The sequence below is a fragment of the Trematomus bernacchii genome, unplaced genomic scaffold (assembly GCF_902827165.1).
Source record: "Trematomus bernacchii unplaced genomic scaffold, fTreBer1.1, whole genome shotgun sequence".
NCBI lineage: Eukaryota > Metazoa > Chordata > Actinopteri > Perciformes > Nototheniidae > Trematomus > Trematomus bernacchii.
Window position 1 is genome coordinate 4038256 of NW_022988097.1, and position 123088 is coordinate 4161343.

The 123088-nt window shown below is 42.3% G+C and overlaps 1 protein-coding gene across 1 annotated transcript; it reads right to left on the minus strand.

Moving 5' to 3' along the window:
- Positions 1-4412: 4412 nt before the first annotated feature.
- gpc3 (glypican 3) lies at positions 4413-119129 on the minus strand. Its single transcript, XM_034121105.1, has 8 exons — positions 118764-119129; positions 105970-106131; positions 53296-53981; positions 42078-42220; positions 40786-40911; positions 35868-35979; positions 20661-20847; positions 4413-5956 (listed from the first exon to the last, which is right to left on the minus strand). Exons 1-8 carry the CDS (start codon positions 118918-118920, stop codon positions 5781-5783), a joined length of 1749 nt encoding a protein of 582 aa, XP_033976996.1. The 5' UTR covers positions 118921-119129; the 3' UTR covers positions 4413-5780.
- Positions 119130-123088: the final 3959 nt, after the last annotated feature.

Sequence of the window (123088 nt, forward strand, 5' to 3'; positions counted from 1 at the left end):
TCCCTTGTAATAAAAAAACTAAACTGAACAAGCTAGCTGTGGTTGGCAGAATTGTACCTTTATAAGTACGTTTTTATTTTCTCTATTCACAATAAAAAATATATGAATAGGCTGCTGCTGATTACAGTTAAGGTTGTAGTTTGATTTCATATTATAATGTTAAGAACAACAGTTTTGCCATGCCATCCGAGATGTGTTTGGCGATTCAAAGGTCTAGCACAATGCTAACGTAAAACCCCTACACGTACAATTTTAACATTTCTTACGTTATCGCGTAAAAGGGTTTGTCTCATTTGTCTTGTAACTAAAGATTGTTGCCTTAGAAAATAATAAGAAAGATTTTACATTAAAATTGTACATACTATAGTCTTTAATAGGTATGTTTTTGTTAGCAAAGACACCCCTCATGATGTTTATAGCATGCCTATGCCTAAGCAGGGTCGTCCCTCCCTACAGGCCGATCATGCAGACTGCGTGGGGCCTCACCTTGCGGAGGGGGCCTCCCACGATATATCCACGATAAAAACTAGCGTAACAGAAACTAACAGGCAAGTGTAGCAGGATCTGCCTTTTCCAAATACTGTAACTGTGGGTTGTATGCCTAAACAGAAAGCATAATAGAGTTTTTCCACTTTGGAATAAGTCGACGTCATTCCCCTTAAACAAAACATGTTGCGTTTCAATTTGCTGAACTGTGGCCACTGTTGGTGTACAAACAGGCATCTGTTGTTTGTCCAATGGATCACTGCCTGATTGTTGAAAGCTGTGCAAAGTCTAGGAAGTATCCTCCACTCTTTGATTCTGAGGAACTGACAGCAAAACCTGACATTTACTGCTGATGTGTTACTTAGATGCCTGCGTTTGTTCATGATATTGATTGATACTTTGTTGCTGCAAAGTAAGAACCTTGACATGACCTCGCCATATCTCTGTTTGACCTGTTAGGCAAGAGAAAAATAAACAACCCAAAAGACTCCATGATGCATTGGTGGTTCACTTTTCAGGCTCAGGGTGAAAATCCTGCCTGTAATGCCATTTACAGTTCAGAACTCAGCACTACATCAGCTTAGAGTGTGGTCACAAGTAAAGAAGCAGAAGACCACACCCTCCTAAATGGGTGTAGTCAGGTGTGACTCCTCTCCTCCATGTAGGACTTATTGTGTAGCTGCTCTAAGGTTAAAGGACATGAAAACACATTTCAGTTTTGCTTATTTTAAATTACAGATTTCTGATCGTCCTGTTTTGGTCAGTGGTCTTTACACTGGTTGTAAGTGGGTGGGGCTCTTTTCAAAGAAGGTGAAGTCACATGCTTCTATGCACCAATCCGGATTTAGCAATATTTGAATTAAAGTCTGACAGTTGTTACACTTGCCGTAGATAAACTTGCTTTTGTGTAAAGAAAGGATTTTTTTCAAAGCCTTATCTTGGCTTTTTGCTGATTCATGAATAATATTATCTTATAATATTAAGATTTAAAACATAATTTACAGGTGTATTAAGTTCAGTCTTAACATTCTGGGAGATAGGCTTCCTTGAAACTGCCAATCAATATTCATTTTAATATGAGTAGTTGAGACTATTGAAGTCAAATTTCAACACACAACAGTACAAACAGCAATTACATTCTGGGCCTGCAAGCCAAGCCACCATGCCCCATCACGGCTCTTACTAGACACATCAATAAAGAAAAACGTATGCAGACATAACAAAAAAACATAAAACCAAAAACATGTTTAGTTGTACATTGTACTTTCCCCATCATCATTTAACTGAAAAAAAGAAAAACAACATATGGGCATTCATTTTGATCCAACGGTAATCACAGGTCCGTTCATGGCAGCCGTCTCTGGTGACAAACACAGGTGTGACTAATCACGTTCATTAGGGCTGCATTCAGTTCATGTGTTCCCGGTACTCTGCATGCTTACTGACGCACCTGAATGGAACAGAGCTGTTGTTAGTGTTATCAGTAACACCTAGGGCTAATCAAAATGGAAAAACAAATTTGGGTTGCGGTCGGATAGTCCAAAAATCAGCTCCTATCGTCTATCCCTATCGTCTATTCCTTGACCTCTGTGTGAAACGTCACGGGGTTAAGGGATAGTGGATCGGAGAATTCAAAAGGATTTAGGAGAAGAGACTGCGGTGCTTTGAGAATCCGACTGCACTTTGACTATCCGACGTGTTTATGATGCGCCAGCGGACGTCATAAATGTGCGTCTGCTGCTGTGGGGAAACTACAGTTTTCTATACAGCGGACTACAACATGGATGTTTAATAAGAACGAGGGACTACTGTAAACTCATCTAGAGACTCTGCACCGTGCTCTGATGCTGTTGTTTTATGCTTTATGAACGTGGACAACAGAGAAACATATTCTTCATGACTAAAGTTGGAATTGAAATAAAAAAGGAAAGTGAAACTTATGCTCGTCACCCTCTCCCTCCGGTCCACATTAATACAAATGATCCCAATACGTAGGTAGCTATTATTGTATGAAAAGATCTTAAATCAATACAAATGTATTTATTATAAACGTTAGTCCATATCACCATTCAATCATCTTTTAAAAGTTGAACAACCCCCACACAGCTCAGTAAAGACTGTGAAATGTTGACTTTATTTGATCATTTCAGTAAAAACTAACGTTCAAATGTCTCTTTTTGATTATAATACTGATGAACGTTCAAAACAAAGCACTTTGGCAAGTTACCACATACGTTTTAAAATGCTTAATAAGCACCGTAACTTTCATGATATAATTTTCTCGATCATAATCGGTTGTTTCCGTGAACGGCCGACTGTTGTGTGACGGCAAATGCTGCGGCCGCAAGGCATTGTGGGGCAGCATTTTCTCCTCTCCTTTCGTAAAGGAAGGTCTAGTGGTTCCTAAGCTAAAGAAGGTTATAAAGGAAGTTTGAAACCTCCCTTCCTTTCATCTAGAGAATTCGAACGGCTCTTATCATGGCTGCCACTGATGCCCCTTTCACACCAACGCGGTTCCCGTTCTAGCTCCGTGCTAGAGCTTTTCCGGTTCGGAACCGGTTTTTATTTTCAGCCCCCGTTTTGTTCACACCGCCCAGAGCCCGACTGGTGCTGCCGCTGCTGCGTCATGACGTCACCGTTTACTTCATTGATTTTCTCCCCAACGGCGTTACGGCGCTCACTACAACAACAACAATGGGGGACTGCGTCGGGTCGATGATCGTGTTGCTTTTAATCATACGAAGCCAGATTAAATTAAATAACGACTTCTCCAACCTTATACTTTTCTCCTGAGTGCCGTGGTTCATTGTTTATTAATGTGTTTCAGCGGCATTTACCGACCGCTGCAGTGCTGCTCTTCCACGGGAGTTTATTCTCCCGTTAGCTCCGGGTTAGCTCACACGGCAGCGGCCGCTGTAAAGTATTCACTGTCTGACTGTCACACAAGCAGCTGATACATATCTCCAATTCCCCATAAGTGAATGTGTTTCAGTCTGAATTGACGCTGTTTGGCATCACACCGCTGTTATTAAAGTTTCTCTGGTATAAAATGGGTTATGTTAGCATAGCAACCGAAGCTAAACTGACTATCTTGACTACTTGTTGCTATCCTATTGTGGCATAAGCCGTTTTCTACAGGCACATTTTACCGGCGTATTTTTCATTATGATTCTACTTGTGATAGTCGGATATGACAACCTGTGCAGCCCATGTATTGATTCGGTTAGTGCTAGATCGTATACCTCCTGGGTTTTAGGCGGCGGAAGTGACGTAATCGTGGATGAGAAGCGAAAAGTCGACAGCACATCTGGTAGTAAAAGTTTTTAAATATTTTTTTAAATATTAGTAATAGCCTGCTGTCCTCCAAAGTTATGAATTCTCAAAATATTATATTCATGATATTTTTCTGGAAAAATTATGTATTCATGCTCGTCTCTTGTCCTGGGTGGCAGGTTACGTCACTTCCGCCTAAAACCCAGGAGGTATACGATCTAGCACTAACCGTATTGATTCCATCCGATAGCTGCTATAATACAAAACAAAACGTCTGCCTGCTCTCCACAATGATCAATAACAGCGAACGGATGGTCAAAGTAAGGTACGAATAAACAGAATCACACGAAGCCTGGTTAGTGTGACTAACTGACTTTATAAAGTGTGTGGTTGCGTTCTAGTCACTTTGCTCAGCACTACTGCTTGTTACAACTTTTATTTGCCGTACTCGCCTTTATCTGTTAGCTCAGGTTAATCTCGCCCCCCTCTGACGTAAGCGTGACGTATGCGGTTCTTGCTTCTAGACCGACAATTTTTTGGTGCTTGAAACGAACCGGATTCCGGAGCTTAGAGGCGGCTCCGCTGCGGTGTGAACAGGAAAAAACGGTGCTTTTCAGGCTCTAGCTCCGAACCGGCCCTGGAACCGCGTTGGTGTGAAAGGGGCCTGAGGTACTTCCGGGTCATTTCACTCCGTTAGGAAGGTTCCTAAGTAAAAAAACGGACTATTTGACCGCAACCATGGAGTTGCATTTATTTCGACAGGAAATGCCATTTTAATATGTTTCGAAATACTGGATGGGATGATCATTTTTTTGCAGCGATTTTCACATTTCTGGAGCACACAATACTTCATTCAGAATGGATACATATTTTGCCTTTTTTCTTGGATTCTGTTATTAATATTTGTTTTTGATAATATGCCAATTATTTGTCCAGCCCTACTGTAGTTACAGCTGTGCTATGTGCTAAGGATGTAGCATGACTCACACGTCTGCTTACTCAAGTCATATGAGAATGTTTAGGATACATTTACATTTTTATTGTGTGCCTTTTTGCAACATCATCATCATATAAAACAAATAAAAAATCAAGATAAGGACTTTTGGTTGCAACAAAACATGGAAGAAGAAATCATTAAACACAATTTCCAAATGTTTTGAATGTATGAGCTCAATGACAGTATTACAAAATTAATTTACACGTATTTATATTTCACATTACTCCTCGCTTTACCCACAATGTTAAAGAATAAGCTAGAAATGTGCAGCAGTGCGTCACAGTCCAGTCCACAAACCACACATTCTTGTCAAATATGCCACTATTTAAAATGAACATATCGTTGTTGTAAACATGGCACCAACACAGAGAAACAAACATCTGTACAGTTACCAGGCTGATTGGGAGATGTAAGCTCTTATGTTGAGTTACGTTTATTATGGTGCTGTTACTGTATAAAATCATCAGCGTCATCAGGTGAGAGTGTGTGAGGAAATCAGTCTGAAATAATTTAGCTATTACAAGGACACATTGAGATTTAAGTAGAAACAGAGCATCTTAAGGAACAGTGCATGTTTAAATAAGGGTTAAAGCTCAGTAAAGAGTTCACAGCCCCCCAGCATGGAAGAGAGTAGCAAAGTGCTCTTCTTCTTCCCTACTTATTCCATTAGGGCTTGTGTTTTTTCAAAGTCTGTTGTGTGTCTCTTCTCCAAAGTAGCTCCTCAATTGCAGCTCTATGACGAATCTGAATGAGGAGCTGAGACAAAAGGGACCAAAAGTTGTCATAACTGTAGTGGGAGTGAACCCGAGGGTGAGTTTGTTATTTACACAGTGCCTTGGGTTTTTGTGGTGTGCTTTAAGAGGCTTGTTGAGGACATTTGGAATGAATTGTTAAAATAAATAAATAAAAATGCAGCATTTCGTTCATGCTTCCTTTGATGGACTTTACAATGGGAACCAGAATTTTAAAAAGTTCCCGTTCCACAGTTTGCATTGAATCCTAAGAGGTGGTATGAGTGCACTGGTCAGTGGTGACGGAGCAGGAGCAGGAGGAGCGCCACGGGGAAGGCGGGGATCAGGGAGCCCCTCCACAGCGGAGCCGCAGGTGAGGAGGCCCCCCCGACCCCGGCTGAGGCCAGGCCGGGGGTCAGCAGCTGCTCCTGGAAGGTGAAGTCCTCCATAGCCAGGTTATCAGCGAGGTCTGAGAGGGAGGCAGACGGAGACGGAGGAGATGGATGGATGGGAGATAGAGAGGGGAGGCGAAAGAATGATAAATATGAGGAAAAGCATGGAGACAATTAGAACAAACACTGTCACAAAAGCTGAAAAACATATGCGCTACGGCTGTCCTCCTCCTGCGTGATGTCTTACACAGCTGTATAAACAGTGTTACATTGCAGAGAACGGGAAAAGCCAACTCCACACAGAACCAGATGTCACATGTTATTGTTGTAGACACATGCAGAATCACACAGACATATTTTACTGAGAGTGAGTGTTGAAAGGTTGGATTTACGTGGCGAGATGCTGCAAACAAAGAATTAAAATCAAAACCACAGAGCCTGTGTGAGGTCAAACACAAGCCTTTGTCTAACATAACCCCATTGATTTAAAAAATAAAACTTGGTATTCCCAAAATAGATGGAACTTAGAGTAATGGTTAGTACATGTAAGAGATATTTAAAGGTTGTGACGGGATTTTGAAGCCATGAATAAGTTTTGAAAGGGAAAGATAAAGCCTATTTTTACTAGCTACAGTATGTTGTAGGCACCAGGGAGGGATTTATAGTCCTGCGGAGCGAGATCCTCCGGGGACAAATAACCCGGGATCATGTGACCAATAATAGAAGCCACAGGCGCTGTCTGTGTTTTCCAAATGTGAGCTTGTGAGGGTTAAACTGCTCTGTATTTTAAAGGAAGAGTTCGAGATGTTCTGCTTTCTGGTCGAGAGTTAAATCAGAAAATGAATACTGTTCTAATGTGCAAGTGATGGGAGTTGATTCGCTGAGTTTAGCATACAAAGAATGGAAGCAACTACTAAAACTATACTCAGTATGAATCTAACCAGTGGCCAAAGAAAGTAAGTTAATCACAAGTACAATGTTGAGGTACTATTATTCTTTTTGGGGTTTTCCCTTCCCTGTAGTGTGTTAAATAGGGTTTTGTGCATATAAATGGTCTGCAAAGGATAACATCCCTGACTTTCTCCCCCAACCCCCCTCCTGCCAGAAACATAGCCATTGGACTCCTTTGTTTGCTTCTGTGACATAGTGACATCACTATGTAACACTTGCACTTCTATTGGCTGGTGCTCCAACACATTGTGCGTTATAGGCTAAGGGGCGGGACATCTCGCGGCGGTTCACCAGAGGGTGAAAAGAGGTGCTGCAGCGCATGAGAACAATAAAGAGCTTTTTGAACATTAAAGCATATATAAACATATATTTTTGTATTTACCATTTGACTCTTCCATATACTTCCACTCCACTAATTTTCAGAAGTAAATATTGTACTTTTATTTACTAAATTAGTTTGATTGTACAAGTTCCAGATTAAACCTTTTTTAATTATGATAAAATATGGCCGTCCAGCAGTATAGTAAAATGAGCCCCACCTTTACTAGCTGCATCATTAAACTGAGTTTTATACAAAAATGAATCAAACATTTGAATCAAGTAATGTATGAGTCTGAAATGGGCTTTCTCTCAATAATGACTATTTGTGTACTTTTTTTTCATTCATGTATGTATGTTTGTATATGCAGTATGATTATGTTTGTATTACTTACTATGAGAATACAGCACTTACATTTGAAATAGCTGACCATTGAATATTACCCTTATGTATGTTAAAATTCCCCTGTGAACAGAACAAACATGCTGTATGCACAGGCGTTTGCTTTACAGTAACTCCAAAGTCCTGCGGCCACAGGACACACTGAACTCACTCCCTCCCTCGTGCAGCTTTTAGTTATTTTTGTGGACAAAACTTTAATCATACAGTCGGTGTCGCATGACTGAGGTGAGGTTCACTGGGACTGTGAGAACATATTTAAATGAGTTCAGGGACGATGTGGAGAAAGCTACACTGGGAAATCATCCCCTGCACCCAACATGTCATCCTTTACTTTCACTTCTACCTCCACAACTACAGTAAAGAAACCCTCAAGCCGGGTACTTAACCCATTGGCTGAAATGAGGCAGTTATCAGCAGACTGGGGGGTTGAGTGGGAAACGCCCACGTGTCAGTGTTTTATAACTGTGTAGATACGAGGCAGAGGGCCATACAAAAGCCTTGGTTAGCAAGAACAGTTGAAAAAAGTCATGCTTTACTCCTCAGTGGCTTCTGTATTGCACTGCTCTCCTCCCTTCCTCTTCATCTGTTCTGTGACCTGCAGTGACTTCATGGTCACCTGCTGCTCTGCATCTGTCCTGCTGCTGTGTGTGTGTGTGTGTGTGTGTGTGTGTGTGTGTGTGTGTGTGTGTGTGTGTGTGTGTGTGTGTGTGTGTGTGTGTGTGTGTATGAATGTGTGTGTGACATATTCAGTGTTGCTTTGTCTGGCAGAGAGCTGCGAGGGAGACTGAAATAAGAAGGCTGGGTTATGAGAGAGGGCAGGAGGATATCAGTAATAACGCAGCTCTGAGGGCAAGAACGCCAACTATGAGCTGAGCGCTGTCCCCTGTCAAGCCAGATGCAGGACACACAGACACACACACATTTCTGACATACCTCCTGGTGGCTGTGCGCACACACACTCACTTTCTCCTGCACACTGTCACATCTGAGCTCCTAAAATAACAGACAGCTCCAAATTGAATTAGCCGTCTCATCTGATCTGTGTACGGCTCTCCCTCGGTGGGAGTGATCCAGTGAGAGGAAGTGGCTGATCCGAGGCTGTGTGATCAGAGGGAGTAGCCAGGAGTCCCACTAAGCCGAGGCTTTGGCCTGCTCTCGTTGAGTAGAAACACAGAGAGCAGGGGCCCTTCCTCCTGAGTCCCTGGAGCCCAAGGCCCCAACGCTGCCATCTTTAACGCTAGGAAGGAGGCAAATAAATAAAGCCTCCAAAAAGGCATCTCCTGTGAATTTCTTTGCCGTTACGACATCATTTGAACGGCGGCCAGCGGACAATTAACTTTTTTTCCCGTCCTGTGTCCTCTGACATGGCAGTGGGCAGACATTCTTCTGGGCTCTGAAAGAACGATTTGTCACTGTCGACAGCGGCGCACTGTACTGCCGAGCCAATTAAGCTCAAGGTGCAATTTGATACAGCTTTTATATACACTGTGGATAAGAGAGAGGGCGGGTGGGGGGACATGCGCGTCTGCATTTGTGTGTTTGTGTGCGGATGATTGAGTGGGGTGTGTGCGCCCAACCCTGTGTGTGTTTGTGAAAAAAGCCGGAGTCTAAGTGGTGGAGCATTGTGTTGGTGTGCTTTACAGCGGCAATAATGTGAAGGGGAGAAAAGAAAAAGTCTAAGGCTGTGAATAAAATCCTTCAAACCAGGAGCGGGGGGGAGAAAAAGGGTCTCTCTTGCTAGTTTAAACACTTCTTGGACATGAGCAGCACCACAGAGGGGCCTTGTTCTGCAGGCTTTAAAAAACAGCCCAACAGGGACTGAACACTATGCAAACTTAGATCCCCTACACTCCTACACAGGCCTGGGACTAATAATATCCCGGTGTCATTAGTGATGAACACCTGTGCCTGTGTAGCAAAGTATAGACGGAGTGAGAGTGAAAGAGGGGAAAACAGACAGACAGAAGTAGCCTCTTTTTCTTCTCCCCTTTTCGGCTTTTTTAAGGGGGGAGCCAGGACAGTGGACACGATTAGCCACATAGATGGATAACTCCTGGCCCGAAATAGAGCCACAATCCCGACTGTGATTAATGTGACCAATGTGGGCCCTTGTGGCTTTCAGCGGAGCCGAGTCCTCCTCCTGCCTCCCGTCTATTAGGCCCTTCCATTTTGAGACTCCTCAAAGGAGGCCACCTTGCTAGCGTACCCCTGCTAGCTTTGTTGTGGCCTTATGAGCTCCAGTTACGACCCAGGGGACAGGTCAACAGTCCACACACTGACTTGTTACACTGAAGCGCTGCTCTCAGAATCAGCAGGTAGGTCAGTTACAAGCAAGTCATTGGACCCTGGCTGGGCGATCATTTTATATTATCATTTTTAGCATTTCAATGGAATTGCATTGTGATGAGCCCATGTATCGAGATCTGGTGATACACAATTATGTCGATTAACATTAGAAGAAGATATACTTTTATAATTCCCTAGGGGAAATTCATTACTCTGTACGTACATTACATGCAGTTTAACATTATACACATAGGTACAAATATTGTACACAGACAGAGCTACTGCCGCTCCCGCCCATAATAACTAACATTTCTTCAAATTGTGATGAAACGGAGTTAAAACAATATTTTCTTAATCTGATTACTATGTTTTTTGGTACATGCATGACAAAATTGTCAGTGTTACATTTTAAATATTTATTTTTTCTCTTGATAATATCACTTGAAACTGTTTTTTTTGCAACACATTTCTTAAATAAATGAGAAAATCCTCTTTTTTGTCAAGTATTAAATTCCCACAGGAGTGAATGTAGTTATTTCACATTCCCCCACATTCATTTGTTTTATAACCAGAAATAATTCCATGTCAAGAATTATATAAATATTGAGATATAAAATGACCTCTGTTGTGATAGAGGATTTTGGCCTAGTACTAAGACTGTATGTTTTCTTTAGGGACCATTCCTCAGGAGAACAGTCAAATAAATCCAGTCTGTGGTTTTCATGGGGAGCGGATGTTTGTTTGGATCCCTCTAACAGGTCAAACAGTGGCTGGAGTGTGTGTGTGCATGTATAAATATATATATATGTGTGTGTTGGTGCAGAGGGAACAGGGGAAAAGAGGGAGGGAGGGGGGGCAGAGTCTGGAGTTTTGTTTCCAGCAGTGCTCGGTGCCTGAGGCTTGTCGTTTACAGTTGTCACAACAAGCCAACTATGTAGTAAAATTGCAACAGTGAGTGTAAAGCCACATTTTCTAGCACACCGCGACTACAGGTGATGATTACATGATACAGAAACACGCAGGAAAGGCTTTATTTGTGCTGTCTAGCATCTTTTAGTAAACATGTTCCTGAAACGCAGCTGAATTACTTCCATGGGGAGGTGCACATCAGTAGCCAGTTGACACATTATTCTAACCCCGCTGGCGAGTGTGTTCCTTCATGGTCCAGTACAGTTTATTCAGTACATGTGTGCTATGCACAAAGGCCTTTTTTTGGTCAGATAAGTATGTGGAATGTTAAGTCTCCAAACACAGGTGCTTCTTATGAAACGCGAGAGATGGTTTAGATTGCCGCTACATTGGCAGACGATGTGTGCGCATAACACACCTAAGCTGGTCAAATTTGATCTAGGTTTTAAAGGTTCGTCAGCTTAAAAGATATTATGGTTTCCGAGGTAAAGCAAATATGTTATCGCTCGTCTCATCTTCTCAAACCATTCCCTTAAATATTAAACTCAGCAAATTCAGAAATGGAGGGGCTGATTTGTGTGTGTGTGTGTGTGTGCAATCTTTTGTGAGGAGCGGCACTTACAAAGAAGACAATGGTTCTGTAAAAACATGATATAAGGGCTGGATTGATTGATCGGGACTTATCTAGAAGAGGGGAACAGATACAGAGCTGACCTGAGATCATTGGTGTGTTTGTTGCATTGTGTAACTTCTGTGACTCGGCCAGGGCTGTTTGTCCAAGGACATTGCTGATTAAGAGCCGTGAAGGAACAGAGGGAGCGGTGCAGGATGCTTCTGTCCATGGGCTGGCGGGAATGTGGCCGTCTGCCTCCACACCCACAGGCCGACCACAGGGGCGCTCGGAGAGGCTGGGAATGTGGGGCCAAGACAAACGGGACGCCCAGAGGAGGCCCTGCCCCGGGCCTTTGCTACAGCAGCGCTCTATGTGCTGCTCTGGCCTCCCAACCTCCACAACACTCACTGTTATTCCAGGCTGAGGGACCCTCCCACACAGAGGGCAAGAGAGTAAGATGCTGACATGATGCTAAGGAGGACTTAATAGATTTCTAACAAGTCTCAAAGGAAATGTGACATAAGACGTTTTTAAAAGGAGTTAGGAGACGAGAGGAAGTCTGGACAAACAGGAAACAGTATAAGAACTTTGGATTGAGAGGAAGAAAAGTCAAAAGCAGGGAGACTCCAAACTCTGAATTTGTGGGTCCGCTCTGATAATAAATGAATAACCCGGCTGTCAAAAGGGGGAAACCAACTCTCTCAGACACTTTCCAAATTGTGGCTTTGTGGGACAAACGCAAGTCAACACCTATTCATTAACATGTTGAGCGAAGGGAGGTGGTGTCAGTGAGGGGATGACCAGCGTGCTGCACCCGTTGGCCTCTCCCTGGGCCATCCAAATGAGATTTACTCCAAAGTATTTATAGTCTCTACTTCCAGTTACAGCTAATATGATTGCAGTAGGAGAAGGAGCTCGAAGGGGAATAAAAGCTGGAAACAGAGACATCAATCTGACTGAACTTCTCGGCTCTGCAAGGAAAGTGTTTGAGCGGGCGAGAGGGGTAAAAACCATAACAAATCAAACGTACAAAGAGTTGATTCTGTGCTGAGGGGCTTGTTAAGGGTGGGGAGCGCCGCTGCGTACAGAGAAGGCCTGTAACCTCCGGCAGCTCTGAGGTCGGTGCTGACGGAGGGTCAAGAGGTTGGCAGGGAGCGACGGTTAGGGGTGTTTCTGGAGAGATGGAACAATGGTGGTTCTTATCAGTGTGAGAGAGGGGCAGATAAAGCGTGACTCGGACGCAGAGAGCCAGGAGTGGCTGTGCACGGAGCCGCGCTGATGACCGGTGAGTCAGCGTTCCAGTTTGGCCTGGGGGACGTCCTGGTCAGGGAGCCTCTGAGGAACGCGTTCTTCGGATGCTATCTTTATCTTGTAATAATGAAGGAAGCTGACATCCCACAGATATCTGTTTACATTCTCCTCCTGGAGAGCAGTCGGTCCGGTGCAGGAAATGTGGCTGGCATATTGAGACGTGTGTTTGTTGTGCAAATGTCCCTGCCGAGAAACACGCAGAATTCTCCCCTACATTCCTGTCAAGGCAAGGCGGACTAAAAGCCAAGAGTGACAATTTGGCTGTACACATGGAGAGCTCCTGTTGAGCACTTGCACTGCCTATCTGAGCCCTTTTTAGTGGTCGGCCTGTGGTTTTCCTCACAGTCTCTCAGCAGGACTCCTGCAAAGTTCGCTGTGTCGTTGGGTTACTTTCAAGAATGGGCTGGATCAACATAGAGGGAGCCGGCCAAGGGGAGAAAATGACGGATTCAGGGAGAATTTAGGAGCCGCAGGTGAAAGTAGAGGGTTAACACGTAGAATACAAACCACCCAAACCCTCAACCAGGGCTTTTAAAGACATTCCCACAAAATGGCTGCTGTGTGTCACTGTGGCAGAGAGCGGCGGAGAAACGGACCTCGAGAATGGTCCCGCTGTGTGCAGTGTGTTTGTGGACTGTGGCTGAGCTGATGGACATGACCCAGGAACGGGCCTGCAATCAATTTAGTGTGTCCAAAAAAGTGCCTGTGAATGTAAATAAAGCTCTTGAGCAAACAAACGCTTTTCCAAGAGGCACACACAAACACAGAAAAATGCACAGGCCTACAAAATGAATAAAACGCCCCCCTCGTGTAGACGATGGGTCGGCTCTGTGCGCTTGTATCCACAGAAATTAAAACCAGGGCTCTTCATCCTGCCTTCTGGCTAATCTTAAGGGTTTTATCCCTGGATTGATTTGAGAAAGCTCCATGGCAGAAGACCAACAAGGGCCCAATAAGAGGGTAACTTCATCCCTGTGTTCCTCTCCTCCCTTTTTTCCCCTCTCCTCGCCCATCTTCCCCTCCGCTGCCACCACTCCCAGGCCCATAACTAGGGACACACAGGGCCTTGTGGCTGGCTCCGGGAAGAACGAGAGTGAGAGACTGCAGCTCTTACTAGCCAAGCCTGTTTACACAGATGGTGGCAAGCTTCATTATTTTTGTGAGGGGCGTGGAGGAGGTGGGGAAGGAGGAGGATTGGCTGAATTTACAGAGGTTGTTTATAAGCTCAAGCAGGGAAGGAAGTAGAGAACACTCGGTCAGAACACGTATGTGTGTTACAGATTATCAGGCTCTCCACAAGCACCACCCGTCAACCTTTCAACACCTCCTCTACCCCACGGTTTTTACGTTTTAATCAATTTTAAGACCTCTCCAGAAATATTATATATGCGCTCTGGAAAGACGTCATTACTTTAAGTTCATCGTTCATCGTGTAAAGAATAAACAGATTTCTGTTGGCTAAAGAATGAACATTTTGTCAGCCAAGGATGAAAGAATCTCTTTATGGATTGAGTGATTTTGATTTGCAGGAAGGCGGCAGATCGCCTTCAGCTGAGCAAGAACATCTGCTCGTTTTATCTTTATCTCCTTCTTTTCTCTGGAAAATAAATAAATCATAATTATGCTGTTCCACTGGTGCAAACACATACTTGGTAAAATCTGAATGTTATTGTCATTGCCAAAGCCTTTCATTGTTGGAGGCATTTAAAAGAGTTTGATTTATACGTTTTGCTTATGGTTAGTAATTTCCATTGGCGTAAAATAACAAAACTGAGAGTCTACAAAAATGCTGGCATCTCTGTGGGGCTGTACTAACCCAGTGGTGAACATAAAAAAAATGGACTCAATCATGTTCACTTTTCAGTGTTGAGTAGGAGATTTACTTCATTTTGCATAGCTTTCTAATAGTACGGCTACATTCAAATTTGCATAGTGAGTCAAGTAGTTCAATTACCTTTTTGCTATTTTGTTTTGTGTAGTTAACTGCTGAAGCTGCCAACAATTTAAGGCCATACAAATAAATGTTATCATTGCTTCTCTACTGTGATTGAACTGCTTTTATTCTGCTCTTACAAAAGGCATGCCAATTGTTTAGACCAGGGGTACTCAAACTTTTTTATTAAAGGTCCACTTGTGAACTTTATACAAGGTCACTGGTCCGGATCAATGCCAGTAAAGTCCCCCCCCCCCGAGCAGAGAAACGAAACTGAAATTAAGAAGCAGTTTCTTACGGCGCTCTATGCATGAGGGGGTTTCCCGACATGTCGTTGCAGTAAATTAAAGGGTGTTTCATGTTGTCGTTGCTGTGGACCTTCTTAATCTACCTTCTTTGGGGGCCCCCTTCTGGTCCAAGCACTTGCCTGCCTTGCCTGTCGGCAAACGGCGCCCCTGTATACACACACACATTCAATACATACATACAGTATGGTGGCTTGAACTAGTGGGAGAAATGGCACTGTTTGTCTGTAGCCAATGCCTTGAACCTCGGCAAAAAAGGCATTAGAAGCATTAGAAAGTCAAGGTAAACTTGCGGTTAACTTGCGGACACAAGTAAATATATATGCACGTTCATTCTCACAATGCGTCAGACACAAGACGCGCGTACACAATGATGTACATTAATTTATCAGAATCATAATTATTATTATTATTATTATTTTTTTTATAATGGGACACAGGGTTCGGTCCGGATTGATTTGCAGTTCGGTCCGGATCCGGACCTTGGTCACCCTCTGTCTGAAACCAGAGCCCAGTCTGCTCTGATTGGTTAGCTGGCGGGCGGTGTTGTGATCTGTCAGCCTCTTGAATTGTCCCGCCCCTTAGCCTTTCTCGTACAATGTGTTGGAGTGCTAACCAATAGAAGAGGCAGTTTAAGGTAGTGATGTTATTATGATTCTGAAATTAGAAAAAGGAGGGGGGTGTGTGGGAGAGAAACTCCCTCTGGAGGGAACTTTTGGATTTTAGTCTTTGCAGACTAAAACCTATATAACAAACTGCAGGAAAGGGGAAGCCCCCAAAAGCATAATAGGGCCATAAGAAAAGGTGCAAATGTAAGACTTTTTTGTGGTTTGGATTGAAAAAAGCAAGAGTTTTCTTTGCTTTTTTTTAAGCAACCCCATGTCTTAAAAATATGGTTTTTTTCAAAACGATGTTTTGAAATAAACATAGTTGAGTGTTGCTGGCATCTTTGTTTGTTTTTCGTATCACATGCATATTGTCAATTTGAGTGTTTTTTTTACAAAATAGCAGTTGTAGTTACGCAAAAAATATTTCTTCCCTGGGGTAGTTTTGCTTTAGTTCATGTTTTTCAGTGTGACGTTATTGGTAGCTTCCAAAACACTGTCCCATTTATTAAGTCCACAAGGAATAGGTTAATATTCTGGTTCTGTTTATCTGATTGTCAACAGGCAAAACTACTTTCTCGAGTTCCATGAAACTTGGAGGTAGTTATAGCATGGGCAACGGAGGAACTCAACCCATTTCGGAGTGAATCAGGATCACTAGGCGGATATACGCATTATTTAGTCCTGATTGAGGTAGACCTCAAACAGTGATACATTGGTTAAGTCTGCATGTTTTTATGGCTATGTATCATCCGGTCCTGCGTGCTGTTGAAAACCACAGAGGACTCAGGCCATGTGGGCACCCAGATTCCTCCTTTACCCAAACACCTGCACTCCTCTTCACACATCTGCATGGCCTGTTTCCTTCGGTCTCACGCTAGCCCTCTACCTGGCAACCACATGTGGACAGCTCCAAAACACGAGGCACATTCATGAGTGCGGTAGCTCAAATAATCAGCTTTATGAAACTATATGGAGCTTAAAGGAGGAGGAAATAGTTGACATGGTGGATGCACCCAGAGCTGCCAGGGCTAATGTCAACAGTGTCTGGATTATGGCTTTTTTGATGAAGACATGTGGCAAACACTACTGCAGAGGACCGGCGCCGTTTGACTCACCTATCAGGTGCCGGGGGTCAGGGGGTCACAGCTGCAGTTAATTAACATACCAGCTCATCGTATTGGCAGCACGTACAGCTGTCAATTGGACCCACATAGAGAGTAAAGAATGTTTAGGTTTCCCAGTGTATCAAGCTTTAAGCTTATCAAAGGTGTTTTTGTCTCTTTCTGTTCTTTCCCCACATTCTTTCATCACCTTCTTCTTTATTTTTACTCGCTCCTTTGTTCCAGCCACAACATTTGTAGCAGACCTGAAAGGTGAGCCCGGCCGAGGCTCTCACCGTAAGCCGCGTGTTTCACATTACAGGAATATTTCCACTTTGTATTTTGCTTACCTCCGGCGCTGATAAAATGCTCAGGAGGCTTCAGAAAGTACAGCCTTCCTTCGGGATGCTTACAGTGACCGAATGTCTGAGTGCAGGAACATAACAAGAGGCCTATTCAGGCGGCTCCTGCTGAGCATGGCGAGGTGCAGCTCACAGCGGAGGGCCCCGCTCCGTCCAGCTCAGCAAGAAAACACACAAGGCTCAGCTCTGCGCTGCTGGGCCGTGGCAGAGCCCACCAACGGTTGGCTTTCAGACTGCGGAATGTTTCCAAACTGCATGAAGAACCCATTTCAACTTATTTAGTCTAGCAGTTAGCGTTAGACTCCTAAATAGCCGTCTTTGTAAGTGGTTTACAACTGAGTGGTCAACTCCTGCAATAAAAAACGTTTTTGCGGATTATTCCCACGTTTTCTCAATCTGAATGGTTTTGTTTCGAGTCACGGAACATTACCGTGAGAAAAATTGAATGATTTATTTCTCTGTGTAGCCACTTATCTTATAAAACTTCAAGAGCTGGAACTGTGGAAACAAATTAAACTCACTGGCAGGTTTTTACCTTCACACTTGTAACATTTTAAGACTTTACATAGCAAATTATTGAGTATTCTGAGAATATTGCCGAACAAATTTGAAGTGACAGTGGACAGTGAAGTGAGGCTTTGAGCAGATTTTATGGAGGTTCTTTGTTTCCTGCTGAGACCAGGTGTGCATGAAAGCACAGAAACAGGTGAGCCCTCATCATGAGTGTGAGATGGTCATACGGTATTACAGAATACAGGATAAGAAAATAAAAACTACACACACCCAAATAATGCCATACACACACATTACTGTATGTGTATTGCTGACACCATTTTGGATTGTAGTGGCAAACAAAGAACATTTCTATGACTTTCTTTGTCTGAATGAAACAGGTATTTTCTGACAATGTAATATGTTACTTTATTATTTATAGTTTTGAGTGATTAAAGAGGTCCTATTGTGCTTTTTGGGGGTTCTCATTCCTGTAGTGTGTTGTATAGGTTTTTGTGCATGTAGATGGTCTGCAAAGGCTTTTCTTAAGTATTATAGTGACATCACTATGTAACACTCGTGCTTTCTATTGGCTAGCGCTCCAACATTGTTATAGGCCAAGGGGCGGGCATTTCTAAGGGTTTGATCAATCACAACAGAGCCAGCCAGCTAACCAATCAGAGCAGATTTGGCACTGGCGCTGCAGAAAAATATGATCTTTTTTTAACATTAGAGCTTGTAAACATGTCACAGTAAAGGCACAAAATGAAAATTAGCACAATAGGGCCTCTTTAATTAAAAAAACAAATTTAGTCTCCAGAAAATGTGTGCTATAATGCATCCAAAGGCGGAGTAAAAAGTGGACCCATGTGACTTTTGAAACATTTAAAAATCCCTTGTCTAATTGAGAGGAATGTTGATGCTAAAAGCAGATAACATTGCGGACTCAGATGACTGTTTGAGTCTTTACTACTTGTGTTACTGTCACCTAAGCGTTACCTTATGAAATACATGATAGTTGACACTGTGAAAACACAAAACCTTTCTCATATTGTCAGTCAGCTCATTGCGTCCCTACGACGAAATGCAAGGATTTTCACTAACCCTTACTATTTAAAACACACTTTTTTTCTTCAAGCTAAAGCAGGCATCTGGACTGTCACAGTTAGGAGTGGAAGGGGTCTTGTGAGAGTTGTAAACGGATGTTTTGATTTGGTCTCGCTGTTGTTAAGCGCAGCCCCCATTTACTTCAATTCATCAAGAATTTTCTCAGTTTTTTGTTTGTATTGCAAGAAATACAAATAATAATTTTGTGGGTGAATTATTCCTTTAACAAAGCGCGTATATAAGAAACTAACAACCAATAATGAAATCACCTGACCATGTCTTAACAGTGTTTATTTCCCCCTATCACATCTGTGAGGCTGTAATTGATTATAGCTGGTGTGAAGGAATACTACATATCCCACCAATTAAATTAAACAGCTGCAGCCTTTGGTATTTATTATGAATTATTTGGTAATTAAAGCGTATCAACTTGTTTTATATTTTATTCATGTGACTTGATTGGATTGACCAATTAAATGAACTTACAGCAGAGAGGTCAGTGAGTGAGATCTGTCTGGGGTGAGAGCTGTAACCAGTCCAGTGCCTGTCAGTAAGTCTGGCTCTGGTGGGGGTGGTGTATGGGTGAGGGGGGGGGGGGGGGGGGGGGGGGGTCCCTGTCCTGGAATAGCTCCCATGGCCTGGAATGCTCTGGGGAATGTGCAGCGTGGGGTTTGATTGGTCAGGATGGGAAGTGTGTGTGTGTGTGTGTGGTGTGTGTGTGTGTGTGTGTGTGTGTGTGTGTGTGTGTGTGTGTGTGTGTGTGTGTGTGTGTGTGTGTGTGTGTGTGTGTGTGTGTGTGTGTGTGTGTGTTGTGGTTGAGCAGCATTAGTGATCAGGAGGTTATGGAATCTGTAGAGAATGAGCGAGGGCAGATCAATCATTACACACGTTTAGGAAACATCCTCTGTGCGCTCGGCAGGTGGACAGCATGGCAGTGTGTGTGCGTGGGGGGGGTCTCCACCCTGCTTCTGTCCTGTCTGCACCTTACCCCCCCCCCACGCCTCTTGTGTGTATGTGTGTCGCTCCACTCCAGGCTTTGTGAAACCAGATCTGCCTCGTCCATCTCGGAGCAGCAGAGCACAGACAGGCGGCCCATTAGGCCTCATGCTCTGCGGGTTGACCTTTGAACCCCCCTGGTCCCCTGTTTGACCAAAATGGGCTGAGCGGCCATGCTAGGTCAGCGTTTTTCTGGGTCATCACAGGCTATCAGCGGCTATCTGTGTATCTGCCAATCAGCGGGGGACTCTCCAAGGTCTGCAAACATTACTGGCTCATGTACAAACAGGCAGATATGTGCCTCACACACACACTGAAGATGGACTTTAAAGGGTGCTTTCATTTCGCTGTGTCAACCTTAAGACAGTGTAATGACTCTGTATCAGAGTAACGAGTCGGGCTAACAGGAGCGTGTAAGAGACGGCATCAGACTCTCACGGCCCGGCCTGCTGGAAGCGATGGCCTCTGCAGGATTCCTGCGCTAACCCCCGGGTTCCTGCTCTCTCTCCCTGCCCGGCAAACCCAAATCTCTGCCACAACATCCCAGACATGAGGACTACTCCCTCTGCCGTGTTTGCTCAGCTGCGCCGGCTTTGTGTCGGTGTATCGAAACCCCCTTGTTCCTGCTCCCGTTGCTGTTTTCTCCCTCTTCTTCTGTTTGGTTTCTCTTCTCTCAACGCTTTGTAGCTTCATTTGTTCTTTGTTTGGCTTTGGGAGAACGCGTCTGACGTTTCCAGGGGATTTACGGCGGGGAGGTCAGGAGGTCGAAGTGAGGCGGCTACCTGAGGAAGTCTCACGTCTTGTGCCGCATAGTGTCACAGGGGTGTCAACATGTACAGTAGTCGTGTAAACACCTCTCTGCTGTGCCCACTCTCTCTGTCTCACTGCAGCTACTCATGCACTTACAGGGTTTACAAATAAATAGCTCCAATTTGGTTAGCAGGCGTAATAACTTAATAGCTTGGGCCCAAGATTTAAGCACAGTCTCATAAATGCAATTTAAGGTTATTTATGTGGATGCAGCAGCTCATTTGAAAGCACTAAAGTTGCAGTTAAAGTCCATTTTCAGATACAGTTTGGCTCTAACCTGCAAAGATGCGTAACCGCTTGCGTCTCGGAGGCGGCCCCAGGCCTGACACCCCGGTGCACTCGTCTTCATCGTCACAGTCACCGCTCTCGAATCCCTCTTCCCCCTCGTCGTTCCACCCGTCCCCTCCACTAACCCGCGACCGGGCTCTCCAGCGCTTCTCGGATACCGTCACCAGCCGCAGCAGCTGTGGGACAAACAGGAAGAGGTTTAAAGGTAATGAGGTTAAAAAGCACCCCGCCCTCACAAACGTCATGAATCATTCTGTGGCCGGAATGTGCCGGTGCATTAATGGTTTAACAATGCCGTTAAAATAAATAAGGGGTGTCTCTTGATCCGAGCATGTACCGTGTGGTTAGAACAGCATGAGGGGAATTCCTGACAAAATCTCGGTGAGATCTGAAAGCGTTGGTATTTGACGAACGCTAATTATATCACCAGGCAGGAAAACAGTTTTGTTATCGGTGCCAGTTTTGTTATTTCTGTCCAAACGTGATTCATTCAAAGGTTTGTGGCTGTCTCCCCATGTAATTTACTGGTAGGAAAAGAACCTAGTGGGCCAAGCAGACTGGTGCAATTGTGTTGTTACTGGCAAACAGTATTGTGCCCAGGTCACATCTAGACCTGGAAGTATTAAAAGATCCGACCCAACCCATGATTAAACAACATTGGCTGCTACACATTGATTTAGTTGAAAGCTCTTTATTTTGTAACCTCGTTTGAGATGGGTCTGCTGTTCTTGAATCACAAAACTCCCTTGAAAAGATGTTAAAAAATGCTGCAGAATAATCTTTATTTCTGATTTCTAGAGAAATAATCCAAAAATGTTTGTTCTAATCTACCCACATTTACTTAAGGCGGCACTTTCTGCTCATTTTCAGGTTCATATTTGTATTGTGTTCCTCTACTGTGACATGTCTCCATGCTCTAATGTTCAAAAAGCTCTTTATGTTCCTCATACTGCCTGTGCTGCAGCACCTCTTTTCACCCTCTGTCTGAAACCAGAGCCCAGTCTGCTCTGATTGGTTAGCTGGTCGAGTCTGTTGTGATAGGTCAAACACTTAGAGATGTCCCGCCCCTTAGCCTATCACGTACACGTGTGTTGGAGCACTAGCTAATACAAGCGTGAGTGTTACATAGTGATGTCACTATGTTACAGAAGTGAACAAAGGTGTCCAATGAAGGCTTTTCAGGCAAGGGGGGGGGGGGGGAGTGTGTGGGAGAGAAACACAGGGATTTTGCAGACCATTTACATGCATATACAACACACTACAGGGAAGGGACAAAAAACCAAAAAGCACAAAAGGGCCTCTTTAATGTTTTCCTGGTCTTGTGAATGTATATGTTATGATGTAAAAAAAAAAAAATGTACATTTTTGTAATATTCCGACTTATTTTATTCTCTTGACTAGGTTCAATTAGAATCAGAATCAGAATCAGAATACCTTTATTAGTCCCACAGAGGGGAAATTTGCATCATTACAGCAGGAAAGAGCCACAGACAGCTTAATGTTACCTATGTTAAGAAAAAAGTACTAAGTTATAATAAAAAATATAATATAAAAAATAAAAGTAAAAGAAAAATACTTTCCAAAATACAAATCCTGTAACAGTTCTTAGGATTTAGCAGCCAGGTATATATTACACAGTTATTAATGGCATATGTATATAATGTATATATTGCACATATAGCACATATTGCACATAGTATGATGGTGTAGAAACATCTTTCTCAAGTAAGACCTGGCCAATATAGAAGCAAACAAGACAAATACAAAAGGGAAAAATGTAAATCAACCCACAGATTAAACTCTGATATTATTATAAAGAGGGCTAAGACAACAGGCAAGTCACGCTCTTAAACAAACAAATCTGAAATTATTAGCAACTACATTTTATTCCACTTTGGCCTCGGGGCTGTAAAAGCAGATGTTGTTCAACTCAGATATTTTTCCCACGCGGATTACAGAAGCTCATAATTTGTTTGTGCAAAACAAACCAGAAGTGTTTATTGAGAACTGCGGTAAACTAATCAACTCATAAATAATAAAGAAATGTCCAAGAGCTGTAAAGCAATATCATAAAAAAATCTCTGAATTCCTTTTGACCAAATGTAAAAGGAGTGGAAGAAGAAAACTTTATAAACCCAATGACTAAAACTCTGAAGAAAAGGGAACTTAAAACACAACTTTCGCATACTTCTTGTTGCGTACCAGAAAAAAAGGATCCTGTCTTGTATCCACGGGTGAGAAACACGTGAGCCAGCTCGGAGACAACCTACATGGCCGCTCTCTGACCATCTTTCAGGCTCCACAACATCGCACATGATTGAGAGCCCTGCCAAGGTAACAGATGTGCTAAATTCCACCCGCCTGCCCTCCAAGCTTCCTTTCATCTAACCGCCCTCCCTCCTCCGTTGTTTTTTTATTGATTTCCTTCCTATCTGCATAAGTCAGCATGCATTTTTTGTTGTTGTTTTTACTTGTTTTGGCTGGCTACGGGAGAAAATTGACTTCATATGGGCCTCGTCTCAAGTCAGCTGCAACGTCTGCCTGTGTGTTTGTGCGAGACGGAGAGCGGAGGTATGAAAACGAAACAGAGTTAATCACAGAATTACGTCACTTCAAACAGTTAAACAACCCTGTGTCCCTCGCCCGCATAAACAAACCAGTCGATCCGGTCGAAGTGACATAAACTCCAAAGTTTGGAGAGGAAACAAACATCACCTTGTTCCCAGCATGGCTGCCATGCAACAAACCTCCATTCATTTCTCAACATTGAGGCCATACACGCACGATGACCACAACATTTTCTAAAAGCCAGGTCACTTAGAACGAGGGATGGACAAACAGTAAGACTCAGACAGGACGGTTGATCCGTAGGAACATTTTGACTTCTGTTTGAGGCCGCAGAGCAAAGCGCCACCAGTTGACAGAGCGGAGGCCTCAGGTGTCGCATTAAAACACGTCCCATGTACAAACCCTCCACGGGATGAATGGTGGTTTAATGTACTCTGTTGTTTTGTTACAGAAAGAACCATGTTTGCCTGCGTTTGCCGGAGTCCTTCATAGATTTACTGAGGTCTTGAAATTCCTTCTGGTGGTCTGTATCCTGGCAACTCAGTTGGACTTTGGTAAGGGGAGGGGCGCCTTGCAAACCAATTAAAAGGGCACACAAACACTTGTAAAGCAGGGAAAGAAAGATGTGGTTCAGGGTATTTTAGAACAAAACCTAAAAAAAGGTATGAGGAGTAAGGGGGAAAACACTGAGAGCAACTGTTGCGTCCCTGTTTAGAGCTCGGTGTGTGAACACTGCCATGTGTAAGCCACCACCTACCAGCAAACACAGCGACTCCCTTCAACACATAAACAGACATGCTGTCCTCTGACTCACTGTATACTGATGTTGGAAAACACAACTCTACATCCATGCTAGCACCTCTGTGAGGCTGAAATCAGCATGCTAACATGCTCACAATGCCAATGCTAACATGCTTGTGTTTAGTAGGTTTAATGTTTTAGTGATTAGCATCTTAAGTTAGCATTTTAGCAAACCCAATAAGTGTTTTTGGTAAAGGTGGTTTGTTTTGAGATATTTGGTTATGATGGAAATCATTGGACGAATTCAAATGATGACCTGATGATGGAGCTACAAAAGTCTCTGGATAGCCAACGTTTATGTAATTTATTCTGAGGGCAACACAAATGGCTGTACCAAATTTCATGGCAATCCATGTGATAGCTGCTGAGATATTTCAGTCTGAAGCTAAATGCAATGACCGACCAACAGATCAACACTGCCAGGGCTAGATCCAAAAAACACAACAGGATCTGAGAGTTTTACATTTTGGATACAAAATCCAGTTCCAGACGCACATGTGAAGGAAGTAGGATCAAGAACACACAAGCTATAAATAACAGCAGATGATCAGCAGATGAAAAATAACACAAAAAAACGTTTTTGGGGAAGAACTTGGCTGTGTAATCATAGTCGTGGTCTCAATGAGCCATAGCAGCAAGCCGTGCCCTGCTTCACATGGGGGGGGGGGGGGGGGGGGGGCAGGGCCTCCCTCCGAGCCTCTGTGGCACAGCGCTGTGGCTTCTGCCCACCGACTGACTGCCTCTGCCACGGCTGCGGTGGCGGGGAGGGGTGGGATGTATGTTTGTGTCGAAAGTGATGCTGCGCTTTTGGCATGGCTGAGCCGCAGCGTGATCCGGCAAGAGCCTCCAGATTTACCACAAGAGGGAGAAACCTCAAGTTGCTTCGGGCTGGAATCTTCTGCAATTAAAAAAAAAACTAAACCCAAGCAAAAGGAAGCAGGGAGGAAACAAATAAAAGACACATTTTTGGGGAGAAATGTGCAGTATGTTTCGCATTAGGAGAGGAAATCGGGCGCTCTTGCTCTTCCCTTCTCTCTTCTGTTCTGTTCTGTTTTCCAGAATTGCATCGGGTCCAGTCACTTCAGACATAAAGAACATGTAATCAGGACGGCAATAGGCATCCCGCAGGACACAGAGTTCACATCCCTTGAACACAAAAGCGCAAGTCACACTAAGGAAACACAGGCTGAAAAGCTGCATACAAAGCCCAAACATGTGGCCAATTGCTCAATGCAGGCCAGCCCAGACAGAGACACAGAAACCGCAAGTCTGTCGCTGCCTCCCACACATGACATGAACTCCACACAGGGTCACTGTTCCACACAACAGCTGCACCCGGGCCCGGCCACTGGTTGACCCACGCCGATAAAAAAATCAACCTGCGCTCCTTGACCATCAGCTGTGGTCTTTAAGAGGAGCTGGAACCAAGATCCTGGTTTAAGTTTGACCTAAAAATCACATGAAAAAGGACAAAGACAAATAATGTAGTATTAACGTCATAACTGCTGAAGTGAATGAGTGATGTTGGGAAGAGGGAGAGGATGAGTAATGAAGACAGAAGAGAAAAGGGTCTTCTTGTCAGTGTGTGTGATTGGGATCAGGCCCTGTGTTATGTCCTCCACTCGAGCACAGGACTTGTCTGGACAAGACGCCCATGACTCGGCCCAGACGGAATCTGCTGCTGTGAATTTTTCTATCAATGCCTCAACACATCTTGTCTACAAATCTAATCTACACAACTACAGGCTTAGGATCCCAAACAGAGCACTTCTTGCAATATGTTCATAGAGAAAGCCCCCCTCAAACTACAATTGCTCGGAGCTGATCATCACACACTCTTTTTTTGGTTAATAGTGATGAAAACTGACAAGACGTTTTGGGTTTTTAATCATAGTATTCTGTCTTTTTATACACATTTTACATATGAACAACTGGTCCAAGTGTAATGTGATATGCATGATGTTGAGTGTAATATGGTTCATATTCAGTGACAAACCCACAGGAAGTTATCAGAACTTTTACTTGCAAGGTTCCCATTCAAAATGTACTACAAGTTTAATGTGAGTCTTAAGAAAATTGGCAAGAAATGAAAAGATAACAATGCGAATAAATGTGTGTTTCAATACACAGTCTGTATGCAGTCATTAGGAGTATTATTTAGAGTTGTTTCATTGTGATAAGCAGGAGGTGGAGCAATTCTCCAGTCAAAAACCATAATACAATTGCAGAAGAAAAGGGCGCCCCGAGATGACATAATTGAAAAACAATGTACAAAACTCAATGTGAAGATACTTTTATTCAGTTTGTTTAATGTATTAATATGTAAGGTTGCATCCGATCCTTGTGGAGTGAAGAGTAGAATAGTTGAATCTGCCGCCATTTTTTGTCTCTTCAGCAGAGCAGATGCTTCAGAGGACTTTGAAGTTACATGCTTCCTTTATGTAACTTATTGACTATTAATTGCACGTTTTCACATTTGGCTTTTAAGGATTCACAGTTCTCCACCAAAACCAAAAAAAAAATGTTCTGCCAAATCTTTGGTGTTTGCAGTTTTTTGGAGCACAAATTGAAGTTGTGCATAAATACTGGTATTTCATTCAGCTATTTGATTTTGGTTTTATTACCCTCACCTTTACTTCTCTAGTTCACTCTCACCGCTCTCATAGTTCTTGTGGAAAGCAGCTGTTCAGCTTGGTGACTACAATCTTATCATGCCCAATAAAATATGTGGCCAAAATTAAGAAAATAAGACCTGAATTGTAATAAACTGAAGTTATCCTTTAATTTGTTAAGGTAACAGAGAATCCAGTTCTAAAGTTAGAGAAGTCGTCTTTTATCATGTGACAGCATACTATAAATATACTTAATGAACTGCTGCATTTTACCCTGTGGCTTTAATCTTCTGATATTTATCTGAAAGCTCCATTAAAGCCAAAAAAACTGTACAGCAGACTGTATATTTTTGAATCAGTGTAAGAGCCGTTCCCCAGGTCACTGTGTTAGACATATCCAACACATGCCTTTTCAACACAGACGATTCTTTCGTGATAAATGAAGGAAATGGACTTTCCTTTCCCCTAATCCCCACATGTATACTGAACTGCTGTGCATGTATCAAGTTAGCAGACGTGCTGTTTGGACAGGAGACGCAGGAGAATGAATGAGGGACACCGTGGGAGAACGGCGGACAGACGGAGGAATGACAGGAGGCTCTTTCCACACGGTGAGTCATGGAAAGCTCCTTAGCACGCCGACAGGACGACACAGTCCCACCCACTCTCATTACTCAACTTTGATTGAATCCGAAAAGTAAAAGGGGAGACCTATGCTCTCCCATTCTTCTCTCTGTTACTTTATTTCTCTTCCTCTATCTCCCCGCGGTCAAGTATGTCACGCAACGGGAGCCCAGCCTCAGACAGTTAATGCAGACAAGATTAATTTCCTGATGTTAATTCCAGTTGGAACAGAAAACCGAGAGAGAGGGGGAAAAGAGCTCTCCAGTCGAGTGTAAAACTGGGCGTGTGTCCACTCCACCTTACTGACTAAGCCTATAAGGCTATTTCCAGATCTCTCTAGTTTGGACCGAAACCTGGATGAATGTTTATACTTTGTTGGCAAGGACTTCTGGTGGATCATCTTTGAAAAGCTAATAAAAACTCTAAAACCTTTGACATATACTTAAGATCGAAGATTACCAAAATGTTTGCCAGTTCATCTTTTGTAAGAATAAACCATTCCTTGTTTTTCCAGACGTCCTCAGTTCAAGGCATGGCCTGCACACACAGGGTTAAGTCCCGCTTAAATATATCTGGTATGACAACAATTTTCAATCTTATTTGAAGCTAACCAAATGAAAATCTTGACTTATGTCTGTGAATGTGCCCGATTGTCTGCATGGGGTTTAATAGTTTAAAACATCACGTTCCTGCACAGGCCACTGGTTGCTAAATCAGATTACGCCTCTCAGACAATCTCTTTTTGTCTGCTGCTCGTCTGCTTTACACGTTATCGCCGTGGTTCCCAGAGTCATGTGTTGCTCAGAGACCCTACCGTTTTCGACATTAGTAGACTGTGGCTGTGCGTCCTTTGATCACACCTAGTGGGAGCCAACAGACATGAGGTTGGGTAAACGTTTAATATAATAAAAGGTGGAGTGGTTCAGTGGGCTGTGGAGCTACAAGAAGCTATTCTGGTTAGCATAAGCATGTAGCTTAAAGAAACCCAGAGAGAAATGGCTAGAGAGTGATGGAAAATAGCAATGTAGGATCAGAGGAACCACCCCATACTGTCAAGGTATGAGTTTCTAGAAAGATGAAAAGATGGGAGCATGTGAGGGAATGATAAAGTCAGCGAGCGCTAACACTTTGACAGGTCCAGAGAGGAGCCTCAACTCCTCTGTGCCCCCCAGAGCACCGCTGCCTCAAACAAAAGGCAGAGGAGGAACAGAGGAGGTCTCTGACCCTCACAGGGAGACCCTCTGATGACCTAGCAGAGACAGGAAACAGGAAGTGTGACCCCTGACCTCTTTCAGGGGGGGGGGGGATCCGAACACGTGACTGTGCCCAGTGACAACAAGTCCAGGATGTGCGGATCAGATCAGAGACCGCAGCAGGAAGACTCAGCTGTTCATGTCTCAGCTCCCTGACAGCTCCACAAAACGTGTGTGTGTGTGTGTGTGTGTGTGTGTGTGTGTGTGTGTGTGTGTGTGTGTGTGTGTGTGTGTGTGTGTGTGTGTGTGTGTGTGTGTGTGTGTGTGTGTGTGTGTGTGTGTGCGCGTGCGCGTGCGCGTGTGCGTGTGTGTGTGTGTTGTGGTTCCTGGTTAGCGAGCCGGGTGCCTGGCATGTGCAGCAGGGTTTTTATAAGCCGGCTGCGTGATAATTACACCCAGTGGGGTGGTAGTGGTGTGGGAGCAAAGAAGGAGGCAGAGTGGGGGGAGGGGGAGAACGACCCCGGCTTAGGCCTCAGGGCTGATGGTGGTGGGGGAGAAGAAGGGGACAGGGAGGGAGGGAGGGAGAGGTGGAGGTATGGAGGTACGGAGGAATGGGTGGCAGTGGGAGAAGCGATGGTTGGGCCTCATTAGGAGGCAGACTAATTGGGAGGGAAAAGGCCCTCTGACCTCCCAGCCAGCAGGGGAGAAGCCAGGGTGGGAGAGGTAGAGGGGGGGATATCAGATAGATGGATTCCTAAAGTTAAGTAACCATAACTCCCCATAACTCCCCAAATGCTAAACTTACCGTGAAGTCAGAAGTCTCCGGAAAGCGAGAGGATAACATGCGTGTGTGGTGCTCTGACAGGGAGACGCACACAAACGCCCCGCAGCCCCTCCGAGGTTTACACCAGGTGTCACACTTCATTTAAAGAACCCTCATGGCTTATCCCCGCACACAAATATAGCGGCATAACAGCTCTCCTTCCTCCTCTGCTTCCAGGGCAGTCGTACTGCACGCACATAAAAACTAGGAAGGCGAGAGGACGAAGGCCCTGAGGGGGTATATTAAATAACGCTTCAAAAACCCTCAGTAAATAACATCAAACAGAAGTCAGACTCTTTGACTGGAGCAAACATAATGGCCAGGTTAGCGAGTGTACGTTTACAAAACAGCAGGCCTAGTCTGACACCCATGGTGTCTATTAGGCTGATAGTAAGCACACCCTGTAGGAAAAAAGGCCACCATCATGATGAGGCTAACATTTTATATCTGCTGTAATTACAATACGCACGACGCAGCGTTTAATCATACATTTCAAAGACTATTTGAAGTGTTTTGTTTCATAGCCACTTGTATGTGTCACCACTGCATATGAGCTGGAAATGTATCTGCTCCAGTCATACATGTATTCCTAACTACGTGTGTATAAGATTAACGGCTGCACAGTAAAAACTGTCCCAGCCTAAGTGTGTGTGTGAGTTATATATTAAAGAGTGTGTTCTGTATGGGCATGCACGAGGTGTCGAGCACACGCTGCCCAGGCTCTGCTGCCTCGGAGGAAGTGAGACTGCGTGATGGAATTTGTGGCGCTCGGGATCTGGTTTATTTTCCACCCTGGATTCCTGTCCTACCTGCAGGATTTTCCCAGGTTCTGGCTTCAATTAGACTGGGAAGCTGGAGGGAGAGGAGAGGGGGATCTAGGGGGTTTAGGAGAGGAGGGGGGGGGGGAGGGGAGGACGACAGGGCTGGAGTCTGTCACACACAACTCAGCACAGCTGGGGAGATGGAAAGAAAGGCAGAGGAACAGGGAGAGATAAAGACTGATGGAAGGAAAGGCTAAAACATGGGAAAAGGTGCAAAATAAATGCTTTGGCACCAAAACGGAAGATGATTGTGATTCTTTAAATGACAGAGCAATTTTATCAGTGAAACATTACATAATTGTGTTTTGCCGGGAGGGATTAATACAAATCTTCAACAAAAATGTCTTCATTTGCGTGGTTTTCCAAATGTATCTCTCCAAAGAGTGTCATGTAGCCAAGAAAAGGCTGTCAGAATAATCCCAGGAGGTCTGACCCTCCAAACGGCAAACTCATCTGACAAATGAGTGGGAAACGCTCTGTAATCAAAGAGCAATCACATAATTGCTCTATTTTGCCACTAGCTCAAGCATCTCCTGTGAGATTAGTCGTTCGGAGGAGAAACCCGATACTCTGGGAAGTTAAACAGATGTTCAGAAAAACAAAACTCATCTCCTCAGAACAAGAACACATCATCAAAATAATATGTTCTAATTTAGGAGCGCCGCCTCCACATGTGTCTCTGAGAAAGGAACTCACTCGGTCAGATCTTTACCGAACGTACCATTTAAAGTGATGTTCTCATTAAGAAAACAGTGAGAGCTGTCATCCCAGAAACATCGTAGACTTTACGTCACAGCTGATAAAAGCTCGTAAAGCTTTAACGGCAATGTCACTTTTAAAATGTAATGGAGGCGTTTCAGGCTTTCTCTTAAAGTTATTTCATACAACTTGAATTAAGATTTATTTGATTAGAAAAGCAGGATGTAATCCCTTTGTAATCACCAATATTTTGACTAGTAAGAGCAACTTAATTAGATATTTTTCTAAGTAACAATTATGTTTATTTGATGTAACTAGGTACTGAGGATCTCTGTTTAGCATAATGTATATACAGGGCAAAGGGTGCAGACAGCACCTCACACAGGAATGTGCTACACAGTGTAAGCAGTCACAGAAAAGTCCCCGGCTCCTCGCAGTCCAGCGCTGTTTAAAGATTCCAAGTCGAGGAGCAATAACCGACGGAGAAAGTCATTTCTCTTCATCCATTTACAGTGCACAGTTCACTTTAAAACTTGGCCATGTTTCAGTTATGACATCAGCTGCTATAGGCGTGAGAAAGCGTTGTTTTATAAAGCTCAGGCGACCGGCTCCGACATATTTTTTTCTTTTCACTGTTTAGTTTAACCTCACAGAGGCACAAAGGCAAGGGTTCTCCATGCCAGACTGTCTCTGTTTCTGCAGATTCTCCGATCAACACTGACAACGTGAGAAATGACACATTTCCGCTGCATACTTGCATTTCACAGGGCCATCGTCACGGAGCACTTAGGAGTGCAGGAATGAAACATCAGGGGGATTAAAGTTGGAAGGAAGTGGATTCTTTGGAGGGGTCCCATGTTGCCCTCACTGTTAGGGAAAGTGGCCCCTATATTTTATGACATAGTCTCTGGGCTGAGACTGATCCGCGGTTAGAAAAGTGGGTCAGAACAAGCTGGAAGAACCATTGATTGTGCTCACTGCTTGAGCCAAGAGCTCATTCAAATGGAAAACGTGCGCAGGATAAAAGAGTTGTAGAGGACTTGTAAAGAACAGAATGTGAGTGACCCATGTCCTGAATGTGGAGCTGAATATATAAAAGGACAATAATGTACACATTCTTCAGTCTGCAGCTGTGAACATACTGTACACCGAGCTCGAACAGACGACATCACGAGACTGAAATACTGCACTTTAAATCAGCATGGCAGTCTCCTGGTTGACTTCCAGGAACATTACACACACTATCTCATTGTTGGCCTCATACACTCCGCATATAAACAGGGCGGATGAAAGTAATCATCTGTGAGTCGCTCGTATGAGATGGTTAATGAGTCCATTTGCTTTTAGCCCAGCAACATCCAGAGCTGGTGGTCTTTCAACTGGCGGGGAGGCGGAGACCTTGTAAAAGTGCTTTTAACTCAACAACATCACTTTCTCCAGTGCCTTCAGAGGTTGTTTACAACAGAGCAGCAAGCCTTGTGAAACACAGCAGGATTATAAAGTTGTCTGACTCTGAAATCATGCATTCACTACTGGCAGATGTGTTTTTTGTCACTCTATATCGTCGTGGGTCTGTATGTCAGTCGGTTGGTTTTACCTATTTGATTCCTTAACCAGGGTTAGATGGATTGCTTTGACATTTGGGGAAGAGATTCGTGGTCGCCTGAGGATAAATGAATGATTTGCTAATTCCTAGATGTATTCAAGTGCAGGGATTCTTCTGTGCCACTCTGCTAGAGGTTAATGAGTTTTCAGATGAATTCATTTAAATGATCATGATATCAAATATGTATATTGGTTGAAAAGGCTTTACACTTCAATAAGTATTATATAAATGTTCTTTCAATAAAATGTTTTATTTAAAAGTGTTCATAGTTCACCCGATCTTTTATAACAAATTACATTTTAGTTTTTTTTATCAATATTAAAATCTGTGTTTTATTTGGATTATGTGCCCACTAATAGTAATGCACTTCACTTATCTTATTTCTTAACTTATCTTATTTCTTAACTTATCCTTCTCAATTGATTTCTATATCCTTTTCTCTATACATTTATACTTATTTGCAAATTGATGTCAGTTGCATTGTTCGATTGGTATTCTGTGTGGAAACATGTTAAGTACATCTAATACTTGGTCAAATAACATTTCATATCTTTTTCATTGAATAAAAACATGTATTGTGTGTTGTTCTTTCACATTAGACTTATTAAGTGTACAATATGGGAGCCAATAGTGTCACCAGCCGGTTCAAATATGTACTGATCTAGTCAAATATCTCAATACCATCTATTTGGAACGACTCAGAATGTTGTAAAGAAATACAGATTATGTGCATTCATGGTCTTCTTGTGAATAGATTCTAATAACTTCTATTAACATTTGTATCAATAGCTCAACATTTCAAGTTATAGTCCAGTATTCTTTTGTTCATGACCATCAGCTGTACTTTGAGTTTAGTAATATTATAAAATGTTTGCAAGCTTACACTAAAACCATGCATTATCCTTTGCTTTACATCAGTATGTTAGCATTTAGCTCAGAGCACCACTGTGAGTATAGCCTCACTGTCTGTACACTGGTGTGTCATGCTTACTTTAGCAGGGAACAACACATTTTTTCCACGTTTGAACATTTCAATATCTAAATGATGGGAAAAATAACAGGAAAAGCTTACAATACAAATGGAAATTGATACATAAACACCCTAAATAAAAAACCTCAAAAGTGACCACAGAGTTGAGTGAGCTTTCTCAGGCACAAGAGAACATTAATAATATTGCTATCTTGACAAGGGGAGTATTGCAAGACTATTGTATTATATTGCATCATGTAGCAAGGCGTTCCTGTTATTTTGTGTATCCCTCGCATAGTGATGATTTGAAGTACAAATATTTGTGTAATCGGATTCCTGCACAAATGCCTGTGAGTCCAAAAACAGTTTTACTGCAAATTAAATATGCAATCAAGCGCAGTCAGATGTTAATCCAGCCCATTGATGTGGAGATCTAACGGGAAGTTGGAGTTTAAGCAGAAATGTGCTTGACTCCGTTGTACGGTCATCAGATACGGGATTAAAAGCTCCCATGTGAATAGTCGATCTGCATAAATATCATGTAAACAGAATCAAACCCACATGGATGTCCACATGTACACCATGTCATCAGTGGGACCTGGGAGCCAATGAGAGGCGAGTGTTAGGTTACTGAGAGCATCTGAACACACACATGCCCAGAGAGGGTGCATGTTTCTAAGGGATTGTCTGAATATCTGTAACACAATAAGCCCGGTCATTTCCCCAAACTGCATTTTCTTGCAGAATCTCATCAAAAGCCCATCAGGAACCTGATCCCCATGGTAAACAGTCTGCAGTGCAGAGGCTCTGCTCGGAATCACACGGGTACAAATGTTTGTCCCTGTCAGAGCAGGAAGTTTTGAAAGGCTTATTTCATTAGAGTGCGTATTTGTACATGTCCTGTGTTTTTAAGATTAGCGTGTGATTCCAGTGTATTACACATAAACACACACATCTACATTGGGTTGTGTTTGCGTAGTTTTTGGCCAACATGCCAAACATTATACTCAACAAGTTGAGGCATGGGAAGGTTAGAGTCAGGAGGGCAAAGGACACGCACACAATCATATTGATTTAAGGAAAATTGACAGGCTAGCTAAATTAATTGGTAACAGAAAATAAACGTCAGCAGTCAATTATTACTGTTGTTGGGAGGAAATATATGGTTTGAAAACAATCTGGCATGCTTGTTTATAACATGTCGGATTATCTGACCGCTTTTGTTTCTTGCCTTTAGGAACTTCATTTTAGCAATGTGGCTCTAATAAAAGATTACTTGTCAGTGATGTCATAAAGAAATCAAGACACAATTGGTATGATTGACCTAAACAAAAGGATGCTAAGACCTATGCAAAAACAGTAATATAATGCGGCCCTTGTTCAGGACATTTCCAGGTATCAACCTCAAGGTTCAAGATCTTAAGCATGCATCCACGAGAAGGCCACAGACATCTCATAGTATGAATTGTGTGGGTAATGAGAAAAAACGACACTCGTGTTCAAGTATTACCTCTCACGTGTGTACATGAGGTAATACAGCATAAGTAATTGGGAAAATGACAGCGTCCCAAACCACAACCCTATGTATTTTTCTTGAGGGTCTCTGGTTGTCAGATGGGGAGCGCATGAAAGTCCCCTGTTGCTCCTCGGATCTCCCAGGTTGTTTAAACAGGAGAGAGGGATTGTAATCCGCTGTGACAGGCCCGCAGCACTCAGAAGCTCAAACACATACATGCAGACAAAAACGCACACACGCTATACAGTTGGAAAGATTGCCTGTGTTGGGGGGGGGGGGGGGGGGGGGTAGAAGGGGGTCAGCATCTGACATGTTGACAGCTACAAGTGCAACCACGAAGAAGCAGGAAGTACAGACAGATCTGTGGGCTGATACATCTACCTACAGAGTCTGAGTGAAGCCTGCATCCCAGCAGCTCCGCCAGCCCACTCCAAAAGGTGGTTTCCATGGCAACGAAAGAAAAAAAAGTGGGCTTTGGCCTTGATGACAGCTGGGGCTTACTGTGTTACTCTGTCCGTCAAAACAACCCCCATCACCTTCAGAAGACTTGTCCTTGTCCGGTTGCCAATTTGGTAGGATTTTTGTGGAATCATTTTGTAAAGCAGTGCAGATGGGACACAAAATCACTTCTATTCAGACAATTCAAATCCCCAAAATGTTTAGGGGGGGGCGGTTTAAAAGAACCAGGTGTTGTAGAAGGGTACAGATTCTCAGTGGAGTTTTTTTTAATATAAGAGCGAAAGGTCGCATGAAAGCATCTTCTTTTCACATTTTCACTTTCGTACAGCGTGGAAATCAATCGTAGAACTAATGACCCTACACTACACCCCCCACAGGGAAGAGGGCACAAAGAAACTCACTTAAGTGTGAAAACGTACCATAAAATAGAGACAGTCAAAGACAAAAACTCTCAGGAATTATGAATGAAAAAAGGTGTAGAAGAGACACCTGGACACAGCTCACCTGGTTGATGTGCTTGAGTTTGTCAATGATCTGGCTGATGATTGGCTCAGGGGGTTTGTTGCTTCGGGACTCAGAGCCGGGGTGCGACCTCTTCAAGCCAGGCCCAGAAAACCTGGAAAAGGGATTTCGGAGTTATGTTTCTGATTGTTTAAAGTAGTTTCAGTGATTTAAAAAACCCATTGTAAGCATGATGAGAGGAACACATAATGCTCAATCACTCCAAACCAGGCGCTTGTCACCACCTAGTGTTGATAGGATGAATGACAGCGCTTCTCCCTTTATTTTTGGTTTAGTGGAGCAGAGCTGGAAAGTTCATTTGTAACTGAACCCAATCTGGAGGACTTACTTTTTCCTAGCCGAAGACATTACGTCTATAAAGTCAAACAAGGGATAATATCTGAAATGTTTCAGTGTCTTTTTAGATTTTTAATAAAAGCGGCGGAGACTTCTTTGAAGGAAAGTATTTTGGTCCAAAATGTTTCAGCATCGGACTTTAAAGAGAGGCTGTTAATGTTGATATAAAATGTTTTACAACTTTTGCCATGAGGGTTAAAAAAAGAATCCTCAAAGGACCATTTTACAAAGTCTGGCTGAATCTCTGCACATTAAACTGGGCTATTAGAGGCTTTTAATCATATCTGGTGTTAATGAGAGGACATTAGCAGAGATGTACTTTGTGTCCTGTTTCAACAGTGAGGGTATATTTAGGTTCATGCAGCCTCTGGGCAGGTGCTTACATGTCCCTGTGTGTAACTGAGGAAACACGGCTCTGTTGACACCTGTGTATGTTATCAAGGAGGAGGAGGAGCTGGGGAGACCTAAACTTTCCTGCAGGTGTTTCTTCCCTCTTGGCAGTACCAGGAATTAACCCCTTCCCACCTCACCCGCACATGAAACAAGCGTTTAGATGAGCCAAAATCAAACACACATCCTCCCCCAGGGCACCGCAGTGATATGAGTGCCGGGGAGGTCAGATGTCAGCATAAATGCCATACGGTATATTGCTGCAATAACTTGGGGGAAATGATTTTTTCATAAGAAAGAAAAGGAGTGAGATAGCGTGTGAGTGTGTGTGCAAAGCATGAGGTCATACTCATCTCTATGCTGTCGCCACCGGGCATACACACATATCCCAACACACACACACCTTTCACCTGCCATCTCCGCTCATCAGTCTTTGGCTCTACCCGAAGCCAGACTTTTCATTAAACTCAAATTACATTTCCCCAGTTATTTATTCTTCTTATTAACCATGATCTCACCCCTTCTCAGCCGCTAATCATCACATTAATAATAGAGAGAGGAGTGTGATGCATTAGGAGAGGGAAAAGAGGAAATATGGGTCTGGAGAGGAGGATTATGGAAGGGAGATTTTGAGAGGAGATAAGCACCCGAGGCAGGTTAGTGTTTCACTCCATGGATGGATCATTTGACTGAGACATGATTTAGTGTGTATCACCGTTAAACTCTTTTCACCGTCTCGATTGTCAGTTTGTTATCTGATCCTTTCTGTGTTATGTTTGCTGCTAGCTTATCAGTTAGCTGCTGGGATAACCTAATCTAATCCAACACCAATTACCATGCTGTTAGGTCCAGTCTGAATGAGATCTCACGTCAGAATAAACAACAGAGGAGACTCCAGGTGTTGGGGGAACATTATAATGCAGACGCTTTTCACACCACCGGATCACACCTCCAGTCTCACAGACACACACACACGGTCAGATGTTTGCGGGGTGTGAACAGCGTGGTTGTTAATACACTGTTTTTCTTCAGGCTGAATGTCGTCCTGAGCAAAATCTAATTTAAATGATATCATAAATAGCGACTGTATGAAAGATATTAGGCTAGTGAGGGACGGCTAAATGTTATCTTTTGCTTTAAAAAAAGAAAAGGAAGAACTCTCCAGGAGTATTAATGTTTTCTTTTTTAAACCACAAACTACAATACCCTTACAATAACATGCAAATAACATGACAGTGTAACATTGTTACATGGTTGTTACATGGTTAGTAGTATACCTCAAATAAAATCTTAGTATCTTAATGTGTGTGCTTTTGTGTGATAATTGTATTACTGCTGGCTGAGCTACAAATTACCCCTCAGGGATGATAGTGTTTACTTTACCCTACCGAGATTTCAAATGTCTGCCACCAGTGTAAGTGAAATTGCTCTTATCCTTTTGTGGCAGGGACCTAAGGACAGCAATGTGGGTGTATATCTGTCTCTGCAGAACTTTGGTCTAGCCCTAAATATTTAAACTATTGATGGATTGCTACAGATTGGTACAGATATCCAAGGTCCCTAGACAATGTATTTTTCTTTCTTCGGTGATCCCCTGACTTTTTCTCTGACACCACCATCAGTTCAAAGTTATGTTTTGTCCAATACTTTTGTTTTTGTTTGACCAAATACCTTCAAAACTAATGACATTTCCATCTGTACTTTGTGTTTAGGTTGTTTTCGTTAAGTCCCCTTTAGAAAAGTAACATCGTAAAATAAGATAGTAAACATTACATCTGGTTTACATCGGCATCATAGACTATGTGAATAAGAACCTAATGTGGTCACTGTGGATCCACCCACTGGTTTTGAGGCCAAGAGTGTGGCCGGCACCATTTTTTATTATTATTTTGGAACAAGAAGTTACTCAAGAGGGTGGAGCAACCAAAACGCTGAACAAAACATTACTAGGCTATCAAAAATGAACTGAAAACACTGTGGAAGGGTAACATGTGAATGACTTAACACAGAAAACAACCAAATCAGACAAAGCCTGTCAATCACAAGGTGGCCCCGCCCTAAAGCCAACCCTGCTTTATCGCCTTTTAACCATCTTCTTAATAAGGGCTACAATTTACAAAATGAACATCATGCTGTATTGAAGAATACTTTAAACTAGGGTTAAAACAATTATTCTCAAGTTTACAATGTTCACTGAGGTAATAAATCCAAGGGAGAAGTAGGCTCATTTTCTCATAGTTTTCTATACAATCTGACTTCTTTGTGCAAACCAGTTGAGTGATTTCCTGCTGGATATTAGACAGATTGCAGATTTGAATCTAGAGTTAAAACAATAAACTCACAATTTACAATTAAGCAATACATCCGGGGCGAAAGTGGGTTCAATGTCTCATAGTCTTCCATTCAACATCACTTATTTTCAAGCCACTTGAGTCACCACCTCCTGCTGGATTTTAGAAAGAAGGCAGGTTTTAAGCATTTGCCTAGCTTTTTAGAGCCTAATTAGCATATTAGCATTGTCATTGAGAGCATGTTCCCATGATGACATTAGCATTTGACTTGGGATGTTGATCAATATGCATTGTTCATGAAAAATACATTAATATTGAAACGCTGACAGAGAGGCAGATCTCGTGCCCTTCGCATATGACCCCTTTATGTGCCACTGAACATGAAAACTGTCTATTTGGTCATACCGTTTAACATGACTTTGAATTATTTTTGCAAAGAAATGATAAAACTAAATAGCAATTTATAAAGATTAAATAAACGTCCCCTGCTGTCCCCAAAAAACTAAAGCACCCTTTCTTGTTATACAGCCTTCTCTACCCACTATTCATTTTCATACAGTCCCTTAATCGATTGTTCACAGTTGACACAGCATCTAATCTTGTATCACTTATCACACACACATTAGTTTACACTGTCATTAGATCCAAAAGAGGAATGGAAATTCGATGTTTTGAGTTGCCGCGGCGTCACATCTGTTATCACAGTAATCAGCGTGACGCTCTTTGATGTGGTGAAAAGTGTTGCTGCTCTGATCTTGGCTCCAGGTGGGATGGTAAACACGGCAGATAAAAAGCGCCACATTTAGCTCAAAAGATCACTCTTCAAGTATCAGAAACATTCAGTACCCCAACCCTGCAGCGCTTATCCCCCCGTCCCCGTCCCCCAACCACCCACCCAATCTAAATGTATCTGCACGAGACAATACGATAAGGAGCGTCACGTTGGGCTCTGGAGAAGGTAATATCTGGGAGGATAATGGAAGATGATCCAGAACAAATCTTATAGTGGGAAAATATACACCGGGAGAATTCGCAGGCATATGCCCTCGCAGGTGACACGGAGAATTGCTCGCCTGGAGACATTGTAATCTCTCCGTCATTTCGTCTCCTTTCCTGCCTCCCTGCACCTTCCTATCGCTGTTTGGTCCAGCTTGTAATCATCCCCTCAGGATAGCTCTGCCCCGATGCCAACCTGACGTCTCCTCTCACACTCTTTTTCCACCTGAGTCCATTTCAGCAGTTTCGGGAAACATTTATTCTCAGTCCTCTTTGGGAACAAGAGGTAAAACATTAACCTGCAGCGCTTCTCGTCTGAATTGTGTGCCTCTGCATTGATTCAATTCCACACATAATTTTTTATAAAGAAGAGAAAAAAAGGATGATATCTAGGACTATCTAAGTGGAATTGAAATCGTTGGCTGACAGAAAGGAGGAAGTGATGATTTGCGGAGCTAAAAGGACAGGGGTGAAGTGAAATATTACGCAAAACCAAATGAGGTTCTGCAGGGTGCACGGGAGATGCTGGATGAATGAGGAGAGAACGATCGAACGGCAATTAACTAAGCGAGGAGAAGGTGACAGCACGCCTGACATTAATAACATCCCATAGAGCCAAAGTCAAGATTTACACTCACAATCGGCGGGAGAGCGGGGGGCCCCCTCGTGGGATGTGGAGCTCATCAGCCCTGAGCAAACTTACCCTTCAAATCACCTACACTCTCCGAGATGCTGCTGGAGCGTTGGGAATTCAAGAAATCAGACTATTTGAAAAACTGATCATCAAGAAAGGGCAATAAACCTGAGCAGAGGGTAGGGTGTGCTTTTGAAATAGATGTATCCAGAGGGCTCCTGTGTTGATCAAGGCTATCGAGACACTGATTTACCTGTCTGTCATCTCCTGGCCGTTCCAGCAGAGGGAGTGGTTCGCTGGCGGGGGCTCGCGGCTGCACAGGGCCTCCCCCAGCCCGCTGTAGAACGAGCTGAAGCCCTTCAAGTCGTATATGAACCCCCTGAGGTGGGGAAAGAAAAAGGAAATGTTCACATATAAGAATAAAACATCAGTTCATCTGAATATGACTTTCACATTTCAGCAGGGAGAAAGATCAAAAGTATCTAACAGTGAACGGGGGGGGAGGCACAAGAGAAGAAGAGGAAGCAGAGATAAAAGATTTCAACTTGATAACAGTGAAAGGAAGTCAATGAGACCCTGCTTAGAATGAAAGGAAAAGAGGATAAGTGTCTCCTTTCCTAATTGACATTCATTCGTAGTTAACTGATTTGGCCATATTTACAATACTGTGTTGAAGTGCTGGGCAACACATATGAGTAACTCAAAACCTATTTACACTACAGAAAAAAGCTGTGAGATTTTTTGCATAATGCAAATCCCGAGTACACATAAACACACTGTTAATTGAGTCACGGCTGTTACAACTAAAAGATTGAATTGAATTACAGACTTATTTAGTTGTCCATTAAGAAAAAAACAGAAAGCTACCAGAAAATACACAAAAAATGATTTGTTTTAAACTCAGAGGGTGAGCAACATAGAAAGAAATGAAACGTCAAGCATCAGTTTGTACTCTAAAGCAGATGTGATTTTCGGTAGTTGCCTTTAACTGTGGACATTTTTGACCAAATAAGGGCTGTATGAACATCTTTAGGTTTAAGGAAATGTAAAAAGAATGAATAATTAAACAGTATGAAGATGTCAGGTAACCTGTTTCGCTGATTGTTCTGTTGACTTGTGATTGTGTTTTAGTTTTTTGGTTTCATGTTACTGAAAGTATTGGTTGTAATCAGCTGTGACTGACAGAAGGAAGAATAAGCCTTTCTTTTCCCTGATTTAAGTGAACATGTTTTGTTTTATAATAATTGCCCTGCAGTGAAATAAAACTAATAATAACAATCTGTCCACTGTACGTCCAGGGCCAGCAGCCCCGCTGGGCATTATTACACTGTTCACTTAAGCCTGTTATTGTATCAGGAGTGTTGAAAACGCTCGGGAGGCAATAGACTGAGTGTCACGAGGAAACCGGAATCAGCCTGTCCACAGTGTCAGGGACAATATTCATCTGTGACACATGCAATGCCCCTGCAGGGTTTCTGGAGAGCGAGGGCTGCCTCATCAGCTGGAAGGGTCTCAGGATGGATTAGGGCCCCTGGTTTTTCTCACCTGCGGAGGCCTGCCAAAGTCTCATCAGAGTCCGGGGACGAGGGCTGCGTGTTGCGGGCTGCAGAGGAGGCAGGAAGCTGGAGAGGGGGTGATAACACTGAGCGAGAGGTCCGCTGAGCAGTGGTTCCACACATCCCGCTCACCTGCAGAGGAGAGAGGAGAAAAGGAGAATTCAATCCCTGGAGCCTCTTCACCTCACTTGTTCTTTATTGCTCGCAGTTCCTGTCAGCTGCCAAACTGCCGGCCTTACTCAGCTGAGCCCCTCTGCACATTGTCATCTGTTAGCGATTGTTTATTTTTGGGAGGGATGAAAGCGGGGCGAATTTGCATAACAAACAAGTCATTGTATCCCCCGCCAGCCGTTTCCGCCTTGTTGAAATTTGTAATCATAACACCCGTAAAACTGCAGCGTAAAAAAAAAACCGGCCTCTCGTTTTGCCTTCTTCTTCCTCCATTTAAATCCCATTGTGTTTCCACGCGGGACGACATAACAATAACAAATAAGGAGTCCCTCTCTGTCTCTCAGAGATAATGGACCTGGCACATTCTTTTCAGGTGCAATAAAAATGCAAATGGCTGTTAATGTTTAGCTTGTGGTTTAATGATTTGCCGGTGGTTTAATTTCCCGCGGGGAAACTGTCCGAAGCTTAATTCTGCCTTGTAATGTTAACAGCTAATTGTGCCCAGCTCCTCTTTAAGTGAATAGGCTGGCACTGCTGCTGAATACTGATGAGAGCGGCACTGGACATCTTTATCTGGTGAACAGCAAGGACACACACACACACACACACACACACACACACACACACACACACACACACACACACACACACACACACACACACACACACACACACACACACACACACACACACACACACACACACACACACACACACACACACACACACACACACACACACACACACACACACACACACACACACACACACACACACACACACACACACACACACACACACACACACACACACACACACACACACACACACACACACACACACACACATTTCCCTGCATAAACAAAAATGAATCATTTTATGCAGTTATTCATTTGAACATAATTCACCTAAGCCCATTAACATGATAAACATGCTCTCCTAAATAATATTGGCAAACACACACACTTTTATTGTCAATGCTGACAAGCACAGAAATGCTGATCAGCTGTAAGACAGAATCATCAGGGTTAATCAATGCAGCCTTGTCATCCAAGGATACACGCACGCACACACACACACGAGTTTTCCTGCACCAAGCATTCACTAACACCCCGCATCCCTGACCAACCATCTCCTCTAATACTTCCCTACCGTGTGCTTGGGAGGAAATCTCACACACACACACACACACACACACACACACACACACACACACACACACACACACACACACACACCACACACACACACACACACACACACACACACACACACACACACACACACACACACACACACACACACACACACACACACACACACACACACACACACACACACACCCGACAGCCCATTGTCTCTGCCACCTTTTTCCCCCCTTCTTCTCGTGTAATTCTCTCGTTGTCGTGGCGCCTGGAGCGAGTGCCGGTGCTCCCACAGGCCATGATTAATGTGATTGGAGCTGCGTTCCTCTTTTTGTTTGTGCGTGCCTGGGAAGCCGTAGGGGAGTTGTGGCACAAGGGAGAAACTGATTCCACGCCTAAGCCCCTCCGCCTCCGCCTCCCCCCCCGTCGATTGTTTCCGGATTCTTCAAGGAAGGGGCTCATTAGTTGGGTATTAATATCACCCAGGGCTGGACAAACACAACCAACAGGAGAGTCTGCAGATAAAGCCTGCCTCGGCGTGAGAGCTCGGAAATATCTGCACACTTTTATCTGCACTGAACTGCCCGTCTCACTGAGAGGGAGGGAGAGGTGCTGGACACACACACACAGACACACACAGACACACACACATGCCCATGAACCTGCACACCTGCATCTCAGGTTTCATTCAGCTGTGCTTTTGAATACACGAGGTAAAGATGATCAAATCAATGGCAATGCACGTGGATCAGAACACTTCAATGTTTAATCACATGCTTAAGTAATCCTGATCACAAGGGGTTATTATTAAGCAAACAGCTTCAGGAGGAAAGATGATACTATCAGTGTTATAGAGGTGGCGGGGTGCCATGCACAGCTGTACCAACATATTGGGGGATATTTGGTGAGTAATGTTTGTGTTTCAGGGGACTGGAGGCTCAGGGGAGAGCCTGAGTCAGCACTCCTCCTCCACCTACTCCCTGCAAACAGCATAGGTACTGACTTCTAGTAAAACACACATTACAGCATCCTCTGAAGAGCTTAGCCTCTCAGTGAAGTGGAAATGGGGGAAAAGTCTTACTTTGTGTCAAAGTAAAGCTATCATGTTTACATCATGGTACTGTCTTAATTGGAAATGAGGGAATATGGTGCAATTACAACTGCTTGACGTGACGTGTATTCATTTTGAGCTAGTTCGGTTAAAGCTCCAGTCAACAATATGTGTGTTTAGATTGTGGGATTTTAAATGAATGTTATTCAACACCATTACCGTGGATTTTGTACCATATCAGTGTCAACATTTAGGTCAATTTAGTTGAGATTGTATTTGTAGTACTACTAGAAGTGTGCTGGATGCTTAAACCCATTGCTTATATAATTCAAACAGTTTATCCATTACCTTTAAGCTATTCAACCATGTATTAGAGACTTAGCTATCCTATTTACAGTTTATCCATGACTTCTTCTTGTATTTATATGCACTCGTCCATTCATTTTAGCTAACCATTTCAACGATTTATTAATGAATTCTAGCTAACTATTTCAACCAGTTTTGTATGGCTTTTAGCTAATATTTCAAGAAGTTACGATTTGTAGCTTATTAATTCAACCATTTACCTGAGCTAGCCACTCCACAATCTTCCCTTTTGACCTCATAGGACTGAATAATGAGCAAAAGGTTTTTTGTTGGAGCACATTGCTGCTCACGACAATGACATAAATGAATGAGAAGATAACAAGTGACTTCAAGTAATAACACCTTAAAGGCCTATACAATTGAATAATCTATAGTAAATGTGAATGTTGTTGACTATACGTCTAAATTAATATGGATATTATACATTTATTGTAGCCCTTCATTTTAGATTATCGTCTTTAAACTGGATTTTTGAGACATCTGAATATGTTGCATTCATATAAGGTGTGGACTCCAAGCACATTGAAACACACTGATCAAATGTAGTTCAGACAAAGCATATTTCTCCCACAAAGTTTCAGGTAAAGCTCAAATTATTTCAGTCGAAAATGTGATTATGACTAATCAGCTCAGTACGCCTATTTAGTAAATCCTCCGCTTCAGGAATCTCAACCCCATGAGATTAAAAAATGGGGATTTTGTGCCATGGTAAAACACGTAGGTTACTAGCACTGAATCCACTAAAACATATGAGTGAGCTGTGCAGTCTAATTTAAAACGAGGCATTAGCAGGTTGTGCTCCAAGGTTGGAGACCAGCTTGTTAGGAAAATAGATTTCACACTTTTCACTCAGAGTTTTGCAATTCCTGAAGCATTCAAAGCTGTGAAAAGCTTCAGTATGAAAGCACGATGTCTTTTTGATTTGATAGAAAGTGTTCTGATGCAGCAGAAATACTCCGATCTCTTGGACTGAATGATATTTTCCTCAAAGGAGGAAGGAAAATGCGTAATTGAGATTTGTAACGAAATGAGCAATAATGATGTAGCATACAAATGATGATCAGCAAGAATAAAGTCTTAAAGGAATAGTAAGACATTTTTGAAACATTCTTCTTTGCATTCTTGTCTGAAGTTAGATGAGAAAATCTGAAATCCTCTCTTTTGAGACAGGGATTGTGATTAGAAAACCTGCTAACTTTAAATATGCTTCTTAAAGGGTAAATTATACAGGCGGAAATAATGGCTTTGATCAACACAATGCATATTTTTCACCTTTGAAAACTCCTGTATCAGCTGCCTGCATGTTTGAATGGAGTAATAGGTCATACAAATGCAGCAGACTTGTAATTATTGCTCGTGTTTCCCCTCTGGATTTGAGTTAATCAGCATGGGCTTAATATATTCACAAAGGGGACAACAACATACACATACTTGGTAAAAGGTGTTGTATGACAGAAAGAAAATATAATCAAAAGAGATGTTGGACTTAGAGCCCCCATCTGTGTGGAGTGCGTAACAATACACATCTCATGTTCTCTGCAGTATATCTCCTCTGCTCTTGGTCAGATCCATCATATTTCTGTCTCAACCTACTTCCCTTCTCTGTCTCTTCTCAGAGGGGTCACAGGGTGATGGATGTCTCCTCCACACTCTCCTGTTCTCCTTCCCCTTGGGCTCGCTCTTCACACTCTTTCCCTCCATTATTTCCCCCTCTTTCTCTCTCCTTGTCGCTCTTCTATTTCTTTCTCCTCAGTAACCGGTAAAAATAGAGCTTCATAAATCATGCATCTTCTCTCAAAGCGGCACGTAAGAACGAGAGGAACAAATGGGGAGGGGATGAAAGAGAGAGAAGGATGTTGAGGATGAGATGTAGAGACGGAGGTGGGTGACATCAAACTCCAGGAGAGGACTGGGGAGTTGGCAGGGGAATAGATTGAAGCTGCAGGGCTCTTGGCTGCCCTCTCTCCGTCTCTGAGAACATTGGTTGATTTGCGCTGGAGTCGCACCGGGTGGAGGAAATGAATGTTAACATGCCGGGGAGCGGCTGGCAGACGATGAGTGGTCACCTTCCCAACAGAGTTACATGCTTCAAGCCGATACAGGAGGAGAGGAGATGTCTCTCTCACACCTCCAGGAGGCTTTTTACTCTGATAGAGTCGATCCGTTTGTCACCCCCGGTTACAGTAACAGGAGTCTGCACTCTCACCGGGGGGGAGGTTAAGTGAGAGATACGGACCACAGCTGTGCCTCTTACAATCACAGCAAACCACTAAACAAGACATAGTGCTCCCTGGATCCATTATGTTGCCGTGCAAACAATTGAAGTATCACTGAAAGATTACCAATGTTTACACTCAACAGCCTCACGAACGGTTCTTTAAAGATGAGATAGGAGTTATGGAGCCAGACGCCATTTCTTTATCATATATATCTACATTACTGCTCACTTTTCCCAACAACACATTACTTTTAGAGGTAGTGCCATCACCAATTTCATATAGGAAGATTGGAAAATATGCAGCTACATCAAACAAGATACAGTAGACCAGAGATGGAAAGTGCATTCACTCAAAACCCGTCCTTGACTTCCTTTTTGTGTACATTGATTTAAACAAACTATGTCATATGATGTAGTTTCACTGATCTACTCGATAGTGTACCAAAAGTCTAAAATTGGCTCCTTGTTGACAAAATACAACATTAAATGATCTTACAAGTAACATAATACCTTTTAAAAATAATAACTACTTTTTATTTTGTTACATTATATTTTGATGTAAAGACTTTTTTACATTTACTTAAGTTACATTTTGGTTTAAGGACTAGTAATGGAATATGTTTATACTATGGTATTTTGTACATTTACTTAAAGGTGGGGTAGGTAAGAATGGAGAAACCAGCTCGAGTGCGCTAGAATTTGAAAGTACGCAGCCGAAAAAAATCTGCCCCTTCCTTCAGACTTCCTTACAGAGCCCCTCCTCCAACACACACGGACGCGCACATGACCAATGAGGGCACGAGATAAGTTTGTGCACGGCTGACAGGCAGGTAGGCCATCCAGTTATTTTAGCCGGGCCGGCTCAGATGATTGGTCGTGCTTTTTACAGTACTACGGCTTCCACAGATGAAATTGTTTTAATGTATTTATTGTCAAAGCAGTTAATGTATTCATTGCTATCGGGATGTTAAGAGCATTCCATGGAATACAACAAAAAGTGTTTCTGAAGTGAATTACCTACCCCACCTTTAAGTACTTTCTGTGTTTTCACCACTAGGCACTGTAGGCGTATCTGGTGAATTGCCATTTTCATCAGTTATGTCAGTTGCTTAAAAAAATTGTTGAAAAGGCCTTCAACAACAAAATCATTAAAGTTGTTGTTAAAGATCATCACGCTATGTATTTATTTGTTGTATAAATATGTTTTTATTATTTATTCTTATCATTTTTATTCTAATATTGAAATATTTATTTAAAGCCACCCTATGTAAGGTTATTTAACAGACTGTATCTTACATTTGCGCCACCCAGTGGTATCAGACACAGTGACATTTTGGCAGCAGCCAATCAAACACCATGGATCTGTTGAGAGACTACAGTCTGCACTGTAGTTGCATGCAATTCACTAGCTTAACAAGAGAACTACACAGATTCATACTCCATTGCAAGAAGTTTCACTTCTTTCATATATGCACACATTTGCTATCTCTTAGTCACCAACATATGCTTTCTATTCCCTCCCTCTGTCTTCTCTTTTCATCGCTCTCGACGATGAGTCATTTATATGACGTGTATCCATCAATATCATTAAACATTTATATACCTAGATGGCTGGTCGCCCATGTCGGGCAATGTTCAAACCATGTCAGGAGGAGGGTCACGATGCACATTGACCCATTCAGATGGACCTGAATAATTAAAAAGATGCAAGAATCACATGAAACCCGACCAATCTTCTGTTAAATCTTACATTTCAAAATGAAGGTGAAATTCAAAAACAATACTTCACCTGCATTGAATCAGTCCATTAAATGTTCGTTATTAGTTGGCAGGATAGATTTGAGGTGGTATCTACCTCCTAATTGATTCAGTGGGACATAAACATCTATTGGTAAACTGGATCACTTAACATACGTAATTTATGTGAGGAAAACGTACATGTTTCAACCCAAAACCTTATCTTTTTTTGTTTTACCTAGACAGGCAGTTGCTTAAACCAAATCAACTACTATTTTCTTTCCAGAGTTACATCATTTTGTAGGTGCAGTTTTCCCAATCTAAAGCATTATAATGTTAGTGATAACAAAAGGTGACAGCCATTTAAGTAAGGGATAATGTATTGCAAAGGGTTATTGAATAAATAACACAGTACAGGGTGATCAGGATCTCGATGCGAAGGCGTTCTTTTCTTTTACTGAGGACAGTTCAGCCATCATGAATCCAAAGTTTCGTGCTCTCCAAAAATATAAACCTGCATTTTTGTTTAAAGGTCCCATGACATCGCCATTTCTACTGATCATAATTCCATTGTTGAGGTCTACTAGAATAGATTTATATTGTGCAATTTTCCAAACTCACATTGGTTTCTCATACAGCATCTCTGTATAGTATGTGTATTCACTCTCTGTCCTACACGGCTTGTTGGAGCTCCTGCCCCCCCCTCCCTGTGAGCCCAGTGTGCTCTGATTGGTCAGCTCGCCCACTGTTCTGATGAGTCCACCACCGTTACAGCGGAACATCAGTGATTATGTGTTAGAATGGCGTTAGCAACCAGAAAATGACACCAGTAATGACAAACAGGTGAGAATGCTGCGTGGGGTCTGGGGGCCGTGTTGGCGGGACGTTGCGCGGCTCGCTGCTGTGAGGAGCGGACAGTGTGAGCTGGGTTCATTTCCTACTTGCTGCGTGGGATCTGCGAGACAGCAAGACATCGCGAATGGACGCGGGAAGGGGGGGGGGGGGGGGTGCTGAGGGGGCTGCAGCACCCCCATCTGCGAGGCTCCACTAGCACCCGCACCCCCAAACGCGGCGCACCTACAGTGTAAGCGCGCCACAGTTTCACCGCTGCGAGGCTCCACTAGCACCCCCCCCCCCCCCCACCCACCCCCAGCCATTTGGACCAATGGGTCCATTTGGGTATGGGCACGTCACTGTACCCAGGAAGAAAAAGAAAAATCTCCAACGAGGCGTTCTGGGGCAGCATAGAGCAACGGTCTGTTCTCCTTAGCAGCGGTGTGTTATCAAGTATTAACAACCTCTGAAATGTCTAATTGGACTAATCACAATTGAGTATTCAACTAAGCCGGGTAACAATATGCTAAGAAAGTTCGAATGGGTCATCACTTTGAGGGGTTCTGGTTAAAAAAAAAAATTTTTTTTATAACATAACAGCTTTATTAAAGTTATTCTGTGTATTCGTAGAAGGAAGCTAAGGAATGATTAAGTAAAATGAAGGAAAATCTGATTTAAATATTCTGCTTTTGATTCTATTACATGTCTAACATTCCCTGCTTGATACTGCAAGACCATGTTATGTTGATGTAAACTAGTTTGTTTTGTTACAGTATTTGGACAAATTACAGCTAATTGGCTAAAAAAGGACAACACTGCATGGTTCCTTTAATCCCTTAAGGTCATTCACAAAAATCCTTATTGGAGGTGATGCAATCAGGTGTGCCAGGCTTTGGTTGATGACTCCTTAGTGAGGCAAAATTAGCCTTTAGGGAAACAATGCACCTGTCCCTTCAATGACACTGCTGAGTGAGGAGTGTCTCTGCAAGATTACATTTAAACACTCCCACATATACACACACAAACGACCTTGTCACAGTGCGGAACAATACAGGACCACAGCAGCTTTAATCCCATATACTGGAACCAGAGTCAGAGCCATAAACACAGAGTAAAGGCATCTGTGGTGACTGGAACTGCAGTCTTAAATAAACCCACACAGGACATATTTTAACTGGATAAGAATCACACACACACGCACAGTGAGTGATTTCCCCTAAGTCAGCGCTTCATGGAAGCAGCCACACCCTGGCGCTGTAAAGAGTAAGTGAGGTCAACTTGTGTGTTAATAAATGATGGGTTCTGAGTGGAAACCTGGCCAACGTGGGGATTCTGGGTGTAAAGAGTGAAAAGTTCAGCAGATATACAAGAGCAAAAGCACATCCAGCTCAGAAACTCTGGCAGAAAGGAGTCTCCATATTTCATGAGAACTTCTCCCTGACTTCACATGTAGGCTACGAACAAAGTTGGCATTTTTATCGGAGTTGAATCAACGAGTTTTAGCCAGACACGCTGAGAGCATCTGCCTGCCTGCCTTCTTCTCTTCCCTTGCTATTATGTCCCACTCTTTATTCAGCTCAGTCTAAGGTTTGCTTTTTGTGCATTACAGATAAACTACCTGCCCGATTTTCATGAAACTTGGTAGAAGGGTCTAGCATGTGTCAAGCTATTCCTTTTTGGAGCAGATCCAAATTACCGTGTGGAAACATGCTTTAGTTTTCACTTATGGAAACGGCCCTGGAGGAGATCTGTGCTCTCTGAGGGCCTTGTGACGCTGAGACACTTTTCATTACAAGTGATATTTTCTTTGAGTAAAGAAATGTAGCCTTGATCTCTTAGCCACACTCACTCAATAAGTCCTTTGACTGAAGTTAATGTGCTATCTATTTGATTATGTCCTGTTAGAATTTCTAAAGGAAAGAGTCTTGCGACAAACTTTAAGTTTCCTCATTCACATCAATGGAAGCACTCAGTTGATATGCCTCAATAGTAATGGAAGATTTGTAAAACTTTGTTGGCAAAGTCTCAAAAGTCTTGATGAGTGAAGACCTTACCTAACATTTCAAGGCCAATACTGTCTTGTAACCGTATTGCGAGAGTTTTAGCTAATAGGGTAACTATATGGAAACTGTGTTGGCTAATGAGGAGCAACCAAAATTGACCTGAAAAACAATGTGATTTTGATAAAATATAGCTCATAATGAACTGTATACTTAAGCAATAGCTCACGACAGGCCGTGGTATATGCTCATTATATCACAGCTAAGGGGCGTGGTTCGGCACCCACTGAAAAACTGTCCAGCATCAGTAGCATGGCTTACGTGGTTACTTGTATAGGCTGAGGTTGTTCTAGGCTGTTGCTTGGCGTGGCGAGAATATTGCTCCACTTTCTCCGGTCCCCGAGATTCGGCTTCCAGTAGCTCTGGAGAGAGCTTTCGCACCTGTGGCCACTAACGGTCATAATTTCTCTGCTTTGTTTCAAGACCCGCATCAGAAAGCTTTTGAATGGTGATACTTTTCCAGTTGGTCGACCTGCTCTTCACGTAGCTCTACATGTCGTCGTTTAGGTGCTTTTTGTTCTGGAGATAGGCACTCCTCAATCCACTCCTCCATAGTAAGACCCCCCCCCCCCCCCCGGAGGTCGAAGTTAATCTTAAATATTTTTGCGGACCTTTTTGATTACAGATTTGAAAACATCGTTGCTTGCTTTAAAAGTAGCACAATTCATGATGTCAAACCTTGGAAAGTATCTAAATATCCCTGCCCTAATGCCAAAGGAACTGCACACTGAATATGTTTTTGCCGTTTGATGTCTATGTCTGGACCGTTGCGTAAAAAGGAGGGTTTCTGCTCCGTTACTTCTCCGCTGCTTTCTTGTTCCAGTTTGAAAAGCAAACTGCAGGCAGTTTGCTTTTCAGTCCAACTGTATACTGTTTATCTCAGACGCGGAGGGATACTGAGTTGTTGTGAAAAGTAACTTACAATTCTACCCGTGGTATACGCTCAGTATACCACGGCTAAGAACCAATCAGATTGCTTGATTTTACTTGTCCGTTTTATAAAGTCTGGTAGATGCTGTAGTCCTAGTCTAGTAGTGTATTATTGCACATTTACATCTCTCACATGATGCATCGCTATTTCTGTTGGATGACTGTCGAATTTACTCGAGTCAGTCCTTTGATGCCAGTATGATACATTTGTCTCATCAAGGTTTGAGCCAATATTTTATAATTATTTGTTAATAAACTTTATTGTACATTTTTTATCTTTTATTTGGTAGTAGTTGTTTGCTTCTTTTTTTTACATTGAAATCTTTTTGTGTTTATATTTGCACCATTAAACACCAAAGCAAATTAATTGAAAGTGTAAACCCTATTGGCCAAAAAATCTGATTCTGATTAGGTTCAATTAAATGAAAAAGCCATTGAGTGATATCAATAAATTATTTTCATGCCATTCATGAGTCGGGAATTCAGCAGGTAGTCAGTCGGCTCAGCCAGAATGGGAGTGCAGTTGTCATACTCAATTGACTCTACGATCACTCCATCCCTAGGAACGCACCCAAACCAATGCAGCTCCTTGTATTTTTCAATACAGTTCTATTCTGTGTGTGTGCGTGCGTGCGCGTGCGTGCGTGTGTGTGTGCGTGCGTGCGTGTGTGTGTGTGTGTGTGTTCTGGACTCACCGCGGCAGTGAGGCGGCTGCGGGCGTTCACAGCGTGTTTGAGAGCCAGTTTGATGATTGAAGGCAGTCTAAGAACAACAGCCTCGATGTCCTGCTCTCCCCTCATTCCGCCGGCCAGCTTCCCCAGCCCGTCTACGTAGCTCTTCCAGTGGGGCTGCACCTCGGCCGCCCCCCCCAGGCAGCCCTGCATCACGGCCTGACAGAAGCCCCTGCAGGCCGGCGGCCCCAGCAGGCCCTGGCAGTGCGGGCAGTACCACAGCCTCAGCAGGGCCCGGCTGCAGTCCCTGCCGGGGCGCAGGTGGTCCGTGGTGTTCACAACCTCGATGCCAAGGTTCAGCGCCTGCAGGAAGACCCGAGTGGCCAGGAGGGAGCGAGACAGACGGGTCATCATCAGTTTGGGATAGGGGCCAAATGCTGCGGACTCCTTCCAGGCCCCTCTCACACACTCCTCAGATGCAGAGGAAACGGTGCCGCCAAGCAGGCGCCGGTAAGCCAGGGGGAAGAGGCGCCCGTAGAGCACCGCCACCATGTGGTCCACTGAGGAGTCTGAGCCCAGGATGTACAGCGACATGTCCAGGAAGAGCTGCCCCACGAAGCTCTGGGCTCCACCCCCGAGGCCCGGGAACTCCGACTTCAGCATGGCCAGGGTGAAGTTACGGCCGTGACGCAGCACCAGGTCGAAGGCCTCTGCAAGAAAGTCAGAGAGAGTGCAAAGAGTCAGACGGGGTGAAAGTAAGGACACCTTTTCAATATCTGTTGCATTCAGGAGGTGATGCTCTGCCTCGGTAATCACAACAACTTGGCAGAGCTGTCAAAAAGTAGGCAGCAATTTAGCTGAAAAGCATGAAACACTCCAAAAGATGCAATTCCCCCCAAAGATCTATTCCATCCCTAACGGTCACAGTAGGAGAAACCTCCCACGCCAGCCTCTCTTTCCCTTCTCCCAGTTTTTCTCAATCTGTTGTTTTCTCTAATGGGACTGCTCACACATGCAAACGCACACACAGAACAGCATAATACACGGAAATAAAGAGAGCAGATGAAAAACAGGATCTGGGGATTGAGCTTTGAGTAAAACGAAAAAGAAGCTAGAACAGAGCTCACTTTAAATGAGTCCCTTTAAAGGAGAGTCTTCATCTCAATGTATTAGTCAAGCGGGAGAGGATGTCTGCAGGGAGGAAAGCATACAAAGCACGCAGGAGGGAGATGTGCCTGGCCGATGTGAGGAGGGGAAATAATCAGTGGCGTTTCAAGGCACAAAGTGAAGTCTTATCAACAAGGTGGCACAAGAACCCGGAGCTCTATCAACGACCCGCTAGCTAAATAAGTGAGGACCCAACAACACAGGAGGATTTAAAGCTCCATTACTGAACTTAGCAGGGGAGATGAGAGTCAGTGAAATGCAGCTTTGGACAGGAGAATAGCGACGGATGGCGAAATCCCATTTATACCCCTCATCACTTTGTTGAGAGTGATAGCGACCACTGCTTTGAGAGGGCGGGGGCGCTGGTATAGGCGTTAGGGGAAGTTATTGCTTTTTGTGCTACAAAAGCCATTTCATCTTTGTTATTTCCTTTTGGCCTGCTTGGGTAGTTTAATTTCTTTCTCTTCATGCTTCTCGGAGGTCAAATGAAGCTCGTCATTCTACACAGAGCCCCGGGTCCTCGGACAGCATGGTGTGATACCTCTGTCTCTTTTGTGTGGAACAGATCATGTGTTTTTCTAATGTGCAATTTCAGGCACATTGGGAGGTCCGTATGAGAAGATGACGATATCTGAGCAAAGGAATAAACATCATTCCCCCGCTCACTAACTGCTGCTGGGGAGCATTTATTTATCACTTTTGAATGGAGGATTGAAAGAATCCGAACAGAGGCAACACTGGGGCTATGAAGAAACATCCATATGGGTCGAAAATGTTTCAATCTAACTGGAAATTGCTCTTGTTTTGAAGCTTGGTGCCCTCTTTAACTTACGGCAACAAACTATAAAAGTAGAGAGGAAATAATTAGAAAGAAGTAGATTTTATGCAAATCTTTCAAATAATTCAAAACTACATATTGCACATAAATGGTAGGTGTGGGTCCATTGCTAGTTAGCAACAGCAAACGTCAGTGCAGCCAGTCAAATGCTGTTTGGCGGGAAAGCACAGTTGGCACGAACACTCAAGGAAATACACGTCGGAAATCGTTTATATATACATCTTAGGTTATTTGATTTACAAAATGACTTTCACTTTAGTTCAGTGTCAACTTATCCTGGTTTAGTGTTCATTGCAACTTCTGTGATGTTAGTTAAGTAAAAAGGCAACATCAAAGCATACCACCTACCACCATAATGCAGCCTATTCAGAACCATATATGGTGATCGACATGTAAAAAACCTCTAATTGAAACAAAGGACTTTCACAGATGAAGCCGACGTTCGCGTCTTTTGGGAAATCAAAAGTCAAGGTTGATTCATTTTAACTTACGTAAGTACGTGAATTATGGTTATTAAGCCACATGCTGTAAATAACTTATTTACATATGTATTGTTCATGGTCTGGGGTAACATTTTTAATTTGAACCCAGACCATGACTTATTTCCCAAACTGGTTTTGTGGTAAACAGGATCAGGCTGCAGTTGTACATTTGAATCAATGCATGAATATGAAACCGCATTCGTGCTCAGCAAAACAGACGCTGGGTTAATAAAGGTTATAAAGAAATCATTTAAAAGATGTTTGGAGGAATGTGAGAGGATGCTCCGGAGCAGCGCACATCTGTTTAGATTTTCAGACGACGGCCGTCCTGCTGCGACAGAGAAGCACTTCCCCCTGTGATCAATGAGCAGACAGATGTGCAGATTGCTAGACGAGACAGGGAGACAGACTGGGAGGAGGTAAGACACACCCACACACACACAAACACACAAACATAAATACAAAGTCTTCTCCTGGTAATTCCTTCAATATTTTGTTTACTGATGGAGAGTCTGTGAGAAATACACATCCTTCTCAAAGATGTTTGTTCCTCCTTTCTTCTGATTCTTTGAAAGCCTCTTTCATCAAACCCTGTGATTCAGCTACCTGTAGTATCTCTTACACCACAAAGAGGAGAGCCACTTTGTAATGGTAAAGAGAAAGACTAGAGGGCTCTTCATAAATGCAATTCAGTGGCTCTGAGTAGCCCGGGTCATGGCAGGAACCATTGCGAGCCCATTTCCTGCACATACTGCTCGCCCTCTTTCATCAGTGAGAGCCTGAGCGGGATCAGGTATCCTCTAATGGAGGGGAGAGGGGCCAGTGACGTCCGGGATACTACTGTAGGAGGTCAAGGGCACACATTACCAGAGCGGGAGCACGCAGGAACATATTGGGTCATGCTTAAAATTAGCAGTAGCATTTATTTTGTCAGTGTCACAAATGGAGACAGAAGGCTGGCTGCTGGAAATCGCTTTCTCCTCAGAGACTGAGGGCTTTTTACCAGACACATCAGCAGGAGAGGGAAATGTCTCTTAGCTCAGTCCACTTATTTCATCAGCCAGATAATGTTTACTCCAAGGACATTGGGCCTCTCATCTTCCTTGTGCATTAAAATATGGATATCCACTAAATTATCTCCAATAGGCAACAGGCACATTGCATTAGCATTGATACTGTCAAACTGCAGCGTTACATTGTGAGCGGGTTATCATGATCAAATCAAACTTTATTTATATAGCACTTTTCATACACTTAAGGTAACAAAGCTCTATAAACCCAAAAAATAAAAATAAGAATACAAAAATGAATAATAAAAAAAGAAATAATAAAAAAGAAATAATAATAATAATACATTTCATAAAAATACAAATAAAAAAGGAGGATCTTGAGTTGGCACTTAAACGTATTATCATTTTCTGCCGCCCTCTACATATCATGTCATTAATCAAAGCCCTCAATTAAAGTATGATCAAGTCCAGATAGTCTAAAAGAAATCTAATAAATCTGTGTCAAAGTGGGGTCACTTATTTCTGACACCTAAAAGCTCTAAGAGTCTCCGCTCTGACATGTAACAGGCTTTCACATAATATATGAATGGACCTGTCAAATGGGCATATTTGATGTCCAGTCTGGGTGATATATAAGTCAACTCAGCTCATAACAAGCCCGACCGACTGACTGACCGACGCTGAGTTGGCAGACAGGTGGCTCATCAATCAGCGACCCAAACACCGATTATTCCCAGAAGAGGAAAACATCAATAAATTAGCCAGCCAATGAGACTAATCCATTTGGCTGATGGCGTGTCACCTCTAGCCGCCACGGAGATGGATGGAGAAGCTGCAGCCAGCTGGTCCTGGTGACAAAACAGAACCTGTTCGGGACGCAGAGCGAGGACTGGCAGGACACAGACACATGCCAGCACTCTGTCAGGTACAAACCATGTATCTTCAAAGTGCCAAAGTTTTGATGCAACACAAGCGATTGTTCTTAAACCAGTCAATTGTGAATGCACTTCCTTTTTTGACTTCATTAGCCTTGTGAAGATTTTTGATTTATAGAAAATACAAGCACTGTAAATAATTTGTTATTTATAATTTTGTAATGACTGTTTTTTTATATTGATATTCTTGCTATGACGGTGGTCATTTGACCATCCTGGTTTTTGTCCAATGTATTATAGGCTGGGCACAATATGGTGCAGTACACTCAAAAGAACAAATCAATCTTAATCCATCATATAAAAATGGTTGGGGGAAAACTACATAATTAGGTAAATAAATGATAAATAAATGTAATTGAAATCAGTTACAATTACTGAGAAATAATATGTTGTTAAAAATAATGTATTAATTAATTTAGGTAAAAGCGTACACGTAGAATTTAACATGTATTCTGTTGGCCTGGTTCTCCTAATTCATAATAACCTTATTTCATATTTTTTTTAACACCAGACAGTTTTGAGTTTTAACTTGGCTTGTTTAACTTTTCATACTTTTGAGCTTCATTCTACGGTGGCCTACAGGTGCAAATGCATTACAACAAACCCAAAACACTTCCATTTTAAAAAAAAAAACGCGGTCAAATTTAAAAAACGATGCAAATATAAAAATATAAATGTGCCACAACTCATGCAAATTAAAAACACATGTGCAGGATTTACAAAACGTTCACCAACTTGACGAAACAAGCGCAGCGTTTACTAAAAGTGATGCACAAACAAAAGGCAGCAAATAAAAAACAGCAATAAGCTCAAAACACAATGGAAACGGGGACACTGGAAGGTGATGCAAACAGCTGGGACCCGGCCGCATTTTTTAGCATTCGAGTTTCTTGCTCGTTTTCTATTTGCAACGTTTTGTTATTGCAGCGCTTTTAGTAAACCCTGCATTTGTGCTTTTATATTTGCATCGTTTTTGAAAGTACCTGTTTTGGGCCGTTGTAGTGCGTTTGCACCAGTCGGCGACCGTACATTGCCAAGTTTACAACATTTGTTTTTAAAGGAAACAAATGAGCTACATCTATTCGATTAAATTATTTAAATCGTAATGTTAAAATACTTATTAAATGTTAAGCAGGGTATAACTAGTCATTTTTAAGCCATTACATTAAAAAAAAAACACTCCTAGTTGTAGGTTTTTTACATGAGTGCACAGAGAGTAGCACAGGCTGACACACCTCCCAGCATGCTTTGCATTCAGTTGTGATTTTATGAGCCACAACAAAGGCATCATCTGTTCATCGACTGTAAACAATATGTTGTTTTTCCAGACACACTTCACTCCCAAAGAGCGACCTGTCCCAGGTAACCCGAGACGTAGCAGCTCCACCTGACCAGCTACCCTTGCAGGACCAGTGTGTGTTTGAATCTGGGTATCATGCGTTTACGGGAGGCAGCATAGGCGAGGCAGGGCAGGGGGGGTGAGGAGGGCTAGGGAGGGGTGGGCTGGTTCCAGGAACAAAGCAGGCAGGATGCTGGTAAGGCCCTGATAGCATCACCAGCAGACCATGAGGGCCAATGGACAGCGGGGCAGAAATGAGACTTGTATTAGGTTACTCCATCTGTTAGAGAGCGGCCCGCCTCACACACAACACACGCATGCACACAGACGTACACAATGCAATCACACAGTGCACAGCAGCAGCCAGGTGGTGACAGTGTGGGCGAACATTTGGCAAACCATAGCGGGAGAGCAAGTTGTGAGTCAGGTGAAGGACTACAGCTAGACACACACACGCATTCTTTTACATTTAATTATCTGACTCCCAAGTGCTTCAGGAAAATGTTTCTCCACAGCTGGATGAAATAACAAACATTGAAAATCCATCAACTTGTCCTATTACCTTTGGTTTGCTTCCCATAATAAATGCCTATAGACAGGGGGATTTTTTAAATGAAGGGTAACATGTTAAACATCAATTCTGGGAACATGACAACACTGCTTGAAACATTAAGGTGACCAGACAATCACCAATCAAAAGTTGTAAACAGTTTGACCAGTTTATCAAAACGACTTTATTTGGAGGTAAAAGGGAAAGTGAGTGCTCTGTTTCTTAGCCTGTTAGCCTTCTTTTTAGCAAATAACTATTTTCAATCAATCACAAAAGTTAACTAGTTAAGAAAAAAAGGGCTTCCACTCACAATTATGTTCATGTCTGAGGGTGATCATTTAAGAGATAAACCGAATAATCGTTTAGTCTATAAAATGTCAGAAAATATTGAAAAATATAATATTTCTGTCCGTCCAAAGCCCAAAGAAATACACTTTAAATATGAAAAGAAGTAGAAGTTCATATTTTACAGCATTTTCTGTGCTTTCTTAAAATTAAGATGACTAGTTAGGTGACGATAAATGGCGATTTCTGTAAATTGACTAATGGATTAGTCTAGTCAACTTTTCAGCTGTACAAAAAATGGTTTATTCCTTTGAATTAGTATATTTGTTTTAATCACAGAAGTTGATCATAATAATGATGAATAAATAAATAAATAATAACAAATACAATTATAATAATAATAAAAACACTTAGCGAATATAATTGTAGTGGAAATAGTATCAACTGGAAAAATGGGATTGTCTTTGTGCCACTCTAATTATGTAAATAGTGAAATTTCAGTTTTAGAAAAGGGAAATCTATATAATTGTATTATATCATATTTTAAGTTATTGTAAAATAAACCCAATAACAATAAGCCAGATCCTAAAAGACTCCTGTCATCTTGTTTCTTAAGAAAAGACAGGAAGCTCTGGACATGCACACGGACCAATACTGCTGTCCCCTCCTGATACAGAATATGCCCGGCTGCTTCCTCTGCCTCCATATTTCTGCCTTCCACCATTGAGTCCATTGATTTCTGGCCCTGTGGTCCTTGCCGAGGTCAAAGTTGAGCCGTGCTCTATCTCAGTCCGGCAAACGGGCGCTGCCAGAGGAGTTAGTGTACAGCAGAGTAGAGGACACGGTGAGGGTGGAAGGACACAAGGGCAAAAGTGAACTGGAAAAACACAGCAGAGGGCTGGAGGGTGGAGGGGGAGGAAGAGGAGGGGGATAGCGAACAGTGCCAGTACGTGTGGAGAGAAACATTCAGCGAGGCAGGCTTTGAAGCTGCATTCAAAGGCAGCCGGAGTCAAGCGGTGCCAGAGCTGCGAGACACATCGCACACACCTCTCGCCAAAACTCAGCCACGGGGTGAGAGAGACCTGACACCCCAATCAAACGCTCGCCTCGCAGACAAAATAAATACATCTGCGGACTCAGAGGAATCTCTACCACTCAGAAAGTGAAAGGCTATTCCAATAATGGATTCACTTCCAGCTCGCAGACAAAGACAGAGAGGCAGGACACACACAAAATCATGTTTCAATCACTTTAGAGGACATTGCAATGGCTTACATTCATTTCCTGTAGAGTTAATCTCACCCTAACCATGGGCGGTATGTCAAAAATCGTAATCTAATCGTATATCGCTGAAATCCTATCTTCATAACGAAATATTTCATGATATAGCATGTTTTGTGTTAATCCCATAAATATAAAGTCTGTATAAAATAACTTTGTAAAACTTTCTATTCTCCTGTGTGAATGAACAGCTTGACAATTGAAGTTTCTCAAGCTTTTATAAGACACTTAAAGTTGGGGTATGTAATTTTGGAGAAACCAGCTCGAGTGCGCTAGAATTTGAAAGTACACAACCGGAAAAAATCTGCCTCTTCCTTCAGACTTCCTTACAGAGCCCCTCCTCCAACACACACAAACCCACACATGACCAATGAGGGCACGAGATAAGTCTGTGCACAGATGGAAGGCTGACAGGCAGGTAGGCCATCCAGTTATTTTAGTCGGGCCGGCTAAAATGATTGGTCGTGCATTTTACAGTACTACGGCTTCCACAGATGACATTTTTTTAATGTATTTATTGTCAAAGCACTTAAGATATTCATTGCTATCGGGATGTTAAGAGCATTCCATGGAATATAACAAAAAGTGTATCTCGAGCCGGTTTCTCAAACTTACCTACCCCACCTTTAAGTGCAATAGCCGCGTTCACACCGGAGTACTTTTCACCGTACTTTTCGCGTTTAGTTCCGTTAGTACCTAAGTGCCCTGGGGTTAAAAGCGCCGGGGCTCTTAGTGCCGGAACTAAGTACAGGAAAGTACTTGGTGTGAACGCAGCTAATGTGAAAAGTTTCAAGTGAAATACAAAATATTAAAAGTAAAGACAAAGTGCTTCGACAAACATTTATTTTAATGCTCAAAGCCTGGGTTAAGCTATAGTCATCCTTTCTTTTCTAGCTGTCCATATAAAACAAATTATAAAATAAAGTGTTTGAGGTCATAATAAGTCGGAGTCTGGCAAATTTAGCAAAAGACCATTTTATGGAAAGTATCAAAACCAAACCAAATCCGGTTCACAGAATTTTTTTTAATTATTTTGACAATTTTACAATTACCCTAATCCTGAGAACAATTCCTAACCCAAAAATACAATAATTCACATGGGGACCTTTTTGGCCCCGAGATGGAAGACGAGTCCCCGCAATGTAAGTGTGTAGACAGACGTATGTCCCCACAACACGAGTAAAACATGTTCTCTCACACACACAGCTCATGTTGCACTCCAGGGTTTTGATGTGTGGACCGGGGTAAAAAGGCAGCAGCCTCAGAGTGGAGACAGTTTGAGGGAAGATGAGAGAGGTCACGACAGATGCAGCTGGAGTACTCCACTCCAAATCAAGCATCCAAGCTCTATTAATCCAATATGCATCGCTGAGTAGATCCTGTGGTTGAAGATGAATACTCCCACTCACTCGCTCTCAGTCCATCTTTCATGTTTGCAACGCATCAGGCCCATGCATCAGTTTAATTCTGCAGCGGCTCGCTTTCAAACGCTAACAAAATGCTATAGAAGAAATATTTGCATAGTCATTTCACAAAGCGTGTAAAAAGTAAGGGAAGATGAGATTCTTTCCTTTTTGAAGTCGGGGCTTCAAGGACATAAAAGAGCAATAAACTGAACTGGAGTGAACTTACAAAGAAAAGCAGCGAGGGGGTACACAGTGTTTTTGAAGTTCTTGAAACAGATGGGTGCACAGTGTGAGATAGAGAGAGAAAGCAGGAGTGTGAGAGATGGAGAGGAAGAGATGGAGGGAAACAGTGAGGGAGCAGGAGGAGTGATGACTGGGCTGCTAGTTTCATCGTGATGTGGAGTTCCTGCAAGAAAGATCCTCTCTGAGGATTTCAACAAAAAGAAAAGATATGAAAACTACCATGTCAGATTGGTATCCCTTGTGTCTGACTTACAGCTAAAGGCTCCGGTGCTCTGCAGTGTTGATGTCAAAGTGACCTCAGAATATCAGAGGTTAATAATAACACACACTGCACTCATTAAGTTACACTCTTCCCCCTTGGTGCTTGTGAGTGTGTAGCGCACAGCGGAGAACAAATCCTACCTTCCGTCTTAATTAATACAAGCTGAGTTTAATAAAAGATTAGAAAGACCAGTGCCTCGCTGTTTTAATAATTAATTTGGAGTTATTTCATCTCTTTCTTTAATGATACACAGTGTGTGAGATGCTTTACTGCTACTGCAAGATTACTTAAAAGGTGATTTATTGTCAAAAATTCAAACGGATTGTGTTATTGTGTTTATAATTGACTGCCTGAACCCCTGAGGGTTGAAGGACATCAATGACAGTTTCATTACAGACTGCAGAGTGCCGTGTGAGAGCTACGCTGTTGACTTTCTCTTGTTAAGATGTGGGTCCAAATGCGTAAACACGGAAAAAGCTTGTGTGAGGGTCAAGAGTTTAGTAAGTTAGGGGGGAAAAAGGTTCAAAAATTAAAAAGATCTTTTCATTTTCAGCCGGATGTATCAACTTCAGTTTTAACTTTGTGAAAGGGAGAATGGCCTTGGGGAGAAATAAAATGCCAACAGACTTTGATGTGGAACATGAAAATGTGGCGTTTCTTTTTACCGGCAGCAGTTATAAAGAAGAGCTGGAATAAGAAAAGCTGTGGCTGAGCTTTTGGCGGCTGGCAGAATGATTAACAAAATACAAGATGGGAAGAACATGTTGAGTCTCTCAGCAACAGGCTAACGGGTTATCGGTATAGCTGTCACCGAGGAGGGGGGTATCAGGACAGGGGTCAGACAGGGGAGGAGGGAAAAAATATGCGGGAAATTACTGAAATAGCTAGAGGCTACTAAAAGAAGGAGGAATCGATTTATGCTGATTCAACAACAAGGTTTGACAGATCGAGAGAGGAACATTCAGTTCAACTGGGAAAGTGATCAGAGTGAAGACACAGAGCAGAGAGCTTTGGAGCTTGTGAATGAAAAGGAGGCAGCTGTCTCAAAAGACAAAAGACATGCTGGGAAACGGCAACAAGTCAAAACGAGCGAGTGCAAAGCAAGGAGACAGCTCGCGAAGCCAGACCATCAGAAGATGACAGAGAATGCATCAGTGTACTTCTGTTTCAAGTGTGGAAGAATCCCTGATGGCACTACGACGACCACAGAGGATGCCAGCAAGAAAACAAAGAAGAGAAACTAGCTAAGACAGCGTTTGCAAGGCTCATTTAAAAATCATAAAGTGAACATTCAATCTGGATAGAGTTAACAATATTCATCAACTTTTGCAGTATACCTGCATACAAAGCTCTCATGTTGTAGCTGACAGCAGATCTGCTACTTCCTTCACGATCACATACAGTCTTATATTCTTTGTACCTGTGGTAATCTCGTAGCTGCTAAACCTTGATGTAGAGACTTTTCCTACATTTAGAAACCTTTATGTGTCACTGAGGTTTAGTGTGTCATGTAGAAACTCAAAGGAAGCTACTGTTCTGACAGACAAAAGACACATTGAGAGAACATAGCAGGGTAGAAGGTATTCTAAAGCAGCCGAGTGAATGTGATGGACAACTCAATTCAACTTCAGCAAATGTGGTTTCTCAAATGGTTCTTCTGTTCTGTCGTTAAGTAATAATGAGCAATTTAATCTGGGAATCAAGCACCAAAATAATTAGGTCCTGTTTGTCTGCGGCAAATGTATCGTTTATTTTCACAGAAAGTTGAAATAGGCAACAAAGTTATTTGAAGAGGCAACAAGTGTTCTTCAGCCTTGTTCAAACATCCCACACAGGAAAAACAGAAGTCAAGCTTTTTGTTTGCTGCAGAAAACTGTAAAAGCATAGATGGAAACAATCGGCCAACGGATTACAATAACGTTCCCTCATACCGATCTCTTTTATGTTGGAGAACATTAGAGCATGACCTTACAATCCCTTGTTGTATTTAGTTTCTTTCTGTACAATAGTGAGCCGATGTAAATGTCTGAAAAAATAACCTTGGTGACAACGTTTGAATTGTTTTTCAGGATTACAATGTTGAGTTTTTAATATTTCTATTCTATATGACTTAAATACCATATCAGCAGCTTTAATGGATATCAGAAGAAAATGCCAAGTCCTGTGTTTAAATGAACAGTTCAAAACCCAGCAGTTTCACATTTTGAATTGCAACACTGATGTGGGAAACAGGTGAGGGATAATGTGTTTCAATTGGTCCTGGGCCAATCCGAATGACAGTGCAAATACACAAATGGTGTTTAACTTTCGTTAACATTGCTAGATCGAGCACCTGGGCTACATAATGTGATGCACCTAAGGTAGGAACAACAACGTTTAAAGTCGGCAAAACATGTTGAGACAGGACTTACCCAGATGCCTTACGGAAAAGATTCATTGCAGACGAAAGTAAACGTTGGGTTAATGGATCTGATGAATGTACGACACATCTTTGGAGCGTGCATATTGTATTGTAACATTACGACTTAAAGCTCATGAACACACTAAAGTTGGTCTTCTGACCTCGGGAATGGCATATATAACATATCAGACCAGCAGCTGGAAGAGAAAGCCCCAGACACTAAAGCTTATACTCTGTTTTCACTCCAGTTGCTATAGGAGTATTCATTTTCCATATATTTCACTACACCACAGTCAAATATTGATATGGCACCATCCCCAGTAAATGAGTTGAACGACGCCCCTGAAGTCTCTTCCTACTAACACACCAGATGTCCTGAGATTTGGGGATGATGTCAGTTTATGGAACAAAAGCTCGAAACAATGAATCTCTAGACCAAAGACGAAGAGGAGGACTTCTGATCTCAAACAGAAAGAAATCCCTTCCTGCTCATAAACCCCTTTTAATCCGAAAGCAAATACGTTTGCTTTAGCATGACGGCACGAATAACATCGAACCAGCTTATTAACATTGCAGAAGGAAGTGAGCATAAATGTTTTTGAAACCACACAAAAGCATGATTGGCACTAAATTCAATCAGCACAACAGCAGAGATCCCCATGCTGTATTTTGACATCTGAAAAATGCATTTGGCTTAGTGCCACTGTGCAGCACAAACATCCTTTCCGGCAACAAACATCAAATCGGGTTAAGCTTTTTTACAGGACATTTAAATGTGTTACTGTTGTAATTTACTGCATCGTTGCATCTCCTGAAAATTGTCATTACGGTGCGTGGCATAATCTGCTTTTTAAATTCAACAAGGTGATGGAGGAATTTGTGTGGAAAAACATCAGCGAAAAAAACTCAAACAACTCTACAACTAAAGGCAACCGAGAGGAAACAACAAGGGGGTGTATTTAATTCATTGAGCACAAAATTATGATTTAAAAAGTTACATTATGTATAGAATTTAAGGACATATTGCTACTATTACTTCTACTACACATATTACTACTGATAATGATAGATTTTGGGAAATGTATTGACTACCCTGATGTGCTCATGGCTAAATAACTAGCAACCCAAGCTGATTGTCAACATTTCTATCCAATATTTTCTTTTCTGTTTACTGTGTCCTTTACTCCCCTGTGGCTTTCCTAAAAACATTGATTCATTTAATTCAATAATTATTCAATAATAATTCCATGTTTGGCACTCCTTCACTTTTGCCTTCAGGAGGGGCTTGATGAATCTTACATCATCACTGCTGCTCTGCTACTACTAGCTGCTGTGTGCGCTGTTTGACAGGAAGCATTATGTAAATCCACCACTTTCATCCATAACTGTGTGACTTTGCACCACGCAGAACTGGATTTCTCCGTGTACATCTGTCTTTGTAAGGGGAGGGTCGTACAAAAGAACGTTCCCAGAAACTGCTTTAATGATCTTCCCCTTTTGTTACAGCTGGAGAAACTAACTTCCTGCCTCCGAGAACGCTTCTTCTGTCTCTTCTCCTTCTTCTTCCAGATCCCATACAGTTGAGTTTTTTGCGATGTTTACTTCCCTGAGTTTATTGGTAAACAACCGCCTAATTAAAGGATGCTGCGAAGTGTGCAGCGCTTCCCAACCCGCGTGACTATAAATAGGTGAGCGTTAAGAAAGGGTATTGTACATGATGGAGGGGGGGGAAACCCTCTCAAAGCCTCTTTGTTGTTTGTGTGAGAGAGGAGATGAAAGACAAACGCCTACGCTGCCTGAATGGCTGAGACACACCTCACCCCCCCCCCCCCCCTTCCCATCTTCACTGCCTCACAACACAAGCTGAACCCCCTTGTTTGCCCCCCCCCCCCCGCATCAAAAACACATACACTTGTTAAGTTTTGCACAGTTTATGGCTCACTCACCAGAACACAAATAGTCTGACAAGTTCTCAGTTTGACCAAGGGCCGACACACACACACACACACACACACACACACACACACACACACACACACACACACACACACACACACACACACACACACACACACACACACACACACACACACACACACACACACACACACACACACACACACACACACACACACACACACACACACACACACACACACACACACACACACACACACACACACACACACACACACACACACACACACTCTCTGCAGCACAGTTTGTCTTTCTATCCCCTATCTGTCTTTACTTTCCTTTTTGTCTCCATTAATTAGAGCTGGTCTAACCTTCAGTGCTGCCCTCCCTTTCCTCCCCCTCTCCTCCCCCTCTCCTCCCCCCTCAGACCCCAGCCTTCATCCATCTACTGTGAAAAAGACATACGGCAGAATAAAAAATGAATGTGCCAATGTTTTTTTGCAGGGGAAACAATAGGGAGGGTCCCAGCCCTGCGCCACGTCGGGCTATTCATCTCCAGGTAAAGATGAGTCTCATCCCCTACTTTCCCTCTCGCCTCCCTAATCCTGCACTCCCAAAGCCCCTGTGCTCCCCTCCAGCCACCTCACCCCTCCTCCTCCACCGAGACTCACCTCGGCTATCCGTATTACAAATCTGGACCTCTGGAACCGGGGAAACGGCAACACTTTTAATTTTTAATCAGGGACCTGTTTTTTTTCCGCTCGCCTTCTCCCACCACCTTTCTCTCACCTTCACTTCCACCATGTCCCCCCCCTCTCTCTTACTCTAACTCGCCCACGCACCCCGTCCCTCGTGTCTCCCTTCCCAAAGTCACGGTGATGAATGGGTGAGCGCTGCCATCTCCGTGCCCACCAGCGAGAAGCAGAGGCCGGCTAACGTGACACAGACGCTCGCGGGGATCACAGGCAGCAAGGAGAGTAATTAATCCAGGAGGATGGGAGGCAGGGTCACTGTGTGTGTGTGTGTGTGTGTGTGTGTGTGTGTGTGTGTGTGTGTGTGTGTGTGTGTGTGTGTGTGTGTGTGTGCGTGCGTGCGTGTGTGTGTGTATGAATATGTATTGGAAACGGAGGATAGAAACTCCAGACGTAGAACTGGGGGTGATGTGTTTCAGAGCACAAGGTTAGGCCACTGTGTGTGCATCTGAGCCTGTATTAGTGTGTGTGTGTGTGTGTGTGTGTGTGTGTGTGTGTGTGTGTGTGTGTGTGTGTGTGTGTGGGGGGGGGGGGTAGATGAGCTCCTTAAATAAACACCACTTGGGTACAGACAGGAGTAGCCTGAGGCAACGCATAGAAGACTGTCCTTGAACTCCAGGGTCAAGCACACGCACACACGCACAAACACAGACACACACACACACACAATGAATTCCGACATCAGTGAGGATGGAGAAGGAGGCCGGTGAGAGCCTTGTGATGGGGGTGTGAGCCATTATTTCAGCTCCTTTGTTCGAGCTCCATTGTTGGAGCCGTTAATCAGAATAATCAGTAAACTCTAATTGTGTGCGGACGGCGGGGAGGACTCGGCTTCTAAATTAAATTACATTCACCTTGATAAGAAAGCCTCACAGACAAGTACGAAGCCGATGAAAGATGCGTAAGAGTCGGGTGTATAAACAGGTGTGTTCTCCATCAAAGCTCTCTAATTGGGCCAATCCAGTACCCACGCTGACGTGCTTAATGTTTCAGGGGATGACCGATTAGTGCGGCGTGGAGCGGCGTACACAAGCGCCCGGCTGGTTCCCTCTGTTCCGTGACGTCTAACCAGGGGCTACAGCGCCATGCATCATTAGTCCTGGCCCAGCTAGCATACCAATCACATGTCCCTATAGCCTAGGATAACCGAGGGGAAATGCAGGAAATGGCTTCCACGCTGTAGGGCTGCTCCTGAGTGTGGTCTCCCGGGTTTTTGTGAGTGTGTATTAATGGACAATGCCGGAGCAATTATGGCACAAAATGAAGCTGGAAAGAAAATGTGTCAACCTTCCGAATCGATCGATCGAATGGAGAAATATTGGATTTTGCAGCAAACATGAAAAAGACGTGGAGGATGTGTGAGAGCACATAGAGGGGGAGGGGTCACTGACAGCGCAGGAGTTGAGGAGAGTGGAAATGTGTTTTGGATGCTTCATATCCAGCTTTCATCTGTTTCTGGTGCACAGCAGATAAGAGGGTGAAAGGTGTAACACTTTTACATAAAGTTCAGAGAAATGAAAAACACGACTATGCAGCCAAGCCAGCCATATGTTCTCATACACACAGTGGAGCTTTGAGCTGTACGCTTAGATGCTTACAATGACAATGTTAACATTCTGTTGAGAAATCATAATGTTCACCATCTCTGTTAACTGTGTTAGCATTTGGAGCGAATTCATGTTCCCCATGTCAATCTTCTGTTAACATATATTAACCCTACTTATAGTGAGTTTAGGTTAAATTTGACCATTACTTTTATCAGGAAATGTTTTTGTGCCTCTACTGTGACATGTTTAGATGCTTTAATGTTCAAAAAGCTCTGTTTGCTCTGATTGGTTAGCTGGTCGGCTCTATTGTCATTGGTCAACCGCTTAGAGACGTCCCGCCCCTTAGCCTTTCACATACAATGTGTTGGAGCGTTAGCCAATAGAAGCGCGAGTGTTACATAGTGATGTCACTGTGTTACGGAAGTAAACAAAGGAGTCCAAGGGAGGCGTTCCAGAGGGAGACAAACTCCCTCTGGAGGGAGCTTTGGGATGTTAGCCTCTGCAGACCATGTATGTGCACAGAAACCTTTATAACACAGGAGAGGGAAACAAGCATAATAGGGCCTCTTTAAATCTTTACTCAAACTGTTGTTGGATTATGGATTGTGATCAACAAAGCTACACAGACGGTTTTAAAGCTGCATGCCTTATTATAAATACAATGTTCTCTGCTCGTCTTGTTTTTAGATGATTTATTGATTTGGTTTGATGAGATTTTCAACACCAAAGTCAATACAGCCTTTCGACCACAGAATAAAATAAAAAAGTAGATATAGATATTTTAGTCATGAATGGATAAAAGTAAATTAACAGGAACACTATATTGGGTAAAAAATAATGTTTGTTAAAGGTAGGGTAGGTAATTTTGGAGAAACCAGCTCGAGTGCGCTATAATTTGAAAATATACAACCGGAAAAAATCTGCCACTTCCTTACAGAGCCCCTCCTCCAACACACACGAACGCGCACATGACCAATGAGGGCACGAGATAAGTTTGTGCCCAGATGGAAGGCTGACAGGCAGGTAGGCCATCCAGTTATTTTAGCCGGGCCGGCTAAAATGATTGGCTTTTTACAGTACTACGACTTCCACAGATTACATTTTTTTATGGATTTGTTGTCAAAGCACTTAAGATATTCATTGCTATCGGGATGTTAAGAGCATTCCATGGAATATAACAAAAAGTGTATCTCAAGCCGGTTTCTCAAACTTACCTACCCCACCTTTAAGTGCAATGTGATTAAGAATCTAGCAATATGAATGATAAATAAACTTTACAAAAGGTTTTATAAAGGTCTGGGGAATGTAGGACCCTGGGAACATGGGAATTACCCCCTATTGGATTTCTAATTAGCACTTGAGGCTCATGGCCATTATTTGTGGAAGTATTTAGCCATTAACCAAAGTTTTGGTTTACAAGCAACATTGAACATCGGTGCTAGACGGCTAAAGGGATCAACACAGTTATTACTATTCATGCTAAAGGGAACATAATTGTGTGTAGCATTGCCTTCTAAAACGGAGCCATGCATCTAGCGTAGCTAAAAGAGATTTTCTGTGTTTAATGTAGCGTCTTCCTCCTCTTTGTCAGTTTCATCAAGCGATACGAGACGCTGTCCTGAATACAGGTAGAAGTAGGTGTCGGGCTGCAGCCCACACATCCTGACCCATTTTTTCAGAAAGGAGGAGCAATCAGCAGCACAGCCGAGGGGAGCCAGAGACAGGGAGCACACACGCCGTCCCAGAGGACAGGGAGCTATTACAGCACAGGAAATACAATCATCTACAAGCCTGGAGGCCATGTATGAGATTCAGCAACAGTACAGCAGAGGAGTTAGGTCCTTTTTAAGTCCGACCAGCTACCCCCATGGCTCATAGATGTGTTTGTGCCGCTTTAAGATTTGATCAAAGATACTTGTCCGCTTATTGAGGACAGTTGTTGCATTGAAGTGCATTATAGCTGTGAAAAGATATGAATGCGCTTTTTTCTCCACGCTTTTCTCCATCTTGGGACTCTTTTTTTCATTGGAGATTAGCAGACATTTATGAAGCAAGTGCATCGCTGCTGGTTTCCAGTACGCGAAATGGAGAGAGCGACATGGAGAGAGTGGATGAAAGAGGAGGAGGAGGGATGAGTGGAGGAGAGAGGTCACAGAGGAGAGCAGACTGACAGATATGGAAATCAAGTCAAGAGGGAGACAGAGATACAAACTTTTCCCTCTCTTCCTCTTTGTATTTACCCTTCAAAAAAAGAGGGTGAGGCCTAATAAAACATTTATCATTCCAGGAAAGCTCTTTAATGTCTTTGACATTAAAAGGCTGAAAGGAGGGAGAGAGAGATGAAACATGAAGAGAGAAAGAGGGAAAGGGGGATGTATATTTTGGAGTGGATGGCGGTAAGAGGTGGTGGAGTGGCAGGGATCGAGGAGGCAGAGGACAAGAAATCAGAGTCAAAGGTGCGAAAGGAAGCAAGAGAAAGGTGAAAGCAGGAGTTAAAAGGGGTGAATTACACACAGTCTGAAGATGAGAAGCAGCTCTGACAAATAATTGATTAGAAGAAGAAAAAAATGACAGCCATGCTGCAGGTAGAATTAAACTGAATATCCAGCCTGAATTCACTCAGAGTGTAGGATCTCAGATAAGGCTTGAATTGTTAAGGTAAACAAATCTGTACAGCTGAAAAACTCAGCCTCAGACTTAAACTTCATATGTTGTTTCATTACGGATACCAGTGTCAAAACCATATTTGAGTTTACTAGGACATTTGTATAGCACAGTAAAACAACCAAAGTGCTGAACAGGCGCACAATACAAATCAATACAAAGCAGGCAGTATAGGGAAGCAATTAACAGAAGATGAAGTCAAGGTGTCAAGCTAAATCGAGTGCCAACGTGAACAAGTCTTCGGCTAGGGATTTAGATGTACTTCCCCACTGTTTTAGTTTCTAGTTCTCGGAACATCTAGGAGCATTTCATTGCTCAACAAAGGTTATCTTAACTGGAGAGTAACAATGAAACCTACTAGATGAGGTGGCACCAGCCCATTGAAATCTTAAAATCAATCCTCAAATGGACAGAGAGGCAGTGGAGAGAGGACGGTATCAGCTATATGAGAACCTTTTTTCTTTTTCCAGTGAGAGGACGAGCAGCTACATTTTAAACTAACTGCAGGCGATGAAGAGACTGTTGATGAAACTGTTCTACACTTGCATGAAATTAATTAAAATGGTCTACCCAAGAGTTTATACTGGCATGAACAAACTTTCTCAAGATCTATGGGAGAGAGATTAACTTGGATAAAAGTCTGATGTTAAAAAAGCAAGTTTTGACAACTGAACTGTTTATCAAATTTCAAAAAGCTGTCAAAGATCACACTAAGATTATTAACACAAGATAGAGTTTTAGATGCAAAAGGGTCAAGAATGCCAACAAAGTCACTACTAGGTCAGGTTGTCTGAACATATAGTGGACCCCAAGGGCAGGATACAACAGATACAATGAGAACATAATAGGTCTCAGGAAGGAGCCCTGGGGGACACCACAGGTAAGTGGGGCTGGAGCTGAAGAATACTCACCAAGGTGAACTGAGAAGCTCCTACGACTATTTCCATTTGAGGGCAGTACTTTAAGTGTTTGTGGTGTAAAAAGCAGCAGGCAGGTCGAAAGGCAATACAATATGTCAGTGTTCCCCGAGTCAACCGTTAAGAGAAGAGCACTACAACTCTTAAAAGAGCTGTTTTAGTATCATGGTTTAATGCCAGCAAAAACTTCTCACAAACAACAGACAGAAAAGTTAGCTCAAAAGTTGGCCTGAAATTCAAAAGAACAGATGGTTCTAGGTTTTCCTATTTGATAAGAAGCTTCATAATGTTTAAAAGCAGTTGGAACACACCCTGAGTAAAGACAGGTGCTTATCAGTGCAATTATACCTTCCAAACTGTTATAAACACTTATCTTATTAGCAGAGAAGGAATACTATCAAGGGGACAATATCTAGGCCGCAGTTGATGCACTATCTCCAATAATAAGCAAATAATAAGGAGGAAATTCCAGGCTCAAATTGTTCAAAGATAACTAGGCACATTGGAATAACATAAGGGTCTCTGGTACAGGCAGTGGGATAAGACCTAAGGGAGGATAACTGTCAGTACAACAAATGTAAGTTTGTTTTAGCAGCTTAACATCTCTACATTAGCCGTCCATTGAAATAAAAAATAAAAAAGGAACTTTCTCTCAGCTTGTCTACATGCTGAGAGTATTATCATTAAACCTCAGCTCATTGTGAGTCAATACATGACTCTTAAAGAGTAACTTAACACTCCGGAAAATCTTGTTTCATTTGACCTCCACTGCTTTAACTTCTCATCTTGTTGCTGTTTCTGCCTGGGGTTAAATCATCTACTAAAGTTATAATCTGTGAGATGTTCATGAACTAAAACCCCATATTTTAATTATATGTATGGCTATTGAATGTACTAACATTTTGTAATGATCTCTCACTAGTTTTAATGGTATTGGTGCAGTCCTACATTCCCTTGCTGTGTTCAGACTGGCTACCTACGCACAGGAAAACTGTAGGTCTATTTTCATCTCACTGATATCTCACTGTTCGCTGTTTGTTGCTCAGCAGCCTGTGCGTTTGGATTAAGAGCCTCTGCTCATTTTAAACAAGGCCAAATAGAATGTCTCTTTTTTATTGCGGCTTTGCACACCGGCTAATATAATTGTTTGTGTTAAATGTAATGTTATGCAAGTCTTTCATGGGTGCATGTTTTTAATTCTCAATACATTGTGACAAATTGTACTGCTACTGTAAGAAATACATTAAATAGTTGTTTCTTTAAGTTACAATGACAAAATCTATGTCAAAATAGAGTTAAGAGAGGCTGTATAAAAAGAAAAAAGACTATCTGCAACTGTATATCTGTAGCTCCTTCATCATGTTGGGGTTTTTGTCTGTCCACAAGGGCAGAGAGAGTATAGTTGATAAATGAAAACGCTTCAGATGCTGACTGGCTTGCTGGGAAAAAAGCTAAAGCGCTGATACCATATCTACAGCGGGGATAAAAACATCATTCAGAGTGCAATTAAGTATTATGTTCTTCAGATGCCCTTTTCCTCCCAGACAAACAAGAAAGAAAACTCTGACATGGAACTATTGAATCTGATATTTACACATCTGGTTTTCAGTTACAAAAACCCAGACATGAGTTTTTTTAATGTTTCTTTATTAACAAAATCAGCAGCATTACATTTCTATTTATCTCTTCTTTCTAGTTTGAAAATAAGATATTTTAGTTAAAAAAGAGGCTTTGAAAGGGTTTTAATAATGACAGAAATATGTGTGTGTTCTATTGTATTGCTTTCCCTGAACTATGTGTCTGAAGTGGTGTGAGAGGAGAAGATAACAAGTGACAGACAGACAGGAACGAAATGAATTGGAAAAATGAATGTGAAGCAGACAAAGGGAAGCTGAACACAAACGGGAGAATTAATGAAAAATGAAATGTGACTGTGCAAAAAGAAACATCATGGTTGTATTCAATCATCAGAACAAATAGATGAACAGGCTGAACGCAAACAGCCAAACAGGAATTAGTCATCTGAGATTTCACATTAACAAATCTCAAGTGAAGAGAGAAAACAGCGTTGATTATATAAAAACAAACTTTCCCATCATGACAAATTGGGATTATTGAAGGTTTTATGTCAGTTTCTTCCACCTCTGCAAATATATCACTTGTACAGTGCATGTGTTATTCACTGCTACAGAGAGATAAATGGCAAGGCACTCAGCGAAAAGCGATCAGCATCGACGTGTCACTTCTGACAGGGACTGTGGTGTGTGTCACCAGTCAGCATCGGCAGAATGAAGGCAGCAGGATGGTGAAAATGTTGGTTTAAATACTCAAATATAACCAGGCACTTTATTGGTTATCTCTGAATTATTTAGAAGACAAGAAAAAATCCTCTCTACTGCCTCATTGCATAAAAATTCTTATGTCATGGAAAAACACAACCATCTATACGATTGTGTTTTATAACACACCTTATAAAACACAATCTCAAAGCACACTAGGGCTGTGCAATTAATCGTATTTTAATCGCAATTACGATTTTGGCCTGCCACAGTTACGAAAACAACATAATCGGAAAAAACAATTATTTTGCTTTGCTAGGTTGTGACAGTGCACTGCAACATATTGGATCTAATTAATTTTGGTCTCATTTATTTGTATTTATCATATTTATATATGTTTAGTAGCTGGTGGAAGTGCGCTCCAAAATATTTGTTGATCTTGTTTATTGGTATTTATTATTTTGATATTATTTATTTAAATGTAAATATAAATGTATCTATTTAATTTATTTTTGTATTGGTTTTTCAGTTGAATTATACGTTCAGGGTAATCAACAGTTAAAAAGATACTGTTCAAATTATTATTTGTATTTGTTTTAAAGTTCAATAAATTGATTTTTTCAATGTCAATGAATAATCGTATTTAATAATCGTGATATCAATTATTGACCCAAATAATCGTGATTATGATTTTTGCCATAATCGCACAGCCCTAAAGCACACCTTACAAAGAAGTTATTGGGTTGGACGCGCTAGCTGATAGAAATGCGAATGTTGATGTCACTATGTTGCAGAAGTAAACAAAGGAGTCCAATAGATCCTTGCAGATCATATAAATAACATTCACTCTACAGGAGAGGGAAACCCCCAAAAAGCATAATAGGGCCCCTTTCATATATGGCTTTAATCATTACAAAACACCACATTAGTAAATAGAGGTTTTTCACAGAAGCAAATGTGTTATGCTTTAAGTTATTTATTCTTTGTTCAAGTCTGTTTTTCTTTGTTTTGCTTGGCGGTGAGACACATTTAGCTTCAGGAGCGGTTAAGTGAAAGCTGAGGCTGAGTTAAAGAGAATAGTAAGCGTTAAGATTAAGAAGCTATACAAACCTTTTGGGGTAAATTTGGGGAAATATTTTGGATATATTAAAAAAGAAAACTTCCCCTGCAGTCCTACAGCCTGGTCCATACTTCTGGGGATGAATATGGAAAGAGTTTGTCCACCTGGTCATTACGAGCCCTTCCATCTGTTTCTGCCACATGAAATCTGCTCACTAATTAAACTCAGCCACATCAGAGTGAATTCAACTTTTTGAAAAACAGACATTCAAAGGAAATGTTAACTTTGCTCCGCACCAAGCCACTGTTAAAGCTACAGTCAGATCGTAGGAAGATAAAGGGAGCACTGCTGGTAGAGAAAAAAGAGCCAAGGCACAAATGGCATTAACAATACATTAAAGAAACAACCATCAGTACAGTGGAAATCTCTGTGTGCACTTCCACTGCTCCTTACTCTGATACGAAGCCTCGTCTTACAGCGGTCGATTGACTTTTTAAGGGATCATCAGAGGAAACGGTACCACCTGGGTGCATGGAGAGAGCCGGGAAATGCGCTGAGCTTAACACACGATCGGTACATCTATAATTTACACGTGGGCAGGCTGGTAGAGCTGTAACGCCTACACCGATTTAGAATATTGAGATTAATATAAAAGCTATAATCTAATGCCTTTTTTGTGTTACATAATAGTTTTGGTTGTGGGCAATATTCATGATCATCCATTTCGAAGCCTCTCATGTCCAAAACATATAGAGTTTCCACATATATTGCTCAGTAATATCCAAAAATGTTGAAATGTTCTTTTAGATTGCATTTGGGAGTTTCGACAGACAGGAGGCATGCAGTAAATCCATCAGCTATACAGTGCAATCAAACAGCTAAAACACTCATTCTGGTTGGTGTCACTGTAGACATTTAGAGAAACAGAAATATCCAAAGATCCATAAAAAGAAGATTTTTTACATAAAACGATTATGTGATCACATTGAAATTGGGGAATTCATTTAGATGAGACAAAACGCTTTATTGGGTTTTTGTTTAATTGAGATGAGAGTGCATTAAAGGAGTAGTTTTAGGATAATTTTGAGGTTCATACTTTTTGAATTTAAGGCTTCGACTAGTACTTTTTTACATGATTATTTTTCCCATACTGTCTGTTTGATGACACCTGTATTCACCCTCCATCTGATATGCTCTGTTTCAACGCCTAAACCCGCCTCCTTAAGGCTCTGATTGGTCAATTTTGACGGGTCTTCTGTATTTATACTCTATGCATCTCATCACCGTCATTGCATCATTTGAATTATTGTAACCGCATTTAAGAGGTATTTTCTACCTTTGTATCTTGCAGTTGTGACATAACAACCTTGATGATAGATTGTTATCAAGAGTATATTACAGGCTGAGTATTTCTGAGAAACTTACATCATACCCTTTCATCTATATTATGTTTCCTGTTACATTTAAAGATAAAGCTGGACCGGGCCCATGGCTGTACTAGATGGGCCAAATCCACAGCGAGACCTGCAGGCCAGTCTCTTCTACATTTCAGAGGGATTCTTTTCCCCTCTGCATTTAGTTGACATCTTAAAGGAGAGGTGTCATGCTTTTCCGGTTATTACCCGTCCCCTTGTGTGTTATGAAGGTTTGTATGCATGTAAACGGTGTGCAGAGTCACAAACCCTCAAAGTACACCCTGGAGCGAGTAAAACTCTAACACAGAAAATACCTCCCCAAAACGCCTCGTTGGAGATACGTCATTGTCCATTTGATTCTTCCGGGTACGGCATGATGTAATCCCGTACCCGGAACCAAATGGACCAATCCGTGGAGCCGTTACGTCGGCGGAGCCGTTACGTTAAGCCCCCGCTGATTGGTCCAAATTGACCAATCCACGGACTTCCTCACACACAGGCAGCTCTGCTGATTTCTCCTCCCTGGCTGCAGGCTGATAACAGACAGTTGGGATCGCGGCGAAATTCTCTCTGCAGACCCATTCTCACAGCGTTTATCAACCTTTTTCATATCAAGCCACACTTATTGTTTTTACTTCGGCTGTGACTTTGTGTGTGCTCAGGATGAGTTTGGCTGTGTTTCGCTATGTATCCTAAACAAGGAAACAACACCTCCACGGAGCTCAGCGCGATTCACAACGTCCCAACCAATCAGAGCACACTGTGCTCACAGGGAGGGTGGGGGCTGGAGCTTTGGGAGCTACAACGAGCCGTTAAAGGCAGAGAGTGAAATTGAGTGAATACACGTAGTTTACAGAGATGCTGTATGAGAAACCAATGTGAGTTTGGAAAAATGCACAGTATAAATCTATTTTAGTATACCTCAACAATGGAATTATGATCAGTGGAAATGGCCATGACACCTCTCCTTTAAGTTAAACTTAAACTTATAAAAACATTTATAAGAGAGAGGAGGTCGAAAACCTGACATCTTGGTGCCAGGATAACAACCTCCATCTCAACATCAGCAAAACAAAGGAGCTGATTGTGGACTACAGGAAGCAGCAGAGAGAGGGACACGCCCCCATCGCCATCAATGGGACTACGGTGGAGAGAGTCAGAAGCTTCAGGTTCCTTGGGGTCCACATCACCGAGGACCTGACATGGACTCTTCACACCACCACCATCACCAAGAAAGCTCGACAGCGGCTCTTCTTCCTCCGCAAGCTGAGGAGGTTCAACATGGACTCCAGGATACTCTGCAACTTCTACAGGTGCACGATAGAGAGTATCCTCACTGGCAGCATGACTGCCTGGTACGGCAGCTGCACCGACCTCAATCGGAAGGCTTTACAGAGGGTGGTGAAAACTGCACAGAACATCACCAGGACGGAGCTGCCCATCCATGGAGGACCTTTACTCCCAGCGGCTCAGGAAGAAATCCCTACGGATTATCAAAGACCCCCATCACCCCAGCCACAAACTGTTCTTTCTGTTGCCGTCTGGCAGGCGTTACTGCAGCATCCTGGCAAAAACAAAAAGATTCGGAGACAGTTTCTTCCCGCGGGCAGTGAGACTGTTAAACAATTGATCTGCTGAAACAATTTCAAAACATTCATCTGCTACTTAGTAATATATATCTACTATCTAATATATATCATTCCAATAACTTGTATATAGACTCGTACTGCACTATTCCACATACTCACTTTATTTTAGAACTATTTTTCTTTTTGTATTACTTTTAATATCTGTATTATTATGTTGCATTGTTGGAGAAGCCTGTGACATAAGATTTTCAACGACATAATTACTCTGTAGCTATGTTAGTTTGACAATAAAGAACCTTGAACCTTGAACATATACATTACATAAATGAATGCCCCGTGTTGTATCAGCACTTTTTTGTCTCCCTCTGTTAATCATCTTGCAACCTAAAGTATTTATCTAGTGACACACTGGAGGGGCAGAGTAGTTACAACTAGCAACGTACAACTAGCAACGTACAACTAGCAACGTACAACTAGCAACGTACAACTAGCAACGTACCTCTCGCGACATCAGTGAAATCCTGCTAACACGGCTTGTTATATAATATCAATATATTAGAACAAATACTCTTAATATTTGGCTATATTTTGCTGATAATACTCTCTGTACACAATCTCGTTTTGTATTTGTGTAGTTTTTTTTTTTTTTTACTTAAATTGACTACTCTCATGCATTTCACATGTTACTGACTTTCCCTGATAATAATAAATACGAATGGGGGGGATATTTGCAGTAAATGGTCTGACATGGTTTCACTCTGATCCAGTTACTGATCTCGTCTATAGAACTAAAAGGCTGAAAAAAAGCAACATTATACTAGATGCTTTGTCAGTTTAAAGATGTCAAACGCTTTTAAATAAAGCCTTTTCGAAGCATGATTTTCAACCTCTGCTCAAATATAGTTTAATTAAACATACCTCCACCTGAGCAGAACCTTATGGAAGTGCTTCCAGCTCTGATCATGTGATCACAGAGCAGAAAGACTTAAGACTGGCCCCTGACAGCCTGTGGGCCTGAGCCATGAGGGCTGAGAGTTCAGGTCTCACTGGGGGGTCCTGTCACATTTCTGCCTGTATTAAGAAGCTCAAGAAAAGCCTGGACTATATGCATACACACACATACACAACTACACACACACTCCTCCTGGGCCTTGTACTTCCTCTTGCTGTGGCCCGCTGTGGGTTGCTACAGACGGCAGTGTGTCTGTCACACAGTCTGCGCTGAGCCTGGCAGTCAGACCCCGGGGAAGAATTCAGGCTCGCGGGCGGATCAGGCAGGCGCGCTCAAGCCTCCAGTGATGGCTGATCCCGGCATGACACGGCCCCGCAACTCTGTGAAATCAGAGCTGCGAGGTGAGAGCTGCACTGCTCCACTTTAAGCCGGGACTGACTGACAACACAGCACACACACACACCTCCATTTTATATATATATTAGAAACAGACACTGATTAATCTTTCACAAGCTAAATCCTAAATGGAAAGAGACACCAACAAAATATTTTGGTGGTTATCCAAAGATCCATTACAAATGAATTAAAACCTTCACGTTCAGAGTTAATCAGGTTTTCATCAGATCTCTGAATTGTTCCGCTGCACTCGGCATCAGCATTATGCTTCGGCGTATGCTCCAATTTGTTCCAGGTATGTGGAGCACAAAATGTAAAATCTGTTTTTCTCAGGTCAGTGGTAACTCAGAGGATCTCAAACATCAACATTTAGTAGTGCAGTCACAATGAGAAGAGACATGGTTTACTAATAAATACAATGTTGATCTTTCCTTAAACAACGTCAGTCTCCATTTCAAATCAAATACTGATGCTGCACAATATAAATAACATTAAACCCATGTAAGATTTAAGATACTAATGTCACATTGCAGGATATGTTGGTTTCAGAGGGGGAACAGCAACATGTGTTCGGAAAAGAGTTACAAAAGTATTTGTTAAAAAAAATAGGACAGACACATCAATCCTAACCAGCACCAGGGTTGCGGTCAAATTGTCCAAAATCAGCTCCTATCGTATTTTCTTAACCAGCTACTCCATGACTTCTGTGTGAAACGTCCCGGAGCTAAGGAATAGTGGTTAGGAGAGTTCAAAGGACTGGCTTCAAGAGAATCTGACTGCACTTAAACTAGGTAAAGTATTTATGATGTGCCAGTGGTTGTTATTAATGTGCGTCTGCTGTGGGGAAACTACAGTTTTCTGTCCAGCGGACTACTGTAAGCGCACCTACAGATACTTTGCAGCGTGCGCTATTATGGTGTTGTTTTATGCAGGCATTATGAATGCATTATTATTTCGCCTTTTGATTATTATAGTGTTGAACATTCAAAACAAAGCACTTTGGCAAGTTACGGCATAAGTTGGAAAATGCTAAATAAGCAATGTAACTTTCATGATACTTAATTCACGATCGTTGTTTCCGTGAACAGTCGAATGTTGTGTCACGGTAAATGTTGCGGCAGCAAGGGATTGTGGGACAGCATTTTCTCCTTTCTGTAAAGGAAGGTCTAGTGTCGTCCTGGGTGTCATGTTTCTATCACTGCCACTAGGAGCTGGAGTTGATAAATACCTGCGACTACTGCAGAATCATTTGTACCGGCGGGAATGATAGCCGATTCTAACCTTTACCACTAAAGGAAAAAGCCAGATGTTAATCAGTGATTGGGAGTGATATTTTTTTTTTTACGGAAGGAAAGGGGCTTCAGCTATGCCCTTTATATTAATCGTGAACCTAAGGAGAGGGTCAGATCAAAGTTTTCAGTTCTGCAAGGACAGCTGTCAAGGTCAGAGACCCAGCATCATGATGTGAAGGCAGACATTCATCCATGAGCAGATGTTAGTTTCCAAGAGCAAGTGGTGCTGCTCTTTATGAATGAGGTGTGAAAGGGTGAATGACTTGAAGTATGTTAAGCGCTTTGAGGGGTCGTAAAGACCTGATAAAGGGCTATAGCTATATAAGTACAGTCCATTCACCATTTACATTTTAAGCACATCCAGTTTGCATTTGAAGACTTTGAAGCTTTCACGTTTGGCTGCACAAGAGTTGATCTATTTTAAATAGTTATAAACAGTTGATTTAGAAGTATTATCATATCGTAGCTCATATGTTTTAAACTACGGCCTTTTCTATCATAGCCGAACTTTGGCAAATGTAGGAACATTTCATTTCAGAGCAATGCATTCAGTACAAGAGCTCTAGCTTCCAAGTGGAAACAGACAACTTTTCTTGCCCTTAGCGTTCCAGGTGATATCATTGTTTGTGCAGCTGAGACAAAGACAACCATGTTGCTTCAGTGCCAATAAGACAGGTTACGCTGTCATTTGTTTTCCACAGTTACTTCAGTTACTTCACTGTCTGGTAATTTATTGATACTCTTTGCTAAACAAAATAAAGGGGCTATCTTCTTCGTAAATTATAAAAAATATACAATTGCATCCTGAATAGAGAGGCTTATGAAGGCACCATCCTAATGCAGGTGGTACTTTGAGCAGTCAACATTTTGTCATGATACAATTAGAGTAAAACAATTTGCCACTAACTACTTTCACATTACAATCTGATATTATGTTTTCCAAACTTTTAGGTGTTTTATTCTAGTCACACTTGGAAATCTTTTCAAATGCATACAGTATCTCTTTTTGCCTAAAAATCTAATCAGACTGAGTCAAGGTTAGTCGCTTCACGGTGGGGCGAGTCCAGTCGAGTTGAATAGAATCAAATCAGGCTCAGTCTTTGATGAACTGATCAGTCTTATCGTACGGTAGTTTTAGATAAATGCGACTTGAGCGTAGTTCGTTAGGAGACTTCAAAGCGGCTCTTTGAAATGAGGCCATGAAAATGCCAGAGCGCTGGTGGAGCGAGCGTCTGTCCTTTAAAGTTTGCTCTTGGCTTCCTGGCTGCGCCTGTTGATGATGAACAGATAAAATATTAAAATGAGTGGCGTTGCTGTGCATCTGTCCTTCTGCACCCCTCACAGCACAGACATATGTGCACTCGCAAAGCACGTGGGTGTCCGTCCGTCCGTCTGTCTGCTTCAGCGCGACACAAAGGAAACATCGGAATGATTGTTCTGTTTTGCCTTCAAGTAAAAGGGCTGAAGGTATGTGGTCTGCGGTTAGAGTGTCCGAGTGCGAGGCGGCCTGCAGTAAGTCTTATCTACGAGAGAGGAGAGTTGGGTTGTGTAATTATTTTTACTGGCTTTGATCCAGGGCAGCTTCTCCTCGACACCTGTTGGCCTCTGGCTCCGTCTGAGGCCTGATAATTAGACCGTCTACCACAAGAACATGACACACCGCGGCGCCGCCTCACACGCATACATGAGTATAAACAAGCAGACATTTCCGATTACACCAGTAGAAAATCTCTTGAAACTTAAGTTTGACTTTCCGCAGCTGGCTCAGCGGTGTAAGCGCAGTGTCATGCTGTCGAAGTGACAGCCATCGTCAGTCAGACCGCAGCTCTGTGCTGAACATTTAATTTCTCTGTGTTCTTCACTTCAATGTCTCACTGAGAGCCTCAAAGCAGCTGCGTCCCCGCTGTCATTCAAACTGTGAAGACTTTCAAATGACATTGACAGTTGAAGCCTCTCTCGCTTTGCAAACGACTGCAACAGCTATTGATTGTGCTTTCCTTTTTCAAGGAAACTTATTTCAGCCACATTTCATTCTGTTCGTGTTTTATACATTGGACACAAAGAGACTTGAATAAATACCCAAAGGGAAACGGTCAATAGGAGAGGATTCTTTTAAAAATAATAATTTAGTGAGAAACTAATTTCCTGACATGCCTAGTCCTGTCCTTTCATTTCAGTTCATTCCCAAGGCTGCCTATTATTTTTCAAAGAATATTTGAGCTTTCTGCCAGGATGAAGCAAAAAATATTCAAAAAATAGCTTGGCCATGGCCAATATCAGCCACACAGAAATCTTTATTTTCAGCGGCCAAGAACATAAGGCTCTTTGACTATGAACATTTTTTGTTGGTTGAAATTCAACTTTGTTTTATTCATCAACACACGGTATACAGAAATGCCCAAAACCCCTCTCTCGGACTTCAATAACCTTCTAAACTCCCTTACCTTTCTGTAGGTGTTTTAATTGAGCATGCTCCTTGTAAATTATACTCGCTTGCGTTTATTTTTCAAAATGTTTCCTGATACTGTCAGTGCTATTGTTAACAGGGGTTGCTGTAAAAGCGCCATCATACCCCACAATAATAAAGTTGGGGGTCGTGTTTATGACACAGGAAAGAATTAAGTCAAGTCAAGAATTTAAGCTGTGTGCCATTTTGGTGATGGGCACATATTGTACAGTTGATTTATTACAGTTGTTTTTGACAGAAAACAGCATCCTGCTTTGTATAGTCCAGGGTAACTAGTGAGAAGATGAACGGTGAAGATGGCAGTTAAGATAACAAAAACAGGGATTTATTTATCTTGTATTGTGCCTAACTTTAGTGGATTGTGAAATATACAATGTCCTTCCTTCCTGCAGCGGTCAGGCTCTACAACCACCACGGCCCCTGGTGACCCCCACACCATAGTGACTCGCAATGTGCAATACAAACACTATGTGCAATTGTGCGGCGTATAATCACTTCACTTATCACTTATATTCTTTTACGGTCATAATACTTCAATGCTATCTATCACTGTCACTTATGTTTCTTAAATTGCTGCTACTCCTTTTTTTGCCATGGTTTTGTAATTATTTGTCTTATTACTAATCTGTGCTTTACTTTTTTATTATTTCATGTCTTTTTTTTTTACCTGCTATTCAACTTTTGCTGTACCACTGTACATTTCCCCGCTGTGGGACTAATAAAGGAATCTGATTCTGATCGTCAAGTTGAATCAGGTCACATTTTACTAAAAAACAACCAGCTTGCAAAAAGGTGCTGTCCAGACGGGCGCAGGTAGAACTGAAAAAAAAACACTACATTTATCACAAATAAAGAAAACACTGACATAAATATCAATGCCTACAACATAAAAAGTAACACTTGATATCTCATTGCAAGAAAAGCCTTTATGCAAAACCAGTTGTTGATCACTTGTCAATAATGATTTAAAAAAGACTGTCAATAAAACACCACACATGCCATGCGAGATGCCACTTGCCAGAAAACTATCACCACAAACCGTTGGCCATGCCATCAGGAGCAATTAGGGGTTTGGTGTCTTACCAAAGACATGTTGACTGCAGGTGCTGGGATCAAATCCCCACCTCCAAGTGGCGACCACATTACCTCAAAGCCAGTCGCCCCAGTTTTCACTACAAGTTATCCCTTTCATACTGTATGTAGTAATGTGATTGACTCTTACCACAAATATATACATTAATGTAGCATTAAGGTTAAGACTCTTAAGACAAAACACTTGTTCTTTATCCATCAACGACCAGCCTGCTTCCCTGTCCTCGCTGCAGATGCTACTGAGCACGTTTTCCCCAGAGTCCGTCATTAGCCTGCAAAGACACTCCTCTCTTTTTAACCCTCTTAACCTGATGAAGGCATCTGCACTCGTGCTGTAGGAGTGTAAGCAGATCCAGTCACCACCGCACCCTGGGGTCTTGTCTACAGTTTGCTCTAAAATGTCGTGGTTAAACCCAACACCTCTCCTGGGGTTTGATTTGTTCGGACAGCTCCCAGAGTGTGTGGACCATCTTTACCAACTGCTCTCAATACAACTCTTCGCGCTTCGGAATAAATGCATGAATAGGAGAGCTGCCATTTTGCCATTAGAGCAAGGTCGCACATCTTCAACCTGCTGCTAACTGAATGTTTCATATAAAGCAGTCTTTGTTATAAAATATATTTCAGATCAATAGAGTAAAGAGAAAACATGAAAGAGATAATGTCCAAAACACAGCATTGAAATTCTTCATCCATCAAACAAGGGACCGCACTTCGTTCACCTTTAACATAATGGAATAGGAGCCGTGGTGTTTTAAGATGTCCTTCATTTCAATTGAACACTGGAATTCAATGCACCTTTCATTCAAAAATGTGAAAGCTTTTAAAAGCCCACATTTCTAAAGGAACTTTAGACAAAACATCATCCCTCTTAAGATTCCATTCTGCTCAGGTCTGTACGACATACATCAATGTGCCTGCAACATTATGTAAGAATGCTTAAGGTCTTGGAATGTGGCGAACTTATATATTTGTGGAGCGACCAGAAGCAGAGGAAGGTTGAGATACATCTGAAAATCTAATCAGACCGTATACACCCTACACAGACAGGCACGTGAGCAGCCTCTAAACTTTCCCCTGTTGCATTTCAATGAGCAGTTTTGCTCGACAAATAATCCCACTTAGTGAATACACAACCTGGCATCAAACAAAAACAGAGCAGCTTGGTGGAAGGTGTGCAAATTTAGCTGAACAAGACAAAGCTCGACATGAGAGGGAGTCTGCAGCGGCTCAGGGAAACTGCAGCTCTTTTAATTAATGGGGCGTTTCACACACACACACACACACACACACACACACACACACACACACTAACAGACCTTACCTATCAGCCCAATATGTTCTCGACCATTACGTTTATGAAATTCTCTGCAAGTACAAATCTGCCTCAGATATTGAAAAAGACAAAATGACGCTGGGTTCAGAGCAGGACAGGGTAATACGCTGCGATGTGATGGGAACGAGAGCATCCTGCTAACACCTGTGACAAATCCTCCTCTACTGAGGGGAACAGAGAGCCTCAGGATCCTAGGGAAGTGTATCAGAAGGAATAAGAAAAGAAAGTGAGAGAGACAAAACAAACGTTTGACCTGAAAGTATAAAGAGACCATTTCAAATCTCATCTTTATCCGTTCTGGTTATTCAGTGCATCAGAGGTGAGGCTTCTTCAATGACAGTCCTTTGCTTAAAAGAATAGTTTCAAAGAAATTCACTCTGTAGAGTACATGGCCCTCCATTTTAGATTCTTCACAAATTCACAAATGTATTTTCTTTTGGCCTGTAGTGCAGATTTCACAACCACAGTTCAAAAATCTTTATTTTTTGGTACAAATACACTTAATAAATTACAATATTTAATAAGTGGTAAGGTTTTATGATCTTGATTAAGGAAGAACTTGTCTTAAGCCTTATTGAACTGTTGTCATTTGAGTTATGGTTGAGGAAGTCTTCAGAACCTTTACTTAAGTACTAATACCACACTGTGGGAAATACACTGCTATAGGTATTTGCCCTGCATTGAAAGTATAACTTAAGCAAACATGTGTTGGTTTAATCAGTAACATGTACTTTAAATGTGAAAGTACCCAATGCAGGATAAAGTTGGAAACATGGATTTCTTTTACATAAAAAAAACCCGTAATATTTTAGTTTAGTACATTTTTTTTTGGTCAATCAACTTATTGATTTATCAACTAGCTGACATACATAGCTATAGGTAGTTTTATTGAAAAAAAAAAAACATAATTTTTCATAAACTATGTGATATTTCATGTTAAAAAGAACAACAAGTTCAATATTTGCATCTGAAATGTAGTGGAGTAGAACTATAAAGTAGCATAAAAAAAGGAAAGACTGAATTAAAGTACCTCAATCTTGTGCTTAACTTAAGTAAATGTACTGTGTAACATCCCACCACTGTATCTTAGTGAGATGCTTCAGAGCCAGGTAGCTGTGCTGAGCTTATTTGGTTATGTTAGACACTAGAGTGAAATCAATCCTCAACTTGAACTTTGTCATATCTGCATTAATTAAACAGTGAGAAATTAAGAGACACAATCTCTAGGTTATTAAAGCTGCATGAACTCGTGAACTCTGTCTGACTTCAGAGCAGTGATACACACATCGGGGGGGCGAGGCTGGGAGTGGCACGGCCTACATGGGTGAGTGCTCCTCGTCATCTTTAGAGTGGTGGAAGAGGACGCAGTTTGGTCATGGCAGCCATTAATCCACTCGGACCGCTTTAAGGTGACAAACAACTCAGTCAGTGAGCCAGCGTTGTGCATTTACCTGGTACAACATGGCTGCACAAATGAAAAATAATGACAGTCACTACAGAGGTTGACAGGTAGGAAGCAACACGATGGGGATGGTGATGGATGGGGGGGGGGGGGGGGGGGGGGGGGGGGGGGGTATGTGTTTGGGGGAGCTCGGAGAAAAGGGACAGGTAACAGTACAGCACCCATGGGAGGCGCGGGGGTGTAGGAGGACAGGAGGAGTGAGTGACAGGGTGATGCTGTCAGCTCCTCTGCGGCGCGCTCTTCGGGGGGGCCCCGGAGCGTGTTCTGTTAAGTAAACAGCTGCAACGACGAGAGCTACTCAAATATTAATAGGCAGTGATCCCCTCCACTCTCATTGCTCAGCCCGACGCTGCCTGAAGTGGACCGCAGCGCAGCAGAAGCAAGCAGACATGCCGACTTCCTGCAGCGCAGCGGAGGCCACTAGGGCCGCCTGTAGCACCCATCAGACCTGACAGAGCGGGGATCAACCCGGGAACACCCACCTGCAGAGAGGCCCCCTATGTAAGCAGACACACTAACCCCCCAGTGGCTCATTATCATCTGTGTTGCATGAGAAAACATTTCAGGTTATGAAAACACACTAAAACACTGTTCATCCACGCCCTTTGCCAGCCTCCATTTGTGCCCATCAGACAGAGATGAATTATATATGAAAGGGCGCTCAATCTGAGGGGATCAATACTAACAAGGTCCGAGTTAGCCATGACAGTCCTTCCTCTGTTTACTTCCCATCTTCCAGCCACTCTCACTGACTCTCAGGAGGAGAAGAAACCGAAAAGCCAACGAACTGACCTCCAGGTGAGAGAAGCCGACAACAGAATGAACTTATTTTACTGCCAATGTTAAGAAGTTACTAAAAAAAGACATATAATGGAGCTGCTAAATGACTGAAACTTGTCTCTATTCCACCTCCTTTGATCGACCCACCACTCGCCTCAACCCACCACTCCCCTCAACACACCCCATCACCTCTCCACTGACAGGCGGAGCGAGGGAATTTGCTGAGGAGGAGTAATGGAGCTTGTCGGAGAGCTCCCTGCTTCACACCACTTAGCCTCTCGTCCAGCCAGGGTGGTTGGAGATGTAGGGATGTAGGGGCGGGGGGGGGGGGGGGGGGTTGGAGAGGTGCACCACTGATGAGGCTCCGCCGGGACTCGGAGCAGACTCCTTACCCACCCAAACATTTCTCCTCACATCAGTCACGGCGCGCGGGCAGAGAAGCGTGCAGCTGTTGCCTCCACCACCTCGCTTTTTCTTTCCTTCGTTAAGCCGCTCAGTCCCGGCTTGCCCTTGGGCCGCACGCTGCCCTCTTCACACACTCCTGCTGGGCGAACATGTCCCGCTTCATCAATAATTCCCGGGTCAATCCCTTCAAATAGACTACACCTTTGGCGGCGGCCTGAACATAGACAGTGGTGTTGTTTTAAGGTGAGGGTGTGAAAATAACTACTGTTTTCAGTGTGGAAAAACCAGGTGAGACGTGATAATGGATCTGAAGAAAACATTCGCCCAAACCGTAAAGACAGAGAAATAAAATGAAAACTAACCCTTTGTCACAAAAGATGTATACATGATCTCTTGGTATATGCCAAATATACGTTAGCCCAAATATGTCAAAAATAATCTGTTCTTTTTCTCTTCCTCTAGAACGTAACATTATTCTGGGTGACTCATCTAGAACATGGGGGCATACACATGTATGTATCTAATTTTAAATTGTACTTCAATCAAAAAATAGGTCATTCCTGAATGTCATCCATTATGAGTCATTACAAGTGTTTTGTACTTGAGGAAGCTGCTCCATAAGCTTCTTCAGCGCGACAACCTCTCACTGAGCACATCTAATTGTGGCCCTCTGAAGAAATGAACGTTTACGATGGAACCACGTCATACTGTTGAATAACGTTGTGTCCCATATCGGGAATTTTTGGCCAATCCAGCCATGTGGCTCAACTGCAAAGTCTGTTGCTTTGAATAAAAGGTGGGTGTTGTAGATGTCACATCACCCATTGGTTTGTACAGTAATGGTTTTTAAGCCTCTATCCCATTGCAGTACAGATCTGTAGGCTACGTCTGCTTCTAATATTCAGTCTTTGAATGGTAATACTTTTTGGTCCAGACTGAAGCATCTCAACAACTATTAGATATTCATGGTCCCCCCTGGATGAACTTTGGAGATCCCTTAAAATTGAATTTACATTCAACATTTATTTTGTCCAATACTTTGTTTTTTGACAACTACTAAAAACCCTCTTCAGCCTCAGCTGTACTTTGAGCTTAGCGGCAACTAGCAAATGTCAGTGTGAAATCTAATAAGTAGTATACCAGCCCGACATCAGCACATTAGCATGCTGATATTAGCATTTAGCTCAGAGCACATCCTTACTGTGCCGCTAGCATGGCTGTAGGCTCTAAATGTAATTTAAAGCAGGAGATATAGCTTCACTGCAGATATCTATTTAAGATCAGTTCAGGCAACTAAGTCTGCTCAGTATAAGTTTGAAAAACATAGTCTATCACCTTTGGTACTTTGAGAAATCATCAAGGACAGCAAAAGGTCAGCTGTCAGGAAGAGTGTCATCAAAGCTCATTTAGGGATTTGAACAAATGACAGCGTCCCCCTTTCTTAAGTAGTTATATTTGGTTAATTATTACATATTTATACTGTTGTAAATAAGCTATGAGGTCCCAAAGATGTAGGATCAGTCCCTCTGCCCTGCTCCACCCTGCCCTGACATGGATGTTATGTCTGCATGGCTGAGCACATGTTGCGTAAGTGTTTAAATATTTCATAGGGCAAAATGAAAAATGCATCTCTTTGAACTATAAGTGCACGGTTGGAGTAGGAGGAAGAGGGCAAGCTGTTGGGGTCGCAAGGTGAAGGAAGAGCTATGGAAACATTGACGTTGAGCAGGAATAAATGGGTCGCTTCTCGGCGCTGCAATAGTCTTATGATCTTCCTATTCAGAGAAACCCGCTGCTGATATTATGAAACTGCAACCTGAATTAGGATCAAACAACGCAGACCTGCGAGGGAACTGACTGCAGAGTGCACTTTTTCCAAATCAGAGCATGCTTTTCATAAACCACGAGACCTTGAAGATGAATTCTGGAGCAGGTGTCCCATGCCACAACCTGCCAAACGTTATGCACAAAGAAAGAGATTGACAAGCATACACCTTTAGGTCTTGCTGCGATTGCCCCCACAGAGCTGAACTCAAGTAACTTCAGATTGAGGAAGTGAGAGCTTTGAGTAAAAAGGGTAGAGGGAACTTTTGCAGCAACACATCGCATCATGTGCAAAGGATTTCGATTTATTCTGCTAGCCCTGGAGTAAACAGATAAATATCAACAAAGTGACATCTAAGAATAGCCTCTATTTAGGTTAGCATGAAGACAAATGCATACTTTCTCAAACACGTCCCGTTAATAAATGTGGCTGTTCAAATGTGATCTTGCATTTGCAATGATTTGGCTCACAGAAACGACTTTGATTAAATAGAACGGTGGGCATTTCTGAAAAACAGATTTGTATCTTCCATTAAGTGGAAAAAAGTCCTGCATGATGTATGGAGATGCTGGGTGATTCATTTAAAGCAGCTCATTAGCTCAGCATGAGCTGTGTGTTCATGTCAATATGTCCTCTCCTTTCCTTTCATTTCCTCCAAACCTCCTCTCCTTGCCACTCTTCTGCTTTTCATTTCCTCTACTTCGGTTTCCTTTTCTCTCTCTTCTCCCTTCCTATTATTTTCTCTCCTCTTTTTTGTTTTAGTAAATTTCCTTTTCCTCACCTCTCCCCTTAGCTCCTCTCATCTACACCACTTCCCCCCCCCCCCACGCCTCTCTTCTTGCCTCCCATACTAAATGTATCTCCTGTCCTTTCCTCCAAAGTCATCTCATCTTCTTTCCTTTCTATTCTCCTCAACTCTGTTCCTATTCATTCCCCTCATCTTTCTGCTTTAACCCCCAGCCTCTCCTATCGTCGCCCCTCTTCTCCTCTTTCCTCCACTCCACTCCTCTCCTCTGTCGCACCGAGTCATCAGACGTTGAAAGAAACAAAGGCTCCTTCTCTCAGCTGGAGCTGGGAGGAGCTGTCAGTCCCCTCAGCTCTGTTTGATGATAGCATTTCAAATGACACTTTGATCCTCACTCCACACTGTTTGTTTTTCCTCTATGATGAAATTCAGCTCGAGAGGCGTGCAACAGGGCACATCATTAAAACGTGGCTCAAACACGCAGAGCCATGCTCGTCCCACTCACGACCATTTTTGTACACATCAGCGCAAAGAACACGACAGGTGGCAAAGGGAATTGTAAAAAAGAACAGAAATCAAGTGCTCTCCCTGCGGATGACGCTCCACCGAGTCGACACCAAAGCTGAACTGAACTGAAACCCGGGTCTCTCTTTAAAAGGCTGAACGAGATTATACAAATCTAATGAGGCAGACCTGTCAGAGCTAAGTGTTGTCTTTGGTCTGAAGCACAAACTCCCGCCTTAAAGCTTAACAAAATATGGGGGCGAGCATATTTGGAAATGTAACTTCTAATAAAAACTTAAAGGGGACCTATCATGCAAAATGCACTTTTTAATGTCTTTTATACATAAATATGTGTCCCCGGTGCGTCGGGGAACTCACGCAACGTCAGAAAATAAAACCCTTTCTCTTTTCCTCCGTACCCAAATCTTTTAAAAACGGGGGTACAACGAGCGGATACAGATTTGCTGCCGATATGATGTCAAATCGGCGGCGGACCCACAGAAAGTTGCTATCAGAAACAATGCCTGACGTGTTTTGGACGTAATCTCGTCTTTGTTTACATTAGCAAGCCTTGCTAATACTCAGAGCTAACCTCACATCCTCCACCCTGATCCTCAACACCGGAGCCCCTCAAGGCTGCATGCTCAGCCCTCTCCTCTACTCCCTGTTCACTCACGACTGCGTGGCCATACACAGCTCCAACACCATCGTGAAGTTTCCTGACGACACGACCGTCATCGGCCAGATCACAGACGGCGACGAGACGGCGTACAGAGAGGAGGTCGAAAACCTGACATCTTGGTGCCAGGATAACAACCTCCATCTCAACATCAGCAAAACCAAGGAGCTGATTGTGGATTACAGGAAGCAGCAGGGAGAGGGACACGCCCCCATCGCCATCAATGGGACTACGGTGGAGAGAGTCAGCAGCTTCAGGTTCCTTGGGGTCCACATCACTGAGGACCTGACATGGACTCTTCACACCACCACCAACACCAAGAAAGCTTGACAGCGGCTCTTCTTCCTCCGCAGGCTGAGGAGGTTCAATATGGACTCCAGGATACTCTGCAACTTCTACAGGTGCACCATAGAGAGTATCCTGACTGGCAGCATGACGGCCTGGTACGACAGCTGCACCGACCTCAATCGTAAGGCTTTACAGAGGATGGTGAAAACTGCACAGAACATCACCAGGACGGAGCTGCCATCCATGGAGGACCTTAACTCCCAGCGGCTCAGGAAGAAATCCCTCCGGATTATAAAAGACCCCCATCACCCCAGCCACAAACTGTTCTGTTACCACAGCATCCGGACTACAACCACCAGACTCAGGGACAGTTTCATCCCACAGGCAATAAGACTATTAAACACCTGAACTGTTGAAGCAAAATCTGTTAAACACCTAAACTGTTGAAACAACATCCATAATATTCATCTGGCTGCTACTTAGAAATTATTTATCTATTTACCTAATATATCATATTCCAATAACTTGCATATAGACTCTTATTGCACTATTTCACTTTTTTAAACAATTTTTCTTTTGTATTTACTATTTACTTGCACTATATGTGTCTGTTTATCTGTGTTTGTTTTGTGTTGCACTGTTGGAGAAGCCTGTGACCTAAGATTTTCAACGGCATAACTACACTGTAGCTATGTTCGTATGACAAAATAAAGAACCTTGAACCTTGAACTGTAGAGCACATGTGTTTAAAAAGCAGGAAATAAAAAAAGGAACTCACCTTGTGGTAAACCCGCAAGAGAAAAAGCATTTGAGCTCCATACTGTTTCAGAAATAATCCTTGATGTGGTTTAGAACAGGATGGCGTTTTATCACAGTAGAATTTAACTTTATCTCCGGTAGAATTCTGATCAGGCATTAGCTCCGCCTCCTCTTTTTTTCTAAGGACCCAAAATCCGCGTTTCTCTAACAGGGCTTCAAAAGAGGGGTATGAGCAGTATGAGGCATGGCTATAATGGGTGATCTGTTTGGTATTTTAAGCAAAAAACTTCACAGACATGTTTTGTATAGGTATGGCCCTACAATATATGTTTTCAATATAGCATAATAGGTCCACTTTAAGTTTAAATCCATGAAAGGTTCTCTTTATCAGCAAAGACGTTAGTGTTCATAAGAAAATATTCAAGGCCACAATAAAAATAAAAATTACACAATCTTTTTCCCTTCATCTCTGAAACAAGCTCAAAGGCAAAGCTAACCAATCCTCCTCTCCAAAGTAATTTCAGGATGAATATACATCTAATGCACCGACTCTTAATCTCAGTATAGAAATCAGCCTTTGTGAAAGAAAGATTGTCAAAATGCGTAAGATGAACAGCCTAAAGTGTAATTCTGAAAGGAGTGGCTCTTTTCTTTCTGGAGTGCTAATGCTGCTATTGAAGATTTCCAGAGCCACAGCTGAAATCATATGCAAATATCCCCCCCCTTGGGCTGCTGATTGGCCGAAACATTATCAGCAGAGAGACAGACGTCGCAATTTTGGGTTTGAGTGTGGTCAAATCAAAAGACGGAGGCTCGATTAAAAAGGTGTACCGTGAAGCAGCGAGACAACGGGAGCACTTTAAGCGGGATACGCCAGCAGCGCGGCTGGGGATCGGATGCTGAGGCCTCCCGTGGAGACAGGAGCGCCTGGCAGCCTACACAGAGCCCGCAGAGATAAGACAGACAGTTTGAAAATCCAAACAATGACAACGGAGAGCATGTAAAAATGAAAACAAAGGTTTATCTGGGAGGAAAAAGGGAAATGATTCACAGGAAGAGGTGGGTTTATGTGCAAATCTTTCAACAATCTCTGCTCTGTGGGGTTAGAAAGACAAACAGAGATTATCTAGGTTAGGGGACACAAGCAGTTTTTTTTCATATTCACATAAACGTAATAAGATCTCTAAGACTGACATATTGAAATAATTTGGTTTCTAATGAAAATAGGTTTGAAAATATGTCATTTAATATTTTTCCTATTGCTTAGTGGTCTTGACAACTGCTTAAGAAACACTTGTTCAAACAATAATACGAAAGTTGCAAAGTCAATAATCAGATTTAATGTACTGTTGCTGTATTCGTGTTCAGAATAATCATAAAAAAAGAATTCCTAACTGCAAAAATGCATGTTAATGTCCCCTGAACTTGAAACGAAGGCCCAATTCCAAACCACACCCTACCCACTCCCCCTCCGTGATGGAGTGAACTCCGTCTGAAGTCACACTCGCAGCTTAACGAGGCTCCCTTCTTCCAGGTGAGGGTGTAAAAACAGTGGCAAGCTTTGGAACAAACTCCCCTCTCTCCAGCTGAAACAGGAAATGCCATAATTTTTCGTAACAACGGTTTCAAATCAGCCTCTCTTGGATTAAAAATAACAAAAATAAAACCCTAAAAATCTTTTATGGCATATCTTTTTTGTAAACATATTTTTGTTTAAAATCTGATGTTTATAAGCTGCTTAGTTTTTGCAAAAGTCTGTGTAAATATACACAACTTTTACCGTTTTCTCGACTAGACATGAGTAAATGATCCTGAGTTTAAACAAATACGAGGTAACCATAAGGTTGTTAACATCTGTATGAAGATATTAAATGGCTCTTTTTGTGCAGTTTATTAGTGAATGTTTCCACGGAACTGTTTGTAAACAGTCCGGTCAGGTAGTGCAGCAGGTGAAGTCAGGTGCGATGCAGACTCGCTGTTGGAGGGCTTGATAACCCACTACCCCTCCACACTTGTTGGTTTGGAACAGCACTTAATGTGCCTGACCCTCCGCACGAACACGCAAACGGAGGGGTAGTGTGTAGGGGTAGGGTGTAGGGGGCGTTTGGAATTGGGCCTAAGAAAGTCTGCAAACATTTTGGTTAAAGACTTGCCAAGATAATGTAATACTATACATAAAATGGCAGCTGAAAGTAAATGTTAGGATGATTGTAAGATTTGTTTTGCTCTGATGGAATTTGTAATGTCATATCAGGTTAACCTTTATTTGCTGTAAAAAAATATATTTATTATCACTATCGCTGATAACAAGTCAAGTAAAGCATTACTTTAGGGGTTTTAGGGGGCAACAAGTCAGACTAAATCACCAAGATAAAGCTTCAAACAGACAATGAACTCGTTGTTCAAGCTTTGAGCAACAAAATACAACCATCTTGTTTATAGTGTCCATTTTGTTTACACATTATGACTTGAGATGAGAAAGCTGCAGCGAGAGCAAAAGTCTGATCATTGAGAAAGAAGAAACAAGAACTGCAAACAAAAACCTATGTTAAAACAAAGAAAAAAGACTTATAGTTTACATGATTACACAAATGATTTGATTATAGTTTTATTTTTGAAATTTATTTAATTTTGCTTGACTCATAGTTTTGCTTTATTCTGAGAAAGTGTTGCTTTATCTTTATGATACAAAACTAATCCCATACATTTCTGCTTTTTCAGTAAACCATGCATCTGCTTCAATCTCTGTAACCAATGTGGATAAAACCAACCAATGTGAGGTGGCATTTTTAATTCAAAACCACAGAAAAGGTGGTTTAATAATAAAGGTAAGGCTGTTTGCTGTCTTTGTGAAAATGCAACTGCCTTACATTAACTTTGCCTGTTACTTAAGGTTATATATACAGCATTCAGAGCATTAACAAAGCAGCAAACAACATTTTGGGAGACGCCTGAAAGAGGAAACTAGAGTGTTGTCAGCATTTTCCCAATGAAAGTAGCTAGTACCTGCTATACATTGTATAAACATTAAAACAGTATAATTTATGAAGCTGCAAACATATTTTTACATAATTACTCAAGATAGGTATTATTCGTTTAACAAAAAAACACTTAAATATTTTAAAAAACAATTACATTTATGTTATCTGCTTCCATTTTTTTCTACTTCAATGTAAAAAACAACAACAACATGAGAAGCAGCAGGATTCATACATTTCTGGCTCCTACATGACACAGATGGGAGCAATGTGACATGAAAACACACACTAGATTTGCATGTAGATGCATGTCATTTCAATTCAGTGGAAAACTGCACCAAAACATCTCATTTATATTTGGAGATTCAATGTTTTATATTAGACTGCCTCCACAAGCAGCAGACTGGATAATTAGAGGAAATATTAAGAAGGGCGGCATCATTGGTGCATTTGCCGTACCTGGATTTCAAGTGTTGTTCCTCAGGCTGACAAACGCTGAAATATTCTCTAAGGCTGTTCACTGCAGAGAGACTTTTCTTTTGCGGCACCAGAGCACCATGAGAAACCCAGAACAGACATCTTCCCATTATTACACTCTTTTGTTGAGGATAAATCTGCACAACACTTTGCCAGCACAGCAGAGATGCTCGAAAACTCCCGAAAAACTCATTACAAGCAAACCTAGTAGAGACGCATAATGATAAAACATGGTAATTAAGTCAAAATCGAATTACGAGTTGATAGAAGAAGATGTGGTAATGGCTGGTAAACCCCATCGTGTCTGGTAAACGATGCTCGAAGGAACCCATTGGACATAGCGGAAGTGCCTCTCCCCATCATTAAGTTATTAGATTAGCCTGGGGCAGTGAGTAAACAACTACAGACATCTCGCAGCAGGCACACATCCCACCAGTCCTCACTCTTATTGGATTACTCCGGGAGACTTCTCAGAAGACAAAACGACTCCACGGAGAGCGTTAGGCATGGGATGATTATTGGAAAGCAGATGATGGGAACAACAGAGGAAAGGCCTGCTCGGGACAGACACCCGCAGCACTTTGGATCGAGCGGACGGCTAACGAGCAGGAGACAGGGAGTGGATGCAGAGGGCAGCAAGATCTGATTTTGATTATTGGCTGCTGGAGAGGCAGCTTGGCCCTGCCAGGTTCTGCATCATCCGCCTCCTGCCACATCTCGTTTGGGTTACTGCCACGGCGAATGTCCATTCAGCAGTATCGGAGACAAATGAGGGCAAACTCCTCTCAAGGTCAACAACCACCTCCACCGGGGCCACAGGGGGTCTGCCATTCTAATTCCTTATACACTTAGAGTAATTAAAACCCGTCCAGAAGAAGCGGGGGAAGTCGATAGAAGTTTTTGAGACTGCTAATGAGATGCTAATTTGTTGGCCCGCTAGGAACGAGGTGTGAGGAACTCAAGGACACAAAAGAAGATTTATTCACACTTCTGTTCAGTGAACTTTTTCAATTACGCTGTGTGTGTGAGTCCTCGCGGTTAGTCGGCGAGTTTGTTGAGCAGTGCACAGCAGTGTCTTTATGTGTGATAAAAAGATATGAGCATCCTTTCATGATCCTTCCAAACTCCCGCTCATTTACAGAACGTGGCCTTCAGAGGAAAGTGGAGAAAGCTCCCCTGCCTCACAGCAGCAAGTGAAGCCACTTACAGATCGCCCTCATGCTGCCTGAAAGTAGTCCAAGTCAGACCTGTTTTCAAACACCCCACTGAGCCGGGCCTTCTTTGGACTCATTGAGTCATTCCAGGAGCACCAGGCTGGCTGTCCCACTTATTTCTCCAGATATCACACAGACTCTCTGATATCTGCACACACACTCCTGCTGCTTAACTTTCCCCTCCACATATTTGACTATATAAGCAATCGGGCCAATCCTGTCCTCTCATGTTTATTAATTCGGTCTGCTCTTTGGACTTGAGTGTGACTCCCCTCTGGGTAAAGACTGCTCCTCGGGCTGCAGAGGAGCATGGAGCTGCGATGAAAGCGAGCAGACAGCACTGGGTCTTGCTGAGGAAGCTTCTTGACTGATCATTTTACACAAGCACTGCACAACAAAAAGTACCCAGAGGCTGCATGCACCGCCACTCAGCCCACGGAGGCTTGCAGCTCTTACAAAATAATAACCTAGACAAATTACCTTTAAAAAGTTAAATAAAAGCTTGTCACATTAACAAAGGAGGATAATCTAATTTCTAATGTGCAGGCTCAGAGTGAGCAGCGGCAGTGCTGCTCCGAAGGACACATCGCCTGGGAAATAACAACAATTAGAGCTGCCAATCACACAACATGCCAGAAGATTGTTTTGGATGAGTTTCTGCTTCGGCAGGCAGTTACACAGAAGATACAGACAGAGGAGGTGGATGAGAGAGAGGGGATGATATGAGATGTGAAGTATAATAACACCACCGACATGAATCTGTGCTTAAGCTAGCTGAGCCACAGTGTAGAGACGTGTTTTGGACTTGTTGCAGCCAGTAGCATCCTGCAGTGCATGGAAATTCTTACCAATAAATAACAATGACATGCCACTGTGTTATATTACGTAGGTTTAACATGCAATTATCATGCATTTATATCTTTTTTATTTTAATAACCCAACATTGTTTTTATGGTATGTCATTGGAAACGTAATACCCTCTGGATTTAAGAATGATAGTTGGATAAAATTGTCAATTTGCAACCCCAAATGTATATGTTATAGTAATGTGCAGCCTAAAATACAGTTATTGTTAGAAGTTACAAGTTATTTAGTTGTAAAATGCTCATACTCATATTTTGTAAAAACATCTTTGACAATGGGTATCCTTTGTTTTACCACAGTGTTGTATCTTGCAATACAATAACTCCACATTCACTTACAGCATATTTAAACTTTATAACAGTTATGTTTCGGCCCTCGAAGCATACAAGGTTAGGGAAATATGATGTCCGACCATCCACTTCAACCACCTCCTCATAAATTGCCAGTGGTAGTAAATGTGGCCCTTTCTTCCCACAGCCCCCTCGAGTCAGAACAAAAACTCGGAAACAGCTCTATCGACATGTTGTCCAAACATCATGAGAAACTTGCAGAGGGTGACGTAAGCAGGCGTAGATCTGCACTCTAGACTAAAACTCTGCAATACATTTCACATATCAAGTAATCTCTAGGCTTCTCAACAACATGCAGCACCCCATACTAATACCCTCCTTGGAAATATTGGACTACCTAATTTATTTTCCAAATTAAATTCTCAGCATGCATGAGATCAGCTTCTCATTTTAAAAGATTAGATTTTAAGATGAGCATCCTGCACAGGTTTACAGATTCTCATGTTGATCTAATTGACAACATCAGGACATTGAGTGCGAGGCAATCACAGCACGCAGGGAAAGATGATGTTATGATCTCGATAATGTGAATCCAAATGAAATTCAGGAGTCTGTCACATAACAAATTGGATGCTGCAGTTTATCCATTAAGTAGTATTTCCCTGGTTTACTTTAAAGAGATCTGCTCTGGCTCATTAGATTGGCAAATGGCATTTGAGACATAGTGCGAATGAGGCACGCATCATTAGAAATTCCTAATGCTGTACCTATTTCCTGGTATTGATCTTGAAAAAGCCGTATGTTAAAGCAGCCTGTCTCTAACTGCTTAAAAGAGAAGGATAGACAGAGCCATTACTTTTCTATTGTTTGGAGAAGTTGACTTCAAAAGGGTGAAAACCTCTGGTGTAGTCTGAGGCTTGGGAAAGCGGAGCAGGGCAGGTGGAGCTGGAAGGAGAGGGGGATGCACTCAGATATAGGAGATAGAGGAGTGGAGAGGGGAAGCCCTTTGATCTCTGGCAGAAGTGAGTGCAGAAGAAAAGAGAGGGAGAGCTGCAAAGAAGATTGCAAACAAGGCATGCACTCAATTACCAATAGTGGCACGAACGAGAGAGGAAGAGACAGACGCAGGGAGAAGAAGGAGAAAGAAAAGTCAAGTAGATTGAGTGAGACAAAGATGGAGAGAGGATGACAGGGTCAGAGAGAAAGAGAGAGAGGGGAAAAGGAGAACAGAAAGAGAATAACAAATGAAGTAGAGAGAAACAGATAAGACCAGGATGTTAAAAGGATTTCAGTCCGGGGGCTGTTTGGGGATTTCTCTCAAGCCCTATGCTAAAGCAATTAGCATTGAACCCCCTTCTAGGAAAGTGCAGCCAAACCACAGCAGCAGTCTCTAACATAGTTAGTGTGTAACAACCAAGTCAAGCAGACCCCACGGTCCCCATTAAACCTCAAGTCTTAATTGGCATGTCAGGACGGTGCTGCGTTTCACAACCCATGAGTGTGCGCTCTCTAAAAAAAGTTGGCCCAGTGAGTGTGCACATCCCACTTCAAGTGGAAACCCCCAGACAGTAAACAGAGCCACTGCGCTTGATCGAAAAGGCCTGTGCAGTGTGATAACAAAAGCTCAGCGTTAAATGTGAAATGGATAGTTCAAACAGCTGGTGCTAATATGGCCGCTCTGTGGTGGAGACGTTGTGTACCCCTTTGTTGTCAGGGAGTTTACTTGAACCCAAAGTTTACAGCCCTTACTTCAAATTGAAGTTTGGTTTAAAGTGAGCCAATGTAACGCTTGCTGAACTGTAGAAATGACGACATAATGGTAAATGCATAATGTTACCAGTGGCAAAGTAAGAAAAGGAGAGAAGAATAAGTCTGACTAACAGTCATAAAAGATCAATAGGGATGTAGGAGCAAAACAGCTAGTGAATGAACTGAAATGAGCAAAGGCACTTTTCATTCGTAAGAGAGAGACGTTGTTATTTTGTACAGGTGAAAAATCTATATTAGTATTTGAAAGCCTTTTTTATTTTACATTTGTAGGCCTACTAACACAATCCAGTCTCACGGCATTTCGTGTTATTAGTCACGAAATTAATTTAATCTATTGATTCGTGTTCACCAACACGATTTTCACATGTTTTTTGTGTCACACAGAACGATTTTAAATGCAATGTATTTCTATTGGTAGTATGTTTCGTGCCTGCAACACGTCTTTTTGTCCGGTCGGGTCTTGGAAGACCAGAAGCTGTGTGATTCATAAAAACATGTTCTTACTCAATATCTTACCCTAAGCCTAACCCTATCCCTTTTATTTTAAATTGTATAATGTCTGAGTTTTGTTGCCGTCAGTGAGGAAAAGAAATGGCTCAGAGCCTCAGAATACTGACATCTGTATTTTATGTCATCTTTTTTTCCTTCTAATTTGTTATTATTTGGTGCAGGCACGAAACATACTACCAATATAAATACATTGCTTCTAAAATCGTTCTGTGTCAGAATACTTAAATCTGTATTTTTTTAAATGTCTTTTTCCTTCTAATTTGTTATTATTTACATTGCTTTTAAAATCGTTCTGTGTGACACGAAAAAAATGGCGAAATCGTGTTGGTGAACACGAATCAACAGATTAATTTCGTGACTATAACACGAAATGCCGTGAGACTGTGTTGCAACCAACAAATACCTTGAACTTTTGGGACTCCATTTGCTTTCTTGTGGTCAGGAGTCTTGAGCTCATTCCAGGGCTAGCCAAAAAGCGATTTTTTTTTATCCATAGCTCTTGTTGCTTTGTCACTCTGCCCTTGTTAACAGTCAAACATGGGGAATAAGTGCATTCACTTTCTTGCAGAGAGTTGCCTGAGGAGATTGATACTTGATCTGTATTGTAAATATAGCCAATCGCCAGTGGGTTAGCTGAACTTAGCTAAAAGACTGAATATGGCTAGCATAGAACATTTCTAAGATTTCAAAAAAGGGTTTACAGGTGTTTTATTTTAGCTAAGATAACCAGCTGTTAGCTTTAGCATCCTATTAACCTTGAGTTGAAATTGGTGCCAATTTATTCATCTCAGGCTCGAGCTGGTGGGCCACAAGGCCACCACAGTAAGAAAAAATGACCTGTTGGCCGTGGCCCACTTGATGTTCAAACAGCCCCTCTGATTAGGGGTCATAAGGTCCGAAATGCATCAATATAGGCTACCTCTATGGCAGCTGCAGTTGTACCGACCACAGTCATCTCTCCCTACCCCTTCAACTAGATCAGTAATTTTGGAGGTTAAGTTAAGCAAAACTAAATGAAATCAAGACAGATAGAATGGATTGAATTAAAGTACAAGCAAATTGGAAAAATTGTAATGATTGAAAAAACTAAAAGAAGGTGCCAAAAAGGTGAAAGAGAAGAAGTGAGAATGTGTTATGCTGCGTTCACACCGGACGCGATGCGACTATTCGCTTCGCTCTAATCGCTCTAAACGCTGGAGGTTCACCGCGGCTGCCAGCTGTGTTTACTCGCATCATTCAAACAAGACGCGCTGGCTCGGGAGCTACAACTACAACAAATGAACATATTTTACCGTGATTAAATTGTAATACACGTTTCTAAATGATGCCGAAGTAACAACATACTGATACCGGTTAGTAACAACCATGAATTAATGCTTTGACAAGTCTGCAGACAAGACGGCAGGCAAAACACCTTTTAAAATGCTTGTTTTCTGAATGAAGATCGGGTCGACCAGGCTAAGCTAACGTTATGCTCATTCCACACTCATAACAACGGCCTACAGACATAAATAAGCAGCGACTGTATTCACCATGACACAGACAGTCTGTGGTTTGTACTTGTTTAACTTTTGTCCAGTTTCTGAACGGATATGAGGAGCTGTGAGCTCTGTGTGCTAACTGCTAACAGCTAACGGCTGATGTTGTGTGGTTGAACGTCAGTGACGGCGGCTGAGATCCTCACCGCTGATTGGCTTCCGCGAGAACGCGTCATGTGAATTTGACGCTCGAGTTGAAAAAATTGAACTCTCGCGTTTAACGCGGCACCGTTCAATCGCCTCAATCGTGTGATTCGCGCCGCGTCCACCGCTTCATGCGTGCCGTCGGAGCGAATTCGCGTCTGTCCACATCTCTGCATTGACTTTACATGTAATCGCGCCGCCCCCAAACGTCGCATCGCGTCCGGTGTGAACGCAGCATTAGACTGCAACATGTTTTAGGTTTACACATTTAGGATGCCAGTTCCACCCAAAACCCGCTAGCTGCAGCCCTGATGACATTAACAGTCTCCTGGCACCAAGAGGAGGAAGAAAGTGTCTGGACAGATGAGCAGGATGATACCCGCTAAAACAGGGTCAAGAGGAGGAGGCCCCCCGCAGAGGACCTCCCAGCAGGAGGTACAGAGACGGAGCTAGCCAGTTAGCGGCCTATCCTGCACCACTCAGAATACACACCAATTAATCCTTGATTTAATGTATCTCTTTTTGCGGTCGAGAGCTTCAATTGAGTGAACCAGTGCTGTATTGCTGTGACATATGTGAATGTATTTCTAAGTTAATATGGTATCGCAACACTGGGTTGGCTATCAGCATCAATTGTGTGTCAAACTGCTTTCTAACCCTGTTGAGGTGAATTGAGTTAATGTGCTGTTAGCAAGGGATTGCCAGGGCCGACTTTAGTTCCCTGTTCAACCCTGTCTCCCTCAAACAAGAAAGGTAATAAGCGTAGTTCCCAAGATGTCCAACTTTTCCTTTAATAGAATTATAAGGCCTGAAGGGAACTTTGAGAAACTTTAGCTTAGCCAAGAACAAAGAAATAAGAGCGGTAGCTCAGAGCAGTCTCAGCTCTTTAAAGGAACAATTCAGTAAGGAAATGCTGATTTAATGCTGTTACACAGCTCCTGCTGACTTTTATAATATATCAGCTTCCAGCATTGTTAGCAGGTGTCATTTCTCTCTTCAGTCTTTCAGCCGTCACCTATCTCCTGCGCCATCATCCTTGAGTTCTCAGCTGACAGCATGTTAAACCTCTCCAGTTTCCCATGTTCTTTTCTCATTATCGTTGCCAAGAGCGTTGTTTGAATACTTCTCTTAGCCAGAACCAATCACAGCAGCCTCCTCTGACCTCTCTCATCTGTGAGTGCTTCCCAGGGCCGCTGCTGACTGGCGTTTTGCACTCTGTGAATAACAGTCATCACCGACTGCAGTGCGCCAATATCCCAGGAGGCTGTCACTTTCTGCAACAACATGTCTGGCACAGACAACCACGCTACATCTAAAGTCACTTTAACCACCCATCTCTGCCATTCTTACATTTAGTCAACAGCAGCTGAACGTCTCATCCCTGTCTGCGTGCATTATGCTCCTGCTTTATTTCAAATGTGACTCACCGTCTGGAGGAGTGAGCCGCTGACGTGAACAGGGATGCGAAGCCAAGAAAGTGGAGTCGATTTCAGGACGTCAATTATCAGTTTAGAATTGCAATAATGGGAATGTTTTTCTCTCTGCTCTAGTTAAAAGAACATTTTGTTTTTCTAAAGACACACACTGCTTACCTTGAAATATGGCAGCGTTTTGGATGATGATACGCTTGAGTTGAGCGCTGACAACCTGCAGACCAGACTCCATGTTGCTGCGTGCGGCTACCTGATACCGCTCCTCCATTTTCTTGGAACAGCATGTCGGGCCTTTGGTTTGGCAGACCTGCAGATCGGCACCTGGCAGGAAATCAGAAGGACAGGAGTGTGGATGAGCAGAGGACAGGAGCTGTGAAAAAGCCACTTTTATTTAATTCTCATGAACCAGAAGCCCTTTCTTTTTACACAAAATGATTCAGCTGCATCCCTCTGAATAATAAACACAGGAAACACTATACAGCAGATTCTGCAGCCTTAATGAGCGTGTGATTTCTCTCATTATGAGGAGGCTGTGTTATGAAGCGAGTCTGAAGCCCAAAATAAATTGCTCCAAAAAAACAAAAGATGCACATTCACGCAACACACCCTGGCTGCGTTGTACTCCTCAGAGATCAATTTGGTCAACAGAAAAAGTTTTCCCACCACTCCAGGCTACACTTTTCACACAGAGGATCCACAAATAAGTATTTGTTAGGCACAAAGATGTGAGCCGGGAGCAGTTCAGCGTGCAGACAAACAAATGCAGGTCTCAGCGTGCTTTCACTACACCATAATGACATGAGAAAAACAGCCAGGAGTCAAATTGAGGGTGATGAAACAACATTTCTACGCCTGGCCACTGACTTTACAGGTTGTTTACACAGATGAGAAATAATTGGATTCCCAGAGCTTCCCTTTGAAAGGTTGTAAGCCAGCGGAGGCAAAACTAAGGTGACAAGGAAAGGTAGGCTGTCTGACGTAGCTGTACATAACCAGATCAAAGAACACACGCCCCGAAGAAATGAATTCAACTCGAAGAAATCCCAGTGAGGAGGGACACAAAGGCTTAGAGCGGTTAGAATTGAGTCAACGTGCCACAGCTGCTGCAACATCCGCGGTGAACGAACTGCAGTTTTTTGCGTGACAATGCACTGGAGGATGTCTTTTATAGAGAAGCATTCACAATCCTATACCATTAAAATGTCACAGCAACGCTTTTAAGAACAAAACAACTTCTAAAGTTTGAAATAAGTCAAAATAAACTAATGTGACACATTTACAAAAGATAAATCTATGTTGCAGTTATCACGATTATGTGTCTAACACCTCTATTGGAAAAGAAAGGTACATTGGAATACAATCTTTCTGTAGATTTTCAACCAATTCCCAGATCACTGCTTTAAAACGATGCACGCAGACGTAAATAGGGCACAAGCGTGTGATGTTTGAATACAAAGAGGAGCTCCTTCTCCTTCCCTTTTCTTTCTCTCTCTGTCCCATGTGGTTGTTAAAAGCTTGGTGGAGGATGCAGAAGCTGTGTTGTGTTCAGGATCTTCAGAGGCGTCAGTGACAAGGGCCTGATTGATGGCGTGGTAAACAAATGTCAGGGGAGTCTGCCAGCGGTCGGGATGCGGAGGGTGTAGTCGTGTAGAGAGGGGAGATTAATTTGGAGGGAGGGATCGAGAATGTATATTTATATATCAGAAAAGTCTTGATAACAAGCGTGTCAAAAGACAGACGAAAGGCTTTTGTCAAGACCGAGGCTTTATCTTAAATATGAAAAGTGAATCTCTCTGGTTTGAGGAGATCTTCAAACAAAGGGATCCTAGGAAACAAAGCTGCGAGGTTAACAATGGAAACAGCAGGAAGTCAAACTAGCAGGAGATGCAACAGAGCGACAGTGTCGATAATGAGTAAGTACCGGGGAGTCGAGCGGGAAACAGCTTCGGTTTACTCCCAGCTCGCTCCTGACTGCCATCAGGGTTTAAAGGTACACCGTCTAATGAGTGAAACAGGCAATAAAACTGTCATGCGCCACCTTTTGTATACATACTGACAGGCTTAATATCTTAAATCAATGTCGACAAAGGAGTCCTGACAGATAAGATCAAGCTAATTTCAGGCTGCCGGGGCGAAATTATTAAGCTGTCAATAGCACCATAGGCTAGGTAAGCGCAGAAAGGCGAGGATTTGGCAATTATCTGCGGCCTAGCAGACAGTTTCATCTGAGCGTTAGTCGCTTTGCAGATGATAAATGCGTTTCATTACAGAAGTTCCAATGCGATGAGGAAATAAGTGAAGGATTCGACAGGAAAATGATTCCCTGTAGAGTTTCACAAATAACAAAGTGATACCGTCTAAATAAAGCCTTCTTTCTGACTGACAGATCACTTGGGAATAAGCTTCTTGCTATTCCTCTTTGCTTTAGGCTAACCCTCCTCCTCCTCCTCCTCCTCCTCGTGTTTTCTTAAGTCCTCATCAACCCTGAACAGTTTTGTTCTGAGCTTGTTTCACTTCACATACCTTGAGTTTAATAGCCACCGGGCACCTCGAGCCCCTCTCTATCAGTCTGTTATTGGTTAATTAGTCGATTCTTGTGTCCTGATTGCCACTTCTCTGGCACAAAATGAAGAGAGACAAGGTGCAGGGCTCGGAGCAATTTAGATGTAAATTTCCCCTCCAACATACAATATCAGTCCAAGGTGACGCCCTTAACTTATTACCTACTTTCAATCAATACTTTGAAATGGCGAGCTAGATGATTCTACATGCAGAACAGCTGCCAGTTTCAGTGTCAAGGTCTTTGAATGGCTTTTTAAAAAAAACGCATTGATCGCCCCTCGGTTTGTCATCTGACGATCCTTTGCTGCATGAAATAATATTTTCTGTGGAAATGCCAAGGGTGAAAACTCCAGCAGTCCTGTGTACACACTGAGAGGAGTCCCTTCCTTTCACATCTTTAACAAGCTTGGGGACTACAAGCCATATGAAAAAGAAGGGGGTGGGGGGGCAGCCACAAATACACTCTCTTAGTTCCCCAGCACCAATTAGAAAGCTATCACTATGCAAGTTTAATGGCGGAGAGAGACCATGGGGGAAAAACAAGTTGTTTTAAGATATAGAATATGATAAAAGCTGTTCATTATGAGCATAAATTATACATCAAGTACCAGTGTGAAGCATGTGGGACTCATGGCTTCCTCTCCAGGGCAAAACAAGCCAGTGTCACTTAGTAAAGACAATAAAATGAAGATAGCGCAATTTACAACCAACCTAAGGAATAATAATATCATTAGCTACTGGGGGATTATGTTTTAAGTATTTTTAGGGGCTTTGCTGACTGCTCTACTTTGAGATCGTTTGATGAAGCAATCATTTGAAAGCGGGAGAGTGAATGTGCAAGAGCCCGATCTCTACATAACACAATGAGACTGCAAACACAAGGGATCGCCGTTAAAAAGAGACATGTCACAATATGAAGACGTGAGTAAATAAGACACACATCCAGGCTTAATTGGACTAAAAGACTTCTCGATTCAGGTCAAACTGATCCACCTATTCGTCATGTCCGGTGTCTTTTAAACAGCTTGAGTTTGTTCTTGGTTTTCCTGACCCTGCCATACACTGTATAGGTGTCATTGACACTGGGGGAACTGGGGATATATTCTCACCAATTTAAGAAATGGCTATTCTTTTTTCAAAGTATAATTTGAACAAACAACTTTGATTCAAGTATTACTAACAAATGAAAACGCTTTCAGACAGGTTTATTTGCACAAAAGTAAAACATTAAAGGTGCCCTATTACGCTTTTTGGGGTCTTCCCTTTCCTGTAGGGTCTTATATAGGTTTCTGTGCATGTAAATGGTCTGAAAAGCTAAAATCCTAAAGTTTCTCTCGTAAACACTCCCCCCCCCCCCCCCTGACGGAAACAGCTCCATTGTACTCCTTTGTTAATTCCGTAACATAGTGACATCACTATTAGGGCTTTCACACCAACGCGGTTCCCGTTCTAGCTCCGTGATAGAGCTTTTCTGGTTCGGAACCGGTTTTTCTTTTCAGCCCCCGTTTTGTTCACACCGCCCAGAGCCCGACTGGTGCTGCCGCTGCTGCGTCATGACGTCACCGTTTACGTCGCTGATTTTCTCCCCAACGGCGTTACGGCGCTCACTACAACAACAACAACGGGGGACTGCGTCGGGTCGATGATCGTGTTGCTTTTAATCATACGAAGCCAGATTAAATTAAATTACGACTTCTCCAAGCTTATACTTTTCTCCAGAGTGCCGTGGTTCATTGTTTATTAATGTGTTTCAGCGGCATTTACCGACCGCTGCAGTGCTGCTCTTCCACGGGAGTTTATTCTCCCGTTAGCTCCGGGTTAGCTCACACGGCAGCGGCCGCTGTAAAGTATTCACTGTCTGACTGTCACACAAGCAGCTGATACATATCCCCAATTCCCCATAAGTGAATGTGTTTCAGTCTGAATTGACGCTGTTTGGCATCACAACGCTGTTATTAAAGTCTCTCTGGTATAAAATGGGTGATGTTAGCATAGCAACCGAAGCTAAACTGACTATCTTGACTACTTGTTGTTGCTATCCTATAGAGAGGCGAAGTCCCGCCCATCTACTTCCGGCCCATGGCACCTTATTTCGGAAAAATTATGTATTGAAGTCAATGGGGAGAGAAAACGTATCTTTCGATCCCGTTTGAATTGTGCCACGAATTACACATATGATGTTTGTCAATCTTAAAAAATCATTTCCATGTCAAAAAAGTCAGAGTTTGTCGTAAAACTGTTGAAATATAAGACTATGAAAAATACGCAACTAGAAATTTAAGACTACAAATCCCAGAGTCGCGTAAGTGATGTCAGAATTGTTTTCCTCCACTAAATATAAGAGATAGCTAAGACTGCTCTTGTAAAGGTCTTCAATGACATCCACTTAAACACAGACAGTGGCAGAACTTCAGTGTTAGTATTATTAGATCTCAGTGCTGCGTTTGACACTGTTGACCACAACATATTACTAGACCGACTAGAAAACTGGGTGGGACTTTCGGCAACAGTTCTAAATTGGTTTGAGTCCTACTTAAAGGACAGAAAAAACTTTGTTTCTATAGGTAAATACGCATCTGAGTTGACAAATATGACATGTGGGGTACCTCAAGGCTCCATCTTGGGGCCTCTTCTCTTTAACATCTACATGCTACCACTGGCTCAGATAATGAAAAACAACAAAATAAGTTACCATAGCTATGCGGATGACACACAAATTTACGTAACAATTTCACCAGGAGATTATGCTCCAATTCAAACACTGAGTAAGTGCATTGAACAAATCAATGACTGGATGTGTCAGAACTTTCTCCAATTAAACAAAGATAAAACTGAGGTAATGGTTTTTGGAGCCAAGGCAGAACGTATAAAAGTTAGCGCTGAGCTTCAGTCTGCAATGTTCAAAACAACAGATAAAGCCAGAAATCTAGGTGTAGTCATGGACTCTGACCTGAGTTTCAACAGTCACATTAAAACAGTTACTAAATCAGCCTACTATCACCTAAAGAACATATCTAGGATTAAAGGACTAATGTCACAGCAGGATTTGGAAAAACTTGTCCATGCTTTTATCTTCAGTAGACTCGACTACTGCAATGGTGTCTTTACAGGCCTCACTAAAAAATCTATTAGAAAGCTGCAGCTAATTCAGAACGCCGCTGCTCGAGTCCTCACTAACACTAAGAAAGTGGATCACATCACTCCTGTTCTGAAGTCCTTACACTGGCTTCCTGTGTGTCAAAGAATAGATTTCAAAATATTGTTGCTGGTTTATAAAGCTTTGAATGGTTTAGGCCCAAAATACATGTCTGACCTACTGCTAAATTATGAACCATCCAGAACTCTCAGGTCTTCAGGGACTGGTCAGCTTTCTGTCCCCAGAGTCAGAACTAAACATGGTAAAGCAGCGTTCAGTTATTATGCTCCAAATATCTGGAACAAACTCCCAGAAACCTGCAGGTCCGCTGCAACTCTTACTACTTTTAAATCCAGGCTGAAGACTTTTCTTTTTGCCGCTGCTTTTAATTGAACTATTCACATCTTAAACTGCACTGTAACTTTTAACTTTTATCCATGTATTTTTTCTTTTAATGTTTATTTTATTATCTTTTCTTTTTAATGACTGATTTTAAATGCCATTTTCATAATGTCTTCCATTTTTGTAAAGCACTTTGAATTGCCTTGTGTTGAAAGGTACTATATAAATAAACTTGCCTTGCCTTGCCTTGCCTAAGATAACTTTAACAAGATGCCTGTGTGCTTTGTACCAGGCTGTAATCATTCCAGCAATGGGTCTTACTCGTTCTTTCGCTTCCCGTCTGATGAAAGGACCAGGAGTGGCTGGCTGGATCAAGTTAGCTACCTAGCTAGTAGCAAGCACGTTAGTTAGCATTACAGCCGGCTTAGCCTTGTCATTTTTATTAGCCTTAACATGAAGTAACATTAAGTTAACCAAAGTGTTAAACAGTAGAGTAGTAGTCATATTTCGTGAACCCTTTGAAGAGTACTGTCACACCGGTGTGATCATTCTATAATACACCTTTAAGCCCGGATGCCCCCGAAGGAGACATGCTAACGCTACATTAGCATCGGCGATCTTTTATTACTTCATGCTATCTGCACAAGTGGTTAACATTGAACATTAAAAAGATCAGGCAGTTCAGGGAGAATCGAAGGAAGGCAGGCAGCTTTGCATGACATTCTTCTGGACGTGTTTCATTGTGGTGATAGTGAGGGTAGTCAATCCCTTGTTTGGAAAGACTAGTGACGGCCATCTTGGTGACGTGTGTTGTTGTGCGAGACCAGAGATGTAGTTCATTGAGCGGTTTCACACAAAAAAAGTCTTACTTCACAGTTTTACGGCAAAACTTTTTTTTTTTTACTTGCAAAATTATCTTTTAAATTGACAAACATCATATGTGTAATTCGTGGCACAATTCAAACAGGATCGAAAGATAACGTTTCTCTCGCCATTGACTTCAATACATAATTTTTCCGAAATAAGGTCATGGAGGTCCACCAGAAAGGGAGGGACTTCGCCTCTCTATTGTGGCATAAGCCGTTTTCTATAGGCACATTTTACCGGCGTATTTTTCATTATGATTCTACTTGTGATAGTCGGACATGACAACCTGTGCAGCCCATGTATTGATTCCATCCGATAGCTGCTATAATACAAAACAAAACGTCTGCCTGCTCTCCACAATGATCAATAACAGCGAACGGATGGTCAAAGTAAGGTACAAATAAACAGAATCACACGAAGCCTGGTTAGTGTTGCCTGACTTTATAAAGTGTTTTTTTTTTGGTCAAAGTGTGTGGTTGCGTTCTAGTCACTTTGCTCAGCGCTACTGCTTGTTACAACTTGTATTTGCCGTACTCGCCTTTAACTGTTAGCTCAGGTTAATCTAGCCCCCCTCCGACGTAAGCGTGACGTATGCGGTTCTTGCTTCGAGACCGAAAATTTTTTGGTGCTTGAAACGAACCGGATTCCGGAGCTTAGAGGCGGCTCCGCTGCGGTGTGAACAGGAAAAAACGGTGCTTTTCAGGCTCTAGCTCCGAACCGGCCCTGGAACCGCGTTGGTGTGAAAGCCCCATAAGAAACACTTTCACTTCTATTGGCTAGCACTCCAACACATTGTCATAATAAGCTAAGGGGCGGGACATCTCTAAGCGGCTGACCAATCACAACAGAGCCGGCCAGCCAACCAATCAGAGCAGACTGGGCTCTGGTTTCAGACAGAGGGTGAAAAGAGGTGCTGCAGCACAGGCAGTATGAGAAAAATAAAGAGCTTTTTGAACATTAAAGCATGGAAACATGTCACAGTAGAGGCACAAGATTAAAACAAGAACCTGAAAATTAGCATAATAGGGCCCCTTTAAAGGAACCCTCCCAGCTCTGTGAATAATTATGAATACCAAAACATATATAAATGTCTGTGAGCACATACGATGCAAATCATATGTAAACGTTGCAGGTTGTTACTTAAAGTTGGTGAAGTTTCAACACACAGTGACGCCCTTGGACCCTGCAGATAAATCCTGAGAACGTCAACATCTCCTGCACCTATTTCTGGCTTCTACAATCAAACAACATGAGACTATAATTTCTTCAGCTCAGACTCCTTTGTACGACCACTGTTTTTGGTGTCTCGATGAGTGACAGCTGTCAGCCCAGCCTCCAGCAAACATGTCCTACTCTTCCATTTAGTGGGAATCAGGCGCTCCTCTCATGAATCTGCTGCTGTCAGAGATCCTCCACGTCCTCCGCTCCCAAACACCGGCGAACACTGATGGAGCTGCTTTCACACTCATGTCCCGGGGTAGGTGCCTCTCTCTCTCTCGCACATATATGACTACGCGGTGGAGCGAACTGACACCCAGCCTCCATTTCACCTTCAGACACTACAACCACCCACAGCCACAGCCACAACAAAGACATGAGTGGTACTCCTACAGCACTGTTTGTGTTTTTCATATCTCCACTGTAGTGCTGTTTCTCACTTCTTTTAAAAATCACGAGGGCGGAAAGAAAAACGTAAGCTTTTTGTGTTTTGGTGGTTTATACCCTCTTGGCACCACATGCAGCATTATTAGCTCTGCTGACATCTCTCTGAATCAGACACCTCCCACACATGATACATCATATTATCAATACACACACACACATAGAGTAAGTGATACTTCTCTCAGTAGAATCACAGCAAGCCATCCTCAACATTTAACTTCATCAATCTTTCATCAGCCTCATGCCTCAATGAAGAACTAGTGTTACATTAGGGCCGCACAGTTACCGCATTCAATTGCAAATTTTCGAGCAAGCACAAAGTTCAGAACTATTACAGCAAACCTCTTCAACTTATTCTGCAATAATTAATGACACGGATGTTTTATGGATGACCACAAAATTGGACCCAAAGAATGTACTGAATGTATGAGAAGGAAGCGGCTGCATATTTTATGCTTTTGTGAAATGTAAAGCAAAAAAGCTCATTAGGAAAGGAGAATAAGAAGAGCTGGGATTTATGGAAATCCTACCTAAAGTATAAGCTTAGCGCCAACTCTCATATTACTTTTTAAATCTTTATGCATTGCTTAAATTTAGTCTAGGATTTCAATGTCACCACTGGATATAAATGACAGTTTGAAAACATGGGAAGTTTAATATGAGTCTATTTATTTGAAGGAAAACTAAAATACTATATTTTAAAGAATATTATGTGACTTGACATGTTTTTCAGAATAATGCAACATTTTGCAACAGCTTCTTCCATGTGGATTTACACAGAGATCCATATAAAACGGAATATATTATCAATGCAGTGAATGTGGTCATTGTTGATGATGTAACGTTTGGTAATGCAACTGTTACTGCACTGAAAAACATTCATATTGCTTTAATGCAGTGGTTCCCAACATAGGGTTTTGGGCCCCCACACAGTCACAAGAGAAACCTAAAAGGGTCCCAGGGTGATAAACAGACTAAGAAAACAGAAAATACAAATCAAATTATGTTTATCTAGTCAGAATTTCCTTTATTCTTTGTTTATTTTCTATTTTGTATCCATATAATGCAAACATCACACTTTGATTAAACTGGACCACTAAAAATGAGTTGCAATAAGACACACATTTCTAACCGCAGCTTATCAAACATTATTCAATCAACATGACATTTTACAAGGTTGCTTCTTCTCTCTGCGTTCAGGCCTCATTGTTGAAAAAATATTGAATCGTGAGGGGACTTTAATATTTCACAGGATAAAATACTTTTTGTGGCAAAGCCAAGGCAACGCGCTCCTCACTGCAGACCTTGCTAAAAGTGGGACTTTCGGATGTGTTTATAAAAAATTTAAATGTACACTTTAATCGGTTGCAAACTGTTTCTCAATCACTTGTATTTTTCGTCATATTATGTTATGTTTCTCTACAGATGCTCTCAGAGTGGTGTCCCTTTTTGTCTTCAGGAGATTAGGAATTGTTGAATATTCCGATTATTTCATTCGTCATGTAAGAAACATTTCCTTCGATGTTAAAGTCAACTACACTTGTACGATTACGTGACTCTACATCAATCAATGAATATCGGTTTAGATATATTTATGTTGCTTGTATGGTTTAACAGCGCAGAGTTAGCATTGTGCAGTAACAAACACTTTTTTGTACATATTTTATTATGTCTGGCTTTCGATTTGATCATATACTGTTGGTGTAACATTATGAATGTGAGACTTTCTCTTATTTAATTTGTTTTTAGTTTTTATTGTAGATGGTCAGGAATATGGTGTAAACTGTCTATTATGTGGATCCTAAGAATAAAGTAAAAAGTACCTACCCATAAAACACTTTGTCACACGTGTTACACATGGGACATGTTAAAGGTCACATCGATCTGTGTTCCCCTTAAGAGATTCTGAAAAAGATTCTCTCTCTTTTTGTCCTGATCCATCTTTAGAAAGATCTGTCTGAAAATGAGCTGATCAGTTTTTGGCCACAATTTTTTTTTTTGGTTGTGCAACCATTAACCAACCATGGTATCACCCGTCCACCTTATCACCTGAATCTCCTCCGAGAGCACCATTGTGTCAATCATCTCTCAGAGGGGCGTGGCCAGCAGCAGCTCATTAGCATTTAAAGAGACCTATAATATATTGTTGAAAAAGAGTATAATAGGGGACCTTTAAAACCTTATATTATAGTTTGTATACACATGTCAGCCCAATTGGGAATCTTATAACCTGTGTGTTTTGTATATATTGGATTTACTTCCTCGTTGTTGCACTGCAGCATATTCAACATATTCATATTCAACAATTTTTTTTTTTTAAATCCAGTTTTTAAAAATGTATGGAGCTGTTTCCCGTCTTTTTTTTCTCACAATTTCACTTAATAAAGACGTCCAAATAGAGAAATGAACATAACACATTTTTACCCAGCCAAATATTTAATTGTGTGCATATTTGTTTATTTATATTGATCTATTTTATATCTTATATTTTGTATCATAGCATTATACTTTATAGTTTTTATCCTCAGCTAGGCATCTGCAGGCTTGCTCCAAAGACATGTAATTGCACAGTGACATTATCTTATCTAATAAAGGATATATTTCACATTTCATATGTTAAACAGTTTATCCAAATGTATTCATTTTGGTAAAACACCCTATTAGACTTCTTATGGACAAACTGTTATAAAACGTCAAGTAAAAGTCATGCATTTAAAATCTCACCTATGAACCAAATGACCTAAAACATATATATGAAGTGAAAAGTGAAACATGTACAACTACCTCAAAGTTGTATGTACAATACATGTACTTGCTTTCCACCACTGCTGAGACCAACAATTACAAATGAATGAAAACTGAATGTACTAAACATGTCTTTATTCATGATCATGAGCCTTTCATAAGATGAGGAAACATCAAATGATTTCAAGATACAACTAAATAACATAAAATGATGTGTTTAAAAAGAAGCATTAGGTTTTTTAATCCATGTTGTACATTAATCTGGAAATCTTTTTACTGCACATGTCTAAATCCACTACCATCAGTCACTTTGCTAAGGCACCGCACTAGCAGCTGACTTCATAAAACCAGCAATTAATCTGCAGCAGAGTAGCCGGGGGCGTCGCGGGGATGTGTAAACCAAACTACCTCTTAACAGGCCAGGATGAATTGTCCTTTGGCTGACTGCTGGATTGATTTCCACTGGAGGTAATGTTTCCCGAGATGCCTGGCGCGCAGGGCTCAGGGAAGATGCAAAGCTGGGCCGCTCTGAAGATATTCCTAAATATTCCTCTGGCTGATAAAATGCTTGATGGCCAAGGAAGTGTAGGGTGTATGATTACAGATTTATGCACGGAGAGATGTAAGGGCTCAGCAGGTTGGAGCTGCATGCACCCAGAGATAGATTCATACAGGCTGGCGTGACCAAATGTGCTTCAAAGTGCAGATTTTCCTGCTGTTTGTCTTGAATCAGTTGTGTGATTCATTACACTCTCCTGTGAACATTTAGCTTTATTTGGTAAACATCTCTCCGGAGAATCAGGTGCATGCTGCGAATGGAGAGAAAACCGATCACCTGGAGCACTTTCCCCATGCTGACATGACACTCTTAACACCCAATTCAGCATTTGCATCTGGCTGTGATTCAGCCACATGACAGAAAACCTCATTTGCATCCTGGATCAGAAACATGCAACAGGCTCCAGCAGTGCACACAAATGCTGTGTTCTGCAAAATGTAATCGGGGGGATTCATCTATCCTGCAAACACCTCAATGAATTCACCATTAGCTCAGTTTTTAAAAAGTCAAGTCACTTTTCTTGTTCTTTCCTCTAAAGGGCAGAGTCACTGACATTGGAGCTCCTGGGAAGATAATTACCCCTTTGGATAAATGCAGGTTTTGCTTCCATTGTTGGTTACAATTCAAATCACACCTCTAATATATACTCTGTGACAATGTGGCAGCTTAAAAATGACTATTAATCACCTGTTTCAAACTTAGCAGGAGATTCAAGCCCACACAAAAAAAACACCTGCAAGAAATCTGCTTCCAATTTCCAAAAATCAGTGGCTCCACTTTTGGATTGATCGATTTTGTAAGCTTGTTATTAAACAGTTAACCAGTGACTTATATAACTCAACCTGCTCCTTTTTTTTTTTTTTACAAGATACTTAACTGGCCAATAGATTTTTTTTTTTTTTTTTTTTTTTTTTTTTTAACAGAGCAGGTTGTTGAGCCAGAGGGATGGAGAGTGTGTGTGGGTTGGCTCTCTGGTGAAGCCTTGAAATGTAGTGGCTGGAGGACTGTAATGGTGCATCCAATTTTTGTGCGTAAAAGCTATAAAGCTACGTGTCAAAGCTTAAAGTTGATCATAGTTACCCGACACCGGCGTTTCTGGGACCCATTTGGAGCTCGGATGCAGAGACTGGAACACGGTGCGCACCTCCTGGCAGCTCGGCACCTGTCCTCCGGGCAGGGGAAACAGCTGGAGGAAGGCGCACAGAAAGAGCGCACTGTGCACTGATGGGGCAGCCATGGCAGGCACTTAAAAGCGAATAGAAATAAGACAGAAACCACGAAACTTCAACACATTAAAAGTTAAACGAGCATCCCGGGTTTGCGCTGAAGAGAGGAAGCTGCTGCTCCAGGATCAGCATCCTCATGATTTGTTTGTGTCCCTCCGCTCAGAAATGTGCTCTGATAACTTGAGTCCCTCTTCACTCACGCCACTGACTCTCACCTCGCTGCACAGATGAATACAAGTGCGCGCTCCCTCTCCAAAAGCGCGCGTCACAGAGCGTAAACCTGCGCCTAGATCTCCTCTCCCCCTCTCCAGTGTGATAGTAGTGATGCGAGCTGGCTGTGTGTGGATGCAGGAGTGGAGATAGGAGGGGAGTGATGCGGTCCACGAGCTGTCATCGTGTTAGATGAATGGCAGTGTGTGTTATGGGATGCAATTGGGACACCGTACCTGAGGCGCTTAATGTGGCCAGGAGATGCGCATACATTACAATGAAAAATGACACATAAGCGTGGGATATGGTATGGAAATAAGCTTTTATTATGCAAAAACATGGAGAACATGTACAGAAAACATGTGGGATAACACAATTAACAGCATCTACTTACTTCTAATAATTACACACATTTAATTTAATACCTATAGTGATTATTTTCATCTCGAGTGGACAGTTTTTTGCATCAAGAGCCAATAAAGTCGAAATGGTGCCACCTAGTGTTCAGTTTGCCAATATCTGTAGCTCATACTCTGAAGATTGATAATAAAAAGTTCATAAAGCCAGAAAAAAAGCACATACAACTTTTTATGTTTCCCCAAATGAATACAATCTAAAACACGTGTAGCTGTTCACAACATCTGGCGGCTTGCAGATGGATACTGTGCAATTTCTTTTATTTTGTCGAGTATTGAAATTGTGAAGTCATCCACCCGAAAACAGCGAGACAAGCAGCAATGTCAAAGAAGCTTAATGTTAAGATGCCTGGAGAGCATAACACGTCAGCAACAATGGGGGGAGAAACAAACAGCAGCTGTTTTGCGCCTTACAGACTCTTTCAAGTGTTCATCAAAGCTTGGAATAAAGAAAAATACCTCTTTTGGATGAGAATTTGAGAAACAGAGAGCTTTGCATGGATTTGCACAGCAGAGACTGGCAACAGCTGAGAGCAAACCAACAAAACTGGCTGTAAACCCACATGATTCCAGGTGTAAACAGGCTGACGCGTGAGGGAAGGTGACCGGCAGTACCTGAAGTGCACAAACTGCAGTAGGTCAGTGAGTACTACCTGCACTGTGAGCACTTTGGGACTACTAGGTCCACAACTAGGCAGAAAGTCATACACATTTTCGACACTTACACAACAATTTTTTATATTTCAACTAGCCTTTAAGCAATAAATCGTTATTGAACACTTTTTAAGACTCTGATTCTGTGTGACCATAATCAGTTAAGTTTTGTTTGGGTAGAAACTGCCAAAAAGCCAATAAAATGTAGTAAAATAGACATGTTTTCCCCTTGCTGGTATTTAGGCAATGCATTGTTTTTAAACTTTTACTATTATCAGTACTACTACTTAACTATTTCGTTTTTTTTTTTTTAAATAAACCGTAATTCTGTTTGACCTTTAGCAGTGATGGTTTAGTTGGGTTCAAACTGCCAAAAAAAGGATACAATGAGAAAGTAACTTCAATTGACAGAACTAAAACATTAGTGTTATGTAAGTAACGACACAAAGCATTCCATCCCAGAGAACAATTTGGTGTCAAAGATAATATAGAAATTTCACCGAAAAGTAGTCTGAAGGGAACGATCGTATAATAAAACTATTATATTTCTGCTTGCCTTTACCTATAAGCAATGTATTGTTTTCTTTTTTTAGAATATCTGCCTTTCTATGACCATTATAACAGAATATTTATTTGGATTAAAACTTGCATGATAGCGACAAGTTCAACCAAAAAAGTCTTCCGTCCACACGGAATCGGCTCAAGAAACGTGTCCGTCCACACGAAAACGCTGGAGACGCTGTAGTATATATGCCGGGCCTGTAAGTGGCGCTGTACTTCCGCCACAAAATACACCAAAAGCAGCGAATATGACCGATGACGATTATTATTATTATATTATTATTGTTGCTGATGGTTGTGGTAGAGGAGCTGTAGATTTTGCACTAAAATCTGTATCATGGTCAGTAGCGTCTGGAGCACGAACGCAACCCTGTGATCCGCCATTGTTGTTGTTGTTGGCGAAACGCATCAGCAATGACGCGGGGGTGAGCAGGAGAGGTGGGGTATGAAGGTAGAAATGGTGCAACATGTGAGAGCGTGTAAAACCTGATGTGAGCACTCAAAAATCTGAACGTATTTTTCATTATGATTCTACTTGTGATAGTCGGACATGACAACCTGTGCAGCCCATGTATTGATTCCATCCGATAGCTGCTATAATACAAAACAAAACGTCTGCCCCCTCCACAATGATCAATAACAGCGAACGGATGGTCAAATAAACAGAATCACACGAAGCCTGGTTACTGGTTAGTGTTGCCTGACTTTATAAAATGTGTTTTTTGTACAAATGTGTGGTTGCGTTCTAGTCACTTTGCTCAGTGCTACTGCTTGTTTCAACTTTTATTTGCCGTAGGCTACTCTCCATAAACTGTTAGTTCAGGTTAATCTCGCCCCCCTCCGACGTAAGCGTGACGTATGCGGTTCTTGCCTAGACCGACACTTTTTTTCGAGCTAGGTAAGAACCGGTTTTCGGGGGAAAAGAGCCGTCTCCGCTGCGGCGTGAACAGGAAAAACCTTTATATACAGTCTATGGGAAAAACCGGTGCTTATCAGGCACAAGCTCCGAACCTGCCCTGGAACCGCGTTGGTGTGAAAGGGGCAACATGCAGGGCCCCGCAGTCATCCGGTTCGACCTGACATGGCTGTGTGACTGACCCGAGCTTGCGCCTCGTCGTTCTGATAGCTCCGCCCCTTCGCTCCAACCCCCCTCCCTCCCCCCACATCTACAGGTGAAAATTACTTTAGCGACACATTCATCGCAAGAAGTGTAGCAAAAGTCAAGGCCGCAGATTCGTCGATTTATACTGCCAGAGAGCAGATTCGTGAAGTTGTAATGACTGATTTGAGAGGTTGTAATAACCAAGTTGCAGTTGTAATGGAAAATATATTTTAAAAAGATATCTTTTTCTGCAAGTGAACATTTCATCACTAAGTTCATTTTTTTTCTACAAGCTACAAAATTTCTTTTTTCTTCTGTGACTTCAAATTTGGTTCACAGATACGTGGATATTTTATACAAGTGTAAATGTATGCACACAAGCTCAGATTTTTTTCAGGTTGTACACGCTCTCGCATTTTGCACCATATCTACCTTCATATGGGGAGAGGCGGGGCTATGGCGTCATCGTTTTCAGGAAATGATCGTATAGGGCGTACACACGGAGCCGCAAGCGTTTCTTCCTCAGACCTACCCACTTTGGGAGCCTTTATCAAAGGGTATCGGATTCAGGCTTGTGTGGACGAACCGTCTATACCAGCGGTTTTCAAAGTGTGAGGCGTGCCTCCCCGGGGGGCGCCAGAGAGCTTCAGGGGAGGCGCAGCTTGAGAAAAGAATAACGAGAAACAGTGAAATCTAGCTAGTTAACTTCAGCTAACTTTATGCGAGCGGCAACATGGATTGATTTTTAGTGAAGTTACCTAAAGTGAGAGAGGAGACAGCGTCTGGCAGAAAACGTCAGCTTTGTTTTGAAATAAAAGTTGTGGCTCATCTGACATTTATGAGAGAAAATCCCTAATGTCCGAGTGCAAGTGAATGCAGCACAACACACGAGCCTTGTAACCCCTCCCCCGGCGCGAGCGAGGAAATGTGATTGGCGGCGATTTCATTTGAATGGGACGGCGCATTCGGACCCAAGCACACGGGAAGGAATTAGGTATTTGCGGTCTAGAATGACAGAGAAGAGACTGTCAAGTTTGGCTGTACTCAGCATTGAATCAAAACGCACTAAAGCTTTAGATCTTAATACGTTTTGCTGAACAAGATGGTAATCGCCGCATTCAGCTGTTATAGGCATGCCAACTTGATGCTCTGCTCATAGATGACTCGATGAGCATAAAAAACTGTTAAGATGATGACCTTACGTGTGTAAATATATATTTTTCTTTGTGGGGGTCT

Coding starts and splice junctions, on each gene's coding strand:
- gpc3 (XM_034121105.1), bottom strand. CDS start 118,920: ATGGCTGCCCCATCAGTGCACAGTGCGCTCTTTCTGTGCGCCTTCCTC. Junction 40,912..42,077: donor ACTTTGGCAGGCCTCCGCAG/GTGAGAAAAACC, acceptor TCCCCACCTCAG/GGGGTTCATATACGACTTGA. Junction 20,848..35,867: donor AACTCAAGCACATCAACCAG/GTGAGCTGTGTC, acceptor TTTGTCCCACAG/CTGCTGCGGCTGGTGACGGT.